The sequence below is a fragment of the Strix uralensis genome, chromosome 1 (genome assembly GCF_047716275.1).
Source record: "Strix uralensis isolate ZFMK-TIS-50842 chromosome 1, bStrUra1, whole genome shotgun sequence".
In the NCBI taxonomy this organism is placed as follows: domain Eukaryota; kingdom Metazoa; phylum Chordata; class Aves; order Strigiformes; family Strigidae; genus Strix; species Strix uralensis.
Window position 1 is genome coordinate 160,305,225 of NC_133972.1, and position 141,948 is coordinate 160,447,172.

At 40.9% G+C, this 141,948-nt stretch overlaps 2 protein-coding genes across 7 annotated transcripts in view; one reads left to right on the forward strand and one right to left on the reverse strand.

Annotated features, from left to right (window-relative positions):
• The window catches only part of CCN3 (cellular communication network factor 3), a 6,155-nt gene extending 603 nt beyond the window's left edge, over positions 1-5,552 (forward strand). Inside the window, exons 3-5 of the mRNA XM_074894446.1 lie at positions 146-397; positions 2,250-2,458; positions 4,366-5,552. Of these exons, the coding sequence (XP_074750547.1) occupies positions 146-397; positions 2,250-2,458; positions 4,366-4,662 (758 nt within the window). The 3' untranslated portion in view covers positions 4,663-5,552. The remainder of the gene's footprint in view (positions 1-145; positions 398-2,249; positions 2,459-4,365) is intronic.
• Positions 5,553-46,334: 40,782 nt separating this feature from the next.
• Positions 46,335-119,069, reverse strand: ENPP2 (ectonucleotide pyrophosphatase/phosphodiesterase 2). Of its 6 annotated transcripts, XM_074887053.1 has the most exons (27): positions 103,517-103,564; positions 103,117-103,219; positions 97,088-97,243; positions 94,840-94,965; positions 92,776-92,836; positions 91,491-91,588; positions 90,266-90,345; positions 88,992-89,111; positions 79,898-79,953; positions 77,629-77,694; positions 76,849-76,921; positions 73,925-73,934; positions 72,004-72,164; positions 68,284-68,395; positions 66,707-66,832; positions 64,361-64,392; positions 63,444-63,571; positions 61,292-61,379; positions 61,057-61,144; positions 59,985-60,157; positions 59,649-59,700; positions 57,068-57,204; positions 56,432-56,567; positions 55,118-55,195; positions 52,451-52,583; positions 51,671-51,827; positions 46,335-46,946 (listed from the first exon to the last, which is right to left on the reverse strand). In XM_074887053.1, the coding sequence occupies exons 1-27, from the start codon at positions 103,547-103,549 to the stop codon at positions 46,776-46,778; spliced, it is 2,754 nt and encodes a 917-aa protein (XP_074743154.1). In that variant the 5' UTR covers positions 103,550-103,564; the 3' UTR covers positions 46,335-46,775. The 6 variants fall into 6 exon arrangements, with proteins under 6 accessions (XP_074743154.1, XP_074743149.1, XP_074743111.1 ...); XM_074887048.1 differs by lacking the exons at positions 73,925-73,934; positions 103,517-103,564 and adding an exon at positions 118,845-119,069 and having other exon boundaries at positions 72,004-72,159; XM_074887010.1 differs by lacking the exons at positions 72,004-72,164; positions 73,925-73,934; positions 103,517-103,564 and adding an exon at positions 118,845-119,069.
• Between the last annotated feature and the right edge of the window lie 22,879 nt (positions 119,070-141,948).

The window sequence follows — 141,948 nt, forward strand, 5'->3', positions numbered from 1 at the left end:
AGCGAGAGCTCTCCGGCGCGGCGGGAGCGGCGTCCAGCGGGGCCGCGCGGGCACTGGGCGGGGCGCCCGCCGCGGCGCTTCGGGAGGCGCGGGGAGGTGCCGAGTGCCCTCGGGTTCAGTGAAATGCATTCGCCTTTCTCACTAGTGCTGGAGGGAGACAACTGCGTGTTCGACGGGATGATTTATCGCAACGGGGAGACGTTCCAGCCCAGCTGCAAGTACCAGTGCACCTGCCGAGACGGACAGATCGGCTGCCTGCCCCGCTGTAACCTCGACCTGCTGCTCCCCGGCCCCGACTGTCCTTTCCCCAGAAAAATCGAAGTCCCTGGAGAGTGCTGTGAGAAGTGGATCTGTGACCCTAAAGATGAAGTGATTTTGGGAGGTTTTGCGATGGCTGGTGAGGAAACTAAAACTATTTATCGCAGTCGTTGTGAGGAAGAGGTGATATCATACTGGAAATAGCCATGGGGTTGCCACATCTTAAGACACATTGTTTTGTGTGGTCGGTTTTTTCTGTTCTTTTTTATCATCTAGAGTCACTAGTGAGTATACAGTGGTTATGACTGTAGGCAGAGCTCGACAGGTAAAGGGAAAGATATTCAGAGGATGAATGTGCATAGCAGTTTTAAAAAGTAGTTAACTTGAGTTAGTTCCCAGTTCTGAAACTGCTGTTTATCTGGTACAGGGTAGTTCAGTGAGTTGAGTAAAACAGTGGCAAGCTCATAATTCTCCAAACATTATTTTCACTCCCAGATCAAAGCTGCAGTCTTGCTAGTTGCTCTGAAAGAGTATGTTGCATGATAAATATTATTCTAACAGCTTAGTCTACAAGAGACTTTTTTTTTCCCCTTAAATTTCCCAGCTATTACAAGTGGCCAGCATGGTAGCTAAAACGCCAACAAATTCCTGCCAGTCTGTGCTAGAACTCTCATCATTATTGTTGTCCTCAAAAGCATTATGAAGTGCTTGGAGAAGCATTGGTTACACAGTGAGTGGATCTGAAAAAAAAAAAAATCCCATTCCAAAACGCAGAACTCATAAATGGCTTTTGTAATTCAGAAAATAAAGCTACATAATATTTTCCCCCTGTTTTCTTACTGAATTATGTCGACACCCCCTTTAAATTAGACTATTAGTTCAACATGAATTTTCATAAGCTACTTTTACTGAGAGTTGAGGGCACTGCGTTCTCTTCCAGTCACTGCTTTTTGTGGTCTTAAGCAGTTAGTTATGTTGAAACTCAGCTAATCCATTTGAAAAACAAGTAAGGAAGGATCCAGGAAGAAATGCTCTAGTAACTTGTCAGAGTGCTATGAAGTGTCAGTTGTAAGGCACATAAGGCTTAAACAAAAAGCTTGCCACCTTTCTACTATTTTTCCTTTTCTTTGATTTGTTTGACAGTGACAGGCTAATCTGTAAAATGCCTACAGATGGATTATCTGCATTCTTTCTAGCAATGGCCATCCCTCTTGGGAGGCCACCTTTTTTTGAGCTTTACCATGCAAAAGGCAAAAATGCTGTTGTAGAGGAGCGTAATGGTAAGAGGTGTGACTGACAGCTCAGTCATGTTGCCTCTTTCTGTTTACTCCTGTGACAACTGCTGAACCAAACTATACAGTTAACAATATTTGCATAATACGGCTCAACACTGCCATAAGGGCAGGACAATGATCAGAGTTGACTATGGCTAGTAGCTGTGATAACTCCTGGAAATTACTTCTTTCCTCCCTCCCCACCATCACCCTGGCTGTAATATGTCAATAATTGATAAGATCGGGTGACTTTATGACTCTTGGAGTAAAGGACTTTACTTCCATGCTGTTTATTAGTTTAGATAAATCATTCAGCCTCTCTCAAATCATATCTAATGTAAATATTTTCATGGCATAACTTTAGAACAGGTTTGTGATGTATTTCCATTGGAAAGAGTGAGCAATAAAGAGATTAGGGTTCTAAACTGGTAAAAAAATTGGCAATAATTCTTCCAGCTGTGGACTTGAGTGAACTGAAGCTGAATGCTTTGCTGATTACACTGATGCGCACTTTTCTGTTATTTTTAGATGTAGGAAGTTGCCATCCAGGCTCCTAAAAAGGCAGCTTTTAAAATTCCTAAATCCTGGCAAAAGCATGGATTTTGGACCTTTTTTTTGTCTCACGTGTTTCTTCCCAAATGTAGTAGAGCTCAGTTAGATACTGGGTTTTCACAGGAGTTTTTCTTGTAATAAGGTTCTGTGGGGTTTTCTCTCCAGCATACAGACAAGAGGCCACACTTGGGATCGATGTGTCAGATTCAAGTGCCAATTGTATTGAGCAGACAACAGAATGGAGTGCTTGTTCCAAAAGCTGTGGAATGGGCTTTTCCACCCGTGTTACCAACAGAAATCAACAGTGTGAGATGGTGAAGCAGACACGGCTTTGCATGATAAGACCTTGTGAAAATGAAGAGCCATCTGATAAGGTATGCTGCAGAGTGGCAGGGGAGCAGGGTCTCTTCAGCTGTAATTCCAAGGTTGCAGTATTATGGTCTAGAATGCTCCAGATGCAAGTGTACGTAAATACAACTTTTAGCATGTGTGCCACAAGCCCAGTGTTTTTGGAAAGCATCAGACTTGCTGTGTTTGCTCAGCAGCTTTGTGCTGCACCTCCAGCAGGTCAAGGGAGGTGATTCAGCCCCTCTACTCCATTCTGGTGAGACCCTGCCTGCAGTGCGGTGTTCAGCTCTGGGGCCCCCAACATAAGAAGGACATGGACCTGTTGGAGCAGGTCCAGAGGAGGGCCACAAAAATGATCAGAGGGATGGAGCACCTCTCCCATGAAGACAGGCTGAGAGAGTTGGGGTTATTCAGCCTGGAGAAGGGAAGGCTCTGGGAAGACCTTATCGCAGCCTTTCAATACTTAAAGAGGGCTTATAAGAAAGATGGGACAAACTTTTTAGCAGGGCCTGTTGCAATAGGACGAGAAGTAATGGTTTTAAACTAAAAGAGGGTAGATTTAGACTAGAAATAAGGAAGAAACTTTTTAGGATGAAGGTGGTGAAACAGTGGAACAGGTTGTCCGAAGAGGTGGTAGGTGCCCAGTCCTTGGAAACCTTCAAGGCCAGGGGCTCTCAGCAACCTGATCTAGTTGAAGATGTCCCTGCTTACTGCAGCAGGATTGGGCTAGATGATCTTTAAAGGTCCCTTCCAACCCCAAATATTCTGTGATAATTTGAGCCATCCCAAATGGATCAGATGTATTGCATGTGCAGACTATTTTGACAGCTCAAGCATTCTGATTTCTCCCACAAATGCAATTGTACTGCCTGTATGTATACTTCAGAGCTGTGTGAAATCGTGCAAAATCTGCTTGGGTAAATGAAACCTTACCTTAATCCTTATGATGCTTTTTCCGAAAGCAAATCCAACATGGACACTTCATGTGCAATAAATGTGTATCTAAGGGAGCTGTCTTTTTTGCTGCTTCTACCCATTATAAAAGTGTTACTGTAAAGGAGAATAGCATGTAGCCAGGTAAGAGGACCATCACTTTGTATAATGTTCTGAGTGTTGGAAGGATTGCTAAGGCTTTTGCTCAATACTCTGCAGTTTCAATTACTGTGTTTTGAAAAGAATATGAAACATTTGTGAAGAGTTGGGGGCCTAACAAGGATGATCAGAGGTCTAGAAAACATGTTCTTCTAGGGAAAAATTGATTGAACTGAACTTTTTCTGAGTGCAGGATAATGGAGATGCATTCTCATGACTGCGTTTAGATGTTGCAGACTGTTCTGAGTCCATGGGGAGTTTAGACTGCATAAAAATTAAAACATGAGTGAAAACCTTGCAAGCAGTAAGAATAGTGAGTGTTAGGGTTGTCTGGGGCAGATGTGGAGTCTCCGTCACTGAAGATTTCCAAGGACAAGCTGGACAGCCATTTGTTAAGAATAACAAGGTGGTTCTGCCTTGAGTCACAAGAATGGGCTGTGACTTTTGATGTTCATTATAGCCCTCTTTTTTTCCCCTCCATCTAGTCCTGTAACTTGCCCATTTGGCTTCCTGATTCTCTGATGAAACTACACTAACCTGAGAAGTTTTCCAGTATAGTTTCATAACGAACATTGGTTTGGCTTGTCTCAGATGAGGAGAGGTGGCTTTAATTATTTGTCATTTATTACTGACCTAATTACACACTGGTGTCAAAGGGCAGATCTTGCAGGAGTTATCTGTAAGTAACTACTGAAGGAGCTGCAGAATCTTACTGCTGTTGAACGAGCAAAGACAACAAATTTTAAGTTTTCAGAGTAGACCTATATCCTTATATGTCAATTTTTAACTGCTTTCTGTCTTATGCTATGATGTATCTAATGGCTCTTCATATTTCTCTTAGAAAGGGAAGAAATGTATCCGAACAAAGAAGTCCCTGAAAGCTGTTCGCTTTGAATACAAGAACTGCACTAGCATACAGACATACAAACCTCGTTACTGTGGCCTCTGCAATGATGGGCGATGCTGTACCCCACACAACACCAAAACGATTCAAGTCGAGTTCCGCTGTCCTCAGGGCAAAGTCCTAAAAAAGCCAATGATGTTGATCAACACCTGTGTCTGTCATAACAACTGTCCTCAGAGTAACAATGCTTTCTTCCAGGCATTAGATCTGACATCTAGTGAAGCAAAAATATGAAAAGCATAAATTAGGTAGCACAAAAGGTATAAATAGTTTATACAAAACTTGACCCACGATCAGGTGAATGTAACAATTGCATATGTAAAATATCTAAGATGTTTTTCAAAACAGTCTAGGTGCTTTCTTTTTTCCTGTAGTTTATTAAATACCTCGTTTTACATTTTTCCCCTCCAAATGTCTTTTATTCACTTGAATGAAATTTTGTACCTTGGACAGAGCCTCCTTTTTTTCTTGTCGGTGGCATAAAGATTACAAAGCGAACAGGTAGACTTTCTCCTTGAGTTAAGGGGATCATGCCACGAGTTTCAGTAGCTGTAAGACTGGGCTTTTCAAAAGTAAATGGATTCCTTGGGGAATGCATGATACCATATCACATAAGCTTCCAGGTTCTTAACTTCACTTTGCATAATGTATATAAACACTTAAGCAGTGTTCTTTTTTTATTCTAATGAAACTGTTTCTGATGACAGTAAAAATCTTACTGATGAAAGTGTTGCATTCTTGTATCTTATCAAATACCTTCCATCTATACCTCCGACTTTCTCTGAGGATTAAGTTTGCACATAGCCCCTGAAATGACATAGCTAAGATCTCTTATCCTGAAGCATAGGAGATTGATAGCTGACAGCAATTAAATTTCTCTTTGGTAACTTCACTAGCAGTCTAATCCAAAACCCGCTGAAGTCAGTGTCTTAGGAGAACTTCATTCTAACCAATGTGAGTCTGTAGATACAACTATTTGGATGCAAAACCAATTTTTTGTAAATTCCTCTGAAATACTAACTGTATCATAGGGTGCTTCATTTCTTACATGTATATGTAAATAGAAACTGTATATATTGTAATATAACTTTACTAAGTAAATAAACTTTATGTGATTCAAAATATTTTTTATAAAGTTGTTTTTCTTAAACTACCAACTTTTCACAGCTAAAAGCAATGGGAAGAAAAAGGATCTGCATACTCCTAAAATCAAAAGACCCTATCTTGTGATGTTCTTAGTGTACCTCTTCCTAATCACTGCCCTAACAGGCATGCAATGTCTTGGTGCAGGAAAGGATGAATAATCTGTGAGGCACACATTAGAAGGGAGGTTTCTTTCAGAGTAAGTTAGCCTGGGAGATAGGAAGATGTAAATAAAGTTAGCTTTGATGTGATGTGCCCTGAAACATAGTGGTGCTGGGGAAGAATATGTGATTTGGAGTTTGGGTTTGGGTCTGAAGAATTAACAAAGTGTTTAATTGGGTCTTGCAGCATTTCAGCGTCACAAAAGCAGCCTGTGATGCTGCCTGTGCTAGATATTGTATGGCAATTTCCTCAAAAAATAGAGCCTGAGGGTGGCAGTTTCGTGTATGTTAAACCATGTATGTAACAGGATTGTGCAAATAGGTCATAAATACAGTTGTGCAGGCATTCAGCTGCCTAGACTGTGGGATCAAGCTTAGTTTGGTGTGTGTCTCTGTTAAGAGATCCCAGAGTAGTACTTATCCCACAACCATTCTATAATCACGTGGTAGGAAACAAGTCTCAAGAATAAAAGACAGAAGGCAAGGCCACATCCCGGCATATTTGACCTAGTGTCCTCCTTCCCTGGAGGAGCTAGCAACCTCCAGTCTGACGATACCTAAGATACACACAGGGTAGAATTCAGCTCCATGTTAAGACTCTGGAATTTGGTATCTACATGTAGACATCTAAATGCCCATTTTAGCCAATGAAGCCTAAAGGAAAGTTAACTGAGCAAGTATCAACAGCCAAAGATTTTTTAGTATTTTAAGTCATCCTTGAAAGTACGAGGTCCTGGTGCTAAAACCCATAGTGTTTCAGTTAAGGCTGGATAGATCTTGGGTCCCCACTCTGGGCTCTTACATGGCTTTCCCCACTAACTGTGCCAATGATAAATTTCCTTGCAGTCATTGCTGTTGTTATCAACACATCCCTGCCCACCTTATGCTGTTCAAACAGCTGGAACAAGACTAGTCTTGCCCCTCATCAGAAGCGTGCTCATGCATACATGCAGACTCCCTGCCCTTGCACTTATTAATGCCTAATCATAGAACCATAGAATATTTGGGGTTGGAAGGGACATTTAAAGATCATCTAGCCCAACCCTGCTGCAATAAGCAGGGACATCTTCAACTAGATCAGGTTGCTGAGAGCCCCTGGCCTTGAAGGTTTCCAAGGACTGGGCACCTACCACCTCTTCGGACAACCTGTTCCACTGTTTCACCACCTTCATCCTAAAAAGTTTCTTCCTTATTTCTAGTCTAAATCTACCCTCTTTTAGTTTAAAACCATTACTTCTCGTCCTATTGCAACAGGCCCTGCTAAAACGTTTGTCCCATCTTTCTTATAAGCCCTCTTTAAGTATTGAAAGGCTGCGATAAGGTCTTCCCAGAGCCTTCCCTTCTCCAGGCTGAATAACCCCAACTCTCTCAGCCTGTCTTCATGGGAGAGGTGCTCCATCCCTCTGATCATTTTTGTGGCCCTCCTCTGGACCTGCTCCAACAGGTCCATGTCTCTTTAATGTAGAGAGTTTCTAAAGTTCTGGTTTTACACTCCAGCAACCTGAAGTGGTAGGAAATGCCGAGTGCTGGAGAGCATGATGCCAGGACTCCTCTAGGTGTCTGGGGAGTGATTAAGGAACAGGTTAGAATTTAGGAGAGAGGGAAGAATGATTATTTAAAACTACTTTTGCCTCACATCTCTATTTGCTCTCCCTGAGAATCAGGTGGTTTTGTGCAATGCTTTTCTAATATAATGCAAGCTATTGAGTATTTCTCAGGATCATCTTGCAAATTATATGCATCTTGATTTGCAAGAGACACATCAGCTACCGAGCAATGCAGCATTTGACTGTCTGAACAAATTTAAACAGTCTTTGGATTAATAAAACCCAGCTAATCCTGAGCCAGAAGTAATTAGAGCATAATGCAGTCAACCACTGATTTACTAAGAAGTAAAATGGTTCACTCAATCACTTTAATTTGACAGCTCCTCTAGTCCTTTCACACCCAAAGTTATTTATACTTATGCATCAGCTTATCACTGTTTCATTGCTTCTCCTTTATACCTGTGTTTCCCTTCATGTTATCTAGATTTTCACATAATTCCTTATGTTTACCTTTTATTGGCTCATACAAAGCACAGATACCAGGGAGAAGCAGTTCAATAAGAGCTTCCACTTTGCAGGCAGGTTGAAGAGCTTATCTGGGATATGAACCCACAACTCCATGTACATTAAGAGCATCCACTACTCTTAAGTTTGTGGTTTTTTCCCCTCCAGAGGCAGGAGTTTAACTCCCGGTATTTTTGAAGAGACATAAACCCAGCTTCCTGCTGAGACAGTTCTTGTGGATCATCCACCACTTCATTTGAAAAGGGGATTATGTACACTATGGCATACAAGTTCAGTTCTAACTCAAGTAACTCCTTCTGTCTACAGGCAATTCCCCAACACTTTAAACTACGGTCTCCACTGCAGTACACCCAGTGCCAAAATGCCCTCTATAACCTTCCTTAGTGCTTCTCTACATGATCTCCACTTCTTCAACCCATTTTGTGAGAAGGGAGTTGCATTGTTACGAGCACTACAACCTTCACGAAAGAAAAGTGCTACAATGTTCAAATCCTTATTAGCTATCTTTATTAACGCCAGGACTATGTCAATCTCAATGTCTTCTTACAATGCTGTAGCATTGCAGCAGGAAAAATATCTTTTGGAAAGGAACACAAACGTTTCCTCTGGACAAAAAGAGCTAAAGATCTGACCCAGTTCTCCACTATCTTTTAGACTATATACATAATACCGATTCAGTGCCTATTTTTACCTCACTTGGTTGATACGGCTTTTTCATATGGTATCAGTTTTGTTACATTCATTTAGATTTGTTTTACTTTATATGTACAGTTACTAGCCTAGTCTTTGGGCCAATTTCAACCTGTTCCTGCAAAAGGTCATGACACCGATTTAATTAAAACACAACAGTGGTGTGTCAAATCTGTGACGTTTGTATAAGTAAACTCCAGTGATAAAATCCTGAACATTTCTGGTTTAGGTCTGTGATTTTCCCAAACAAGAAAAGTTAAATTATTCAGATCAAGCAAAATTAAATTATTCAAATGTCAGCAATTCATTTTCATATCTCCAAGGATTCCCATCTGAGGGTTTCAGGGAACATCACTCGACATTCAATGTATAGGTCCATGCATGATACATTGAATGGAACAAGCACAAAACATGCCAGTTGGCTTGTTCATTCCATACTCTCTGAACAAATTTACCTTTCTTTTGCTAGTACCAGCCAAGGACTGACCCAAAAATAAGCTGGTTAGAAAACTTTTAAAAAATTATTTATTCATTTAATTTAACATCTTTTACTGTTAGCAACCGGTGGGCTAAGCGCACCTTCAGTAAGTGATATTGATGATAGCCAGTGTTACCCCCTACAGCACATACACCCAGTAGAAATGTTTGTAGCTACTTCCAGGACTGTTTAATCTTTGTGACTTCATTAAAGCAACATGGTTCTTGCATTTAATCTGCTTTGAATTTGTCTGATGCAGCAGTCAAAGACATATTGCAGATATGTCTTTTTTTTTGTCTTCACTGACTATGTAAGGAGCCCAGCTGTCAGCCTTCTTAACTGATGCCCAACACTAGAGTGAAAACCTCACAGTGAGTAAAATTCTACAATTGGTTTTGGTAAGATCGTGGCGTCACCCTTTCTGTTTTCCGGTATAATTCTAGGAGTAATATAATAAAAACTTCAAGAAAAATAGAATATCACTTTTTTTTTTTTATTTCTAGTCCAAGTTATAATTTGTCTTGACTCTATTTTTATTAATTTATAGGTGTGTGGGGAGATGGACGAGAAGAAATTTAGTTATTGTTTCTAGTCCTAGCATTTATATCTTACAACAAATCTGAACTTCATGGAATAGAACTGTATTTCTCTCCTCTGACAACTTACTACATTGGAATTTATTTTTCTTCTTAACTTTTTGAAGTAATAATAAAATAATTCTTTTGTACCAAAGGTTTCTGTACTAACTCTTTCAAAAAAGCCATTCTAGTTATGTCTACCATGCTAAATTTTGTAATATGAGCATGCAGGCACAAAATTTATTGTGACCTGAGGGAAAATTCTGCTCTGATTTTCTCATTACCAATTCCATTTTATGCATTACACAGGTATGAACACCTGTTCTATGACCAGAGATACTATGCTGATATCAGTATACGCTGAGACCTACCATGTAGTTCTGAGAGGAACAGTTTACTTGCAAATTTCTATTAAATGTTTTATATGTTTTTAAATCCCTGCAGCTAACACTGTTATCCCTACAACAGATAAAGTTAGAGCTAACAGCTTGTTTCTTTATGATTAAGCACATCTTTAAAATGTTCTCTCCATGGACTGTAGAGGGACCCCAGAAGATTGCCTGCCAGTGATCTTGCTGGAATAACATGAAATTAGTCTCACACTAAGCCTCTCCACTCCAAAGAAACAGTAGGAAATAGCCATTGTTGACCAACTGATTTAATTGAACAATTTGTAGATCAGCAAGCAGGAAAAATTACTTATTTATATCCCAAGAAGTAGCTTTATCTGCCCTGGACGTGCAAATGGTCACATTAAAATAATGAAGAATGGTGCCCCACTGACCTAAAACACTTCAGTGATCATGGATGTTGACCTGGCTGTCATTATTCTCAATGTTAGAATAAAATATTGCCCCCAAAATATTGCATTTCTGTTCATATAGGGAGACCTGTATCTCTGATGTCCTAGGTTGTCTCCCCTCTTCTTTAGCCTTTCATTCTACCAGCATGTGCTGAGTCTGTTTTCCACGCTCTTCTATATTTTTTCCATGCTGTCCTCCATAAATGGCTCTTTTTTATCCCAGTTCTCAAAACCCACTCCTTATCATTCACTTCTACAGCGCCCTCAACTGGTAAATTAAACATGCATATCCCAGAGGCCTTCCGTATTCACCCTATGGATCTTGCCTTCTACCTTTCTCCATGAGTCTTGCAGCCCTTAGGGTACATGTTATGTCCATTGTGGTTGCAAAAACATTTGCTTGGAGCCAATCAGAGCTTTTTGAAGCATAATAAATTTAATTTTGCTGAAGGTAAAGGATAAAGGATATTTTAAACGATATAATAAAGGATATTCTAAAGACGTGTTAAGTGTGGGGGGACATTTGCTCTCCTGTACCACTGGGTCTGGCTCATTAGAAACCCAGGCTCAGCACCTCCCGTTGCCTAATTCAGAGCAATTCAGAAAGAAAGGATCTATCCATTAGTCCAAACAGAGACTTGAGCCTGCACATAACCCAGGACAGTGCTCTGACAATCAGGACAGAAAAATAAGCACAATAACTCCTGTGGGAGGATTGTTAGTTGGGGTTTTTTTTTGCCTTTTTCCCCTCTGTTTTTAATTAAAGAATTGCACTTCAATAGAAATCTGGGGTTTTGTGCAAAAATAAGAAAATCCCAGAAATCCTTGCATAGATTGAGGCGAATTAAATCCTCTGAACTGCCTTTGTAAACAACTACTATCACTGAAATGCTTGAAAAGTTATACCCTCAGCACTTTGCAAAAACTGTATCTTCGGACTGTAAGATGTTAGGCTGCCTGCTTCAGAAACAAAATACACCTCTTCGGGGAAAAGAGTCAGATTTTCAACATTTTGAAAGTATACACCTTAGCAGTCTGCAGCTAATGTTCTCACTCTATGGGGTATGAGTTTGTGATTGTATATTAAACTGTTGTTTTCATACCAGGACCATGCTAAGGGCCATGCTAAGGGCTGCCTTCATGGCTTAGAGGGAAGATGAAAGTGCCCATCACTTGGGACCAGAATTACAAGCAGCATTTCACTTCAAATTTATAATGAAATATGGGTTTCAGTGGGATGGCCCAGTTCCCCTCCAAACCATGGAGAAGGGGGACACCTGGTGGCCACAGACCATTTTGTCTGGTCGATAATAAACTTTTTGGGCCTGCTCCTGAAAGTAGGGATGCATTCAGAAGGATGAGGCCAACTGGTGTTATGTAGGACAACTGTCACTGGTTATGGGGACATTAACAGCAAGGGAGGACGGACGTCTGCAGAGCTGTCCAACTTTTAAATTTATCCAAATTATTATTAGCACTATGGTAGGCCCCAGACCCACTGGGAACCTTGTTTGCTTGGTGTAGATAAATGCAGAAGAAGGTTTCTCATCCCAGAGACTTTCCAGTTAAGTGGTAAAGACACAAAGGATGAAGGAAAGGAGAGACCCTTTTCTCTGGTTAGCACACAAGGCACTAAAAGCTCAGAATACATGAGCAGCTTCCTCCACACCACAGACAATTTGTGGTAAAAGCAGGAAATGAGCCCATTTCTCTTAAGTCACCATCTACAGTCTTAACCACAAAGGCTGTCCTCCTCCTCTTAGCTTTACCCTTTCAAGTCCATCCTGCACTTCAGAGGATCATGTTGCAGAAGAAATAGAGCAATATGCTTTTTTTTTAGAGAACCGGAGGGGTCTCAGGCACCACATCAGACCTTTACAGACTAGAAGGACAATGAGCTCTGGGAAAATTATGGTCTCAGGAATGGTGACAGTCCACTCCATCGTGAAGAGGCTGCTGTCTGTGTATGATATAGATGTACTTAAGACTGTCATACTTCATTTGATTGCAAACCACCGTGTTTTGGGTTACACATTGCCTGGCAGATTATGGATTTGCATCTCTCTTCCTTGGGATGCTTGTGGAGGAAATGTTCATCTCTCACTTGCACTGACCATTAGTCAACGTGGTTGCTGAATATTTCCTCTTCCAAGCTGTAGTGAAAATTTTAGCTTACATATCAGTGTGAAAAAAACACAAAGCCTATGTACAGCAGCAAAACCATGACTTTGGAGAGAGACAGGAAAAACCAGGAGCTCCAAGGCTGGGGAGTGAGTCCCTGCCCTGCTTCCCAGACACTTGGCACACAAAAAAAGAGGAGAGGAGAAATTTCTGCTGCAACCTTCAGGCTTGCCTGAAGTAGAAGGGGAGAGGGAAGGGCAAGAGCATAGTTTTGAGAGATAGAAAAAGCCTCAAGCCAGTTTCATCTATTACACCAAGTTCTTGAGGTATCTGATTTGGGCTTCTGGTTCCTGGAAAGAGCTGATATGTTCTTGACTTAATTCACATTTGATGTGTTCAGCAGTTTGAAGCCCCTTCCCCCCCCCGCCCCCCCCCCCCAAAAAAAACCCAAAACCTGTTGAAATGCAAGTGCTAAGCTTTACCCACCTTTTCAATATTCCCATTAAAAGAAGTTTTTCAGATTTACCACGAGGGGGAGGCAGCTGAAAAATTATCAGACACCCATTCTTAGAACTCGTTTTTCTGCGAAAAACACAGGGACATCCGCAAAAAGAGTGCAAGCACTTCTGTCTTCAAGTTTAGAGAAACTATTGACATTTTCATGGCTGTTATCAATTCATATCCTTTTAAGTAATGTTTATTTTTTTAAATTTTATTAATTACAGTTAGAAAAAAATTCAGCATTTCACAGAGGAAGGAAATCTGCTAATGGAAATTATGCTTTTGCTTCTATATATGGAGTGAAATAATAGAAACAGTTCCTCCAGAACTTAAATCAACCAGGAATGTTGCCTGTTTAATATGAAGTAGATCAAAGAAAAAATCTTTCTAGATTTCATGTCTGTTTTACTACACATTGAATCAAAAAATACATACTTGTACTAAAAAACCAGCTGTTTTCTCTTTTTAATAATAAATTCTACAAATCTGTTCCCCAACCCAATTAATTTACTGTGTGTCTGAAACAGAATTTTTAAGGACATAACTACCAAAAACTAAGAACATGAAAGGTCTTAGAGCGATAATTAAGATCACCAAAAACCTTCTACTGCCCACAGCACCAGCAGACAAGGCAGAGAAAAAAGCCAGATGAAGCAGAGAGATGTCAACTCCCTTCTCCATGTTCTCCAGCAGATCAGTGGCAGATCCAAAAATATGCAAGAAACACTGGAAAGGTATTTCTTGGATGACTTTTCTTTTTTACGTGATGAAAATAAAAGGAGGTTTCTCTCTCAGTCTCTCTCTCTGATGGCTGTACTTCAACAAGCCATGGAGCATTCAAAGTCCAGGGGCAACGTGAGTGTAGAGCTATGAAAAGCAGCTGGGGAACTCTTTGGGAACACTAATTATGAACGTAAGAGAAATGGTCTTCTCCCCAGTGTGAGACGCCAGTCTATCAAAGATTGGCATTCAATAGCAAGCCTGCAGAATAGGCCACCTTTGAAAGCTATAACGAATAACCTCGAAAGAAACCCTTATAAAATCTTAAACATGCGCAAGATACTAGCCAAGGGCTTAATAAAATACACAAGCCCCACACCAAAAAAACAGACAAAACAAACAGAAACCTATGGCAACTCCAAACATAACAAGATGGACCTCATAAGGAGGAATTAACAGTAAATCTCTCAATAACTTGCCTTTCGTGGCCAGAGGTCTGCTATCTCCCCAGGGTATGGAGCACAGAGAAACCAAATTAAACTGTGGTTATCTGATGTCTCTGGTGAGATTCACTTCGTCCCACGTCAGAGCTCAGTGGGTAGCTAAAGCCCAGGACTGGGAGTCAGAAAGTCTGCGTTCGCTTCCCAGCTCTGCCACAGGGTTGCTGTGTAGCACTGGTCTACTTACTCAGACTTTGTTTGCCTCAGTTTCCATGGCGTAAAAAGTCAGGGATTGCAACAGTGCTGCAGCGCAGGACGATGCTGCAAAGCCCAGAGCAGGGCTGCTCACACACCCGCCAGGTCAAGGGGGGTAACCACTGTCAAAAATGTTAGTTTCTAGATGTTCACCATCACATATTTTTGAGTTCCTAGGATTCCTGGCAGGGAAGGATGGTTTTCAGAGCAGCCTCGCTCTATGGATGGTGTATTAAGTGATTGCTGGAAGATGTGGCACTTCTTAATTGCAGGAGGTTGGCGTGCCTGCATGCTGAGTGCCGTGGTGAGGGGAGACTGCACAGCAGCACCCCAAGGCCACGTTACACAGCACGGCACTAACAGGGTTGGACGAGAGGCTGTGGTCTCTCAGTACCCCGCTGAGCTGCCTGACTGTGTTTTCCACCTATTAGTAGTGACCATGAGTTGTTCAAGCTGCAGCTGTAGGAGCGGTATGCTGAGCTGCAGAGACAGGATCGTTTCATATGGCAGCTACAAGGAGGAACAACTGTATAATCTTTGTAATATGTCACCACTGAAAAGGTATCTTCACCCCAGCAGTTACGTGACATGGTCCACAGCAAAGCCAACCCCAGACAAAGCACATTTTATGCCCCCTGTGATCCGTGCAGTTTACAGATGGTGTCTCACAGCCTGGGGTAAACTCAATTTCATAGAAAAGAAATCTTGGAAGAAATTCTCAGATCTATAATGTCACTTGGCAAGGTCACCTCCCATTAGGCACACTTGTTTTCCGTATTACCACGAAATCAAAAACCCGCATCCAGCCCGATTTCTGACGTAGGTATACATAACCACACAGTGAGGAATTTGCAGGAAGCCTGTGGGGAAGTGCAGGCCGCAGCCAAGGGAAGAGGGCATGCAGATGGCATGTAGGAACATGTGATCCTGGCACAACACAGGGACTTATCTCAATTAAATTTTACTTCAAATCACATGGAGGAAAGTCAACAGAGCCTCTCCAATGCACAGATTGGGCAATCAGCCTGCAAAAATTCCTGCCACAGAAGGAAATATCTGTATTAAAAATTAAATTATTTTTAAAAAATAACAATTAACGTTATTGCAAAGTCAAGCCCTCCCAATCTAGGAATGCCACCAATAAATCTGCCTGTGTGAGGTGTGATTCAGCTAGGTTCCCTCACCAGTCTCACCCATTTGGTTTAAGAGTTGAATCTTGATGTTACAATCCCCACTGCAGAAAGTAACAAGGAACTCACATCTTACCTGGGATCTGTGATAAAAGCTATTACTGTGATCCCCAAGAACACCCCTCTGAAGATACTGGGTGTATTGGCTATAACAGATGTGATCCAAAAAAGCAGCTGGAGGAGGCTCCATGATGACAAACCAAGATGACAGGGGCCAAAGCAGTAGGAGCTGGTTTTCCCTTGTAGACAGACAGGGAAGTAAAATGTGTGATCCAAACAATCTATGCCACCTCTGAAATAAGGTGAAAACAACCAGACAGGAGATGACATGGCTGTAGTGGAAATGTCCTTCTTGACTACAGACCAAATACGGGAAAAGCCAGTGACAGCTGCTTTCAGTGATCTTAGGAACATCATCCTGATTTCTCTGGGCATTTTCTTTCTGACAGATCCACATTTTATATCTCCAAGGTCTTCACCTCCTATTAACCCCAGCAAAGAGAAGTTAAAGGAAACGAGTGAGCAACTCATTTACAATGTTCTCATCATCATCCTCAACATGGGACTCATACATGGACCTTAGCTGGTTCAAAGCACTTCTAGTTTCTACAGCTTTGGGGCATATGTTCTCTGATGGAAGTATGAATTAAGGCTTGAATTTGTCCCTTTGGAAAAATGAATTAAATAACTTCAGTTTTATTGCATTTAAATAGCCAAAATTACTTGCAATAATTGACAGTCATGAAAATAGGCAGTGGTTATATGGATTGTAATCCAACATCTTGTGTCACAGAAAGTGCTTTCCATTATTTGTAGCATCAGTCACATGTTAGCTCCTCAGAGCCTCTTTCCACCCTCTTGCTTTTTTTTGAAATGAGCTCTTCATAGGGCCTGCCTGTGGCCTTTGCTTTTACAAGGTCACTTCTAGATGTTTCTATGTTTCAGATGAAGATGTCCCTTACATTTCACTTCTAGGAATACAGTAGGACAGCATAAGACAAGAATAGGAGTCTGGGAAGCTAGAAGTGATAGAAATATATTAATAAGGTGTCTGTGTCATCATCTAGTAGAAAGGATCCCAAGGACCACAGGAATCTTCACAAATTGTCCTGTATCAATAGAGGAGCTCTACTGAGGGGACGCTTCCCTTAAATTACTTTGGCAGCCAAGATTCAAGTAGTGAGGACCAGTCCTTCAGCCTTCGGGGCTCTCTCTGTTGTATGCCATTTGTGGGTCTGTTTTCCACTCTTTGATTTCACGTTTTTGAAGTTGTTTGATATTTGCATGCAGAAAATTGTTACAAGAGAATTGTATCAAGATGTGTTTTAATACACTTTATTTTTCCAGGCAGTCCTTCTATCCACCTCCCAAGTTCCAGAATCGTACTGCATACATACATAAATAAGAAACAGGGTTGTGAAATCACATCCAACATGATGTAACCCAGGCCCAACCTCTAAAGACTGTGTTGTTCAATCTGACTGACATCAAAAAGCAATGTAAAACTTGATTGTGATGCCCCCACAGTGCTGTGGGTAGCAAGCCAGCCTGAGCACAACCCTGTCACTGCATCTTATGATCTCTCTGCAGAGCAGTACTGTCTTGATCTGTTTCCCGTAGGTCTCAAGAGCTCTGAATAAAAGCCAAATGTACAAAAAAAAATTTGTTCCTTCATAGAACAAGTCAGTATTTTAATTATGGTACAGGTAAAGATAACAGCATGGGGGGGGGGGGGGAAGCAAGCCAAAAAAACCCCAACTCAATGAAATTCTGTGTTCTGTTAAAATATACCTATAAGATTAACCAAAATAAAGATCCATAGCATCTAGATCTTCATTTATGACTGCAATGAAGTTGTCACCAGAAGAAAATTTCTCCTAACATGTCTGTGCTGTAGACATTTCTAAACTTTGAACCATTTTGGCTCTGAGTTTTACTGTTTCATCCCCCTCTGTCAAGAAACAGTATCAGGCAGCACTCACAAAGCAGGCACTTACCTGAAACAAAAATTGTAAGATTCATGGAAAACACTTTCTGAATGAGAGAGATGAAAATCTTACCATAAACTTTCTCCAGGTATTTTTCAAATATTTGTATCAGCACTTCGAAACAAACTTAACTACCTGTGCCTAGCATGATGGTGCTTGTACTTACAGCTCTGATGCAATATAGGTCATGATAAACTATAGTAACAATGGATCAAATGTGGAATTAACTTCCACACAAAGATCTGGAGCTCTTGTAATGGGGATAGCACTTGTGCCTAACCAAAAACTGAAACTGACCTCAGGGAGTTTGGAAGTTGCAAAGCCATTCAGATCCAGCAAGAAAACCACTGTGTTTTGAACAACCCTTCATCTTCTTGGCTAACCAAAGAGCATTCTGGTTTGGACCAAATCAAAATAGGATATTGGTCTGCACGGGGAGTCCCTATAAAGTGATTTCATACTGCCTTGCTTTACCATCCCCAAATTCTAGTATTGTTAGGACATAACACTCTTTTTATCACAGTAAGGTGCAGATGCTCAGTGCATTTGACCCTGGCTTAGACCAGCATGGGGAGTGTGCTGGTGAGCCTGGCTGATCACTCCGCAGTAGCAGCCCTGATCAGCCTCCAGAAAGACAAAAGCAGTACCAAGGGACATTCGAATGAACCTGGGGGCTGGAGGAGCAGAAACAGGATGAAACTTTAAGGTATAAACACACAAAAAATATACAAATCAGAAAAAGTTCTGTAGAACCATGAAATTAATCAAGTTCCACTAAAAAAAGCAATCCCAGAAGAAGACATCTGAATTGTCACAGACCAGTAGTTCATACATTCTCATATTAACATGTTTTGACAAATACACATTTTCTGACAAAAAAGGGTTTAAAAAAATTTCCAGGCAGCTTTATGAGACAGTAGCGTGTGCCCCTCTGCAAACACACCTTTGTTCCTACACCTGTGATCTCAGAAGGGCTAACACCTCCACTATGGGCCTGAGGGGCCAAGATAGCCTTCTCTGGTCTAACAGAGACCAACAATCCTATAGAGCAAGGATTTAGTCATGAAAAGAGGTTAGTTACAAAGAAACATCTGTGCAACTTTTCAAAAATATTCTGGATTATGTTCTTAGTCATATGATTTAGTTTTAGGCAGTCCTGAAAGGAGCAGGGAGTTGGACTTCATGATCCTTATGGGTCCCTTCCAATTTGAGATATTCTATGATTCAATGATTTGGGGAATTAAGAAGAGTATTTGACAGAAAACATGGGATTGTGATTTGAGAACATCAGAGGAGGAGACTGACTGACATGTATCCTAGCTGCCACAGTGAGGCAGCCAGGGATGTGTCATGGCAGATACAAGTAGAGATATTTCTGTGAGTACAGAATACAACTGATATTCCAGGATTTAGCCACAATGGGTAAAAGATTTTTGGGAGGAACTGTAACTGATATGCATTTTTTCTTAAATACCCATTTTCATTAAAGGTGAATTTAAGCTAGAGAAGCTGGGAAGGAAACAGAGGAGGAGAATGCCTGCCTTACAGGACACTAGTAGAAGAGTCTGGGTTAGTCTGAAGAAAACACTCATGGAGAAAAACTGTGATTACTCTCTATAAACACAGAAGAGTAGACCAAAAACAGAGAAGGGAAAGAGCTAATAAACTAAACTAGGAAAGCTCATCCAAGAACACACAGGCACAGAGTGGCAATTAAGAAGTTTAGACTGGAAATTTAAAATGGGCTCCTAACAGAGAAAGTCAGCAGCATGTTCCAGTAGGAAGGGAAAAAGCAGAAAAGCCAATTTATTTCTAGGACAGTGCTTGTTAAATTCATTTGAACCATCTGTTTTACTGAAGTAGCAAAGGGCTTGAGCTTGATGTTGGATTACTTTACAGGCCTAGACATTGGACAGTCCTGGTTAAGCACAGTCTTACCAGAGGAAGCAGCTGGGCACTTCATTGACACCTGAATTTAACTGGGATGGCAGAATTGGTCTTTTGCACCTCCTAAACCAGATCAGATGGTCAGGCTGAGGTACCAGCTTTGCTCTGGGACCACCAGACAGCAGTATCAGCCACCTGTACACACACAATTGCAATTCTGCTTTCCTTCAGGTGACAATGGCAGGGATGCTGCTCTCCTGTGTGTTATCTCTTAGCAGTGAAAACATTTGTCTGGGAAGCAGGATACACAGACTGGTGGGAACTCACCCTGACCCATGTTCAAGCAGGGCATAAGTACTACATGCTCAGCAAGACAGAGAAGGCAAGAAGAGGTCTGAAGTCTGTGGGCAGAAGGAATCATAGGTCATGTCCCTGCTCCCAGGAGTCTCTTGTAATGGTACTAGACATCGGATAAGATATGAAAACAGCTCTGGGAGCAGAGAGGGGAAGCCAGGCCATTTCCTTCCCAGCTAAATGCCCTCTGCCCTGGACTGAAAGGTCATGTTTGTGCTCTTCCTCTCCTCCAATGCATCCTGAATTCTTCCCTGCAATTTCTCCAAGAGCAATGCAGCTTGCTCAGTCCAGAATAGTCTAGAGCTGGTGACTAAGAGGCTGCTGTTTGAGGGGAGCCATGGTTTTGAATGATTGACAACTGTTGTAACCACCAAGGTACGGGAGGGGAACTAGCAGTTGCTGAAGGTATAGCCTTAGGCTACTCCTATTAGCTAGCTGACAAATCTGTAAACAGCTTTCTTTAAGAGCTGTAAGCCTCTAACCAGAGCTTATAAAGATGAAACAACCGTTGTGAACAGATCCTTTCCTTTGCCTAATCTTAAAAATCCTGCCTGAACCGAGGTACTTTCCCTTTTAGAGAATTTCCCAGTTTTTAACCTAGGGAAGCAATAAAAGCACCAACAGAACTTCCCAAAGAAAATAAGGATCATCTCCTTATTTACTCATCTTAACTTAACCTCCGGGAACAGACTGCAATGACTATCTCTCCAAAGTCTCTCTGCTACACAGCTCTACCCCCTACATCTGCCCAATTCCCACTTCAGGGAATGAAATGCGGAAAACACCCCTCTTGTTTTCCTCCCAATATTCTGCAGGTTTTGAGGCAAATATTTCTGATACTTCTGATACAGTGACTACATATGAAATGATGTGCTAAATAAATCATAAACTGGAAAGACCAGACCACTAAGAATACTTCGTGATATTTCTATTTTTAAAACTGATAAGAAGAGCAGACAATGCAGCTCCTAACACATGAAAGGAGAGGACATGGTGTAACATTTAACTTCAGAAAACATAACACAAATAGGCTGTTGGTCTGCATGATTGTTTAAGCCAGCGTTTCCAAACTTTTAGGGTAATGGGACCACCATTAATGCTAAGACCCTCTTGTGGACCACCATGTACCCTGTATCATCAAACTTTTAATTGAAAACACAACAAAGCTGTTCAGTTTGGTTCTGCAGCCCAGCTGTGGACCACTTACCATAAGCTTGTGGACCACCAGTGGTCTGCAAACCACAGTTTGGTAACTATTGGTCCGAGTGACTCAAGGCTAGAAACGTGCCAGAAAAAGCAATAGTAGGGTACTAATGTAATTACAAAGATATTACACATAACTAACCATATGGATACAGAGCTCTTTATACCACCCGCAGCTTTCCATGTGGGAACGCAATTCCAGCTCCTGATTGTCTTCTTGCTAATGCCTCCCATACAGTGTAGTTTTTGCAGCACGTCCTGGGACTTGTTTATATGCATGAGCTTTGTGCCACAGCCAGTAGCTACAATTAAGGCATAATTATAAGTGGTAGGGCAGGGAGAAAAACTTGGCTACCAGTAAATTTCACAATCGACGGTTCTCCTACATCTAATAAAATAGTTTAATTGGGCTTCTTCTTGTTTGCCTCATTCTTTAACTAGTTATGAGCCTGAGCTGTTTTTCCAAAGTCCCTGAGTCTTGTGGGTCTGTATTTTAAGGCCTGGTTCTCCTCCTCACAGAGAGGAGGTGGAGCAGTGCAAACCAGAGATCTCTAGCCACAAATGACTACTTCGAGTCTTGCCCAAATACAGTTTTCTTATATGTTTTGGGCATTCTTGAATTCTCGGTTTATGTTTTTAGGTCCATCCAAACTCTAAATACACATTGATCTTTGAATAGCAGATACTTGTTTAATATGCTCTAATATACATGCACACACACGTACACACATACACAGAGGGTTTATCTACAGGACACAGTGAGGTGCTGTGCAGAAATGCCTTAACTATCTCTAAATGACCTTGCTGAGGACTGCACAGCACTGCACAGAGCCATACTCAGAAACCCGGTGGACCTTAAAGGCCAGTCTTTTCATTTCTGGTGTCAGTGAATACCACAAGGTAGAGAAGTCCAAGTTGTCTCTAAACAAGCTTACTCAGACACTACAAATAGTGTAGCCACAATCCCATGGAGCAGTGAAGATATATTGTGACATATTCTTTACTACTAACACACTTTCAGGCTTCCATGGTGCCTTTGGAAAGGAAAATTCACATTCGGTCCTTAATCTCTCGTGGAGAAGTAAATTAGCACCATGAAGCTGCAGAGTCCCCAGGTAGCAACAGGCTTAGATTATGCAAAGTCCAAGGAGGCAAGAAAGGAGGATTTCAAGCTGCCAGGAGGGGTGAGTGGGCCTCTTTGGAGCTCCTTGACCATCCCTAAGGTGAACCCTTGCAAATGCATTTAAAAGCTCAGAAGACATTTTATGTAGAATTAGTCTTTGGCACTTTCTGATTTGAACTTGGTAAGGCTCTTTGGACAGTATTTATGGCTGCTTGGGAAGCAAATGGCACATTATCATTTGGATACAGAAAGGGTGGGTCAGTTGCTCTAAATTACACAGCAAATGAGTGGCAGGGCCAAAAACCGAGGCAAGGAGTGCTGATTACATGTTCTGTTCTCTTGGCCCTGTGCCTGCATCCCAGTGCTGCAAAAGGAGTCTTTCACTTAGGCAAACACAGAAGAGGGAGGGTGCAAGAGAAGAGTAAGATTAAAAACTCTGGAAAAGAGATTGCAGAGAGAAAGACATTGCATACCACCCGTAAAAAGCTGTTTGTCACATGGAAACAGCAGCAGTTCTCCCAGGCCAAGCCTGTGGAGACAGATTTATCTCTTGTGCAACATTAGTGAAGGAAAGAGACAAAGTTACTTCAAGAATGGATTTGAGCCAGTAAACCAGCTCATTTTTGTTTGGTTGTAACAGAAACTTGCCTTATTCTTCTTTATCCCTGACCTTTTATTGGGGAAAAAATGAAAGTAGAGCTGGGCAAAGCTGTACTCTGGGAAAAAATATATATCAGCAGTACATGGCTTCATGAGATGGAAGAGCTATGGAGATTTGTTTTTTTATATACGGAAGATCATGTAGATATACTTGGTTTACACAAACGCTATGTTGATGCTAATGCTTGCCACTGCCCATGGCATGCACCACAATGTGCTGTTCCAACGCTGCTCAGCCACCGTGACTGAGAAATTAATGTGACACCTAATGAAACAATCCTAAATCCCTCTGGGAAAAAAGAGAATTTCTCTTCTTTTGCTTCCAGTGCGAGCATATGTGAACTTAACCATGCTCAGAGTCATGTACAAGCCCTGCTTCCCGTGCTCGGAGCCAGCCTGCAGCAAGCTGCTCGTGCGGATGTGGAGCTGCATGAGGACACGTGGCCCAGCATGGGAGCGGGTGCCTCTCCACTCATCAGCTCCCACATGAAGGGCTGGCACACCTCCACGGCGAGCTGAAGGCAAGGCAGCTCAGCTTCCAGGGATGCAATGGTTTCTGCAGCTTTGCAGCTCTCCAGGAGGAGATAGCCAGCTCTTACCTTCCTGACAGGCATATACACATGAACTAGCATTTATACTTCTTTTTTTTTTCATGTTTTTCACAGACCATTTTTGGAATCTGGGAGCTTATGGGTCTGAAATAACCCAAAGTCTGGTTTTCTCATGATACCTTAGGTCCTGCTTGGAGGAAGCACAGCAAGAAGACGAGACCTAATCTCATTTTATTTCATCCTGGAAGCTCCTTGAGGAATTCAAAAAGTCTGTGAAAAACCAAAACCAAACAGAGAATGAAAAGAGAAGAAACCCACAAACAAAGAAATCCAGCTTTATTTGGGTTTCCCCTAAACACATGTTTCTCAACTGCACAGCACTGGTCACTGAGATGATATTTCCTCAGATGTCTTATGACTCACAGAGCTACATAAACTATGTTTGCCATTCGTTGGGGCACTAAGTGGTGCATATTTAGTTAATCTCTATCCCTCTGCATTCTTCTTATTTATTTTTCCCAGCTTCCCGACCAGTAACTCCTTCCATCTCTGACTATGCCCATCGGGAGCTTTCAGGATAGAGAGACATACAAACTAGTTTTTTTCTCTATGACTTTATCTCCTCATTTCAGGGCAGGTTTTGGATGCAAGCGTTAGCTCTATTTTCCGAAAGAAAGTACAAGCTTCCACTCCCTTATTTTTCAAATGACCGAAGTCAAGTAAAAGGTATTGATACTGTTCTTGACAATGTAAAGCAAATGATTCCCCTGTTGCTTTCATCCTTCCACTAAGCCTGTTATTGCTACCCACTTTCTAATGCAAACTTCTCATGTTCCAGTGCATTTAATGGGCATATGTGAAGCTGTGTTATTAGTTCATTAGAAAGTCATATGCCCATAAAATAGCAGTGGCATCATCCAGTCACAGCCTACCTGGAGGTTCAGCTGCTGAAACGGGGACTATTTAAAGGAGTCAGATTAAGAAGTGGACTGCAAATGCAGATACTTTCACAAGAAAAAATTAGGTTTTTTCCTCCAACCTGTCCCAGTAACAGATTTAGTGTACAGTAGGGTCTCCCCACACTTTCTCCCCCATGAACAGTGCCTCTGATGCCTGCCACAAATTTTCACAGTAGCTTTCTCTTGAATTAGTTTTAATCCAGAAAAAAAAAAAAAAAAATCCATCTCAGAAGAAGAAAAGGATTGAGCTCCCAAGGTGAGGTTAGTTTTCACTCCACCAGAGAGATAACAAAGAACTCTCATTTTTAAAGTCCCTCTGTGGGACTTAGTGTTCCCATCAGTGTAGACAGGGGTCTTCAGATACACCTGCCCCTAACACTAGAACAATACCAAGAAGATGCTCATATAGGGGACAGCGTATCATCCTGAATCCCCATCTCTCTCTGCTCCCTGTAGCACAACATGCCTGTGAGGTAGGGAAGTACAGATCCCCACTCCACAGGACAACTGTGGATGGCAAAGGCCATCTTTGAGACTCCTCATAGAAGTCTCCTGTCTAGGTGGAGAGAATTCTGTCCTTAAGTCCAAAATCCCAATTTGAGTAACTCCTTGAATCAGCAGCTTTCCGTTTTGGTGAGGGAGCTGCCCAGGCTCTGCCACTTGGCACCTCAGTGCTCTGCTTGCTCAACACCAAGTCACCAAGATCCCACATAAACCCTGCTGGGAGCCGAAAATCACAATCACCTAGATTGGACAGCCTTTTCTGAGCCCCCTTCAACAGGGACATCTGGGTTCTGATGCACACAAACAGAATTAGGCCTTTCATAAAATGCAGTTACAGCCACTTTTTCTGAAGAAGCAGCTACAGCATGGGGTACAACAACAACCAACCTTCTCTGTCTAGAGGACAAGGCATGTGTCCAGGAAGTGGGACCTGAGGCTGGAGACCTTCCTCAACCTGAAGTGATGAAAACCCACAGCTCCTGCTAAAAAGCAGTCATCCTGATATCAACCTAAAAACTAAGACAACTTCCTGAGGTCACCTCTGTTCACCATCAGCATGACAGAAAGACCAACCCTTGCAAATCTCAGTTCAAAGACAGGCCTCATCCAGTGTCAGACCCAGAATGGTGTTCTGCTCTTCAAGGGCTGGCTCAGGGATGCTCTCCACTCAATGCATTGTCTGGACTGAGCTTCTGAGGTGATTTGCTCTCTCCCTCCACTGATGGGGGAGCTTGAACACCCATCTGGATTTTCCTTGTCAGTCTTGGGCAAGTCACTTGGCCTTGCCATAGCTTGCTGCAACCTCAGCGGATGTGCTGAGGGTCACACATGAGATCTGTAGAAGAGCAGGAGGCTGAAGATGGGGTGCAAAGTGGTCTTCTTCATCAAGCTACAGCCCTCACACCCACAATCCTGTTAAGTGTGATGTCACGCAGTGACATCTGTGACTAGAGACTAGACCAGAACATACTATCATATGTTATGATGTATGGCAGGCTATGACATATTATATGGGCCAGTCACCTGACTCAGATAAGTGAGGCATCATCGGTCTTCATTTAATTGACTCAGAGCTGAGGGCAGTCCGTTTTTTGCAGGATCTGAACCAGTGACCTAAAAGTGAAAGTCTCTTTTTCCCATGCTAAAACTACTACTTTTTCCCATCCATGAGTTTTCATATTGGCTTCAAATCAACTGCTGCTTCAAAAAAACATTTTGTTTGAATATTTTGAGGTTTAGAGAGGAGGATTTTGGCTAACTGTACTAAAAAATAAAAGCCTAAACCAATTAATTGCTGAGAAATAGCAATAATCTTCAGTTGAATTTTTTCTAATAAAAAAGGAAAGAATCCCAAGGAGGATGGAACCAAAACAATGCACTACTGTCTTGCCATTTCTCTTACAAAAACAAGTTATGGTAAATTTGAAAAAACAGTCTGATATTTCAATAATTAAAGAGAATTGGTGTAAACTGTAATGTACAGCCATGTAAAGTCAAGAAGTGATGAGTCCAGGGGATGTTTTGACATCTGGAAATCAGTTTTCTTTTCATATTATTTTAAAAAGTGTCAATATTTACATTAAAAAAAAATTATAAGAAGTCATTCTGGAACCATAAGATTTCTTTTCAACAAAATCAACTTACTTGATTTGATTAATAATGGCATACCAAATTTTAAGAACATGGTATCAGTGCTTTCTAAAATAAAAGTGAAACATTCCCTTCCAAGAAGGTCAAGCAATACTTTTCAAGCTTTATCTGAATGGCTTGATTTATATTTCCCCAAAACAAAACCTTTTCAAAATGGTCACTTTCTCGGGGAACATTTTTGATTTTGAAATTTTGAAAAATGGAAAAAAGTCTTTCGTTGGAAAGGTTTCAACCCATTCTCCTGATTTACGTAAGGCAGACTGAGGCACACCACCCATGCAAAATAGCCAAGCAACCCTACCAAGGTTAAAAGACCATGCAGCATGTACTGCTCAGGCTTTGCTTACACTTACCTCTTCCTGTGTATTAAATTGCGTAAATACCCTTCAACCCATGTGTCCAGGAGAGATGCTGCAGCTGAACAACCACCTCAGGGAGTTGACATCCCTTGGGCTGGGCCCACCTAGCAAAGCCATGGGCAGCAGCTCCAGGGCAGGTTGCCCCTGGCTGCCCACGTTGTCCTCACCTTGCATCTAACCTTGGGCCTGTGGCAGCAGGGGAGGACTTTGGGCATGACCAAGGATACATCCCTCCATGCCTTCTCCAGAAATAGTAGTGGTGGCATGCCTCTCCGGGCCGGGCACAAGAGTTCAGCAGCTCCTGCTGCTGCCAGGGTGGCTTGGTGGCCAGTCAGGGACTCAAAAGTCAAGATTCATCCCCTGCAGCTGCTGTGGTTAAACCATCTTCTTAATTACACAGGAAAATGTGCTTAAAACCACAATTTACACTAGTTCAGCTCACCCCTGCCTGAAACCAGAGTAAACTGGGCAAGAAAAAATCACAGCTTATAGCAGATTTTGCCTATCTATACCACCCTTATCAGGACACAAGAACATTTGGTGACTGGGAACAAAAGGCTTTTTCTGAAACAGAGACAATCATAACTGAGATGTTTCTTAAACCACACAGATTTTTTTTCATAGATCCCTTTATCATGGTTCGTATTAGCTGTTGCTTATTTAACCCACTCTCTAAGAAGCTACTGCTGCTGATATTTGTGTTTAACAAGCACTGAAGGTTTCCCCAGCATGTGCTTGGATGATTATTTATATATTTTTATTTGTCGTAGGCAGCTATGTTCAGAAACTAGAAACCAAGAACAAACTCTGAGACAGATCAACTTGCAACTATTATGACAATTGTCCTTGCTATGCAATGATATTTAAACCATACAAATTCACCTTTGTAAATGTAGGATAGATTGCTTCAGCTGCTTTTAAAGACATGGTGGACTTCTTACTCCAAACAGACTGAAAATTACTTTCATCATACGGTTTGGAAAAAATAGTCAAACCTCAGGGATTACTAATGATGGGTAAATAAACCAAAGTTAGCATTCTGGGGAAGGAGTAAACAGTAGCAGTGCTTGAGATCCAACGTGGTGACCCAGGCAATGATATTGATCAATGCCTTCCTGGAGGAGGAAAATTAGAGAGTGTGGAATTAGAGACACCATTCAGTTTAAAATGAATAGAGCCTTAAGCAAAACAGAAGGGAACAACCTTATAAGGTTGTAAAAGTGCTTTTTGTTCGCCTTGTACCATACCTCCTTTCATTGTGCAAAGCTGTTATCATCTTTCACTAGTGGCTATTTTGGCATAAAATTATTCTGCCATGAAACATGCAGATTTTTATATATCAAATTAAAATCCTGGATGTTTGGCAATGAAATATAGCTGAGGAGAGAAGTTTAAAAGCACACAAGAAACAATCAAATCACTTGGCAAAAAGAATAAGCAAATAAATACTGGATAAATGTTACGTTGTGTTAGCCTTAAGGAACATCCAGGGATATAAGCCCAAGATGAGCATAGGAGAACCAATTTAAATTCCCTTCTAACTCAGAGGCAACCACAAGGAGCTCTAGAATGGGGTCTCATCTTTTCTTTAAAAATATGTCAATTTATTTTACTGAAATATTCACTATGACTGGAACCCAAGTAGCCACAGCTACTAAGCTGGGGAATGATTATTGCTTCCTCTCACAGGATTCCTGCAGTGGGAACCAGCATCAGCAGGGGACATCCCAAAGAGATCTTCCCATACCACAAGAGCTGGTGCACGTGCCAGGAGAGAGGCACCTATACAGAGGAGGTGCAGACCTCAAGTGGAAGAGTGAACTAAACATGGGTCCTCACAACCTCTACAGTTGCCTCCACCACCAACCCATGAGGACAGGCACCCATACTGACCCCTTTCCTGCCTCATGTGGTGTTTGTCATTCCAGACCACACTTTCTGTGGTTCCTCTTTGTGATAGATGCTCAAAATGTAGGTGGGGAGAAGGCTCAACCCCTAAATCAAATCAGGTTAGGGGATTAAAGTATAATGATAATAATCACTTTGGTGACTCTCATTGCAGGCCCTGCTCCCCTGCAACAAAGGGTTGTGTAAAAGTGGAACTCTCTTATGAAAAGCAGTGAGTCACAAATTCACAATTCTTCTTCTACTTTGTCCACAGTAAGGCAAGGAGAAACATTAATTTGGCTTTTATCAAAGATCTTCCACTCTTCTCTCAGTCCTCTTTACAGGCAATGGCAAAAAGTCAGACAAAAGGGTATTTCTTACTCTCTTGATCGTGATAGAGAGCATCAAGAAACAACTTCAGTTTGAGAAGGAAGAAGGGGAATCCCCAAGGACAAGTAGGAAAATATGATGTGAAGGACTAGAGAGCACACAGTTCTTACAGGAGTGGACATGTAACAACACATACAGAAACTCTTACATAAGAAATATGGCACCCAACTCAAGGTAGCACTAGTATTAGACTTTTCTTGACAGTTACAAAGAAAGGAATCTGGGAGGCTGGTTTACATTTTTTGCATGCAACCAGAATGAAATCCAAACAAGCAATTCTATATACTTAGCGCTTTCAAGAAGTCAAATTACACAAAGCTGAAAACAATTATGAGCCAAATTATTTCAGAGGAAGAATTTAAACAGGAAAAATGTGAGTGATAATTGGGAACTATTTAAACCCAATTTACTAAGTGCCCCAAAAGGCACATTCTCATATTGCACAAAAGAGGTCAAGTGGAGTTAAAAACAAAAGCAAAACAAAACAAAAGCACAAGCTGGTTTACAGAGGAAATTAAATCAGCTTTTGTAAAAACCTCCACAAACAATCTCCCACCACCATTCTCCCAGCAACAGAATATTAAACAAACCAAAAACACATATCTCATAATGAATAAGGAAGGAACTGCTGATAACTGTGTACCAGACACCAGCAAAGGTAGATGACAGGAACGGGAAGCAACGGGATACAAAGCAGGGTGTATGGTCATTGGAATGACAGCAGGAAGGGTATTTTTTTCCTATTTATATCAGAGGAAAAAGGCCCCCTAAGAGCAGAAATTATTCACAGTTAGGTGGTAAAAGTGGAAGAACTATGAATCATAGTTCTAGGATTTTTTTTCTTTTTCTTTTTTTTTCCATTCGGAGGAAGAAAAAATTCTTAGTGCTGTGCTGACTGGGGTGCTGGTGAAATGCAATAATGAAAAAGGGTATGAAAAATAGACCTAAATAAAGTGGCAAGACCACATCACTTTCAATCAACTGTCTCACTCAGGAGTTAAGTTTTTAAATAGTGATTTTCATTTTGTTAAGAGTATCAAGAAACATACAAGTAAGAAGGTTTAAGTTTGGCCAGTTTTCAGAGGAGGTGACCAAGGGCAACTGAGGGAGTTATAGATTTATCTGCCTAGCACTGAGTACAGGCAAAATAACAGAATAGCTGTGATGGGGCTGAGTTAGTAAAGAACTGGGAGTGAAGGGGAGGCAAGAAACGCAGCTAGTGGCAATAGATACGTGAGAAATAGACCTTGTCAAACAAACACACATCTTCTTCTGTTGAGGTTACAGATGTTGTTGATAAAGGTCATAATGTTGTCACCGTGTACTTAAATCCCCATAAGGACATTTTGATTTAGAACTGAAGAGCAAGCAAAAAGTAACGCAATAGTAGAAATTCAATTTGGTGCATGTTAAATATGTTCAGAAATGCCTACGCAAAGGAGAACTCTTCAGTGCCTCTGAGAGAGGCAGCAGAATCCAGGGGACAGTGCATGGCAGGGAAGGTGTGATGATGGACCTTTTCTGGCTGCATGCACAGACCTGTCCTGCCACAGATCCCAAGTCAGGCATACAGTGCCCATGGGGTCTCGGAGGATGCATGTTAGGAGGAAAAGGCCACATCACTCAGCTGTGCAGGCTGATGGAGATGTTCTGCAGGAGATCCCTTTCCCATGCTGAAGATTTTTCCACCAGGCCACATCACTCAGCTGTGCAGGCTGATGGAGATGTTCTGCAGGAGATCCCTTTCCCATGCTGAAGATTTTTCCACCTTTATGCATCATACCCACAGCAGCACAGACTGTGTGCTTATGTTACAAAGCTGGTCTCTGAGCACCTTGGGAGCCCAAAAGGCAATCTAAGTATGACCAACCCAAGGCCATATGTGTTAAACACTGAACCCAGGCCTCTGAATTTCATGCCAATGCCTGGTGCCCACATCCAGTAGCAGCAGATGGCGCAGAGGTGGACAGCATGAGTGGGGCCAGCACAAAGCATCCTTCACCCTCCATGTCCAGCTCCCACAGTCTCTGACTTGCTGGGGCCTGGAACCTTACACAGGCACATGATCTCTTGGGTTTTGTAGGCTTTCTGCCAGTTCATTTAGTCTCCAGTGCAGTCTGACACCCCACCCTTGAAAGATTATTGACGTCAGTGCTAGTGCTTGCTGGAAATATGCTCATCTGCCCTACAAGAGGCATTCTTAAAGTGACTGCAAAGTCCAGACTCCTATGCTAACTTGATCCATGGCATTTACGATGACTTCCAAGAAGTCAGGCCATGAGAACAGTGGTTTTAAATTGCTGTGACAGATGGTATGTGTTTTGCTCACGGCTGGTTGTATGTGAATATATTACGTTCTTCTGAAAGGATTTGGCTGAGCAACAGAGAGAAATGCTACCAGTTTGCCTTGTCCTGGCTGTTGTGCTGTGGGTCAGGAAGAGTCATCCATGGGGAAGGGAGATGGTATCTTCTCTGAAAATCCTGGGAAGGGAGAAAAACTGTCAGGCAGGAGGATGTGGTGAGCAAAGGGAACATTCCTCCTTTGGCAAAGGAGGAGCCCTTTGATGGAGCAGAATGTGGGACATGCAGCAGGGTGCTTCTCCCAGATGCCCAGAGGACACTGGGAGGACTGGATGCAATTGGAGAAGCTGGTAAAAGGTGGAAAGACTAAGCTTAGGCTTGAAGGAAAGGACCTGTTTGTAAAGATGTGATGAGCAGAAAGGAGATTTGTTTACAAACCTTCTTAATTCAATCCCAAATTTCCTTGAATCTTTCTTGTCATAATTTCTCTTCCAGTAAAGCCTGGCTGTGGAGTTCACAGGCTCCTCCGGTGTCTGGGTGTGCTCGCTCTCAGGAAAAGGCACAGATCCTCCCAAGAGTGCTGGGTATCGCCTGCTCTTCTCACAGCCAAAATTACCCAGAGCCAAGGCTCAAACCCAGACTGAGGGCTTTTAACCTATTGTTGCAGTTCCACCATCTCCAGGCAAGTTTTTTGCATTGAATATTACTCGACATAGAAAAATAAAAAATATTGCCTAGCTCTATGAGAAGCCTTAAAATAATATTTTCATGGCCCATCCTCCTCAGGAACAAAAAAAGAGATGAACAACCGAAGGAGTGTTAAGATAGTTGCTGGCTAGAAAAGGAAGAAATGCAACCACAGACACATTTCTGCAAAACAGGGCTTTGCTGCCTGTTTCTGCCACATTTAAGGGACAGCCCAGAGAGGAAAGAGCTAGTGGGAAATTACTAGTATGTGGGACTGGATGATCTTGAAGGTCTCTTCCAACCTAAATAATTCTATGATTCTGTGATTCTATGACCCTGCGATGCCAGGCTGAGGCTGCGGCTGAGGCTGCAGCTAAGGCTGCAGCTGGCTCAAGCCCTTGCCCTGGCTCTCCACCGTGGAAATGCCCTCAGGCAATCCTGGCCAGGACCTGTGGGTTTCATAGAGGTCGGATGCGAGGTCCCTCTTTTCTTCTGTATACAAGATGGGATTCCCAAACTGTGGTACAAATACCTGCAGAAATAAATTGCAAACACATACATGAGCACGGCTTGATCCGCCTCCTCCCTGCCTTGGTGCCAGCTGGTCAGGGAGTCAGGGCTGCTCCTGCCACTGCCACCCCAGTGGGGGCACATGAGCCAGCTCCCATGAGGACCCTTGGAAGGATGTGGGGCAAACTGCTCAGAAGGGCACACAAGCCCTAGAAACAAGGGAGAGTGGAAATACAGCCTTATTTCTACATATTTCTACACAGAAATAGAGAAAAAGCTCACCAAGCTTTTATTTACATCTGTGTTGCTTCAAGGAGTGACACTGCTGGTGGGTTCCGCTGCAGGGGTTTACCTCACCAATTGGGATTTCCTTCCCTTCTTAGATTATTTGATGACTGATCTTTTCTGTGAGCTCTCTCATCTCACCCTCTTATCTTGCCCAGCTGGCTGCAACAACATTTCCCAGAGAAAGACAATGAGATGGGGAAGCAAAGTAGTTGGGCATCTCTTTGGAAACCTCTCAGACATGCTCCCACATTTAAGTTCTATTTAGGCATACAATTATCTCTCACTCTAGCAGTCGTTTTAAGGAACATTGCCCAATGAAAATTTACTACCTTAAATTATGCCCTGCATTGCTTAAGAAAATTTTGTCTGGGAGATTTGGTCTACTAAAAAGTTTAGAAAAAACTCAGAATTTTTCTGTTGTGAATTCATCTTTTAACCTGAGAAAAAAATTGGACTTGATTTTGAGCCTCTCTACTAAGAAAAAAAAAAACCATGAACTGCTGCTTGATTTTTCATGTTTTGAAGTCACCTCGTTTTCTTAACACATTAGCTTTACTGATATATTTGAACAGATTTAACACAACGGGTCAAAAATAGACTAAGCTATATATGTAAAACAGGTTAATTGGCATATGAAGAGATACTAAGTTGGTATTTTCATCTTTGGTCTAAATGCTACTTAACATTTTGCAACTTTAATACCTGTTACACATGTATTTTATCTTTTGTCTCATTGTAGAGATTTTAATTCAACATTCAAAGATTATTTAAGAACTATTTTGAGTGTTAAGTGCTTACAAATCTGTGGTTCAACATGTAAAGTTTCATTTAGACTGAGAAGACATCCGTTGAGATGAATGTACCACTTAAAAATACAGGGGAAAAACAGATTTTGAAAGGCATTTGCAAGTTAAGTGTGTGTGTTTTTAGAGGAGTTTCTTAGAGATTCTTTTTTAAGCTGTGAAACTTGTGAGCTAAACCAGCACCAGCACGAACACTATAGGGTAGTCAACAGCCCATATCAAGATAGTATACAAAATGCCAAAATCTTATTTTGTCTTTTCCTCCCTCCCTCCAAACTTTGAAGAAACACTTTTCTCAACTTCCCAGACAACCTCAGGCCAAGGCACTTTATCTAACCAAAATAAATATATACCAATAATAATAATAAAACATACCAAACATCTCCACAAAAGACAAAGATTGTTTTCTTTGGTTTTAATGTAAGCTCACTGGCTGGTAGGCCATGAAATACTAAACTCACTTTACACTAATCAGCTTTTTAGTCACTGCTGTTCTGCAGGCACTGTTAGAGATACATAATTATATTCTCATTTCCTTTTATATGCTATTTTGCATGATCAGTGAATATAAGAATTTACTGCAGTTCAGCATACTTAAAGAACAACAAAATAAACAAAAAAAACCCCACCCTAAATCCATGCATTTAGGAATAAACTCAAGCTAATGGAGCAAACATTTACTATTCCAGCATGCAGAAGTTATACAGTAATGCAATGAGCAAGTAAATTTATACATATAAGTTGTAGATGACAGATACAATACTTACTTATAAAGATCAAGGTTGTTTTCAACCATACATTACCATTTCTGGAAAATCAATCTACATTATTTTTAGTACAGGTTAGGAACTGAAGTAATGATCGTGTGATTTGCCAAGGACATGGTTAGACAGACTTGGAAAACTGGAAACTGTGATTTCTTTCCAAAGGGAATATGTATCATAGTCACAGCTGGTATCATTATGTAGAAGAGTTCAGTCCTATAATTCATGGTGTAAGTGACCAAACATATTTTAATACAAAGCCTCCTATTACCATGGTAACAGGAATTATCCTTGAGCAGACTTTAGTCAGGTTTGGGACCTACACTGGGACTGCAGTAGGACATAGCATTCTACACTTAGAAAGTTCAGTGTAGCAGTGTCTAATCCTCACTGCACTCTAGAAAAAGTACATGAGATTATTACTCTGCTTTGCAGAAGGGAAGGCAGACACAGCAGGCAACTCAAAAGATATGAAAGAATTTACAGTTTATAAATACTTTTTTCTGACACCCCAATGTACTTCTCTCCCAAAGTAAAACCCAATGTAGAAGAATGCTTTACAGCTTTAAACACATGCTCAAGTGCCCTCAAAAATGAAAGGGATTTAACTGTACATATGTGAGGTGAGCACACACTTAAGTATCCTGCTGGATTACACACTGACACAGATTTGGTATGACTGATTAAATCAACATTCCAATTACAGGCATATGTTTAAAGGCAAGGCAGTCCCATGGTACAATATATCCATTGTACAATACCCCAGTATTTCACCCAGGAGTTATTCTGTGATGGGGTAGGTATCTATACAAAAGAGGAAAGAGCAGAGACACTGAGAAGAGTTTTCTCCTTTGTTAACATCCTGCTTTATTTAGAAAAAGACAACTTTTTAATTTCAGTTTACTTAGAGCTACCTTAAGGCCATGTTTCCTGCAGCACCTCTTCTTTTTCTGGCTGGGACGTTTTTCCAGGCAGTTTCCATATTGAAGACTTCATCACTGCTGCCTCTCAGGTGTGACTTTCAGAAGCTTTGGATGCAGCTCTGGTCCCAGCAGATGGTAGATGTGTCATGCTCATCCTGTGCATCTGAGTCGGGGCCCTGGGATGTACCGCAGTGCTGCGCTGATGGCTTCAGCATGTTCAGAGCATCCAGGAGTCCTGGGAAGGCTCTGGGTGTACCATAGACAGTTTGCCCCTCACTGCACCCATCTTCTCAAATCCCAGGCTAAAGTATAGGACACTTCCCTGGAAACAAACAGTATCAGAGGAACGACATTACTGGTTCTTCCTCATAGCTTAACCAGCCTTCAAGGCTCCGGAGTTCTGAATAACTGGCCAGGCAAGAAAAAAGTAACTGTTATTTAACGTGATTCAATCTATTTCACTGTAAGAGTCAATGTTAATCTAGCCTCACAAAAAATTATGTTGTGCAGGATGAAATATTCATCTTTCCTAGAGAGGTCTGGAGCACTGAAATTCCTTTTGGTGGGAAAGGAACTTCCTGTAACTGTTTTACACTTAAACATTTACGAATTTGTACAGCCTGGATGATCAGGACAATCTCAAGTTTTAAACGCATGTAGAACAAAATGTAAAACTAATCTTCTTGTTTCCTCAGTATATGTGATTAGTAAATGGCTTGGCAGTGCTCTACCTGGGTAGGGAGGACAAAAAGTAATTCACAGTGGAGAGTCGTGATCTAAAGATAATTCAGCATAAAACCAGGATTAAAGGCAGAAAGAGATGAAGCACCGTTCAGAGGGAAATACTGCTCTTTACATTGCAAATAGAGGATATCAAAGAAAACAGATGAATCAGATAATAGGAGCTTTTTCATTCAAATGTTAAGCACCTTTTGAAGACAAGATCCTGCATACACTGACACTTGCAGTGAAGATCTGCAACAATGGCCTCTGTTCTTCTAGCCTTGCAAATATGCCCACTGAGAAGGTTAAAAATTGAACAGAAAATATGTCATTGCCTAAAAGGGGCTTGGGAGGGTTCAGTGAGAGGATCTTCAGCTGGAAGCAAGGTGTGAAACAGCAAAGAAAACGTTGGGTGCAGGAAAAAAGTCCCAGGAAGGAGGCCAATGGGGAAGGGGAACTGACTGCCAGTGAAGTGGTTAAACCCCAGCCCTTGGGTCATTTGAAGTGAAGTGAGTCCACACTGCAGGAAACATTTGCACAGGCAAGAATAAGATCATCTGACAGGGATTTTCCATGCATAGTGTCTAGTACAGTGGAAGAGGCTGAAATTGCATCCTGTCAGACCCACCTCTCCTCATGACTGATTGCTTTCTTCCAGAAAAGTGGCATATACAGGACATACAAAGGTATATAGATGCTAAAACATACCTCCAGTGTTTTCATCTTCTGCTTCCTCCTGACCAGCAGGTCTGTGATCCACCAGTTTATGCATGTTAATTTACAATGGTCCTCTCCCAGCGAGAGCACTGGGTGGACCATCACTCACATTTATGACACCTTTTGGACCCAGATTTTTCAGACCTTTACCCAATAGTTATATGGATTGAAACAGGTCCACAGATGTGAAGGTTGTTGAAGGGAGAAGATCACACAAATGGCGTGATCACATCACCAGGCCAGAAATACTTGGCACTCCAGAGAGGAGTGTATTTTTCACACACAGAGCATTCCCAGCAGTTGCATCAAACACTAACACATACTTGGATTTAGGCAGCTCCTGAAATGCTCTGCTGAACAGAGACCTCAGCAAAGTCAGGGTGTTATTTTCAGGGCTTATGAAAAAGTACGGAATCCTACTGGAGTCGATGGAAACAGCCAGCACCATTAAAAATCAAGTCATGTGGCTAATTGAGCAAAGAGGCAACTGCCTTAAAACACTGGAAAATAATGACCTCAGCACATGCAAAGACTTCATGCTTTGGACTGAGGTTCTCTTAAGCAAGAGATAGAATCATAGAATAGTTTGGGGTGGAAGGGACCTTTAAAGGTCATCTAGTCCATCCCGCCTGCAATGAGCAGGGACGTAGCTAGTTAGAAGAAAGCATAGCAAAAAAAAAAAGTTGCTTAACTCCACCCCACTGCAGTTAAGAACTCTTTGATACATGGATATACTCTATAGACATACTCATTTTTACATTTCATGAGCAGCAGTAGAGGTTTACTTTGTTAACACCTGACAGCCCCTCAGCTGAGCCCCCAGTTATTGCTTTTGAGAGCAGCCCAAGGATGAAGTGCCAGGAGATGGACTGAGCCGTAAGTAGGCCGTACCTTTGGGTAGCAATGCATTGTTTAACAAACTCAGCTGCCTTGTAGCACCACGGGGCAAGCCTGCACTGGCATGGGTAACTGGTTTAGTGTAAAGGTGATTTAAAATAATCAGGCTGCTTTGTTCTGAAGCAGACAGGGGCTGTGAAGGATGATCTCTTCTAATTCCAGTTGTCTCAGATGAAAATATCTATATAGCGCCCACCAGATCAACACAGTTTCTCCATCCTTAATTACCACTCTTCTTTGGTTTTCTAACTAGGCATATTCTGTGTTGCTTCCCAACCCATTTCCAAGTAAAATAAGCACATGAGTAGATCTCTAGTTTTTTAACTGTTCAGTGAAATAATCTGTTACTCCAACTGGAGTGGGTTAGTGGGGATCAATTCTGCAGGCACTGAGGAAACAATAACCCTTGCAGGGAGAGGAGGCAATAATTTCTTCAGTCAGCTCAGTGCAGCTGGAAGAGTCCATGTCCAAAGCCCAGGAACATCACATGATCTGCTTCTGCAATGCCAAGAAATTTAACCTTCTGCTGGAGGTGGTAACTTGTTAAACCATTCCAGAATGTCCCACAAGAATATATCGTTAGGCAAAAAAACCCACTAAATTATGTAGGGATGGACTAAGTGGCTCCTGGAGAATTATTATCTTTGTGCAAACTTGATTTGCTGGTGTACATTTAACAATGAGAATGCAAAATGCCATCCTCTCTATGATATCCATATTGTAAAACTAGAAGTAAGCAAAGTTACCCAGGGCATAAAATGTAGATATGTACTCCCATAAATCTAAATCCATAAAATAAACACAAAAATTAAACAAGTCTCTTTTCCAGGAATTAGTTGCAACAGTTTCTTTTCTTATTCAGAAGAGATGTGTTGGCAGCTTAAAAAAAAGCCCAACATTATTTTGGAAAGGAGTGGGTGGATTATTTAAATACCAGTGAGGAAGGCGAGCTTGTTAAGATAAGAATGATGTTGACACAAAAAGGATAAGGAGATATAATCTGACCATGAACACATTTAGACTTGTCATTTTTTATCATTACAATTCTGGATCTAGATTCAGTGGAGCATCCTGGGATCTGTGATGTAGATCACAAACAGCCATGAGATAAACAGTGTTAGACAGCACAACTGTGTGGCTGTTCCCTTCTAGTTGTACAGCAGGAAAGAACATACAACATCAGACCCAGTAAAGGCAAAAGCAAAGGGACTATTACTCGACTTCCCTTCCTTATTTTCACTTCACCCTTTCCTACTCCCTCATAAACCTGCTGTAGATAACTGGCAGTTTTGCTTCTTGTGTACAAGAAATATTGTTAAAAAGCAAGCAATTGCTCATGTGGAAACAGAATTTTCCTTCGGCCCTGGACAAAGACCACAAAATTAACTCCCCGAGGAAACATAAAACCTTTTCTCCAACTTCAGCACAACATTAAAAGTAAGCACACCAAAGCCCTCTGAATCACATAATCTCCAACTTGGAGGACAGCAAGACAATAAACACGGCATTTATGTAAATTACATTATTTAATGCACAACTGGAAGGTCCTTAGACTGGTGGCAAGAACCTGGCTAGATCAAAGCAGAACAGGAGAGGCCTACAAAGGACAGCAAACAGGGAGGAGGAGTATGGAGGGAAGAAATACGAAGTAATAGGCAGACAGTCAGACAATACCCTGACCTTGGAAAAAAGATGTGGACAGCATCAGATAATGGCCAAGGGGAATGAAGTGTAATGAGTTCACCCTCCCAAAGACCCAGGAGACTAAACTTTTTTTTTTTTTTTTTTAATTGTTTGAAACTTTTCTCAATGTATACTTCAAGGATAAAGTTTAAAACTGGATTGACTACATCAGATTTGGGGTAACAACCAGAAGAATAGCTCATGATTTTGACCACAGGAGGGCTCCCAGGTTTCATGGATGCATATGGAAACCTTTGAGAAAGGCTAGAAATAGATCTTGAGGCATGGAAGATGAAAGCCATGGAGTTGTACCCTTAGTTCAGACTGGATGCCTGCTAGGCCAGCTGAGCACACTATATATAATGGCTTTCATCTTCAACAAGCTAGAGAAACAAAAGGAAGTATTTTTCTGCAAACTTTTTCTCTACTGGCATAAAAGAATCATCATTAAAATGTCAGGTGTTAGATCTCTGAAGCAGCAGTGTTGCTTCTGGTGTTGTCAGTAAGGAGAACCTTTGAAATTAAAGAAGTTTTTACTAGTGAATAATGTTTGGGGATTCAATTTTTCTCACAAGGGAAAAGACTGTCAACATCTGATCAGGCTGCAGACCACACAGATTAGATACAACCTGCCAGAAGATACCACATCATCTGTGACCTGCTTCCTACTTTCTTTTTCACTAGGCTCTGCAGATGCGTGCAGTAATTGGACTACAGACCCTGAGTTCAGCCAGGGGCCCTTGGGCATGGGGATGCAATGGTGGTCAAGGCAGATGAGCATCTGATTAAGTGAGGTGGGTGGGGACAACTGTTCGTGTGGTTGTACAATGGAGGAGGAAGAGAAGGGTGCAGTTGCTGTTGACCCAGAACACCATGGCCATGCACCCCAAAACATACCCAACATCCAGCTAGAAACACGGAAAAGACTAAAAGTACAAATGACAATGTACATCAGGAAGAGAGCAGGTGAAACTACAGCCGTCATCAATGTCCTAGGGACTTTGTTAGGTGAAAAAGGGCAGATAAGCAGAGGAGATATTCTGCCACAATTAACATTGAAGTTAATGCTAAGACAGATCCTGACCTCTGATGTCTCTGGATTGGGTCTGAACTTTTGAGTCCCAGATGGGAAAATGCCGACATTATTAACAGCTAGTTTTGTCAGTTGTTAGTAACGGTCTAGTCAGTCATGGACTATGTGGAGAATTTCTAGTTGATTCATCAGATCTTTGACATCCTAACCTCAGCGACATTAAATACCTCCACACAAAGCCACACACATAGGTAAAGGTCACAACCTTAAATACTCTGAAGCAGGGTTTTACTAGCAAAAGTTGGCCCTGGGGTTTTAACTGCATTAGAGAAGAAACTGGGGATACATCAGGATCTTCCATGTCTTCTCTTCTGCAGGAGGAGTGTGTAAGACCTGACAGAGCCAAGAGCTGGGAGACCTGATGGCAGTACATGCCACAGAGATATGTATGTGCACAGAAATTATACTGTCTAGGCTAACATAAAAGCTATTTGTAGATGATGAACAGATCAAAGCAGAAATAAAACAGGGAGGCCAGCAACATAAAAATAGCTGTGATAAGTAGATAAGAGAGGAAGTTTCCCACTTCAGGAGACAGAAGAGGCTGAACAGGTTGAAGGTCCAGGAGATGCTGCCAGAAGGGAATTGGGGCTGGAGAAGATTCATTTGACAGGTTTATGAAATCCTTGTTTCCCCTGCACCCAGCCTCTTCCAGCAGATCAGGTCTTCACATACAACAGATGAAATAACTCCTTACATTCTGCACACAGACAGGAAACAGAAAACTTCCCAGGAAAATATCCCCTGAAAACGATTTAATCCTTTTCCGTTGAGGGTTTATCATCATAAATAATCCCACCTCTTTTCTAGTAAATTCCAGTTTTAGGTTCAATCAGTTACAGCTGTGCTAATCCACAATTACTAACTTCTTTGCCTGCTGATCTCTCCATGGTGAAACCTGCAGATGAAACCAGGGTGACCTCCATCTGCCTTTCCGTACCATATTTAGAAAACAGCAGGTAAGAACAACTGTGCACATACTGTGGATGCTATAGCAGGGCAGGGATCTTTCTCTGTGAGGGCAGGTCTGAATAGGTTACATCCCAAACTTTTGACCTGTAAAGACGAAGAAATCTGTGGTTTTGTTTATTGCAGTTGACTCCGGCAATGCTGCTTTTTATGTCAACATACATTTTAGTAAATGTTAGCTTGTACTCTGTAGTGATGGGCTGTTTGCAGTAACCTTGGGAATACTGCTCTTATCTTATATTTACACAACAAGTGCAAAGAAACGAGATTAGGTATTTTTCCACAATGTTTAAAATGTCTTTTTTTCTCCTGTCTTGAACAAGGATTGAACTTTAAACATTTCAAACACATATGGCCCCACTTGGAAGATGTACAGTTAACACGGTCCTAATAATTTGTTGTCACGTCTGTCCTGATCAGAGTATACTTGTATTACCATGACTGTACCATGTATCTCAGGTCAAGTGCAACCTTTGTCTGGGACTGCAGCAAGGCAAATGGAAACTAGAGGCACGAAATCAAGCTGGAGTAGCACTACAGACAGGACTGACAGACATGTATGGTGGCATCTCTCTGGAGCCAGGGGAGGACTCTGGTAAGGAACCAGGCCTATCACAAGCATTTTGATGGATGGGATTGATAGAAAACTAGTTCAGCATGATTTACTGCCCCCAAAGGGAGTTTTGCTTCTATAGCCCTGTATTCCAATTTTATTTCACCACATGATTCTGAGGTTTCTGCTTTACAAAACTTAACCTTCCATCAATAGTAGCACTACCAGAAATTATTTTTAAATGTCACATATTAAACCCAATGCAGGACCACTGTGACCAGCTTTACTGGGCTCACTGTATGCATGTCCTTAAATGTATTATTCAGCCTCTCCATGCCACAGTTTCATCCATGCCAGTGATACCAGTCACCTCTCAGGAAGGCTGTGAAGTATCATTTGTCTCTCTGTGCCAAAACAGCAGAATAAACCCCACTGCCATAAGTGCAAAACTTGTTTGAAGAGCACCATACTGCAGCAGAGGGGAGGTGGCAGGTCTGCAGCACCCACACACTCCCCTGCTCTGGGAAAGCCTGTTTTTCTCCCATCTCTCTTACAGGGCAGAACAAGTGCACTTGCCCCTCTGTGGGTAGGGGGCTTGCAGTTGTTTGGGCTTTTTTTTTTAAAAAAAAAGGGAATTTTCTCAATTGCACCATAAGCAATCTCTCCTCTGTCTCCTGCAGAGAGCAGCTGAAGTAAGCTGCTCAGCTCTGTAATGTAAATTTAAAGTTAATTAAAAAGATGTTTGGGGTGGACATGAGCCTGAAGGGAAGGACTGCTGGAACATCAGTTCCAGCTGCTACAAGTTTGTTTCTTTCAGGTCAGATCCTGCACTCTGACCTCACTGCACAGGCCCTGATACTTCTGGAGTTTTGTTCTACTCTTGCAACTAGCAACACCTTCACAGGGGAACTCCTTCAACTTTCCTGAGAAGTTTTCTGCTTCCTGGCTCTGTGCAGAAATTTGGGAGCTATTTCATCTGCTGTACATGAAGGATCTACTGGAAGAAGCCGGATGCAGGGGGAGCAGGGACTTTATAAACCTGCCAAATAAATCTTCTCCAGCCCCGGTTCCCTTCTGGCAGCATCTCCTGGACCTTCAACCTGTTCAGCCTTTTCTGTCTCCTGAAGTGGGAAACTTCCTCTCTTATCTCTTTATCACTGCTTTTGTTTTCTGACCTTTCCTACAAAAAGTGCAGTGTTTTCATTTGTTAAAATCTTCACACAATCAGTTGACTGTTTGCATATAAAGCACTGACTGAGAAGCTGGGGACTGTGGCAGGATTTTTTGGAGCAGCCTCCAGGGGCACAGCAAGATTGGCCTAATTAAACATGGGTATTTAAATTTACTCACATGATCCCTGTGAATACTGGAAAACCTCACAAAGGACACAGACCTGACAATTTCATTTTTTAATTTTTTAGTTCATCTGGAGCTGAAAGTGCTTTACACCACTATAAAAACTGATCTGCTATTATCAAAACAGTGATAGTGTCCAAGTGAGTGCAGATGTTGAACATTGCACCTAACACCTTAAAGGGACTAAAAGGTGGAAAGAAAGAACAGGGAATTAGCAGAAAGTATGAATCTAATCAGGACAGAATATAATCAGCGGTAATTAAGTATGTCACTGCTGCCAGTATAAGATGGTGACTCTTGTTGTAATTTTGCCATCATAACCATGCTGTTGGTCAGGTTACTTGACCTGCTTTCAGTGCTTATCTATTAAGAATTTTGTTCTGGTATGTGACTGTGAAAAAGGGGATAAAAAAGTAACAGTTTCCTGTAGCAGGGATCTTCCAGTTGCATAACTACCTCTGGAGGATTTTTCCCAGAGCAAAAGGACTTTGTTAGGTGTGCAGGACACCTATGGCTTTTGTTGCTGTGACAACTGATCAACTGAACTACCTCTAACTCATTAAATAGGCTTCAAATTTACATCACCAATTGCAAACAGTAATTACCTAAAGACTCAAAACTGGTGTTTGCTTGACAGAAAAATTCAGCACTTGTTCTCTTCAATGGACCTCTTGTAGAAAACAGAATAATATCAAGAAAAGGAAACATGTAACAGAAGCAAGTGGTATTTCATATTTTCAAAATGGTCTAACAGGAATGGAAAGCAGAGGGGTTCCTTCCTACACGCTGCCCTAAGCTAACATTCACCCTGATGAACACCAAAGGGAAATTACAAGTTTCCTTAAAAATGTTTGCTGTTCCTGCAGAGCTCATGTTGCTTAGAGGGATTTACAAGGCTTTAGCTTTGCACTGGAGCTTTTGTGTTGATACGGCATCTTTCAACAGGAAAAAACCCCATGTAATTCACAGAAGTCACCACAAACATTCCCCTGCACAACTACTTCTGCCAGCACAGTAAAATAAAACAGCAATACCATACAAGAGCACAGGGCCAAGGACTGAAGAGAAATGAGTAGAACAGAAGTAAGTTACTAATATTTATTCTCACAATAAATCACATTTCCCTACACACTAATTGTCATTCTTTAGTGAAATTGAGCTAGAGTTAAACCATCTCTCGCAACAATCATCACTTACGATATGTCAAAAGCAAACTTCTCTAAACACAAGAAGAGTATCTTTCAGAACTTAAAAGTTCCTTTGGTATAAATATCATCTTATCTTGGGAGAAAATAAAATAATTAAACCATTTGTTAAACTGCAATAAAGAAAAAGCAAAGCAACAGATGAACATCAAAGCAACACAGTAGTGGTGGTCTTTGGTTTAGTTTATGAACAATCACAGTATGTCATTGCTAAAGTCGGAGTTGGAGAAATTCAGTCTTAACTGAAAACTGTTTTAAATCCAGAGGAAATACCCTTTGTAGTACATGTAAGAACGTAAAGTTTATCATGGCAAGAAGCCCTGCCAAAGGCTTACAGAAAAATATTTCTGTGCTACCAGACAACCACAAGAGACAATTTTTAAGTTGCAAGAATAGGATGTTTCCCAGAGCCTTGTGCATTTATTAGAATTTCCAACCTAACATTTTGGGGGCATTTTAAAGCATTCAAGTTTTGTGCTCTTCTAATTGAAACAAAATTTGGCACCTAGAATAATAAAATTTTGGCTACCAGTCACAAGAACTTTATCAACAAGTGTTAACAAGAATAATTCCAGTTTACTTCTTTCTCTTCGATGGATGCTACAGGGATGCAAGTTGCTAAAATTGTGCCAGATTAATTTTACTTCGGAGACCTGGCTATTTGTCTGTGTACATGGCTGAGATGCTTTCCAGCCCTTCCAGATTCCCTCCAGCATTTGCAAACCTCAAAGAGAAAATAGACACAAACCACTTTGGTAGAGAGAGGAAAATCTGCAACCCCAAATGATGGCTTTGTAATAGTGCCACTAGTGGGTTCAGCCTCAAGAGGCATTCTAAGTGTTAATTTATCTTTTGCATCATCTAACTACACTAACGCTAATGCTCCATACCATATGCCTTCTATAAAAGCTGTCCAAGCCACATCAGGCTGTTATCTAGATACGAGTATACAACAGTCTCCCCTCCACTGGCTTCAGACTGTGCCATCAATGTCACTCATAGGGGCTTGCCAGGATTATGAGGCCATGACTGCACAGAAGTAGCCAACAGACACTTGACCCACTTGACCAGGTAGGTGATGGTTGTAAATCAGGTGCACTATATGGGGTTCACAGTACCAGAAGTTATATATGTGCAGTCATGCCAAGGGGCTTCCTTTGAGAATGAGGGCTGGCATCAAGCCTCAGACTCAGATTAGAGGAAATCTCTGAAAATTCTGGCCATTAGAACAAGATGATGAAAATCAGACTTTCTCCTCCCAGGTAAAAGCCTACTGCTGGGTGTTTTGCAATGTCACCTCTGTCAACATCTGCCTTACCTCAGTTTCCCTCAAAGTCAAAGCAAAAGACGATGGAACAGGTATTCCCAGGAACCAGCCCAGAGCAGTGGCAGTAGAGAAGGGATTCAACACAGCCCAACCGATGGCAGCAGATGTTACCTTGCATCCTCCCCACGGCTCCAGAGCAGTGCCAAGGCTAAGTGGCCTCAAGCATGGGGTACCCCCAGTAGCTTAGGAGACCAGCCCACCTCCTCTCCCAGCTCTGCCCCTATGGCAAAACCTAACCAGTAATGACTACTGTGAGTGTTTGTTTTATGGTCTCACTGCTGAGCACCAGGGCAGGGCACCTGAGCTCCTGTCAGTCCTCTTACCAGCAAACCTAAGCTCTTGAGAAGGGCTCTGCCCAGTGAGTAAGAGGGATCTGACAGCACTCAGCTACCTGCAAGTCCCTTTGAATGTCCCTGTGAAAGGAAATCAAAACACATTAAAAAAACTGAATGTGTGGTTTATTATATTTAAGATGCTATTTGTCTATAGGGTTTAAATATGTCTGTCACATAGTTAACAGTAAATGAATGTAATTTTACATGTTCAGTATTTTGATACACAGTACAGGACTACAAGTGTGGTAAAGGAGCATGGGAAATTAATATTTCCTTGATGCACGTATCAAATCCTGCAGCACCACTTAAAAGCTCGGAGTAAGGACTCCAGCTGCAGTATTACAAGCGCTACTAAATAAACCAAGAGACATACCTATATTAAACATTACAGAAACAAAACAAATGACACAAGGGTTTAATATTTAAGATTTGATACAGGATTAAAATACTAATATTTTTAATGTCCTGGCTTCAAATTAATAAATATAAAAACAATATAAAAATATACACCAGTTGATAAAAGGATGCACTGAGTAAGGTTAGAAAGCTAAATTTCACTTTCAAACGTATGCAGGTAAGTCTTTAGGGAGAGGATTTCTGTGTAGCTGCGACTGGTCTTTCGGAAGAAGTCCAAGCTTGTGAGCTGTTCAATGTCACGCACACGCGCAGTGTGCATTTTAAGAAGATCTTCAACCCACTTTGATTCATCCTCCAAGCTCTGAAATGTAAAGAAAATGCTTTATAACGTGCCATGTCAAAAATCAGCTCCGAAAGCAAACGCAACCTTTTTAAACATTGGGTCCATTTGAAGAATCTCTATGCCCTATTCAAGAATGACTAAGGTAAACAAGTTCCAAGAAAACAGATGTGAAATTTAACATGCAAGATGATTCCTAGAGTTTTATTTCAGGACCCATTTTAGGATGGGGTTGAGACAATGACCATAGTCAACTAGGAAAAGTAGTCCCCATGTTTCAGGTTTCAGAACAGCCATATGCTTTTAGAAGATCCATTGGTCACTACATATTTTTTTATCTCACAGAAAGAGCTCCATATTAATCACCTGTGTATTACCAAAGCCCAAACTCTAGGCTGTTTAGCTTTGAACCCTACCCCTACACATTATTCTCATCTGACCAACACCTCATCTAACACAATATTATTTTAATCTTTCCACTTTACTGTTAGGAGACCATTATGATTCATTCCACTGTTGGGACTATGGTTTATGTTGGTACCTATAAAATCATGTTATTGGAACATATGTATTATTCATTGATAGAAAAAAGACTTTCACCAAGCATTTCTCAATACAAAAAAAAAAAAATAATCAGGAAGGTGATGTTGCCAGAGTGATCGGGGTCAGGTTGCGTGGGTGTAATCTCTCTTAGGGGACTGCTCCTACTGCATTCCTTGTGCCAGCTCTGGCACATGTTAGAGCCATCCACACACTAATGTAACTCACTAACACATCGGAAAATCAGCCTGAAAAACACTGCAGTTACTGGCTGTTTGAGTGCATTAACCAGCCCAGCAACATGTCCCATTAGCAATGCAGCCAGCCCCGGGGACTGCACGGCAGGGAGCAGACGTGGGAAAAGGACAGAGCAAACAGGACTTGTTCCCCTTTGACCTCTCTGGCTGGTACATCTACACCACTGCTGGGGAAGCAAGTTAGGAATGGAGGGTTGTGCCTCCAGGCATTTGGACACCATGTGTGTGACTTGGAAATCTTGCTGATAAAAATCTATTGCTGAGCTCACTCCTGAAAATGAGCCCTTTTTTGACTGTGTCAGCACAGTCCTCCTACAAAGTGATCCTCTCACCTATGAAGACTAAGCTTCAGCAATGCCAAAGCCTACAGAACACCATAGATGTGCCACAGAGCAGGCAATGGGTCACCCTGCAAAGGCCAGGAGGGTGAGCGTGATCGTTTGCACAGAGAGGACACGAAGTACCAGCTATGTCATAGCTGGCTGCTCTAAAGCAAATATCCATGACCCAGTCAGCACTTGTCTGTTTTGAAGCTTTTCAACTCCAAACCAACTTTCCTTTCCATGTCACTAGCAACCTGGGGCCCAAAACCAGGTCTGGAACATGAAAAGAAAGATGCAAATTAAGAGGTAAGAGAAGGGAGCATGCCCTGGAGCATCACCTGGCAGCACGCAATCGCAGGAAGTCTCCTGCTCAGCCTCCAGCCTGGTCTGCAAACCAGGCCTCAACAGCGTTATTACTGCAAATGGAATCACTGTGATATTTTTGCTGTCTTCAAGCCTTCCTTCTGAGCAGGAAATCTGCATTTTACAGAGCTCAGAGGGAAGTCCAATTGCTACAAAGCTCACTTGGAGGACTCCTAAGGGTTTGCAAAAGATCTGCAGTATGAATAAATCACAGGACTGTGAGGTTGGCAAGTCCAGCAAGATAGAATTTGCATGATGCCAGAAAATCAATCACCTGATCTAGGTTTTAGTTTTTCCGTTCCACAACTAGCCCATGAAACCTCAGGTCCAGCAGCAATGATTTGAAACACAGTGATCAGCTAATGGTATTATGTTACTGCAGAACAACAAATAAAGTGTATACATTTAAAATGCTAGTTTTCTCCATCTGTGCTGGTTAGTCTCAACCTCAATAGGACAATGAGACTTAGAAGGAAAAAACAACAGTTGAAAATATGGAGGTAAATAGAAATAGGCAATCAATTTAGGAGTCCAAACTAAAATCCAGTGGAAGAGATACCAGATATTCTGGACAAAAGGATATCTGGATATTAAATTATTAGCTGGAATTATTAGCTGAAAGTGTAGACAGGTGGGTGAAGAACTCACTTATTAAGAGAAGTTTAAAGGTTTTGCTGAAAGGGAAAATAGTGAACTGGAGGAAGTTTCTAGTAGGGTGTCTTCAGCTTTAGTCTTGGAAAAGATTTTGTGTAATATTTTCATACATGCTTTTTGTGCCAAGGTCATTAGTGTGCTAGTAAAAAAAAAAACCAACAAACAAACAAAAAACAAACTAACAACAATTGGGAGCTCCTGTCAATGCAGAGGAAGACTGGAATAACATACTGGAGGATGCAGATGTGGGAGCCCCTGGTATAGTATGAAATGGGGTTATCCACATTGACAGCAAAAATTTCTGCTAAGCTGGGAGCTTCTCAGGTGAAACAGCAGATAGATGTACCTGGGTGTACTGGTTGTGTGTGACTGCGAGCTACCATTATAACACAGCTGTGAAAAAGTAAATCAGATAGTATCAGAGGAGTTGTGTCCGGTGAAAAGAAAATAATTTTAATTTTGAGATCTCAGCTGGAGTACTTTATCTCATTCATGTTCCAGAAAAAAAGATCTAAAAAAATTAGACTGGAACAGATGCATAGCAAGGTTATTAAAATGCTCATCCTCTCTTACAAGAAGAGGAACAAAGATCCCAGGTCTCCCATGAATAGAGAGAAATATATGCCTTGAGAATCATTATAAATCATCACTAGGGTAAATCCCAAAGAAGCCCAGTGAAGGGCTATTTAAGCCATACAAAAATGTTGACACAAGAATAAATGGGTATAACCTCACCATGAATAAACACAGTTTGGAAATGTAACAAACTCAAATGAGAAGAGTAGTGGTGTTCTCCAACAGCTGTGTGAAGAGAGAGTAAGCATGTGCAACAAGAGCAGAGTTGGTGCGGAAAGCTAATATTTCTTCAAATCTTAAGAAAGCTGTGTAGAGGTTAAGGAAAAATTCTTATATTATCCCATGCATTTCATCCATAAAGTATGTGAGGTTTTACACAATCACTTCTTTGATCAAATAAGATAGAACACCATGTGCAAAAGTAAGACTGACACTGTATTTGAATCACAAAATTTTGCTTAACTGTATTTTCATTCAAGAGCTACATTTAAATATTTTTGAAGTGGTTCTTTGCTATGTAAAAAGCATAGACCAATATCTGCTAATAACCTTGTAGTAGCGCTGAAGTTCCCCCCAGAACTGTAAATACACACACCAGAAGTAGCATGACCTACAGAGAAAAGAATCTTCTGTTGGAATATAAGAAATCAAAGAGTAAAAGAGGCCGTTATTCTAAATAGTTCATAAAAAAGATTTCAACAGTTTAAGAGTACCATGACATGCAATATAGGGAGGAAAAAGACTGACTTTGTCATCAGATTGCATATGGGCAGAGATACAAGGACAGAGGCACTAATAACTGCCAGGTTACTAACTTCCAGATCACCAGCTGTATCTTGATTCGGAGGAAAGCAGTCCAGAGAAAAACCACGGTGAAATATATGTAGGACTTTCTGAGACTCCTGGTAGAAGACATCTCTGCCCAAAGCAGTTAAGAGTCTAAACAGGGGGAAGCCAGACCTGCTCAAGAGAGAGGGATACTGCTCCAGAAGCATGGTTTTAAAAAGAGGGATCTGAAAGCAGGCGATGTTTGATGAATGAGAAAGAGACAGTGTTCCAGGTGAATTGTGTACAGAGTTGGAATTACTATTTCTGCCTGTAGTTGGAATAGGAGTCTTAACTTTTTGTGCCAATACAAAATTCATAACATTAATGCGTTCATTCAGGAAACGGTCTCCTGGCAGCCTATAGTGAAGTGTCTGTGTGCAGGAATCTGCACAGCTGTGTAATGGGAGAACAAGTTCAGGCGGAAGGACAAGTCTAAATACAGCTGCCTGGGAGGACTGCTGTCCTTGCAGAGCGCTGGAGCCCGTCGGACTCGACTGCTCTCCTGCCACGATCAGCTGCCGAGTGTGCATGTTACTTTCTGCAGTGCTGACCAGTACCTTTGTACTTCACCAAGATTCTTACACTATAGGATCTTGCATCCTAAAGGAAGATAGGAAAGGAACCAGAAAGGTGTCTGGTTATCTCTGTTAATAAGAATCCAAACGTTCCCCTTGAATCAAGACATGTTCTGGAAACAGCAAGAGCTGCCATCTACCCTAGGCAGGTTTTAGCATATAGTTTTAATACTGTGTGGGTTGGATGTAATCATGCTGTCTGATGCACCCCGACTGCCATAGCAGACAAGACTATATTGTACCTGCATATGGAAACAGACCTCAATAAAAACATCAGGCTGGCTGCCAGCACAATACATCTATGCACATAACCTCCCCGCAATCTGCTCTGAAGTTACACTGACAGTGTCTGCCAAAACATAGAAGCCTACAGGTTATTTACTGCCAACCTACTCTATATGTCAGTTCTTCCAGATTTTAGGTGTGGTAATAGTTCCATATTTTCTCTGATATCACAGAGGAGTGCTTTTGTCTAATGAGCTGAACATTAATAGAGTTGACACTTAATAGAGTCACTACCCTGTGCTTTCATTCAAGACATCAGTAGCATTAGCATCTAATAGTAATGGGGTTTCACATGTCCGAGGGATACGTTTATGGTGGGGCTACAGTAGTGCAGCAGAACTTACATTGCAGCTCTCATCATTGTCAGGCCGGTGGGGAAGGATGTATGAGAGAACAGAGAGTGGTCCATCACATTTGTCGGCTGGTTGAGTGAAATCTAAGCAGCTGGTTATGATGGTATAGTAATGAGTAGGAACGGGGATGGCGCTGCCTTCCACAAACCTGGAGGAATAAAGCAAATATTTATCCACAAAGGATAAACTTGTTTGGAAGAAGGTTACACAAACAGCATGGTCTTTCCTCCCCTACGTGTGAGGACACATGTATGTTGTTGAGATGCCTTTGATTCCTAAACACTGTCTCAAAATAAGCATTCAATTAGCTCATGTTTTGATACTGTGCTATAGAAATACCACACACCAGTGCTGAAAAGCTTCTTCAGTTCAGGGACATAGAGAGAAAGCATTACTGAATTAATGAAAGACTCGACTATTTAACTCAATAGCACTGCTATGGTTTCCTCTGGTATCCAGTTGTCAACTCTTAAATTCTGGGGAATGTTAGAGAAAATCAATTATTTGGAACATAATTCAGCTTTGTCTCAAGAACGAATGAACATTTAATTTCAAAGTCAAGGTGAACAGTTACCTGCTGAATTACCATTTCCTTATTTTTACCACTGTCCTACCTACAGGAGCATTCAGTTTTGATGAACAGTAATTTTAGAAAGAGCTAGAAAATTTATCTCCTCCCAAAATTTGAGTAATGTGCAGATAATGAATTATTTAAGATAAAGCCATCATTAAGAAAAGCAACAGCAAAACAATTTAAAGACAAACTCTTACTGTTTTATTTTGTCAGTTGTGTCATGTAAACCATCATAGTCATAGTCAAAGATTGGTCCACTTATAACATTGACTCCATTTCGTTCAGTGGCATATCTTTTCACCAAAACCCTTTGGAAATAATTCCATACCTCTGTGGGGGAAAAAAAAAAAAGAAAAAAAAATATAAAACGCATCAAAATTTGGGTAAGTCAAAACATGTCAAGATTATAAACATTTTTTTTCCCGAAAATAAAAATCCAGTGGACATAATTCACACAATGGTAGGGGAAATCAAAGACTAAATATTACAGATTTACTGCAGCTTCATTCAGTTTGGTCAATAAAGCTTATTCAGACTTCTTTGTTCTCTGCTGATTTTTTTTTTTTCTCCAACCAGTGATAAAGGAAATGCCCAGTACCACTCCCAGGCTGGCATTGCCATAGACATTGCACAGAGAGTCTGCTGTTCCTTCACCAAGCAGTAGAAACAGCTATTCACACGCTTTTTGATGTCCCTGTAAACACTTCCTTTGTCTTTCTTAGCTAGTTACAGGGAATGATGATGTGTATTTTTAATTCTAGAAAGGAAACAGCACCGTGATTAAAAGCAAAACCCAAACATTTTAAAAGGGAAATACAAAGGTCATATTCTTCCAGTTAAATTCTCCTTGGATACAAAATGTCTCACTTTCAAATTAGGTGCCATCAGGGATGACCAAATTATGGCATAGCATCTCATTACAGCAACTTCTGGGAAGAGCATGACACTTTGTCCCACCACACCCTCCTCAACCTTAAACAAGTTAAGATGCTTACGGAGACAGGAAACATACTGGAATCTCCATTTACATCATTCTTTTCCTTCTTTTTTTTCCTTTCTATTTTAATATTAACAGAAGTGTGTGTAAATAAAATATCTCAGATTTGTAAAAGTTTAACTTTTGTCTTGTCAGCTCAGACTTAAGTCCGTGGTTCCCCAGTGCCGAAGGCAATGCCAGCCTCAGCAAGCTCTCCAGTATGCCTGTCCTAAGACCGCTCAGTGCCACGCAAATTCCCTGCTTGGGCTGATGCAGGGGCCCCACAAGCAGTGGTCTAAGAAGAACCTCAGCTGCAGTAACCACTTGGCAGTACCACTCCTCCAGCTGCTTGCTCCTTCAAGGCATCAGCCTTAACAATAAAAACAGCCCAAAAAGGAAAGCTTTTCCCCCCCCCCCCGAGTTTTCCAGCTGAATCAGTTCCCCACTTAGGTTCCCACTGCAGCCACATAGACAGCAACACCAGTGTAACAGGAAGCCAGGCCAGGGGCATCATCTTGCAGCTCCAACAAGGCAGGAGCTGCTTAATCCACACTCACTACTGAAAAGATGGATACAGAATTATTGCCCGGGGGATGTGATGTGCGAGCAAATAAAAAAAAACACCAACAAAGCACAGGAGGGGGCCTCTGCAGCCAGCACTGCCACCAAGGCCAGCATAGCATAAAACCGCCACCTCGTATTTCCCTTGTAGTGAAAAAAGCTCCGTATAATGAGTTTATAATCAGCTCTCAGCATTGCAATCTGCACACATGCAGTGGTTTGTAATTCCCCAGGAACGACATTAGCTCCAGCATTTGTTCTCAGGGAATCCTTTACCCACTTGTGATGAAGAGGAAGGCCACTAGACAAAATGAGCTGCTAGTGGTGGGTTTTTCTGCTGTGATTAGCATCTCAGCTAATTTGCTTAGACTAACATTAGCATAAAGAGCACTTTTATGAAGTGATTTGAGAGTAGGAAATCCCCAATAATTTTGCACTCTGTAATCAGTTAAGTGCCTTTGCTCAGATTTCCAGCAAACATCACCACTTGTTCCTACTCAGAGGTTTTTCAGTTAAAAGCACTCTTTTCTGGTTAAAAAGAAAAAGCCTCCCATAGGCTTTGATGTTTATCCAAACCTCTCTGGCCTAAAGTCTGAATTGGAAATCTCACAAGAACAGGCTCTTGAGATTCTTCCAAAGCTTCTCAATTCCTCCCAAGCCAAAAATGCCACCAGAATAGTCTGATGGTTTTCCTACCTCTTGGCAAAACTAGAGAGAAAAGGGATGTGTAGACAAAAGAAATGTTAATACTATATCCCTGCAGTGCTGGAAGTTTCAGACAGGTTTAAGTCATTCCTCATTTTCCATAAATTGGTTTCCTCTTCCTTATTCTTTATACGTAATAATTATGTTTGGTCTCCCTTTAAGGGCATGGATAGAAAAAACAAAAATAATCACTTAGCATGTTGTTGTAGTTCAGGGACAAGTGCACACTCCCAGGCAGCTGCAGTTGAGAAGTAAAAACACATTGCCTAAATACGTTCCGCGCTAGCTTGGGCTACAGACAAGAAAATCTGAATGGTCTTGCACAAACTGAATTACTGTGGCATGAAGCATAATTGCTGAACTACAGCACCTCTGTGCTCTTATCTTAGCCCAGCACCAAGGGAAATAAACCTTTCTTAAAACCTAAGCCTTTCTTGTGGTATTTTGCCTGCGCATACCTAGAACTATACAGGTGCCCACATGTATTATCTGCTGACGATGGGTAACTGAACTTTATGTTCTAAACTTCTCCCATCAGTTCATTCTATAGTCCAACACACATATTAAAAAAAAAAAAAAGCATGTTGGGAAAGAGAAGTAAAGCCATGGAAAGAGCACTTACTTTTGAAGGCAGGATACATTGGAATGATATTTGTTATTAGAAAAGCATCATATTTTGCTTCTGCAGAGGAACTTAATTCTGAAAACAATAAAATAGGAAAATACTAGTGTGATTAAATATCAGAAATTCAAAGAATATAAAAGTTATTTGAAAAATGGCTTCAGAGATCAAAGGAAATACTGTCATCTAAACAGCAATCTGAAGGCTATATTCAGAAGTGCACATTATGTGCATAAAATTTGTCCTTAATGGGACAGCTGAACATAGAACGTAAGGATTTTATCTTTGCTTCAACTGTCAGAGTTCAAAATATTTAATAGCTCATCTTTGCTTCAACAGTCAAGACAGTTCAAAATATCTCATCTAGTTTTGCAGTCTTAAAAGTCAGAGAGCTGCTCTGCAGGCTTTTACAAAAGAGGCAAACAATTTCCAGGGAGAGGAGTGCAGGATTATCTTCTACTTCTGAGCAAGCCTCTGCACCAGGAATTCCATACCAGAAATCCACCATAAAAATATTTCAGCCACTGAGTGAGGAAGACAGAGCAATGAAGTTCACAAGCGTGAGACAGTTGTGTCCCTTGGCTATTCACTAATCCCAGAAGATCACTGTGCCAAAACTGAACCAATGTAACTGCACTAGGAGAATCTAGGACACTCATTTACACAGGTTTTCTACTAACACCATTTCTATAGGATGGTAGAAATTTTTAGAGTATGCAAGAGCCTAATTTGGATTTATAAATTAAATATATATTTTTCTTACCACTCTTTGAATTCAAAATTAACAACTCTGCCTAGATTCCCAGTTCATATAAGCTGGTATCTATCCACTGACTTTAAAGGGCCAGCTTTTGAAAACTGTACTCTAGCTTGTATTCCTACTCAGTGCAATTATTCATTCACCTTTATTTTTATTAATTAAACTGGGACACTTCACTGTTTTGGTGCATGAAGCTGGGCACCAGTTTGGAGCATCTCTCATGGAGTTGAGGGACCACAGCCATGACAGCAACTTGTGGCACTGGGCTGTTGGTCCTCAGCAAGTGCAGCAAGAGTAATGTATCCAACCCATAGGGCCCCATACATGACACCAGTGCAGGAGCAGCTCCTCTGAGGAGAAGACATCACAGAGGAAGAAAACACCCCAGAGCTAGGGGAAATGGAACCATTCCTACCTATATTCTTTCCCAATGACCTCAAAAAACCCCTTGGTCTGTTTATAATGGGGGGGAGGGGAGCAGGAGGGCAGTTCATACCTAACAAAAAAAAAGATAATTACAAAACCTCTAGGTATTAAAGGCTATATGAACTTACGAGGAGGGAAAAGGAAGCCATAGGAGAGCTGTTTGTCGCCTCTGTAGGCTGCACAGCTCTGGCTGTTTCCTGGAGAAATGCGGAGGTCGGGCCTCACACAGCTGGCCAGGTGCTCTGGGACACCTGATACCTCTGCCTGCATTGAGGAACATAGAACGAAATGACAAGAAAAGTAATTCCAGCATTTATAGCTAAAAGAGAACGATTTCATACAGTCAATAGATTACATGAAAGGCCTTGTGCAGAGTAAAATAAACCACCTAGCTGTACAACCAAATCCTTCCCTTCTCCTGTATCTGCTGCGGAGCCCCTCTTTCACACGTAGCAAAAGTCACCGTGGGAAATAATTCAAATTAAGTCGCTGATTATTCCATCATAATGAAACTAATCCCCATCAAGCAAAACTTATAAAGAAAATAACAATAGTAAATACAGCCCTTCTGCCTTAGAACTCTTTCCTTCTGAAGGAAAAAAAAAAAAAAGCATTTTGGCATTGTTTACAATGATATTTGACATTATTTCTGGCGGGAAAATCTACTTGGATAAGGGAAATTCTAGGACTTCAAAAATACGGGTACTGAACGGATTTCCCCAGGGTTTTTTAAGCACTTTTTCAAGAGCAAAGACAGCACTAACCTGTTTAGAAATAGTGTAGGATGTCCAGAGAGGCATCAGGAATGTTTCACTGTAGCCACTTTCAAAGTCATGGTGATGCAAGATATTATATTTTGTGCGGTACAGTACTGCGGGGCGCCCATATAGAAGATGCTTTTCTACAAATCAGAAGAAATTACATTTACATTTATTACTGAAAGCCTTAAAGATGAAAAAAAAAGGGTTGGCTTTCCAACACAGGCTGATTTTACAGTGCTCCTTAATGGGATACTGACCCTGAATAACCACTAAAGAAATCTCATAACAGAGAGAGAAGCAGTTCTTCAGTAGTTTTGGTTGGAATCCCCAGTCTAGGCTTACAACCCACTTAAAAGTCCTTTCTGCATTTGAAAGCTTGTCGGGGTCATAGCATGGAGAGAGACTGTTTCTCCAAACACAGGAGACTCCACAAGGATCCTATCACTCTTCTCCAGACTTTCTCTCCTTCCTATGTTTTTTTGTAAAGCCCCTCTCAAAAGCAAGGCAAAAGTGGTCACTCACTAAAAGAACACTTTTTTCCATTTGGCTGATACAGATGATGTTCTGAAGACTGATGTGCTTTTCCTGTCAGTAATATCAAAGAAAAACAAACAAAGCAACCAACCCTTTTCCTAACTTTGGCTACAAAAAGACACCTCCAACTCTGCAAAACTAGCTTTTTTTTTTGTCTTGGTGATATGTTATGGTTAAATGTCACTAATACCTCTGACAATCTTGCTTATAAAAAGACAAAAACATCATTGAAAGAGATAGAAGAAAAATAAATTTACTGGCTCATCTTGCCTTGTGCTGCAATGATTGCAATTGATTTTGATAACCATTTGGCAAACACGCTTGCCTCACTTTTAGACATCAAAACATAGAAACAAGGAAAGCAGCCTAACACTGTTCATAGATAGGCATTTAACCTGAAAGAAAAAGGCATGTTTTATTAGTGTTTGAGTCCAAATAGAGAATAATTTTATAGGACACAGGGAAAAAAAAAAAAGTAGGAAAAGCCTTGTCTAAGGACAAAGATGATAAACTTGCTTTATTCAAGAGAAGCTGAAGTCATCTTTTTCTTCTGCATGTGAATAACATCAGCTAAATATGCATGGTGCACCATGCAGGAGAAGGGAATTGCCAACTAAACACAGAAAGATCCATGAACAGGTGCTACAGCCTGTCATAAAATACAACAAAATATCTTGCACATAGCAGAACTGCTTGTTGTTTAAATAAGGGGGGCACTTCATTCCACTTAACAGACAACTTACAAATGAGCAAGTGAGATTGGTTTAAATTCTTATATCTTAAAATACATCAGAAATACTGTTTTTATATTACTGAAGTAAAGAAGCATCAAAACCTTAAACCAAATAAAGATGTTGAGATATCTAGGAGTACAATGGTGAGGGTGTTTTTTCCAGATGCCAGAAATTGCCACAACAGGAAGCAGCTTGTCACTAATTGGGAAAATCAGTTTAACAAGATGAAAGCTGCAAAAAGACAATTTAACTTACAAAGAAAAGGAATCATTTCACCTCTAGAAACTAAAGGATAGGCTGCATTGCCTGTTCAAAACAGAAAAACTGAAGAAGTAGCTTCATAAGGGACTTTAAAAAAAATCTCTTTAGTCATCTGAGCAATATGATTTGAAGTATCTCAAAAGTCCACGTCTAAACTCAAAGCTCCAGAATTTGCTAATTTGAACAATCGTTATCATGAGGGGAAGGCTGTGAATTGTTATGCTGAACAGATCACAATTGTGAGAAGGAAAGCTCTGCTTTGGTGTGCCTTCCAGTCAGTATTATTGCTCAGAAAAAACGTTCCCATCCCCTCCCCTCTGGTCCTGTTGCTATATTTTAACCTGGACCATAGCCCTGGTGCATCTGGGAGCAGAGCCACACAAAAGTCAGTGCTGGCATACAGCAGGGACTAGTGTGCAGGAGGGCAGGGGATGCTTTCTCCTGGGAGTAACATTAACTTGAATGCTGACGAGGGACAGAAGTGCACTGAGCATCCCTGAACCAGCAGAGCATTTCTGCACTTGTTTCAGTGGATAACCTGCACCCTAAAAAACAAGCATTAAAGACCCAGTCAGGAATTGTCAAAGCAGCTGTACCATCCTTTCTACCACTGACCTGGTGAAACCTAAGCCTGAACAATACTGGTAAAACACAAGTGTGCAGACGTGGTCCATGTTTTTTACCCCATTTATAGCTTGTGGTTGAATGCAGTACTGCCTCATGCACCCTCTCCTTTCCTCATCTCTGCGCTTCCACAGCAGAGATCAAACCTTCTAAAGGTGATGGAAAGGAAGAGCACTAAAACTTGTATCACTTTGAGTGATACTTTAGTCCTGGTTACAACAAAAGATAGTGTGCACTCCCTCATGTGAGTAGCACTTATCTTGCCCACTTATCTCATGTATGTCTATGTGTTATTTTGATAGTTATTTGATAAGACTGTTTACTACACATTAAGTAAACCAAAGCAGGAGTTTCTCTCATATCAATGACACAAAGTAACTTGCAAAAGAAAACAAAAATAACTTTTATTAACCGAGGCACCAGGATCTTACCTTCTGTTCCCTTGACATGAAAGCGCTTGTTGAGTTCATCCAACTTGTTCTTCTCAAGAATAGAAAAAAGGAACAAGATTAGGATCACTGGAGCATTCTGACATCTCGTTTTACTAGGCATCTAGCAAAACAAAACTAGCGCCATAAAACACTGACAACTTTTTTGTTTCCTGTTTTACAAAAAGCCATATTAGTTCCAAAAGAGCACAAACACTTCACAGGAAGGATCTGGGAAATTCTTACAGATCAAACCCTCTCAAAATAGATAAAATGGTTACAACTTTACTAGGCAACTACTGCTAATAGTGAAAGCATCAGCAGATCCTAAACACCTACCTTATCATCACATGTACATCCTATATCAAAATCTGATGCAGAAGGTAGAGCGACAGGATAGAGTGGTTTAGCAACTTCATCTGGTACAGTTGGTTTATAAACATTGGCTCTCAGCAGGTGATTTAAACTTCCGTGGGTGCCATTATTTGGAGCAGGCTTTAATCCAAGCAGATCTATGAAACCACCAAAGATGAATGATGGTTAGATTGCAAACATGTATTCAGCAGCATCTCTACCAAGCCAAGACATGTATTTGCAATACTGTTTACACCCACAACATGTTAATGCTTTTAATGTAATAGAAGTACTAACCTCTTGTCCAAATCATAAAATTGCAGATTCTGCCTGAATAGTATGGTAGCATTTATGACAAGAAGGTCGATTTGCATCAAGACACTGGAAAAGAGTTTTATTATAACTACTTCTGCACCTTCCAGTGCAAACCTATGGTCAGTGTGCTGGCCTTACATCAGCCATCTGGAACACAGTGTTATTAGTCACTTGCTTTATAGATAAGGAATAATTACCTTTTTGGTATTTCATGTTTTGAAAAAAAAATTAAATAAGTGAATTACACCTTTGGCTTGAAACTTTTATCACCCTGGAAAATCAGTATTGAAGAAAAGATCCTAATGAGTATGTGCATACATAGTCAAATTCATCAAAGTATGAGTTCAGAAAACATAATCATAGCAGGAGATGCCATAGAAAATTAAGTGATGCCCCTGAGCTGCTCCATGAGCCATGCAGGTGCAGAAGCAGTCTCTGAGCAGAAACCTCCTTCCTAGACTGCTAAGGTGTGGACAACACACACTGTAGTGGTTTGTGTTTGATATCTGCTAAGCCGCATGCAGCAAAATTATGGTAATCCCTTTTATTGGCCAGCTGCTAGAGTAGAGCAAGCTGAGGCCCTGGAGAAGTGCCTGCTGGCCAAAAGGCAAGTGCTTGAGAAGTGGGGACTGGGGAGTGGACACTGGGAGGGAGTCAGGGCATGAGTTCACGGGTGCCTAAATGAAGCCCTGATAGCTATAACAGTGTGTTTCTCTTGCAATTTCTCAAACAGGTAGCTTACCACACATGACGTTGTAAAGTTCAATATTTTCAAAAGGAGGTACTTTGGTCTTGTATTTGAAGGTAGGGCCATAACCTATAAAGACAGTCTTAAAAAAAAAAAAAAAAAGAGAGAAGAATATAAAAGAAGAGCATTAAAAGGTAGGGTTTTTTTCAATGAATATTTACATTTTAGAGACCTCCAATTTCTTCTGCCTTCAGTGGCCCTCCCACAAAAGTTTCTGCATTGCTCATACCTGCATGCTGTTTATCTTGTTGTCATAGCCATGGTCTCCATGGAAGAAACATTTTCCTGTTGGTTTCTTGTAAACGTCCATAGCTTTCCTAAATTGAAAAAGTATTACAAAATTTCCTCAAAGGTGTAGGTATGGTGGCTGACCTGGCAATTTAGCTTGAGTGTAGGAGGGATAAGGTTACAAGGTAATGTATTGCTTATCTTTCTTGAATAGCAGTAGTGGGGACTGCAAGCTCATTCAACAACACCAGGGTTTCTCCCTCTGCTCCCGCTATAAGAGTCAGCTCTTACTCACTGATGACAACCTTAACACCTATTTACTTATTTTCTCAGACTTTCTCATATCACATCATCTCCTACAGACTGGAGATATTTTGGACCGTATTCTTCCAATTCTTGAAAGGCCAGCGGAGGCTTCTAAGAAAACACTTTCATGATGTTACAATGCTGCAAATGTCATACAGTGCTGTAAAGTGCTTTCACCTGTTTGCTTTCCACCCAATGAATAAAAATGGGGAGCAGAAACAAAGCTGGAGGGAAAAGAGAAAGATTGTAATGAAGATAAATGGCTGAGAAAATAAGTGCTGTATCATAGGAACACTAACTATCAGCTTGTTACTGAGTACTTTTTTTACAAAATATGTGGAAAAATAAAGTATTGTGAAATAAGAATTATAATTACCGACTTGTTCCAGAGTACTTTCTTACAGTTTTATGAGGGCCATGTACATGCAGTGGACCAGATTATCCTACAAGTTAATTTCTTCATCTGCAATGAAATGATGCTCAGCCAAAGTTTGATTTTGGCCTTGTAAATTACTAGAGTTACAGCAATCAGATCTGTAACTACCATTTTCCTGGCTGTGAATATACAATGAATTACAGTTACATTAACAAATGAATTATTGTTGAATAAGATTTCAGAAAATCTAACAAATAAATAAGCCAGAGAAAGTCTGATGTAATTAATAAGAAATTACTAAATGTAAATCAACTCGGGCCATCCCATCAGTTCCAGTAAAATTCTTAAAACTAAAACTTTTATAGGCCTAAAACTCAGAGTGTGATTCTTCGAAATGTACATGAACCCTAGCCACAGAAACTGCATGGGGAGGCAGGCCAACCAGCTAGTGGAATTGTGCAAGAAAGTAATTGGGGTTTCTCATTCACTGCTTTAGCAGAGTGATCCTTGCATAATTCACGGAAAGATAAGCACAGATGTCAGAGGCACTTGCAACACACCGTGTGTTTGCCTGGCAGCTATATGGGCAAAAGACCCTACCATAATTTAAAGCTTGTAACAGACTACCAGGAGCCAAAAGCTGTGTCATCTTCTAAGAACCCCTGAGTCAGCTTTATGCATAAAGACCTAGCCATTCTCATACTGTAATACACAACATGTGTCAAAACGATCAAAACAAGAATGTATATTAAACCAGAAAGGGGTGCACAATTCATAAACAAAGGCTACTCCTCTCCTGTTCACTCTATACATATATGTGTCAACTTGTTTTTCCTTGCTCTACTTTTAGCTAAGAATATTAAAAGTTGCCCATATTTTATAACTGAAAATTCAGAGGCATATGAAGAACCACCACGCAAACCAGGGTGTTCTCTGAGCTAAAGCATCCTGATTTTTTGTGGATTTGTTCTGCAACACAACACACTGCCAGCACTTTGATGGCCACCCTTCCACATGTTCTCAGGTATTCAGCCACTCTGCCAATATCTCCATCCTCTTTCCATCCACCCATTGCATTCACTTAGCCTCTTGTTTCCCTAGTCACATATGCCTTTCTCTTCCTCCCATATTCCCTGATTCCTGGTTGGAATAAGCTTGCATCTCATTAAAAAAGCTTATAAGCTCCTATATTTGAGCTAATCAGTTAAAAACCACACAGCTGCTTAAGGAAACCAATCTAGGTTTCTACCATCTATCCAATTACTAATTTTCCCAAACTTTAAAAACAATTTTGTGTTCTGAGCCACATCCCCCTGCAGCAAATGTGATTGGTGATTGAGCCTCACCAGGAGTTCTTGCTCACAGGGTACAGGAGTGGGATGCTGACAGACAGGGCAACCCCAGATGTCTTATTTTCTAAAAAAAAAAAAAAAGGCTGAAAATCAGGAGGGAAGCAAAAGCAAGAGTTTACCTTGCCACATGCCATTTGCGGTCCACCAGTAAATGGACATCCTCAATTCTTCGGTTGTAAGCGTAGTGCAAACGTTTAGGCAGGTGCTGTTTCAAGTAAGGCTTGAAATGTTGGTCTGGCTTTCTACACTGAAAAACAAATGGTTACAAACAGCACTGCTGTCAGTTAGGTTAGACACACATAAAACCTTGAACTACAGAAATCAAGCTGTTATGGTCATTATTGATGATGTCTTGAAAACAAAGTATACATCTAGAGTATGTAGTCCAGCCCTTTCTGTGCAGTATTTACATAAGACCGGGACTCAGGGAGTCATTTAAAGATGTATTTGGAAAGCTTCATTCTCATGATGGTCTTCTTGAAAGCATCATGCAAAACATCACTTACTTAGCTCACAGATGAAGAATTTTATTCTAACTGGACCAAAGCTCAAGTTTTGGAGGAAAGCTGAATGCTCAAAATACATTTCATCTGCAGATATATTTAAAGCCATCTGGTTACAAAATTTGATTTTTTTTTTTAATCAGCTTTTTAAAAACAAGGTTATAGTTGAAGGCTATCAAATGAACTTTTTCGGTGTCTTCAAAGTGCTAGTAAAATATTTACCCTAAAAGATTACTTTCCATTTCTGAAGGAATGAATAAACAGACCAATTCAGGGAGTCAAGATGATCAGGGAGATTCTGGCTCTGCATTGCCCAAAAAGGTTCTAAAAACTACTACAGCAGCAAACAGTGGAACTTATGACAAACATTAATCTGTACTCATGAAAGGCACCATTTAACACTCTTTATTCATGTTAATGGTTGGTTTTCCTGCCTAAAGAGTGAGGAGAGAATGCTGGATAATGCTCCAAATTAAGATGTGAAGTGAGCAGTGCAGTATAGTCAGAGATACCTCCCAGTCCTAGATACTTACTGTCAGGTTGGCAACAATCACTTTAGGGTCATCTGTTAAAGCAAAGGGGAAAAAAATAAAAGACAAAAATATAAAAGATGAACAATTTGCAGAAGAAAACACAAGGTAATAATGTAGTTTTACAGAAGCATTCTTCCTAAAAGTTGGCTGATCTTTACTAAAAGTACACTGTATATATCAGATAAGATATCCTGAATGTGAACTAAAGTTTAACTGTATACTCTTTACTTAGTGATATTACAGTTGCTTAGGTAGCGTTTCTCACTGTTTTATGATTTGGTCCTTAGTATAATATTTATTCTATTTTCTGAAAACGTATACTTTCAAGTCTTTTGACTGCTCTCCTTTAAAATAAAAAATCATCCCCAAACACAAAGACCTTCCTTGAAAATTTTTGAAAGCACATTTGAATGCAACAACGCAGAAGCGGTAAGATAAATACATAGCATTTTTTCTCTCTGTTAACATTTCACGTATTTCATATTCTACTACAGAGTAGATGTAAAAACACAGTAAAATATTCTAGTTACATCTTTGGACTATTAAAGGGACATGCAAGGATGTAGAAAGCCCAAAACCGCCAACAGTCCACACTAACTCCATTTTCTTCCAGAGTGGGGTGAGGGGACTGGGGGGAAGCATTTTTCAGCCCTGAGAGAAAAAACAGGCTAAGAGAAAATCCTAGGAAGTTAAAAATCTCTTGCTTAACTATTACTGTTTTTGTTGCTTAAGGCATGAGCTTGCTGAGCTTGAAATGAGTTCTGCTGAAAGTCAAAACACAAGCTACAGGCTTATTCATTGCAAAGGTGTGTCTGCAGTACTGAGGCAGTATTATGGAATAGGAAAATGGAGGATGAATAAAGTTGGTAATTTGCCATTTGAGGAGGCAAATCCCAGTTCTAAAACTAAGCAATATGCTACTTTGTTCTATGTTCAAACTGCTGATTTATAAGCAATTGTAAACAGTCAAACAAGGAAGCTGCAGACAGAGGCCAAAAGAGGAAAATGGTATTGTGGGAAAACCAGTAGTATGACTCAGAGGTCAGTCAGACAAGCTGATCTTTTTGGAAGCTATTGCCATTCATCTTCCAAAGAAAACTAATTTTTCTCAGCAATTTTGGAATTCAAGAGTTGAAATATCTTTTTTAAAAAGCACCCTCTTCTCAGAACTGAAATGTAAGTTTTCAGTACACTGTGAAGTGTAGGAATTCAGTACGCTAGACTAGTAAGTTGTGTCATCAAATGCACTATTTTCAGCAAATCTTTACATACTCATTCCATATTCCTAGAGCCTAAATACCCAGGTAAATTAGTTTACAGTAAAATAAATGCATACATGAATCTTTATCTAAAAAAGTTTTATCACATTCTTATGATTTCTGCTACTATTCTGAAAATATTTAATCTTCAAAGATCAATTTTTTTGTGAAATCTGTCCTCAACCAAAGTATATCTGAAGTGTTATGAGGGGTCAGTTGGCTGTCCCAGCTACCTGATCTTCCCCTCTACCAAAAGTTGTCACCTTGCAAAAAACACAGGTGGTTATAGTTAGTTTATGAGTTTCACAGTTTGCATGGTAGCTTAAACTGCTGGCAAAGCCAGGTTTGCCCTGGTACAGTGAACCAACAGAGCAGTAGTGGGGCAGCTGGGTCTGTAATGCTTTAAACCACAGGACTGACTTCACCAGAGGACTCCTGGCTGAGCCCTGAGTGCTCTCATCAAAGATCAGCTAATCTCAAACACCAAGTCAGGGTGAATTTCTAACAGCATGGTACCAAAACCCAGCAAGTTCTACTGTCAACACTGACCCTGAATGCATGCTCTAGATCTCCTTATATCCTTCAACATCCCCAACCTGTTGCTGTTTAGCAACCCACGCTGCTTCTCACCTGTGCCAAAAGTATGAAGAAGATACTGAATTCAAAATTAACAATTCAATTTTTTTCTGTGTAGCACAGAAAATGTACCAGACACTTTTTTAATATCCAGTCTGTACAGTGCTGAGATCCCCCAAGTCCCATTTTTGTTGACAGAGGGGAGAAGTGCATATATAAAACTTGCCACGATGTGTAAGCTGGCATGTGAAGCTTGCTTTGGGTTCCCACTCCTCCCTTCTATAAAAGGGTGGGTTTTAACCCAAAACATTTCAGCCATCCACTTGACACAGCTCTACTGCTGTGGGGCCTATGAACTACAGACTGGGAAGAAAGAAAGCAGCTGGTCTTCAGTGGACTTCCCTCTGCATGTCCTGCTGACACACTGCAAACTCATACCCTCTGGACAACATCAGCCTAAGGAAGGGATGGAGTCTAGTTCTCAGGACATAAGGGGTACAACTTAACTTACATTTTAGGTTATTGCTAGACCTAGGGCGAATTCGCCCTAAAGATCCAGGCAGCAAAATGATATCTTCCACATTAGTCAGATAGTTGCTTAAAAATTCAGTTCTTTCACAAGTAGTGTCTTCCATCCCTGCAGAAGGAAAATGCAAAATTAATCCAGCTTGATAATAAACATGTTTTCCAAAACAGCACAAAAAGAGACCCCAAACAGCCTATGTATTCTCTTCTTTTGGATGACTCTTATTCTTGTTCTTTCCAGTCATGTAATTCCAACATCAGACACTGGTAGGATGTCAAACTAGGGGTGATTTTAGCACTTGCCTACAAAGAGAAATACCAGTTTCAATGTCGTAGAAACAGTCACCACATATATGATGTGTGCACTGACACATCTCCAAATAAAGCTCACGGAAAAATCAAAGTCTGTTTCTAGTTTAGTGTACTACTTTGGGGATTATTTTTTCTTAAACAAAGGATTTTAAGAGAAATCACACACAAAAGGTATTGTCTGTTGGTGGTCTGTTCTAAGGCAGTGCAGATAAACAATTCTCTCCTACAGCCATTTGTGGCTGGAAGGAATGTATTGCCAGTCACAGGCGGTTCTCAGCACAAAACATGCCTCTCCTGGAAATCCTTTCTGTCCTTACCCTTCTCTCCCCACAGCCAGAAAGGAGGCATATTCCATTTTGTTGCTAATGTAGCAGTTCTTGTGAGACTTTCATAAACAAAGATCTAAACAAAACAGGACCTTTGGTAGCATTGCTGAAAAGTTATGCAAAACCAGATTTATCTCAAACATGGTCACATTTGTCTTTAATAAGACTTTCTTTTTCTTTTTTTCTTTGTTAGTATTTACTATTTCTTCTATTGTAAGTTTCTTCTGATGTCTGAAAGAATGAGATTTATCAAATAATATCTCTGCTTTTGCATGACTCTCCATCTGACCCTGAAATATCTATTTATCATTTTCCTCCTTCCTCCACTATTTTGATGACATTTTCCATCCAAGCTGGACACAGTCCCTTACAGATATTCCAGTCTTTCTCCTGGTAGGATAATTTGACCCAGTAATTGTCATGGAAATGTCTCCCTCTAAAGTCCTACTCCTCTCCTCATGAAAAATAGAACAGTGTTACTAAAGTATTTCACAGAATCACAGAATCATCCAGGTTGGAAAAGACCTTGAAGATCATCTAGTCCAACCATTAACTTAACACTGACCATTCTCAACTACACCATATCCCTAAGCGCTATGTCAACCCAAATAAATCCTTCCATAAAACCTGTCAAAAAGATTACACTAGGCACACAATAGCCTTCCAATACATGCAAGGAGAGCTGCACTTAGATGTGGTTGAAAAACTCTAAGTGGAGATGTAAACACCCAGATCACTGTTATGAAGAAGTGTTCTCCAATGACAATTAATAGATAAGCTTAGTGGTCAGCCCACACTGACTGGTTTTGAGATTTGAACTACTAGGAAAAAATCAGCACAAAAATATCTGAAATGGAACTTTCATTTAAGCCAGCTACATTGCTCAAGCATTTATATGCTGATAAAAAAATACTGTTTATTTTACCATGATCACCAACAAATATGACATTGACACATCGATGTAGTTTCAACTGTTTCAGTCCATCCATTAGTTGTCCTACTGTCTTGTCAATCTCTCTCAGGGGATTCACCATCATCTGTATAAATATGCAGAAAGGAAAAAAATTAATTCTCTCATTGCAATGTTCCCTGTTCTTCTACAAATGGAGGTCCTTTGGCAACACTCTGATAGGATAACCATCCAGGTCAAGAGGCAAAGCCTTGGCTGAGCTGTTACACCTACAATTATCATACCATTTCCTTTCCTATATCCACACTGTGATTTCGTCATGAGAAAGCCCTGCTGAGATGCTGACACAAGACAGCAAAAGATCTTTATGGCTGATCCTAGGCCTCCCATGGACACATGTACATTTGATAAAACAAAGTATAGATATTAGAAAAATGCATGACTTTGGGGTTCAGTTATTTCTTATAGATAAATAGCAGTACTTCTAAAAGGCTATTTTATGTGAACAGTTTAGGCCAAACATGAACATGAAATGAAACTTTGGACTTGGGATTCATATGCCAAGTTGCTTAATGAAATTCACTTCAAAGGACATCTGATACTAGGAAGACAATATGCAAGTCACTTGAGCAGCACATGAGGCTCGGAGGAAGCGTTCTTCAGCTTCAAAGCCAAAAGTTTCCAACATCTCAAGCGACAGTTTTGGCAAAATTGTCAGCAGGCCCCAGAAGACATGGATACAGTACTGTGATTTCTTCATTTAAGTATCCTTTTCATTAAGAAACAAAACAGAAAACACCAAGACATGTTCACAGGATTGTGTTTTCAACTACAAGAAAATGAAACATTTTTTACTAGATGGCACAGAGAAGGGATATGTTTTAAAGTAAGATTTTAGGTAGAGGACTCAGATTTTGTTTTGGTTTTGAGAAGAAAACATTTCTTGTCACTACATGCCAACTTTCTCCTCGCCTGTCTGTTTGATTTGGCTGGTCCAAGTATCCACAACAAAACATCCTCCCAGTGACAAACAGAATGCTAACAAATTCTGGATGAGAAAAAACTAGATTTTGGCAGAATTTTCTGAGAAAAAAAAATAAACACCACATTAGCGTGACCCAGAAAGATACGGTTCAGAAATTCTCCCTCTGCCTGAGTCATTAAGGGATGGATGTTAAACAAGTCTGATAGGTAATGAGACAGGAAATGTCATCTCTCATGTGGCACTGTAAATACAAGGAGAAGTGGCTCATGAGAGATGGAATCACAGAGGGGAACAGGAGGAACAGTTTCTTCAACATATGGAAGCAGTTCAGGCAAAGGGTGAAATTTTGAAATATTTTAATTCAGGAAAAGCTAAGTAGTCAGTTTAGTTAGAACTCAGAAATATTTCTAAGTTTAGAAAAAAGAAAATTGTCTCTTTCAGTATTCTTCCATTCTCAAATACAAAGAATTTCTTCAATGAATGGGAATTCCATTTTTATGTAACTCTATTTGTATAACATCAATCATATAAGGAAATACAACTTTTACTCAGAATCCAAAGCTTATTCAAGGAAGCTGGAAATCTAGATGGATCTCCCTTTAATGTTTACTTTTGTCAGCAGGCTTGAGGCTTCTTTTAAAAGTACTAATAAAAAAAAAAAAATTAGAGCAACAGTACTTCCAGAGATTTCAAGGATTTCAAGTGATGGTAATTTTGTTTAGCTACCTTCATCACCAATGTACTCTGTAGACCTGCAGAGACATTTCTGAAACTGAAGAAAGTCAATGTAAATGAAAAATCATCTTTTTAAAAGACACAAAAAACTCACACAGTAAACCACAGAAAAAACACCTTCAACTTTGCAGTTTTCACTACTTGACTGTGTTCAAAGTAGCTCTTAAAAAGGCCCTCACCAATATTTCTTCATCTCATTGCATTCTGTCTCTAATTTTTAAATTCAGCTATCTTTTATTATTCTATATAACGCTCAAGTTCTTCCGCAAATGCTCTTTGCAGACTAATGCTGGCTGTAGGCGACATATTCAGGCAAGGATTTTGTGTGGACATGCTGCTCTTACAGCTCATGTTCTTTCCCAGATGCAACTTTCAAAGTGTTATTGGTAAACAAATAAAACTCTTGCATATACCTTTCTTCACCTAATATGTTGATATCAAGACTGAAAGGCTGTACAGAAACATTTTATTTTCAAGATACATGAATCTCTAAGATGGTGCTACAATGAAAAGTTGGTACTACTGTGAAAGCATTGGGTATGGGATCGGAGATATACAGGTCACAGTTGGATTCTCTCCTGAGTTTTCTCTTAGAATAAGCTTGATTAGAAGGAAGAATTTCATTTTATCCTTTTTTATAATTTAACTTTTAAATTGGTAGGATCCAGCCTGTACTATATTCCATTGCTCTCAAACAGCACCAAAAGATTAACTTGCAGACATGATGTGAACTATTGTGTAATATTATAATGGTTATTTTCTGAATAATAGTGATAAATTTTTGTGGTTGACTTATCAGGAAGAGTTCTTTAGGGATAAATTTGGCTGACCTTTTCATCCAGAAAAAGAAAGGAAAAAGTCCCATATGCACACATCAGTAGGAATGTTAGAAGCTATCTACTATACTTTATGCCAGAAGGGTATAACTTGGAATGGCAAATTAATGAGTAATAGCAACATCCTCCATAGCAGTAGTCAGTTCTCCTCTCAGGTAAATCTATGTTAAAAGTTCTCTGGAAAATTCCTGTTTTCTTATACCTGATAATTTTTTGCATGTCCCTGTCTGCCATGCCTTTACACTTAAAGAAACAGTCTCAAATTAAGTTGAATCATGCAACAAGTCAGAAAACACCCCCACAAAAAAGCTACTGAGAAGTGTTTATAGCCTCATGGAGTATACAGTGGAGTGTCAATGCTTTTGTTTAAAGCCTAAAGGAGAAATATTTAAGGTGTTTATTTGAAGAGTTTTTGAATTATCCAGCTAAATTTCTGAAACTCAAATAATACTGAAGTGGTCTATAACCCCTCCCAGTGTGTGTGTTAGTGCCAGGTGGAAAAAGACAGTACACTAAGGAATACTCTTTTCCTCAACTTGCACCTTTTCCTAATAAAGCAATTTCTATTTGACCTTTTTCTTGTGAAAACAGACTTATGCACCACTTCTACTGCAAATACAGGATTCAGAAATCATGTAATCAAGAATCCCCTAACCTCCAAAGTCTCAAACTGGCTTTAAAATATATATTTTAAAAACAACTTTTTAACATTCTTTCCCTTTTAGATTTTATGAGTCACATTTTCAGGACTTTTCCACAACCACAATGACTAGACACAGTCAAATAATCACCAGGCTCCCATGAGCTAGGGAGTTAAGGAGGCTACAACATATTGCAGATTTTGTAATAGCTCAGAAGGGTTAGCAACACTGGTAGCGTCTTCCCAGGGATTTATCTGACATTGCCTCCAGCTGATGCCTGGATTTAAAAATATAGAGATTATAAAGATGGCTTTCCCTAATGCAAACAGAGTTTGAAACAAGAAAAACATAGGTCCCAGAAGATTTGGTCTGGTTTGGCTGCTTTCCTTTGGGTCCTTCGGTACATTTAGAGAAGTTTTGTCTGCAAAATCCCAACCTGAAGCATGGAGTGAACTCCCAAATTGAAAAAAATAAAGCTAGAGTAGTGCCTAAAAAGTGGCACTTCCGTCATAAAATTTTGGAACATATGTAAACTTACTTTCTTCCGACGAGCTTCCGCAGCATATTGATCCACTCTACGTACTTTTCTTCTTCTTTTCTTTGGAGCTGCAACTGGTCTTTCCTGTCTCCTCTTAGGAGGAAGCTTTCTCTTAGGTCTCTTAGGCGGAGTAAGAGGGGAGCCATAACTACTCTCCTGTACTGGCAGGGAGAGATGTCTGGACTCAGAAAAAAAGCCTGTCTCAACTCACATCAGATAGTAAAGCTACCTGTACCAGATAACCCTGAAGCATAAATGCTATGGTCATTTCAAAAATTTAGGCTTTTGGACAATTTAGGATCTGTCTCTTTTTAAGGAGGAATCCACCAAATTGTACTGAAAGCAAAACAGCAGTTACGAGAGCAGACAGCATAAAAGCAAATTAAATTGGTGTTTCAGAAGATAGGTGGGGCTTCTGGTTTCGAAAATATATAGTTATATGGAGGGCTTTATTGATCAGATATTAAGCCATTAATATCAAAATTTAAGTAAACAATTTCAGTTTAAATAAAATTCATTGCATACAATTTAATGAGTGTCTGGGGTAGAGTGCTGGTGGAAACGTAATATTTCACTTGGATGATGGTTCAGGTATGAGTACTAGAGCCTGTCCAGTCCAAATGGCTTTCTGCAAGGTTTCCCACACCGACTTTTTGGCTGAATCGGTGATACCAGGTACTCTCATCAGAAGCATTAGCAGGTGCCACCATTGTGTGCCAGGACATACACCCCACTGAAATCACCAGAACTCCACTAGCCACTATCTGGGGGCTGCAGGTCTGCAGGACAAAACTACAACGGTGATACTCAGTTAGCACAGAGACTGTATCCTTCACATCAGCTAGGCATGGCATATTGGTGGCAGAGCATCAGAAAGCTGCACTGCTACCTGCCTTATTACCAGCTTTATGGGCAATTTGAGAATTTAATTTCCTAGCACTTTCAGTGTGGCATCTTATTGGGTAATGTTATTAGTCATAAATGCACAAATACCTGAGATAGACTTATAAAAGGGAAAAAAATGTTAAGACATAAGTGGAAAAAACTACTATCCCATTAATCAGCTTGTTCATAATTTTAAACTGTACAGCTCTCATTGACTTTAACACAAGTTGCAGGCTCTTGGCACTGCTTGGGATTGCGTGTGAACTGCTGATAGATGATGCCTACCGGGAGATAGTAACTACAATATGCTGCATATAACAGAGAACGCTGAGTGGGCTTGAGAAGAGTTGGAGATTTATGATGATACTTAACTTCTGTGTACTTAGGCAGCTTCTCACAGTTGTTCAGTTACAGAGCTATGTAAACAGGGAAGGGAAGGAAGGGGATGTTACCATCTGCCATGCTGTTTCATTGCTTCCAAGGCAAGCAGCTGGAAAGGAGATTCTAGTCCAGTCTCATTCGTCTCTCTCCAGAAAGGCATTTTAATAAAGCAGCACCAGAGTTTTCTGTTTTTAAAACGCTTCAAGCTTTGTGCAGTCCTGATGAGAGGAGCGGCAGGGAAAGGAAGGATTCTCGTTTTACCGTCTCTGAATCGGCTCAGACAGAGCTCCACAATGCCAGAAACACGCGCGCACAGGAGACCCAGGTCTGAACACTGAAAATGGCCGTCTCAAGACAGCATGTTAGAGGAGCAACAGGAATGGCTTAGCAGTGCCAGATTTCAATGTGTTTTAGAGCTCTTATGTAGTATATTTCTAGAATATTTTATTTTTTAAAAAAGTTAGCTAGGGAGGAAAAAAAAAAAAAAGCCAAGTTCTTATTAACCAGCCAAATCTTAGTCTTGCTTGAGAAGAGTCAGAACAGAGTTATGGAGGAGGGAAACGAATCCCTCCCCACTTACAGAAGGGAACTGTAACATCATAAGGGTAACTAGCCAGCCAAAGCTCTGCTTCTTGACCCGGACGGACCAACCTACCAGAGTTCAACTGCAAAAGCACAGAGGGAAAGAAAAAAAAAAAGCAGAAGTAAATCAAGAGCAAGCACATATTTGATAACTCCCATAACTATTCCTGGAGATGTAATAGAACCCACTGAAATACTTAAGAAGTTTATTCACGTCCCACAAAAAAAACCCAAATCCAAAGCCAAAAAAAGCCCCCAAAACCTAGACAACCAACATATTTAAACTGAAATTCATAATGTTAGAGGACATGCAAAGTTACACTAGTGGACACTGGCCATAATCTGTATTCCATTTATATCAACAACACTAGAAAATCATCAATAAATTTTAAGTGCTACAATGTCCCTTTATTTCTAGTGTCACTCTGCACATAGGCTATTGTGCATGTCCTGTGAAGCCCTAAGTGCCATCTGCTGAAGTTTGGAAGCTGAATACTATCAGTAATGGATGCCATTAGACCTTTAAGATTATACATTTAAAATACATTGAGAACATTATTTGACAGAATAGCCTGTAGTAAACATTCACTTTACTCCAATGGACATTTGTAAGATTTGGAGGTTTTCAAGGTATAAAACTATTCCTCAAGCTACTAATGCAGCATAAAATCTTCACTCGTCAAAAGAAGAAATAAGAAGCCCATCTTAAATATAACACAGAATTGTTAAGAGTTTGTTTTCAAACATTATTGTTTGGCTGATCTGCCTTTGCATGAAGAAAAATGAAGCGATCAGTACTACTCCAAATGTCTAACTGGTGCCAGCTGTATAGAAGTAAAGAATGATTTCACAGGGAGGTTGTGCTCGCTGTATCAAGGAAGCAGCTGGAAGGGATCCCTTTGAGGACTTTCTTCCCAGCTGATTTATGTCAATTTCATAGCTCCTAAAAATTGTATTGAAAACAGTATCGAGAGAAACAATATATTCCCTAGTTCTTCTATCCTGAAACCAGGCCCCTAGCACATCTCAGCATCTGTATTCATTCCCATTCATTTCCATTCACAAAGTTATGTCCACTGTTTGAACTACAAACCCATACATGCTCATTTGCTATCTCGTCTGTTCTCAATTTGCTAAAAATCAACTTCATGCTGTTCTTGTGTTTAACACAAATGGCATAAATCAATTTATTTGTAAAACTTTCATAAGCTATTAATTCACACTTATTAAGAGCCTGAGATTTGCCTTGCAATTAGAGGTCAACCTTCAGATAACCATCCAGAAGAACCCCCAAACAATAAGAGCCTTTGGGGGCTTTTTGCTTTTGTAATGACTTTTCCTATGATGACACAATTACACTTCACTTTTTTGACACTTAAAATTAACCTGAAACTAGATTACCACATTGGATGCTAAACTGGTTTGTTCAAGACTACAATTTAAAGAACAAGTTCAATGTCATCATCTTCATATTCTCCTTTAAGTCCATGGAAAGAGTCCCACAACTCTGTTGAGAAGTGGTTGTCTACAGATAAATAAAATTAGATTTGTCAGTCATAAGTTACACATAATATTTGTAACACTTCAGTAAGAGGAACTATAAAGCATCATTCAGTACATCCTCCAATCAGACAGCTCTCATTACACTCTTGACCAAGTCAGACACCTCTCCTGTTCTGAGCCAAATGACGAAATGGAGACATATCAATGCCTGTTAATTTAGCAAGCATGTTGGCAGATTTAAACCACCACTTATCCAGAAAAAGGACTACTTCTTCCTATTCAGTATCATGTGTCAGTGCTGGTTTGAAATAATTCCTCACACCTGCCACTTTGGGACCATGGCTCAAACTGCTCCAACAGAGATGCTACCCACAGCAAGTTCATAAGCACTGCAAACATATTTAAACAGCCCAAAAAACTCAAGCGTATTAAAAAAGATTAATGCTGGTTCTCTTTGCTCTCTTCTTCAGTAGAGGACACCTATCAGATGTATACCAGACAAGTAAGAAACTACTGCTTGGTACCTGGCTGCTTGGGGAGATTTGTATTACCTTCCAAAGGGTATGTGATACACTCTTAGTTTTTGAAGATTTGCAAACATTTGTTTACCCTTTAAGAAGCATGTTTAAAAACTTTTAAAGTCTTGTGATGGCAATCTGCAGGCATACATTTGCACTGAAACTAGGGGACTTTTTCCAGATGTCAGAGATCATTGGAGATACCAGATCCCAGTGACTCAAAGTAGTAGGATATTCAGGTGCAGAATTTACTTACCCTCCCCACAAATTGCAGAAAAGTGCATAGTCTTTGAGTTCTTGTCACCTGGACAGTGTTGGCAGGGAAGCAGTACTCATCAGTCCCAGCCAGCTACCCAAAGCTCAAACAAGGGGTTAAACTACTGTAGTGTTTTGCACATAATTTTTCATTAAAATACCTTACGGTACTTCAAAACTTTTTCCAAACTCAGCAGTACAGCCCTGAGGGAACAGTGCTGGCAAAGCTTTCTGGACCCCTGTAAGACCTATATGAAACTGGAAATAGCAGCTTTTTACAGTTCACGACAGACTGAAATTATTACTTTGGCTACTGCAGGCTGTCAGCTTTAAAGAAAGCTTTTTCTTCTCCACAATTTTCCTCAATATTTTCTGCATTATATTTTTATTACTTTTAAGAAGGATAAATTGTTAGAGGGAAGTTAAATTATACTGTTGCACCCAAATATACTCCCGTCTTTGCCAAATAAATCTTTCCATTTGTGTTATCATATCACACAGAGAAATAGCCTTCTGAAAGGCACGGGCAGCTCCTTCTCTCAGAAGTGTATCTCGCAAGATAAATCCTTTAGACAATAACTTTGCTTTCTCTGGCAGAGGGGAAGCACACCAAAAACAGGTGAAAAAAAAGTTGCTAAAATGTTACTCCTGCACAGTGGCAATTATTCCAAAAATGTACTTGAGACACATGCTTTTTCTGCAGAAGAAAATCTGTACTAACCTCTGAGTTGAAAGGACCATATCTGTGGCCAGCAGCATCTGGTTGCTCAGAGTAGAAAGCATAAACATAAGGCCTGAAAGAAAGAAAGGTCTTGTTCTGGATAGCTTTCCTTCGACAACAACAAAAAAACCCAGATCTGTTAGGTCAGGTCAAATCAAGTCAACCTTCCAATGAGAGTTGGCTTTATGGAAAAAGAACTGTTTCTCAGTCATATGTTTCCATGGTATGATTAAGCAATTAGTTGTTCTACAGTTTTATTAAATCCAAGAACACATGCGGGGAGGCACATGGGGTACCATCTGAGGACACGCGCTCTTTCTAAGTCTTGTAGGAGACATCACAACAGCAGCTCGCCTGAGCTTTGCAGCCAGCAGCATGTGGGGACTTGTGTACTAAAAAAAATATCAATAATTAAAAACTTAACATTTTCCCAGTCCTCAGGGTTCAGTTCTGCAACTGCCATTGCCTGAAAGGTTGTTAAACCATATTAAACTCAGTAGGATAAGAACAATCCAAGTTAATCCATGTAACTAAACGCTTCTTGATAAGAAATAAATTCATACCATACATTTATTGAGAAGAATCAAAATGCTGATGGTTAAAAGCAGAGATTAAAAAAACCTACCTAAACACAAACCCCAAATAAATCCTTAAGTCAGTGATAGTGAGTAACAGACAAAAACTATTTTTAGAATTAAATTTCCCCTTGCTCTTCCAGCTACTTTTAAGGAGAAGACAAGCTAGCAGTTATCCAACAGCAGATGACAATAAGTGAATTACCTTTCATTGTCTGGAAGGGTTAGCCACTGCAGTATTGTTAATATTCTGCGCTCATGGGGGATGACACTGGACCACAAAATACAAAAATATACCTTATTATCATAGAATACAAAAAGTATCAACAAAGCCTTGCAATGAACTGATCCTAACGCAACTAAAATTAATCATAATAACTTAAATTGATTTTAGTATGCTGTATCTTCTTTCTTGCTTGATACTGATACTTATTTTGCAAAGAGAATCACTTCACATCTGTACGTTCACATACCCCAAAAGAAAGATGATTAAAAGTTCGTAACTGAAGTCAGAACTCAAGGCAGTAAATCTAACTGTTCTAAACAGGAGTGAATAAAGATCCATTCTGGTAGCTTAACCCAGATGAACCTTTATTATGCACAGTGGTGCTGCCATTGGATAGCTGGCACGAGTAAAAACCATTAAAATGCTCCCATCAGGACAGGTTTAAACAACATCCTGCTCTGGTAGTCTTGAAGACACTGGAAAAATTCCCATTGACTTAACAGCAACCAAACTGAGAGCTAGGCTGGTGTAAATCAAAACAGAGCCATATGAAACACCAGGCCATCAGCACAGTGATTTGCACAACTTTGACAGCTTCTCACTCTGCAGAACAGACTCATCCTATTTCACTGTTTGTATCCTGAGACTTCTCACTTGGCTGCTGAGGCCAAGTTCATGCTATGAGAATGACTAACCTTATAAACAGCTGTTAAAAGTTCCAAATATCTCATCTTAGAAAAGCTCTGCAGGTCAGTGACCACAAAGTTATTTTAATACAATAGCACAGTCAGTCCAAATTCCATTAGATCAATAGCAGAATCCCAAGGCAGGAATCAAATACAACTGTCTTGGATTCACCATGCTGAATTAAATTCAGCACTCTTTGGAAATGTCTGATAGAGAGATGCCAACAGCCATTTTGAAATAAGTTAGTCTTTAATGCCTTCAAGAACAACAGCGGTCCTCAGTCTCCAACTACACAGAGAACTTCTGGTTGTAAAACTATGAAAATGAGAATTTATGCTCACATTTGCAAACAAGGCAATATCATAAAGCACAATAATAATCTCGAGTATCACCCAGTTTTGAAATTTTTATTCTGTAATTGAAATAATGGATTTTTTTCACATTAAGTAATTTGTGACTAAGATGTTTTTAACACTTCTGTTTTCCTAAAAGAGTTTGCCTGAAAATTCTCCCCAAAATCATTGTGTCTCAAATTAAATAATACAGTTTTAAGGCATATATATTTCATTCATACATGAAGTGGCAGTCTCACTCCCTTACTATTGCCATTCATACAACATATCCTTGGTTACCCTCCATAACATTTTATATCCTCGAGCATGCATTGGCCACAGTGTTCATGGAGACTGTGTAGCTGTAGAGCTTAAGAATCACATTAATTTCTTTGTTTTGTAGAGCACCAGACTGGAGCTCTGTCAGATAACCATCTTGCGAGCCTAAACCTATCATCAGCTTTGTACGTGGTACATTTTATTATTCCCTCCATATGCTATATGATATTTAGAGTAGCAAAGAATATTATTCCTAATGGAATTACGAAAAAATAAGCAAACCCCTTTAGTACTTCAGTCTTGTCAGTTTGCCCATTTTCTTTACTCCTGCAATCCTGCCACTAAAAAGGAGAGACTGATCCACACGAATTCCTCAGAACTCAGACATGATCAAAACTCATTCATTTTCAGTTAGGATAATACGTCTTAGCTGGGACAAGGGAAAATAATCTGGAACCATTAAAAAAAAAAAAGGAATAAACAGCGAAGATCCTCAAGGCTGTCTTTTAGGAAAGGGAAATTGGATATTTTACTCAAAGGTCAGACTGGATTTTGAAATGAATGAGTCAGGCTTTTGAGTCAATTAGGCTGTTGATGTCAGATGACATAAAAGGACAATAAAAGAGTCTTCCACAAACACTCAGAGGACTAGGAAACATTGCTAGCAATACTAAGGAGGCAAACCAACACACCGTGAAATGAAAGAAAGTAAATTTTTACATAGTTGCGGATCTTCAGACAACTGCTAAAAATCAGTGTATGAACTTAAAGCAGCAGACTGTAGCATCAGCTTTAGTTATCAGAAACATTGCACAAATGAAACAAAGGAGGGTTACAGGTACGGTCTCCAAGTTACTGAATGCTTAGAGTAAGGAAAACAACTTAATAAACACTTGCATCCAATTAATTCTGAATTAGTTACAAATCTCCAGAAAACAGAAGGCACTTACACAGACCAGAAGAACGTGCCAGCTTTCACCCCTTGCTTGGCTGCAGTAATCCAAATCTAATGAGGAAAATGTAAGAGGATTAGAATGTGTTCAGATCTTTAATGACCCTCTGAAATCAAAAGAAAATGTTTTCAAGACACATTCTTCTACCCTGAGCCTAGAAGTGAAAATTGCAGTTTTCAGTCTGCATCCCTAATTCGAACACATGGAGTGACAAACCTATGCAAATTCTGTAGCAGTGCATCAGCCACTGTGCTGTAGACTTTTACCCCTCAATTTGTGTTGCTTTTAATGCAAAGCATTAAGATTTGAGGCCACGAATTTCTCCAGTATTCCATTTAATTTTCAAAAACCAGCCATTACTCACCTGAACCTTTTAGTGTTCAAGTTTTGGAAGATACTCAGGAAAGAACATGGCTTAACACTAATCAGTGTCTGCACGAATGTCCCTCTTTCCCCTTATTCTACCATCAGTAGTCATCGACAGAAAATGTGTTAAGAAAAGAGTACACAAAAAAGGGCACAGGTAAGTGAGCAGGGGTATAAAGCAAGCAGGGAGGGATACCTTCCTCCATAGATGTTTAAGAACTTTGAGCTCACCTGAAGTAGTGATTGATGGAAATGATGGAAACAATCTTCATGAATTTTTCAATCCTTCAAATCCCATATATTTTTCTGACTATAAATCAGTTTGTAGCGGAAAGTTCCACAATGCAGTCACACACTGCATGAGTATATTTTTATTTTTGTTTGCTTTAAGCCTACCAGTGTCACTGGTGTTAGGATACTGTTCTCGTACTTTGAAAACAGGTTATTAATCTTTTCTCTTCCCACTTCTATACAACATTCATGATATTCCCCTCTATTTATTCCTTTTGAAGCAAGAGTAACTTTGGTCTGTTTGGTCTTTTTCCAGTGAAAGCCATACCATACCCCTAGTTATCCTCATTACCCTTCCCCCCACCCCCTTCACCCTTTTTCTCTTTTCTATTCTATGAATATCTATACAAGGCAGGGGAATGAGAATGACCAAATGTCAGAAAGGTCCACATTCAAGGAAAGCAAACAATCTGAGTTTTTAGCCCTACAGAACAAAATTTCTATTGCAAGGAACTATCCAAATTATCTCAAAACTCATTTCAAAAGTGGTAAAGGCTTAAAGACCAGCATTATGTATACAACTAGAGTATTTCTTCCTATTGTTTATGCATACTGCTATTTGCCCATTTCACAAGCAGTTAAGTCAAAACATAGCTCCTTTACTTAATAATTGCAAAATCTTTGGTTTACTTTAAATCAACTTTTTGAAAATATATTCAAGGCTCCTCTACCTTGCTCGCACAGGCACTTATAAACTGTCATTGTTATTCAGGCATACATTTTTCAAATGTCATGCCTGAATTATTAATGTATCGGTCTAATTGAAATAAATTTGGTACAGACTGATGAAAGATCATATGCACACTGAGGCTATAAGTTAACAGGAATTAAATTTGGATATGGTTATGTTATTTATGGGAAAACTGGACATCTTTGCCTTTCCAGTGCCTGGACACACCCCTTAACTTATCTCTCATCTACTGTTGCAAATCTTACTGGACTCGATCCAGTTAAATTAAAATCACTGTTATAAAAGATAATTTGTTTTCATAGTATTCTAAACTTCTTGTAATGTATCCTCTTTTCCATGGTAACTCTATAGAAATGGTGGTTTGCTAAATAAATTCAGCAAAAGCAGGAGCAGAATGGCCATGGATTTGCAGCCTACCCTTCTGTTTCCAGGTGCTTCTCCTCAAGAGTCTGATTTCAGAGTTGCTTCATATTAATCTAGCTGCCACCAAATGGGAGTCCCCAGGCATCTCCCCTAGCCTCTGTAGTCCCAACCTTCTACCAGCACTGGCGTTTGCATAGTGACAGTGATCACAAGATGTGGCTGCAAAGTAGCTCCCCCCCAAAAATAAAAAAATGGCTTTGACTTTATATTGGAATTTGGTTTTGAATTGTTGAATAACAGGGATATTTTTTTCAAATGCTCACAGAATACTAGCCCTGACAGGATGGGACAGAAGGATGCAGGTGAACAGGAGAGATGAGGAAGTGTGCCTACAAGCCACTGATGATGTCACTGAGCCCATATGCTGCAGTCAGAGGTGTGACTGCAATACGAGGATGCATCCACAAGCTTGTGTCATTGTCAGCACAGAGTATGTTCAGACTGGACCCTCTGTCTAACTAAGGCTGGAGCTACTCCATATTCATTAGTGGTGCATGGGCTTCCCAGGCGAAAAAGGGCCCACACTTAAACTAATTGCATTTTTCTTTGCATTGCAGATTTATTCCTAGAGTAGAACCCCGTAATAGCAGAGAAAAGAGGTCAAATACAAATTCAGCACGAGGAGTGTCAGCTGCACTGCTGTTATGCTCTTTGGTCTTGCTATACTTGGAAAACCATTGTCCCTACAGAGTTGCAGCAGATTTATTTTTCTTTGAAAGTGTTTGTGTTCCTGCAAAGTTTAAATCATTTTGCAGATATCTTTGGGAAGGTACCAACAAACTTAAGTCCAGGGAATTCAATATTTGGATTTTACCATCTGTTAACTCTAGTTTGACTTTCTAGTGCTTTGGCCTGCGCAGGTCCAAGTGGTCCAGCCTGCCTGGTTCGCCAAATCAGACCAGCCAAGTTCCACCCTCGGCAGCTGAAGCTGTCCTGTGCTGCTCCTGTTAGCACTGCTGAAATCACTCGTGACCCTGTCTATTTTAAGCAACAATTTTAAACATGTGCCAGAAGACACCCTCCTTCTGGCCAAGCAAGTAAAATGGTAGTTATCTTGACAGATTAATAATTAAGCCCTACATACATTGCCAAGGTACGCAGCATGCCTGCAAGAAGGCGGTAGCTATTTTTTATTCCTGTTGAGCATAGAACGTGCTTCATGAATGTCACATGAAAACAGCATGAACACCTGTCAGGAGTAATGGAGGTGGAGATCACTACTAGTTGCATACTCCTAAGTGAGCTGAAAGGGCCCTCCAAAGGCACCTGGACTGGCTTCAGACAGGGAAAACCTGCACCACCCCTGCTCCCAAGTATTTCACCTTGGGAATGCAGCCATTTACATTGGCATTAACTGTTTGGATGAGGATGTGCATCTGCTACACTTAAAATAAGCTCAACAGCTAAGACAATGTTCTGCTGAAGTCAAAGACTAGCAAATCAAAAGGCCCATATCTGACCGCAACATCCGAGAAGTGAGTCTGAATGACTCCATCCTGACCTTGCCCCTCTTTTTTTTTGAAGGGGGGAAAAAAAAAAAAGAGCCTTTGAATTTTCTTATTTTAGTTTTAAGTAAACCAACACTATTCAACATTGTATCTAAAGCTGCTACTCATAACCCATTTGCAGAGACATCTTTCAGCATGCAGAGAAGCAGCAGTCGGGTAAAAGAATTTCTAGCTGCATTGAACAAGCTTTAAATAAATTTTTCATAGTGTTTTAGAGTTGTCACAGTTATTGCTGATGAATCTAGTGGTAGCAATCTCTACCAGAAGTGCCCTTGGTCAGCCAGACCCTTCACTGGCTAGGTAAAATTAGACAACAGACTAGAGCAGCTGATAGGAGCACATGTTTCCATACTACCCTGAGCTATAGGAAAGTAACTCCAGCAGAAAAGCATGTCAAACTGTTACTGCAACCTAATCATCAGTGAAATCTCTCACTGCCTTTGCATTAAATTCATTGTCTTTCAAGGCAGACTGTAAGTCATGCCTCTCTCAGGCTAACATGAGTCTACACTGTCAGTCAATGTAGGATAGAAAAAAAAGTTAGCTGATGCCCTCTCACAACCTTGTCCATCCAGTACAATTGAAATTAAGAAGGGAATAAGGGTTACTGTTCCATTTCCTTTCTGTTGGTTAGTCACAGTCTTAATTAATCCTAGATGTTCCAGTACTCAGCATGTAAATGCAATATGTTATATGCACTCTATGGCTGGTCACATCTGTTCAGGTCACTTACCATAAAGTTTACTGTGTTAGGCGTTGCAAGGTCAGTACCATTTGTGAGCTTATGTAATTTATTTGCCATATGTAAATACGTTGGCTTTAACTGTTAGTACATTAGAATTTTATAGTCAGCTGTTTAACTATGCCAAATGTGCACCCCTGGTTTGCATACGGGACAAGCCTTATTGTATTGTAAGTTCTGTAAAGACCATATTTCTGAATTAATTTGCTTAAGCAGAAAGGAGGGGAATAAATATTTTTTTAAAAATATCAAATATTAACCACTCTGTCTTCATACCATGCCACAGGAATTAGAGAATATCTAACTTTTTCAATGCAGAAAGACCTGTTAAATTATGGACGCATGGCTTCAAACCTAGTACCCTTGCAAATGTCCCAAGAGATGATACATGCTTTTCTAGATGTATATGAAACATATCCTGTAAGTTGAATTACTATCAATTTTATAGACTCTGTGTTGAATGACTGCAATTCTTTTCCTTGATTTATGGATAAAAATAGACAAGCTAAGCCACAGTTTAGGTGGCAATGCCATATGGAACGTGGAAGTCTGAAGTTCTCCCTTTTTTTGACTGCTAGACAGGTTTACACACAGATACTACATACAGAGTTATTCAAGATAGCTGTTGAATTGTCTTTGAAAACCTGCACAGAAAGTGGGGCAGTTCCCTACTTTTAATCTTCCATAAATAAATAAGAGCCCATAACTTTGCAAAGGCTGCACCGTATTTCTTGTATTATGAAAACACTGGCAGCAACACATCTCAGGTCAGGGCTGATGAGAGGGATGGCTCTGAAGTCCAGCCCTTGGGCCAAGTTGCGCAAACATGTTCCCAAGGAAGGAAGGAGATTCATGTCAGGAGCAGAAGAAACACATACACATGCAGCAGAGACTTGGTAATGCATGAATGGGAAATCCCTTCCACATCCAGGCAAAGGTGGGAAAGGGGAAATCACAACATTTCCCAGGTAAACATGTACAAGACTAATGCAAGCATGCAGAATTAGTACCAGGGTGACACCAAATGTTACACTCCTGCACCATTTGCAATTTGTCCTGCCAACAAGGCAAAACGTGGAGTAGCCCCTTCCACACTCCTTACTCTTTTACAGGACACAAATGATCTCACAGCCTTGACAACTAAGCATTGTCTTCTTGTCAAGACAGAAGATTTTGGTTCAAGAAGCCTATTAAATAGACAGACTCAGAGAGCCCCGTTGCTTTTTCAAGGCTCAAGCTAAACCAAAATAAATTGCCTTATAAAAAGGCAGTTATAAACATGCCTCCTTCTGCTTCCCCCACCAACCAAAGTGATTGCAAAATGTGTTCAGGGCGAAAAGGTAGATGATAGCTTTCCTCAGAGCCTGGGCTCCTCTGATGTAACTATCCTGTCAATGCTCAGGCTGACGAGGCAAGAAAATGAAAATAAGAAGTTCTTTCTGTAATTGTTAGTCAAAATCAACAAAATTCCAATAAACAGAAAAGCGAAATGGTTTTATCCCAAAGATTAATATAAAATGTGAAATTTAGATAAAATCAGCAATATTCTGTTAAGATGTGTAGCAATGATGTCTAGTATCTACAGGCATACCTTGCAGACTGTAAAGACAACTTCATGACATGTTGTCACTTACCTAGGAATGTCATGGCCCTTTTTAAGGATTATCTCAGCATCTAAAGCTAGGCCCTTTTTGAGGGTTGTATTCTCTTTAAAAGGTTAATAGTGAAAAATAAAACTTCATAAAAGGTTCCCTACACAACCTTCAATACTTTCATACTTAAGATATTTCTGAAGAGAGAGGCATTTTTGGAGCCAAACTCAGATCCAAGCTGGGTAACCTGCTGAAGAAGCCTCTCTGTCCCCATTAACCACAGGCTGGCAGTTTTATACCTGTCATCTTCTGATCTTGGGGAGACCGACAGATTATTTCTAAGGAACATGGAATCTCATTTAAAAAAGCAATATATTGTCTGTAGCATAGACTTAAGCTCACTACATCAAATCAAAGGCATGGAAAACTACTGCTTATCAGAAGCCAAAGGCAGCTGAGGCCTAATTTAGTGTTTAAAGGTACTTAGGACAGAAACAGAGTCTCAGTGTCATGAAAAATGAACAGTAAACTTAGCTTCCCCCTTGGGAGCATGGGCCCTGATGCTCACCATTTCTGTGAGATGCTGCAGCAAAATGAGGAGTGGTTCTGTGGCTGTTTCCTGTCAAACACTTTTGTTTTGAAAACAAGGTGGTTTTAAAGCTTATATAATAAATCAAGTTTGTATACTAAATCAGAAGACCGGATTTCAGGAAGTTCCACAACCAGCTACAGCACCTCAAAGCAATTCCAAACTACCTTCTCCCCCCTTCTCCTTTTCCTAATGCTCTTAAAATTAGTTTCTCATAATTCCTGGTATAGAAACATTCAGCTACTCATGTGCCAGTTCCCACTAATGTCCATGGTAATCTGGATGTTTCCCAGCAAGATGCTGAGTATTAGAACAAGTAATTACAAAAAAAAAAAAAACCCCAAACACACCAAAAGCCACACATTTTAACAAAGCCATATACAATAGGCCAGTTTCCAGGAGCAAGAAAGTATTTCAGAAATTATCAACATTAAATGACATTCTGTTCTAGGCAGTTTTAGCTATAATATGAGGCTGGGGCTCCCAGACACTTTTCCTGCCTTTCTAGGCAGGAAAATAAAAATTCCCAATTCCATACAAACCAAGTACCACTCTGCCATTATTTGAGTACTCCAGTTTGAGACCCAAGAGTTAAAAAGAACCAGATGAATATGTGATATGACAGACAATATTTCTGTGATATGCAGACCAGATTTCCCTTCCTCCCCCCTTAATTTTATTGTCTTGTATTTCAATACTGAGCTATTTTTGGCAGTCTATGTCAATGTGATATTTAGAGAAAATTATAAAAAGGAGTTAGAAACGGATTGTATTTAATCCACCTTTTTCTTATAACCTTTTTCTTATAAAAATCTGCAATTCTTTTATCAAATGTGCAATTCTTCCACATGCAGAGAGAGTATCATTTATATCGTAGTTCTGCAAGAGATCTACCACCTCCGTACCCAAAGCATTATGGACACTCTATCAGGTTTGTCAAACTTACAGGTTTCCCTCATACTAAGTGTGTAGGGACTGAATTATAGCCCTTCCTCTACACACGTTTCCAATTTTCCAAAGAAACTTCCAGTTTATTACATTATTTGTATGTTTTTCTTTTTTAGCACTTCTTCAGGTCAGCTGGTTTATTTTATCATCCTTACTTGTGTATGCAACACTCCCCCCTGTCCTCTGAGGATTTCATCCAGCGTATGGTCAATCCACTGTTGTGTAACTTTCTTGAACTCTTCTCAGCTGACATTTTTCATGACCCTTGTTTACAATCCAGAAAACTTTTATTCTCTGGAGCAGCACAGGTGTTTCTAGTAGATGGGTGCAGGAATTACCAATATTCCCCACTCAACACAGCAGGTGATGAAGTATTTATAGGCTTATATCGTACTTTTAAAATATCACAGTTTAAAAATAGAGACATTTGTACAGTCCCCAACAGCTAGTTCCCCACTAACTCCTACCTAATTGAGATTAAGATGAGATGCACTATTAAATTTGGAATGCATAATTAAATTACAGCCGCTTAACAAGTTGTCACAGAGCAGCTGAGCCACAATAGCGTCTATGAGCTTGATGCCTGACTGCAGCAGGCACAGTTTGTTAGCTGTGTGGCTCTGGCTGTAGCTTAGATGGAGGAAGAGGTTACCCGCTGCTGCCCTTTCACTGCTCCTAGTTTTGATCCTGCTTCCTTGCTCACATCTAGGAGGATAATAGCTAGGCAGTTTCCTCACTCTCTCCTCTCTACACAGCCCATGCTGAAAGCTAACCCAGGTCTTAACTGGGCAAGGGAGTGATCACACTCACTGTTATGCTGACAAATTTTACAAGAGCACAAATACCTCATTCTGGCTCAGTTACAGCCAGACACATCTGCCTGTCACACATCTGCCTGCAGCTCTAAATTGTCTTGTCTCACATTTGTTGCAGACTAAAACCACATGCAGACAAACAGCACACACAGTTACTAAGCCTAAAACCATCTGAGTAACTTTCTTTAGTCTCTTGGGATACTTCTGTATTAAGAGATTTGGGGGGATGACACTGATCACTTTAGCAAACAGCAATGACAGATTATGATGTTCCCAAACCCATTCCAATTTCCCCACCTCTATCGCCTCACTCTTGTGGGTCAGGGAGCTTTTAAACTATACTTCCCTAACCGATTAGTGCAATGAAATGTGCATGCACCTTGGCTGCTTGCACGCAAAACTTATTAGTTTAGTTTAAACCCACTTCTGTTGGCAAAGCAAGCCACCACAGCATGCACTAATAGGGGAAAGTGCAGCAGAAGCAAGGGGACCTTCTTAGCAGTAGTAATGCAGAAAACTTTGAAGGAGGACATTTCCTTGCCCCAGAATGAGGATACAGAGCTAGAGAAACCACCAAGTCCAACACTAATCTAAGAGAGAGGACCTAGTTCAGCCACAGCTGCTGTGCTCAAGGCAGAAATTAATTCACAAACTTCTACAGTCTCTGCAACAAGTCAGGTAACAGCAATCACTTGTGGACTTAACAAATAATAATTATGAAGTTTTGCCAGGCTATGCTGACAGAACATTAATACTAAAACTGCCACAAGAACATTACTAGGACGAAAACCTGAGAAATCCATAATGAAAAGGAAACATTATGCCACGGTGACGAAAATGTAGTGTTAAACTGCTGCCTAAAGTGAGGTTATTTCCTAGCCACGTCTAATTTATACTTATCAACACAAGCACCTTTCCATAATCAATGGCTTTATTATTCTGAAAAGCAAAAGCCAACTCAAAATGTTACACTAAACTGATAGACACAGGGCCAGCCGGGGGGGAGCTTAGGTACAAATTGTTCACAGATGTATTTTTTTAATTATTATTATTGGCAATGTTCCACAGCACAGGGGGAGGGGAGGAAAGGGAGGAGGGAAAGAGGAGGACGGAATCTGAAACTTACTGGTTGACCTCCCCACCATCTGTGATTGAATTTCTCTCGCCCTCGAAGACTGAAGCTGGCATCAAACACTGGGTCATACATCGAATTGCCAACGATTCCATGTGATTCAGGATAAAGTCCCTTTGTGCAGAAGTAGATTAATTAGTAAAATCCTAATGCACACAAATTCAGTTCTTCATAGCTATCTGCAAATAGCACTAAATTATTTTAAAATGGGTATCTTTGTAACTGCACACCAGAAAAGCCTCTAAGATAAGCACATTTAAAACTGGCTGTGGTGATGAAAGCAGTAGGAGATGATTGAATTGTGCTAAAAAGCATAAAAACTCCTGTTACTTGATACTTTAAAGTATTTTCACACTGGTTAAAAGTTAGTTTGAGGCCATCTAAAGTAAGCAAAAATTTACAAAAAGAAGATTGATTGGAACTGTTAGTTCCTCATCATTAATTCCCTTTCTGGAAACAGTAATTCATTCTCTGGTTGCAAGAGTAACACTTAGCATTTCCATTTTATAAAGTCTTATCTTCACCAGAGCCTCTGTGAGATAAGAGTTATTTCCAAGTAAAAAATGAGGCAAGTCACCCAAAGCCATGGCTTTATATCACAATTTGGCCAGCAGGAAAGGCACTTTAAGAAGTTTCTGTTATTCATTTCTCCATTCCCTCTTTTCTTATTTAACATTTGTGCAGGGGCTGCAGGAAATGGAAGGGGAAAAAAATGCAGCTGCAGGTAGGGAGTCCCCTAGCCCAGCTTTGGGAGCACTGTTACTGTCACATGGGAGCATCTGCATGCCAAGGTAGGGACAGCCTGGCCACCAGCCATGCCACTGGAGTGCAGAAATGATGGTTCATTTTACTGCAGGGCCAATGCAGCATCCAGACACACTCAGCAGCTGTAAATTTAAGTCGGCTGCTAAGTCAGCCCCACTGACTTCAGCTACTCCAATGAAGGAACAACTGCTGGTTGTATTCTGGGTAGGATTTCAGGGGTGGGGTTTTTTCCCCCCCCTAGAAAACTGTGTCCTGTAATTACACAGCAGCACAAATAACTGCAAAAACAGGCATAAGAAAAATACTGGAAAGCTGTAACACAGTGTGTAATGGTGAGATACACTATCTCAGAACTTCAAAATACTGAAGAAAGAACATAACTGAAGACTGAAAAGGATGGACAGTGAAGCAGTTTTAGTAAAAAAACCCCCTTGCTTCCTACAACTCACATTTCTACTGCAGTGCAACATTTTATCATCAAAAACTCCTTCAAAGGGACTTACAGTAGCAAGGGTGTACAAGTTGGGGAAGGTTTTTGTAGGGTAGACAGGTCTCATGTAAGGAGAATGTGTTCCACAAGATCCTGAAAAATCAATAGTGAATGCAAACATTAGGAAGTGAAACTCTCAGACATGGAAAACAAAAACAGAGGAAGTCATTTGCTGCGTCTCAAAATGCCACAGAAACTGGTTAAATTTTAACCAATTTAAACGAACATCCTGCTGCTTAACATTAGCAGGTCTTCCCACGGGACAGTAGTAAATTCACTCACGCACTCTTTGTACTTCACACTAAACAACTGAAATAATGCAGCCAGAGGAGTACAGAACCAGATACATTTTCATAGGCTGTTTTCCTTTCTGAGCTAGCCTGCTTCCAGAGTCCAGAGTCACTGGAAGTATCTTGCTAAGTAAAACAACATGAGAAAATGCAGGCTGATTTGACGTGGCAAATGTACTAAAGCTGCAGTTTAACAATGGGCTTTGGCCACAGCCCCCCAGATCATAGAATCATTTAGGTTGGAAAAGACATTTAAGATCATTAAGTCCAAGCATAGATGGCTAAACAAATACAAGGGTCAGCATGCACACAAGGAAAAAAACCCACCACCTTTCAAGGGTATGGGCACACACCAACTACCACTCTAGACTGAGCAGCTCATATTGTGTCCAGTATTCCACAAAGGATGCTCACTCCCCCAGCAGTGAGTGCAGGACTGCTCATCGCTGGGGCATGTCCCCAGCCAGTTGTCACACACTCACTGCAGCTTCTACACTCACCTGTATCTTCAACATTCCTGAATCAAGTGGAAAACTTTGAGGGCCCCTCTCAACTAGCTTATACATGACACATAGTGCAGGATACATATCATGTACTGAAGATGCATTTCTTTGCTGACAAAACCATATGAAGGTCACTGATTCTGACCAGCATTCCTCAAAGCAGCACCTCTCTCCCCGCTCTCTGACTGCTGTCTGCTGCTTCAGCCAGGATGCTTTCAAGCCACCAGTTGATGCCATCTAAACCAAAGGGGACTTCTGCCATTTTGCTTTCATGGAAAAAAGACTTAATCTTTGCTAGACCTTTCAGTCAGAGGAGCCCTGTGTTTGGCACAGCCCTTCTACCCACCAGCTCCACACTGACAATGAAATTGCTCAATGAACAATGAAAACAACTGGGTTGCAAGAGATTGTCTTTTGTTTATTGTAAGAAAACAGATGTACTCACTCAGTTTTTCAATATTGGGCATGACCTTGTTCCCTTTCTTCATATATGATGCACGGAAGCCATCAACAGAGAAGATGATCAAAGGGGGACGAACAAAGCTAAAAGCAAAAGCAGCGGGAGTGTAGGGCAGCATCTCAAAAGAATTTTATTTCCACTTGCTCACTGAGACTCCAGAAAATACAAAGTACAGTTACTGCATATGCTACATGTCTATAATTTTTTTTGCTTACTTAACAGATCAGGACAAACTGATAATCTTCACACTCAGTAACATCCAGTGTTCACTCAGTCAGTGGAAGGGCTGAGCTCCAACATAAAAGACATCTTCCCTGAGCAGCTAAAAGCATATAGCCCAAAAAGGCAAGTACTTATAGAAGGAGATGGAGAAGGAAAAAAATTAGTATGCCTGAGTACCCACCCTAGCACACAATCTGTAGTTAAAAACCACATCTCTCATGACAGCTGGTCTTCTCTCTTTACAAACAAAAGTCTATGCGGCATTTTGAGTGAGTTTTGTGAGGCAGAGCTCATTCTCACATACTAAAGATGACAGTATTTCATGTTATTTTATCACATTTTTATTTTCTAATCCAAATTTGGCAGAGATGTGTCCTGGACAGACACACCTGGACTTTTAGTCACCTGCTGGGGGGGTAAGCAGCCATCACTGTCACCAGGAGAAGCAGGGGCTCCTACCTCCTCCAAACTATGCTCCTAATAGCACAGACCGAGCTGCAACCCAGCACAGCACCTGAGCAGACACTTTTAAGGATAATAGTGAACCAACTGGTTTCAATAGTGCTTACTTTCTCAGTGTTATTCAGGTGCTCAAATACTTCACTAAGTCAAGCCTGTATCCCACTGCAATTTAGGAATCCTTTCATTTAGGAACATAACACTAAAAGCACAAAATTCAATTAAAAAAAAAAAAAAAAGGCCTGTGTTCACGTATGTCTTCCCCTAAATTTCATTGAAATCAGAGAAACCTAAACCTTTCCACTAACTTCAAGGAAGTTTGGTTACCTTCCCCGTAAGTGAAGCAGGCAAACCCATCAGCAGGTGATCAAAGACGCTATTACTCACCCAGCAGCTCAAAGGCAAATGCATTACAATTATTATCAGTCTAATTGTACAAATGCTGAAGCACAGGAAAGCATCCAACCCACAGCCATTCAGCCTGTGTGACAGGGCCAGTGCAGAAATGCGGTGTTCAGAGGTCCAGGGCGGATCAGGGGACCATTGGCCTTGCTGCATTTGGCTTTGCAATTGTGTGCAAAACACTTACCCTGCTGGACATTCAGGAGCCTTTATCTCTTCACAGTCATCATCCACCCAGTGGGTTTCTCCTACCAGAAAAGTCACATTGCAGTTTCAAAAAAAAAAAAAAAATCTGTGGACACAGCTACAGGTTTCACAGAAAATGTCAAAAAAAAGAAAGTCTAGCTCCAGTTAATGGACTGTCTTGTCATACTTCCCATGAATAATGAGCAGGTCTTTTCACAAAGCTGAACAAATGATCTGGTTATATTCTATTCAACAGGAATATCCAAACTAGCACTCCTAGAAGTAGCTATTAAAACTGGAGTTAAAAGTGTCCTTTTGGCCGCAGGAGACAGTGGTAACGCTTTAGGCACAGTGGTCATCTATTTTAATTTTTTTATTTTTGATCTGTCAAAAACAGGTAGTGCTGCTTCTGGCTGTAAATTCCCACCCTCCTCCCCACCAGCTCTGATGTCTCCATGAGCTGATTCAGCTGGCTAAAGACATAAAATAAAATTCATTCTGGGGAAGAAAAACAACTCTAAATAGTTTCCAGCTGGTTTAGAGAGCTGATCAGCTCATGGATCAGGTGAGACTCAGACACAGCTAAAAAAAGCATTAATACTCTTTCAGAGCTAGATTAGTTAAAATTACTTTATGTAATCAACTATTTTCTTAAGGTTTTCACTGCTGAATGCTGACTATAGAGTGGCTCATGACTTGCACTTTCACAGGTCAATTGAAAAACAAATTATTAGCTAATCAGGGAACCTGGCACTATTAAAGGAACTGAAGTTCAACTAAAAGAACAAAACAAAAAGCACCATAGAAAAGATCTGCAGGAAATGTGTCCTGCAGCAATTCCAACTGACCATGACAGGAGGTGGAGGGACAATTTCCAAGAAAAAAAAAAAAAAAACAAACAGAATCAACACACTATCCTCAGATAGGCAAAGGCAGGAATAAAGAGGAAACACTGTTCTCACATAAGGCTTACTCCTGTCAGAAAGCCAGGGTCATTGAGATCATTTGTTATTAGCCAATTGAACAAAGATTATGTACATTAAACCTGGAGACATGTAAATTCCTCTGTCTTGACCCTTGTAAGAGCGAGCTCACAAAAAAGGCAGGAACTGAAAACTATACCAGCATTTAAGTGTTCTCAGCCTTGTGTTTCTTTGGGAAAGGGAAGAATGTAGTCTATGGGGACTTGCTGGAAGACACATTGAATTTGGATTCCCAACAGCAAAACTCAAGAAAAGCCCATTTTCAGTGTATGGATCTGGACTCTTATGATTTCATGAACTTATGCAGTTGGCCAAAATGGTGCAAAAGAAGAAATTTCAAACTGTAACCCTTCCACCAGTAAAGTTAATGAATGAAAAAACTAAGAACTAGCTGAGATATAAAAGTGACAACCTGTAGAGCTGATAACCAGGAATAAGACGACTTGTTCAAAATGGGAGATACATTACACAAGGCAGTACATGCTCCAAAAGATCGGGGTAGAGGATGAAAATTAAGCCTTCACAGCCCATCCACCCACCAACCCATGCAGGCTGTACTGCAGCCATGGCCTGTCTAGAATTTGCAAATTACAGCAAATTATAGCCCTCATCTTCTCACAAGTCCTCTCCCACAAGAGACAAAGCCTGCAGGTGTTAGGCCAAGTAGTTTGAGCAGGAGCTTTTGTGGTGAGTGGGAAGAGGTCTTCGAGACAGAGATAACATATCTAGGAATGCTCCATTCCTTCAGAGACTGTCAGGTATCCCTGCTTTCCCTGTGATGCAGACAAATGCATTTGAACACTTCTATGTTTTGCTTTAAATTCTTCTTCATCCACCTACACCTTTTCTTTTTCTATCAGTATCTCTACAAAGACATCGTCCTTCTACAATCAACAAATTAGAAGTATTCACCTCTGGTAGTGCCCAAAAAATTACAAATGTAACTCCCCATTCTCCACCCTCCTAAAAAAAATCAGAACAAAACAAGGAAAAGGTTCCCCCTTTAGAAGAAAATTCTTTACCCACAGGGCTGCCTTCTATCTGATTTGGAAAGATAAGAGGTAGAAAGACCAAAGACGTACCTTTGCAAACGACTTGGTAATTAGTACAACAATCTCCTCTACTTAAGCAGTCTTCAGAGCAGTGACAAGCATTGTCATCATTCCTGGTTTCTCCACAGCGATCTTTGGTACATTCCCAGCCCCGAGCTAAAATATTCACAAGGTAAGCAAGAATGAGAGATTATAATCGAATCAAGAAGTACTCACTCAAGCCATAGTGACAACACTCTAGTCATTAAAGTTGGATGTAAAGTTTATGGCCCCATTTTAGTGATTTCAAGACCTCTGAAGTAGGCATGTCAACCAGAAACAAAAAGGACCCTTGTGTTCTGCAAGTGCAGGAGGGCTCCTCCACCCACACACATGTGCTTCTGCTACCCTCAGGTGTTGTACTCCAGGTTTTGTACAATCTGAATGCCAGAAAAAGTGTGGAAAGGCAATGACAAGAAAGGATCTTGACAGATAAATGGTGGGGTCTGAAGCCAAACTAAGAATTCTGGTGCTTCTTGAGTAATCCATTATTTTTTTCCCAACTAGTCAAGTCCCCAGTTCAATCCATAGGAAATAAGAGAAAATTGAAAAGAGACTATGTGGATGCAAACTGATGCTTTACTTCCATCAGTTCCTCACACAGAGGGTGAGATTCAGCACCAACTGCCAAGTTATGAGAAGAGCTGTTCTTCAGAGAAAAGCATGGCAGGACTGCTGTACAGCACTCCAGCTCTTCTCATCTTGTGAAAGTAGTTAGGAACTAAGGGCCTGTCTAAATTGCAGTGCTCTCTCAAGGGCAGTACATTGCTACACTTTGGAATAGGACCTAAGGATGTAAGCATATGGTTTTCCACATCCTGGCCCAACCAACAAGAAACTTTAAAAATCACTTTAGACAACATGCACCCAGTAAAAAACACACCACTTTGAAGCAATGTCTTTTACTTCCTTTTCTCCTACATTTGGAGCTTTCTTCTATAAATATGCAATATTTACAGATTGTACATGTGATAATTGCCTTCATAAATGCCTATGGGAGTATGTGACAATTCACACAACAACCCCAAGGGCTATGCAGGTATCCATACACATACTGGACATGGTGCATAGCAGACAGGAGGCTAAGGAACTGAAAATCTGCCCTTTCGTAGCAAACATCTCGTATTGTGCTGAAAGCCTTTAAAAAGAGCCTCTCATTCTGCAGTCATTTACACCAGGGGCAAAACAGCATCAGCCTAAAATTCAGAAGTTTCTGGCCTGGAACAAAAGTAGTTCTTCGTAATGGGTTAGCTCACCATTTTTTGGTACCAAGCTATTGAAAGGATATCATTATAACCAGAACTGAGGAAGTCAGGACTCTCAAGCATGGCACATCCGTGGGCAATGATATTTTTAACTTCTCTTCTGGCTGCTTAGGAAGTGTATTCTTTGATAAAGCAAGAAAATATTTAATGGCAAAAGTAGAAGGCACCTGTGTCAACTCTGACCACTGTGCAAACACTCAAGGAGATGGGCACAACTACTAATTTAAATGCACTATGCTAAGAAATAAAACATAACTCATGGCCCTCTTTGAAGTTTTCCTTGCCTATGACTCATGAAAAACACAAAAAGAAATTGAAGCTTGTGCTGTATTTCCACCCCCCAGGGTCCAATGAATTGAAGTCAAACGTTTTTACCAATGTATTATATGACATCTGGGAACCAGAGTCTGAGGCAAGGGTAACAAGCCCAGGCTGTCACCTGCAGCTCGCTCCGAGGGGACCCGTGCCGCTTCAACACTCCCAGCTCTCAAGGTGCCTTCATGAGTAACCGCAATGCACAGCCCACAAGCAAGCATGAATTACTCCAATATTAAGTTAGCATTTGGGACAAAAAAGGATGGTTGACACATAATGACCAACCTTCAGCCTTTACCATGACTCTCTTCATTGTAACCTGAAGTCAAACTGGTGCCTGAACACTGATTATTGCTTTTAATTGAGTATCAGAAGATCTATTTTTCATGTAGTATGGATAGTACCCTGCTTTTTCTGCCCTGGAAACCATGGCCGAAACCCAGCAGTGAGGAGCAATAGGTGCACATCCCTACTGCTCCTTGCAAGGAAACATGGGGCTGTATTTTGGGCTGAGCCGACCCTGCCTGGCAAGGCAAGGCAAGGTGAGGAGGAGGTGCAGGTTATGGCAGGGAGTGCTGGTTTATCATGCAGGTCCCGACTGCTGGCAGAAACCAGGTGTCAGCAGCACCTGACAGTGTGGGACAGGAGACCCATCGTACCTGTCTTTAAGCACAGCTCATCAAAGTCGAAGCAGCAGCTGTTGTAGCTCTTGCACAGGTTGTCACAGCGGCAGCCAGGAGGCTCTGCCTCTTGAAGTTCAAAGCATCTGTTCTTGCAGGAACCAGAGGTACTGATCCAGGGGGAATCTGACAGAACTGTGTGGAACAAGAAACAGGGCAACATCTGTCAGGCTGGCAGCAGTGGGACAGGCAGCTCAGCTCTGAGCCACTCAGATGAGCAAAACCTCGGCTGCCTGCTCTGGGGAAGGAAGCAGAGAGAGGAGAAGGGTTGCTGGAATAAAAAAATTAAAAAAAAAAAAAAGGAAAAAAAAAGGAAAAAAGGCAAATTCCAAAAAGGTTGCTCTTTTTGGGAAGGAAAAGAAAGAAGGAAAAAAAGAAGGAAGCAGCATGCTGTGATAACATCCCGCAAAGAAACAGCCCTGGCTTTACTTCTGTAACAATCAAGAGATCATTAGCAGAAATGTATTGAAGTCTCCAAGGCCCCATTCCAGGAGCTGCAGCTATTCCTCAGAAACAGGTCTTTGTTTTCAGAAACCAAGTGACATTTTCATGGCTGGCTGGGCAGTTTGCATAGGAAAGGACTGCAATTAAAGGACTGCAATTAATCTACCTGCAGTCAGCAGGACTTGGTTTGCTATACTGGAAGGGGCCAAATCAATGTCAAGCGTGAAAGAAAACTGTTAAGATGTTCTATAAATTAATGGAGAAGTAAAGCTAGGCTTTTCGGTAGGCCTCTGCAGAGCATTATATTATAAAAACTTAACAAAATACAGAAGTATGTAAAAGATCAATATATTTGATGTGTATAATTAAATGGAGGACTGCCAGTTTGAAAAACATGAATAATGTATTCATTTCAATAATCTATTTATTAGTAAGGGCCCTTACTGTCAAAGCTGACATGTATTTCTCTGCTCTTTTCTCAAAACTCACTATTTTATAGATTTTTCTTATAAGAGAATCCTACATAGCAGCTTATATGAAGCAGGATAATTGTATGCTACTCTCTAGGGTTAATCGTATTTTATGAAATAAAATAACAAATGTATGATATTCTTTAAAAAGAGAGGTGTCCCAAGGAAAATTTCACAATGCCTTTTGTTCCTTGAGAGACCTATTAAAATGAAGTGTTTGAAATTGTCTTGGGGTTTGTTTTCTTTTAGACCACGGTTTGGTTTTGGCAAACCTCACCATGACTAGCAGTATGATTCTAAGAGGGCTGATGCAATGGCACTTTTGGGAAACAGCTGCTCTGATCTCTTCTTATATATTTTTCCCCTAGTCTTTTACACAGCTGAAAGTTTAGCCTCCACGTAAACTGAGGGAAGATCTCTTCCCAAACAAGATGGCATCATCCCAACACTGTGAGAATGGATGGAAAAGAAGATGATAAGGGGGAGTTTGGAGGTGACACTGTCATAGTTGATGATCCACCAGCTCCCATCCCCAGCACTACTACTCCACCACTTCCCCTGGAGTGCCACTGGCACTGGTTGGACACCAGCATAAACCACTTCAGGGAGTAAACGTGGCAGCAAATCAATACTACAGCAAGATAATGGGTAAGAAAATCAAACCTACCATGGTTGCAGTCATGGATCATGGCAGTGACAAGTCACATTCATATGACTGCTGGAAAAGGTAGTAGTAGACAACTGTGTGTCTCTCTGCTTTTGTGTTTTTTTCAGTCAGGTCAGTAATGCTCAGATCAAATAACATCATACATACAGTGAAGTTACACTCTAGAGGCATACACATATATATATTCCCTATATATGCCCTGCAAGCACGCTCTTAATGAACCTTCAATATTTTGGCCATCTGGAATTCCAAGGAGCTAAAGGTTATGTAGCTATGCTGGCAACACACAGATCAGTATTTTCTTTGCTCACATAAATAGGCCACAAAGCCATGTCAGAAATTAATCGCATGAGAATTGTTTCAAAGCGTGCTAACTCAGATTTTCAGAGATATGAAGTCTTGTTCCTTATTCTTAATGACAGCTGCTTCCTGCCAAATGCTTCTGAAAATCTGTTACTAAATAATATTTTCATGTTATTTAACCTCTTATTCTACTTTTCTTTTTGGAAGCTAGGTCACAGATCCAGTAAACTGCAAATCAAAGGTATTATGGATTCAGAGGTATTACATACCAGCATACACTATATATCCCTTACACTTGCATTGCCCTCTTCATTTCAAAGGGATGAGAGTGAGATCATTTCAGAAGGTCAAAAAACACATGTCAACATGCGTTTAGGAAAGAGAAGGTGTAAATCTGACTGCAGATTACATAAGGGAGCTGTATCTGTACAACTGTAGCTCAAGGAATGTCTAGCTGTTGTAAAGAGCAGCTCATTTATCAGGAAACCACTGGAACAAATTGCTCGCAGAGGCTGTGCAATCTCTGATCTTGGAGATTTTGAAGAACAGGTTAGACCATGATCTGTCAGGAGCACTTCAGTAATAACTGACCATGTCTTGGGATACAGAGAAGGTCTACACAGCTGTTCAAGGTCCCCTCTAGCTCCATCTTCTATAACTGCATGTAGGGTTTCCATTTCACATAAGAAAGGTTTAGCCCAGCTACCTTGCCTGTTATTTTTTCACATCTCTTGACAACCACTTTATTACTGATGTGGCAAATTATTCCGTATTACTTACCAAATTCAAGACACACCTCCTGAGTCAATGTAGGACACTTTCCATATAGCAATACAAAAGAGGACTTGGTTTAATTCCTCTGATCTCTGAATACATCAAGATTGTTCCTTTGTTTATCATGCTTGACCTTGCCTTTGAAGCCAGACCATGATTTTCAGGTCGTGCACAATGCCATGGCACAGGTACTGGTGCATGCAGAATAGTTTGAAAATATATCATCAGGACCTCCATTCCTGGTGAGCATTTTCAGATTAACAGAAACCTTGTACAGAACAAACTTACACAATTTCAAAATCCTTTTCAAAATTCCTGCATCCCTCCACAGCTCCTGCAGCAGGCAGAAGGACCTCAACCTGAAGATCCTCCCCTCCTTATTTAATACATAAAGCTTATCACATCCTTTTCCATGCATTCTTTTTTGGCCAACTAAGCTCAAAACAACCATCTAAGGATAGTCTCTTACATCATAGGTTAGAGAGAGAAGTTACATAGGGCCTTCCTGATTCAGTCCATGGAGGTTATTACATTTCCATTGTAAATGTGTTACATCTGCCTTGGAAAGTGTCATATCAAACTACTTGCTCTGATTCTATCTAATTACAATATTTTTTCAAAAAAATCAAACCCATTTACTTCCAGTAGTATTTCAGTCATAGGACTACACAATATAGACATGCTTACACAGTTGTTACAGGAAGGAGACTACCTGGTAAGAATTTGCCATTTTGGATTCTATACGGAACCTATATGGATCAACCAAATACCTGTACAAAATATCTGGAACACCAGTTTTACTAGATAATATTGATATCATGAACTTGCATTTCATTTTTGCAGAATGCCATTACAATGAGTAAAATTTCAATGAAAAGTCACATAAAGTAAAAAATGCATGCTATCTGTTCCAATACAAGAAAGATATGCCTCCATGTTTAAGGACACACTTAAAAATTCAGTGAGAAAGGATAGAAAAACTTCAGTGTTTCTCCTTCCAAAATTTAAGCTATCATCCTATCATGACCAAGGAACATGCTTCAAGAGACTACCAAGGCCATTTTCCATGAAAGTGTTTATGAAGACGTCTAGAAAGCTCATAAAGCAAAAAACTTACAAAGGCAAAGTTATGAAAAAATGGGAGCCTTGGTTCTCTAATCGCTTTTAGAAATTTTAAATCGAAACATTATTTCAGTTGAATAATTTTTTGGGTACAAATATTTAATATCTTAAATGTATAAAGGCTTATATATCTGTACACTGTAAAAAGAGAACAAGAGGGGATTTTTAGACATTATGGTACTTCTTTGACCTGCATTTATAAGGGACTAGGAAAAAAACCCCATGTTGTTTTTGACTCATAGAGGAGTTCTATGTTAGATGAAAACCAAAGTTTGCTTACAATCATGGCATACCTCTGGAGAATAAGAAATTGGTCTATACAGTAATGGTTGATAAAGAGAGTGTTTTGTCAATCCAAAATAATTAACTCTAAACATCAAGAAACTTGGAAATAAATAAGACAAGGCAGAGTGAAGTTGAAGAAGAACTTATGCTAATTTTTTATTCTGGATATTTCATTGCACTGGACTTCTGATTAAGTATAACTGGAAGTCATGCAATTAGGAGAGCCTAAATAGGTTCTCTGATCACAGTGCTTTTCGTTTATTAAGATAAGCACTTCTCCAATGTAACTTTTTACTTTCTCCTTTAGACAGATAGGACTATAATACTTTTTACTGCAATAAAAGTAACCAAGCTGCAGAAACACTGAAGTGACAAAACCATCCAATACTTTCCCATCTCTCATTGTTGCACCCTGGACTGGACTACTTCAATACCAGGGGCTGGTCCAATCCCAGCTGTAAGCAAATTCTCAATAGACTTGCCAAAAGTCCCCCCGCTCCTGCCCTCTTGCAAGAGATCCTGTATTTCTTCCTATTTTTCTGGGACATTGAGCTAAACCCCCTGCTAGTGGAAGGAGCACGCAGCTGCTGACCCCAGCCCTAGTGGTGTTGAACAGTGCTGGTTGGCTCAGCAGAGCTGGAACTGATGAGCTGAAGTGGGTCCCCAATATCAGACCTTCGGGACTTCAGTAAAACTCAGCCGAGCAGCCCTGCCCTAAAGCCTAGACTGTCACCAGCGAAAGCAAAGCAACTGGCAGTCAGGTGCTGAAGACATGAAATGCAAATCCTTCACGTCACTATTACACACACTACGCAACGGCTCTCCAGTTCGTGCACTAGGGGATAAAAATAGAAATAAATTTGGTTTTCAAACAAAATGTTTACTGTTCTATAAAGATCAAAAGCAACACTTGTTATCTTTTTGATTACCTAAAATGCCCCTGCTGAGTGATCAGCAGCCCTGATTAGACACCAATGCCTGTGAAAGACAGGGCGGGGGAAGAGAAGGACACATATATTACCAGGAACACAACAAACTCTGGCCACAGTAAACAATTTTATAATTAAAATTCACAAGCTATCATTACAGATGGGTATTGCAAATGAAACCCTTTCACTTCAGTTATATTAACCAGCTCTAAGTCAGTGACCACAGGTTTTCTTTCTCCTGCCAAAGGAAGGAACAGAGACACAAGTCAAGCCTACCTTTTTATTTTTAAAGAAAAAAAGACTAGTTTTCCATTTTATATATTTTTCCACTTGGACTATGCCTGAGCTCACAAAACCCTATACTGCCCCAGAATACAAACAACAGTCCCTTCTGTGGCATGTTCTTGCTTTCCTCCAAAGAAAAAAGTAGGAGGTCAGAGAAAAACAGCGGACTCGGTGACAGCACATCTGCATGAACACCTGCTCTCCTCTCCCCGGCCCTCTCCACCGTCAGATGTCTGCCGTCTACTGTTCACAAACCAGCATGACCTCAGGAGCCACAGAAATCCCAAAAGCTTTTCTCACCAGCGCCTCTTGAAAACATTAATCAAGTTTCTAGAAACCGCTTCAACAGCTACCAAAATAAAACCAGTACCCTTAAACCCACCGGGGAGTTTCTCTTAGCTCTAGAAGGAAACTGTGCAGAGCACAAAACATGGCAAATACTATGTAGGAGCTGATGAGACCGATCTCTGTGAGACTGACAGTGCTCAGTCCTAAAATAAGCTAGATTTTCCATAGTCACATGCACACAGAGCAAAAGTTTAAGTAAATAGGAGACCTATAGGTGAGTCCCAAAGGTCAACTGACTCGGGCTCGGCAAGTTATTTATTCTTCTCTATATCCTAGAGGGAAAAGGAACAAGCAAACTACTGTTTCGGAGTAGGAGTGGTTTCTAGCCACAGTATATAACATAAGGGTATTGCGAGGTACAATTTATGTCCGTTACTGTACCTGAGACTGGGCCTTCATCCCATTCTTCAGATCTCCTAAATCGATGTGTTGTAAATCCCATGCAGACATTTACTCCAAAGGCAAAAGCAAATAAAGATATAACCTGCAAAAGTAAAACAGCAAAGTAAGCAAACTGTGCAAAAAGCAGGACTTTCAAGCTAAGAGCATTAAAGGGGCAGAGATGGTCCTCTGTACATTCGAGCTCCCCAGCACTGCAGTTCCCATCACTGGAGCAGCAGCTGACAGCGTCACCGTTGGAGAGTAACACAAACCAGAAGGGGGTTATGAATAAAACATTTCTTTCTGAAGCTGAAATGCTCCTTTTTGTAGGAACTTATTCAGGAGAGACGGGCTACTCCTCCTCTAAAAGCAAACACGCTCCGCTCCTCTCCTCCCCTACCTGGTGAGAGTGGACACAGCCCTTCTTAGCCATACTAGAGGATTCTTGAAAAGCCTGCGCGGCACCCTCGCCTTTTCTTTATAGTGAGCGCGGAGCTCTGTTTGCTCTGGGAGTTCGGGCTATTAGCTACAAGTAATCCCACCTGGTGAGGTTGACAGGCTCGTGTGATTTGTCCAGGGGGTGATTTCATCATGTTTCACTCACAAATCGCAGCTCCGAGTGCAAGAAGCTCCAGGCATCATCCCTCGCTGCGCCCTCCCCCCAAACACACACACGCACGCTTTTATGTGGTTTCCTCTGGCAAAGCAGGGCTTTCTTATGTTGCGGCGGCCAATAGCTGTTCCTGCTCATTTTATTCTCCTTGCAAAAGTAACATGGTTAAAAGAGAAACCAAATGCGTCTCCATCTGGCTCAGAGAAGAAGGGGGGGAAGCTCATTCGGGGCTGTAAAATGAAAATATCCTGATGCCACCCTCCAGTGTCGCCCAACGTTGCGGGCGTTGCAGCGCGGTGGGCTTGGCCCGCGGGGCCAGCACGCAGCCACAGCTCCTGACCTCGCGATGGCCGGGTGGCTTTTGGGGAGCTCGGGCGCCACTCTCATTCTCCAAGGGTGCTCCTGAAGTTTCTAACTGGGTTGCAGAGCAGAATACCCCCAAAACTGGGGACACCTTCAGAGCAGGGGGTAATTTTTCAATGCTGTTATTCCATGTCGCTGTGGCGGTGCAAGGCTCGGATCGATGGAAATGCAAGCAGTTTTATCTGAATAGCTGGAAACCGCGGACTTCCAGAAAGGAAGGGAAGTGACACGTTCCCTCTGCCCCACATTTTCTCATTTTCATCAACAACAGAAAGCTCGGCTGTTTAGATAAGCACTTCTATTTACAAAGCAAATGATAATACTGAGCAGAATTACGGTTCAAATCGGTGGCTTAAATATTATTTGCCAAGACAAATTATTTACCAGTGTAGTTTGCCACTTTTTTCTCTGATGAAAGCTTCTTTCATTAAAGTGTTTACTAACAATTACATTTAAAGGGACAGAGTCAAGATTCATAAGCCCTTGGATGGACTGAGCTTCCCTTGGGACCTGTCCCATATTCTGTACTGGTGTTAAGAAACACAGTACAGTTTTCTTTAAACTATCTTGCAATATTAAGCATGTACAATTTTGAGCTTTGTTTAGAGGTACCTTTTACCTGCTGTAATATCTGTCCTTCCCCACCATGTAGCTTTACAGGGCAGTGGCTAAAAAGCCCTCTTCTTTGCTACCCACATCTTATCAGCCTGCCAGCCTTTGCAAGGAGCTGATCCTTTTTTATGCAGTTTCTTAAAAAAAAGTGGCTCCATTGTGCAGCTGCGTCTTTGCACTGCAAGCCTCAGGGAAATGTAATTAGCCTGAGACCTACATCTTAACTACACTAGAACATCAGATTCCTCTCCCTTGCAACAGACCAGGACTGTGAAGTCAAGACCCATCTTCTAATGTTCACTTCACCACTAGCTGGGTTGAAAATTAAATAGGTTGCAATAGGCAATATTTTTCTAGTAAAAAAAAACCTGCACAGAGGTCTAGAGAAAAGTGATCGCCAAAATTTTTACTAGCTGTTCCTATAAAATCCCTCACCCTTAGCCTCTGGTATATCATGTGGTTAAACAACTTCACCTCCAAGCACTAGGTAAGTACAGCAGTGTGTGACAGCAGAGAAGGGAAACCAAAGATGTCACAAATAAAATCACTCAACGGTGTTGCCTACATATCTCAGATAATGAAGTTCATGATTTCATGGGCAAAACATGGGAATCAGCAGCCCCAAGCTCTCCTCCAGCCTGGGACCCTCAGCTCACTCTGTGATCCAGGCAAAACACAACTGAATTTTCAAATCTGGTGGCCAATTTTGAGTGGCCAAGCCAATACAAAGAGCCTCATTTTCAGAGATGCTGAGCCTTTGCTGTTCCTGCATATCTTCCTAACACACAGGTGTTCAGTTCTTTTGAAAAAAAATTCCTACATAAGTTAAAAATGGCCACCCAGAAAAATAAAGCAAGAAACAAAACCAAAAATACAGCATCATGGATGACTTCTACTGATTTGAAAATACATATTTCATTTTTCCATTCATGTAACCTCTCTGGAGCTTGTAAACTGCACAATTTCACATAAATGGAGGAGGTTTTTTTATGTTTCCTGGTCCTTGCTACATTACATTAATTAATCTCCTTTGTAATATCCTTTAGAATTATAGATGATGACGACTCTGAAACTGCTAATCTTTTTCATATGTGTTATGTAAGACACATTTTCCAGTAGCTCTGAACTGACCACATACTCAGATGCACAATCATCTTTTTGTCACAAGGATTCTGCCTGAAGCCACCCCACAGATGCACAAGGAACTTATTAGCATAAGCAAGGTCTAATGATTTTGTTCAGGCAAAATTTCACTGCAGGGATCACTGGCAATTAACTTTTTTAGCAACTAATCGCCATTTTACTAATCAAAATAGGAAAGACTAAAGCTGAAATAATGTATTCCTGCCCCAAGAATGCAGTGGTTCAGTGTAAGTTTTAGGGCTTAAATGAAACACATTCCTTAAAAAAGGAATTTTAACAAGACCAATAGAATATGAAATGCCTCTTCATCACTTATTGTGCATAAGAATTGTACTTTGGCTTTTATGCCTTATATAATCATAGTGATTATTATTTAACTCGGGATGCAAAACTTCCAACCAGCCACTAGGTGCCACTTCACATGAGAAGTTCATACTGTAACACAGTTACAAGCATTCCTGTTCTGCTATTCCACAGAGTTAATATAAGAAAAGCAATATTTACAGCCTTATCTAAAACTGATTTTTCTTGAGTGTCTTTTTTTTCATGAGAAAAGAAAATGCAGAGAAATCAAGTATGTTGGCTGAGTCAGAGGTTGGGGATGGAATGGACTGCAGAGAAATCAGCATTTTAGCTACTCATCTCTGCTTTGCTCTGGATGCTGGATGCAGCCACAACGGGTGACCGACCAGGGGGGCAGGGTGAAAGCCTCCAGTATGCTTGACAGCAGCATGAAAGGGAGAAAGGTGAAGGACTTCTCCAAAGGGTCCCAGAGCTCTCACCCCTGCAAACACAGCTTCCACATATAGTTGCAGTCAAGAAAAACAGTTGGGTACATGAAATAGCAATTTCAAAGAACAAAACCTTTTGATAAACTATAGAAATTCAAGCAGTGTCCACATCAAGCCTCCTCAGATACAAGCACTGTGAAACCAAATAATCTTCCAGCAGCAGAAGTGAACATGGGAAGATGCAAATACCTTGTTGAAAACACCCTGAGGCTTTTTAGCAAAAGCAGAGGCACAACATAACAAGAGCAGCTGATTCCTGTGTATAAAGGACTTTAAACCATATTTTTATATGACTTTGTAGATCAAAACCAAGTATCTTTGGCATTCAGCCAGTGCACTGACTGATAAACAAGACAAAGAAGGAAAGGAAAGCAAATGTGTGAGGGCAAGGACAGCAAAAGGACAGCAAAGCCAGTCAGGGTCAGCAGTCTGATGACAAAGAGAGGTGAGAAGAGTAAGAGTCAGTGCAGAAGGGAGATGACCTGCAATGAGCAGTCCCTCAGTAGGGATCAGCCAAGGATCAGGACACAGCCACATACAGGAGCCCAGAAAAATGATTGCACAGCCTGGATATGCAGGAAAAAATACACGAGAGTTGCTGAAGGACAAGGGAGCTGTATCTGCTCAGCTTGTAATAGCACCACTGAAGATCCCAGAAAGGGTCACTGAGAAGTCCTCTTTACCTGATGGAGGCAAAACACTCCAGCAAGTCATAGATTTCAAATGGCTGGCAATCTGATCATAAAGTGTAGGAGAGGACACAGGTGTTCACATGGATGCTTTGAGGGGGTAGGCAGGGTATCAAGGAAAATAAGCTATTAGCATAGACAAGGGTCAGACTGTCCCTTCCTTGGGCTGTAGGACATGTTGTAGGAGTTGCAGCAGCTCCTGCAAGTATCTTTTGTTCTTACAGATGTAAAAGCTGCATTTTGTCAAGGAGGCGATCTCCCTGGCAGAGGGCACAGGACTGACTGCCGAGGAGTTGCACCACCATGCCCACTGCTGCCCCATGAGACTGGGAAGACCCACAAACCAGGCTGTGCTCATGAAAGTACACCCTCCTCACAGCAGTGCCTCAAAACTCCACCCAACAGCACCCTGAGGCTTGAGGAACAGTCACCAATTATCTGTCTACTCATCACCACCCTGAGGGGAAAGGTATGCAAACTATGGTGCCTGGTGCACCGGAGGAGTGTGCTGATGATGACATTCTTGTCCAGAAAGATCCATAAAGGGGTGCCAGACCCTCAGGGACAATCACAGACAAATTAAAGTCTTCAAAATTACAGTTTGCTGCAGCCCAACCCCTGAGGCACCTATAGGCCCATCAACGTTTCTGAGCACCCTACATAATGCCTGCAGGGTTCACAGGGCTGGGTGGTGAGCACCCAGATCCAGCCCAAACCTCACTGAGAACGAGCAGCAAAGCACATCGCATCCCTTGTCACCTCATCCTCCCTCCCGTAAGTGCCCTCCCAGGATGGCTACCAAACCATGTCCTGCAGAAAACACAGGTGTATGGGGTGTATGTCTGTCTGAAACTGAGCCTACCTGCTCTGCCTACCCAGAGAGAGAAGAGGAACCACCGGCCAAGGGAGGACCTGAGTCCCAGTCTCTGCTTTACTCATGTAAAACACTTGTATACTTACTGAGACGAGGACTGAAACACAGGCAAGTAGCTTGGTGAAAAAAAGGAGGGCATAATGCAGTAGAGAGATAAATTCTCCCACACCCCACATCAGATACCACAGCTTCAGTGACTAAATGAGGGCTGTGGATTTGGTGGTAACACTGCAGCTCTTGAAGCTACCTCTGATGCCGGTGGAGCTGCCTTAGCTCAAGTGCACCCTACACATGCAATCACCATTTGTGATTGCACACAAGCAGGGTGAGGTTTATAAGCGAGGCCATGTCTTTTGTCAGAAAAGCAAGATTAGCTGGAAAAAGGAGAGAAGTTTTCAGTGACCAGAGGAAGGCTTTGCGTGCCTGAATGACTGTCTCTCTTCCCAGCAGTACTACAGATAATAGAGCAACCATTCCAACACAGGGTATTACACCTCTTCTAAGGACCACACTCAGACAGCAACAGCATTAACACTAGTCCAACATGTATACCTTCATCATCTTCAAAGAAACTTAACATTTTCCCAATTCAGTTTCTGGACAATATTAATATTACAAAGCAGCACAAGTGCTTCACTAAAATGCACTGTGTTCAGAACTATGTTTCTTAAGATAATATTATATAAAAATTATAGCATGTTGGAGAATAAAAACTGTTCCGTGATGAAAAATCACATCATGGAGGATATGAATGAGTGAAACATGAAGCCAAAGAGTCCATATGTGTTTTTAAAGCAGCCCATGCAAAGCTGAGTATGTCTTCAGGTCCTCATCTTTGTTTTCCACTGCTTCAGATGGTGATGGGTGTCACAGGTGCCCATCAACAGCTTTACATTCATCTTTTTAAAAGAGCTATAGGCTTCAGCGGTGTGAAAATCACCCATCTACCTCCTGAGAGTTGTCTGGAGGTCTCAAGGGCCTTGCATGGTACCTTGCATGTGACACACACACACAGTCACTGCTAATTTATTTGAATTTTACAAGCCATACAATCTATTCTGCCCCACAAAAACCATAGCCCTCTAGAAACAATGAGTTAAAGCTAAAAGAGAAAAAACCCACAAAACTGAAGATGGTAAAGCTACTTAAAGATGCAATGAAGCAGGTTTTCTAGACTTCAAATCATATTCCTAGTTTCTTTGTGTAACTTGTATGTATGTCCTTTGCCATGTTCAAACGTTTCTCAATAGAATATTAGCTTTGAAGGCCCTGGGTATATAAATCTTCTTGTGGGGACTCCTACAATAATCCTATAACATATCTCTCCTATTTAATCACATTTACCCTCAGCCCGAACTCTATTTTGGCACACTTTTCAAACTCAAGGCTTGGATATGATTAAAAAATTTCCAAGTGCTAATCTCTTCCCTACAAGTAAAATGTGGATATAATTAATAGTTTTGTTTACTTTGAGTTTGTTTTCTTTGCCAAACAAGGGTTTCTGTTTGTTTGTTTGAAATATCTTTTTAAAAAACGTTTTTGGCACTTGGGCCAAGAAAGAAGTATTTTAATTAATATTTTTCTTCTTGTTAATCTAAAAAACCCCAATGATATTTTCTAAATAGCTAAATCCTATTTAATTTCAGTTTAAAGACATATGTCACTAGGAATACTGTTCTCAACTTGCCTGCAGTTGAGGTTTTGGACATCCATGCTTTACAGCACCAACACTTCTGGAGAAAAAGCAAAGTGGGGTCAGGCTGGAACACCACAACAAATGGGGGCATGCCTTCACGTGGGCACATATTCTTCCTGCTTCTATGCATAAGCAGGCATCTCAAGCCTGAAGAACTGGCTGCTGTTACGGTGACCTGTAAGTGGCTGCACCTATGAAAACTTTTTTTGGCATGGTAAATGAATGCATGAACATAGAACAGGCTGTGGCAGTGTTGCAGTTTAGAGGAAAAAAAAAAGCTGAGGGCCTTCTGGGGCTTGAACCTACTTCACATGAACACATGTCCAATTCTAGTGCGGAGCTGTTTTATTTTCGTAAGGACTGCAAGGCTGCACCACTAAATGCAATCAGTCCAGCATAAGGAGAAGGAAATCCTCTATTAAAAAAAATTCCTGAAAAAATTCAGACAGATGATGATGAAGAGATGTCCTCTGAAAAAGAAAAATAACAATTATTAAAAGCTGCCTAAACTGCCTGATCGGATTCACTGAGTGCCCCACTGAACCCTGTGTGGAGGAGGATACAGTAAGAACTGTACAGGCTTTTGCTCAAAGAAAAATGCGTAAAATGAGAACGCAGCCAACACTCACATCTGCAACCCCTTTTTGGGGATATTTATTTATCTCTTAGTTGAAAGACACATCTTTATAACTTACACAAGCTTAAGCTGTCCTCAGCTGTCAAGAGGAGTGAGGTATTTGATTAACTTTGAAATAACTGGATTTTCTGCCCTTTTCCTTCAGAACAGAAATAAAACCAGCAAGAAGAGTCCAGATACCAAGCATCTACCAGGAACCCTGGCAGACTGGCTAGTCCTTGCCATCATTTCCATCCCTCTCACCCCAAACAACAATTCCTAGGGCTGCTTAAAACTCAAAAAAGGTTAAAAAATACCCTTTCTTTGGCAGGTTTTGCAGTTGGATGAGTTCCCCGCTCTGGTCCTCAGCCCTGGAAGCAGCATGTCTGTGAGATACAGTGAGCTGCAAACTGCCACTGCTTCTGAACCCCAGGCCGTAAACAAGCAGCATCCCATGGCCCAGGGGAGCGGAGGGCAGAGCACAGACAAGCTCTTCTCTTCGCCCCACTCGCTGCTGCTCCCAGGAGAGCAGTGTCACCGCAGCATATGCTCAGTTCTCCACATTTCTTAGCATGTATCTGCTGCCGCCTGTTTTAATGGCAAAGCACAAAAGTGTAAAACAATTGTGTATTACTTTTGGGGTAATTTCAGACAGATGGGCCGCTTTCCAAGCATCACAAATTTTCCTAAGTTGAACCATGACACCACCACTTTAGTTGAATGCCAGCTTTTTTTTCTGATTACAGCTGAGTGCAAAGATGACAAATATAAGTACAAAGGGAAAAACATCCTGTTGGAACAGCACTCCCTGTTTTCTATGGGTGAGAAAAGTATAAGCAACATTTCAACAACAAAACAATGTGATCCATTGCTCGATTTTTTTTAAAACTCATATCATAATGTGTAACTGAATAAATGTCAAGCTCTGCAGGAATATTAAAAAAAATGAAGGAACTCTGTGCTAGCATAGGTTTGCATAAGTATAATTGGGGGTTTTTTTGCTGTAAATACTTTTTTTACCTTTACAGCACAAAACTGTAGCTAGGATTAAAGAATATTTTTTTAATGGATTAAACAAGTAGACTGTAGGGAAACTCTAGACCTTAAATATGAATAGTTTTCTTCAATATTTTAAGACAAATAATCTTACTGAGTTAAGTTTTAATTCATCTTTTTTTTCATCTAGCAATACAAGATTTTCAGAAAGAATCAGTTCCTTGGTTTAGTGATTGCTGACCGCTGTAAAACAAAAGCAGCTCTGCTTCACTCAGCCTTCACAGAAAGCTCCCCACCCCAGTAAATCTCTTTTCACAGCAGACAAGACTAAAGTCATCTTGAAATTATATTTGTTGAAGTTTCTCAGGGCAGAGACAGATGTTCCTGGGTATCCACAGAGAGCCTGCAAAACAGCTGGGACTATTTAATTTAGCATCCTTTCACTGTACATTGCTACCCCTTCTCCAAGAAGTTGCAACCAAATACTTTTGAAGGCAACATCTGGGCCAACTCATGTAAAAAGGACTTGAGTAAACTACCACTCTGGTAAAGAGAGTGGAGACACCTCCTTTTCCAGCAATAGCTTTGCTGGCTGAAGGAAAGGCCTCCAGTGCCTGCTGCACCTGCTCAGGTGTGCGAACTCAATATTTCATCCTTTTGGGTGAGGAGTTGCCCAGCCCAGCTGCTTCTGTCCCTCCTCTGCACAACACTGACCATGGGAGTTTCACTGCTTGGGTGGTCTTCCTCCAGACTGGTGCTGAGGAAGACTCTAGTTAAATCACATTTTAAAAAACCCCAACAAACAAAACAAACCACTTTGGGTAAAGAAGCCAGGATGGATGATGGAAACAGGCAAGGATCAGCAATATCTTGAGGTGACAGCTGAAGTCAGCAGAGGACGAGCACCCCTACCCCTGGGGTGAACCGGGTTTGCTTTGTGCTGAGACAGAGCAGAAGCACATACAAGCTTCCTCTGTGGTAGCTTAAGCCATGACAGCTGTTTTGAAAACTGGGTATTGGACTATAACCTCATGTTCATACTCACGCTCGTAGCCAGCCTAAGCTGCTGAAGCATCTGCTTGATTCTACAGATAATTCAGCATGGTTTTGGAAGGTATCGAATTACAATAATGACACTAGGAAAGCTTCTGCTTTCGTTGCTTCCTACTCTGTCACATTATAAGTAAAACAAATAAGCCAGGCCCAAAGCCTCACTCTATAAGGACAGGTGGAAGTGCAGTCAGACTGCAGGACAGAGGGCACAGGGCAGAGGTGTGGAAGGCTTTTGGAGAAGTGGCAGCTTCAGCAAATAAACCAGGCCTGACCGCTGCCAGCAGCAGCTGCCAGGACAGCACAGTAGATGAAGGGTACCCGATATCCCATGACTGTCACAGCCATTTCTTAGGATCTGTGGGGAATGCTAGGCTGGCTGAGCAGAGGAGTGGAAGGTCAGAAAAACACATCTTAGTGTTGGGGATGAAAAGAGACAAAATATATTAGGAAAACAGAGCTTTGGAGATTCCAAAAGGGAATCTTTCCTTGTTCCCTCTGTTGTAGTGCTTGGGGGGAGGAAACCATCCTTGTGATCTCTGCTCTATTGTTAAAGCTCTGTTCCAGTTGTACTCTACTGCACAAGTCCAATAGATGTTAAGGGACATCAAAAAATTAGAGCTTATTTAGGTGCATTGAATTTATGTGGTCAAGCACAAATGAACCGAATAATGAATCCTTTTGGATTTGGCAGCCAGCTGAGAATGGGACCCTTTGGGTTGTTCCCTTCAAGGAGGATTTAAATTGTGGCATTAAGTGAGTCTGTGGTACAATTCTGTCATTTACAAAGAATGTACAAAAAAATAGTTTCCCTGAGCAGGGAAAGGAATCCTACTGTTTTGGATATCCAAGAGGTACTTAAGGGCTTCTTACATTTATCCTGAATGAAGGGCCATCAACTCCAAGGGAATTTCACCTGATTTTATAGCAGTGATCTCTTCCCTCTGTCTCATCCCAAGGGGTGACCTTGTCTGGGGTTTACCTGTTGTCTTCACTTCCACCTTAGCTGTGCAGCCCCAGCATGGAAAGAAAGGAAAGCAAGCATTTACAGGTGATGGCAACTTAATTATTTACAAAGTGTTGTTTCATCAAGACATTTTCTCCTCACATCCTCATAGTGGCCATATTTTAATCCACAGGATGTTTTTGATTGTCTCAGCCAAAATTTCTTTTGGGGGAGCAGAGAGCCTTTGAAGAATGCCCAAAATGAACGAGGAAGCTGTAACTCTCCTGGGCTGAGCCACGCACTTCCAATGTCACCTGCTGCAGGTACCAGACCACAGACACAAACTCATACTCTTCTTTCTCCAAAGATGGCTGAACCAAGCCATATTTTCTCTTTATACAGCCTATGAAGTTTTTAAGTATTGCACCCAACATCCTTCACTGATCCTTATACAGACGAGGGCCAATCTGAGGCTGATGCTGACATACTAAACCACAGACTGGTGCAGCTGTAGGGGTGGCAATTTGTTACCCTGCAGTTGAAATCAGAGTTTCTCTTTCCCAGCTTTGGTAGCCCCGACACTAAATTTGGTGCAGGGCTGATCCCCCAGTCCCTCTGCTGCTGCCACAACACGAGTTCCTCATCACCATCCTGTTCCAGCTCCAGTAAACCCCACCAGCCCTTGGTCCATTCTCCTACGCCCAGAAAAGGTTTTCAAGCTGTCACATTCACCAATAGCACCAGGGACATACAGTTAATATAACCAAAAAGTTTTTTCTGCAAGAAGAAATGTACAGCAATAGATGAACAAATACTCTCTAGAGAGTAACTTCTATCTTGAAATTTACTTTATTGTCTTTGCCCTTTTTACTGCTATTTGTCAAGAGTGCTGGTACATCCAGCTGCACCAAAATCTCCTCCTGACTCAAGGACTCACACTTAAATAGGGCAGTTTGGAGCAATTCTGCAGAGCTGAGCTGCTGGAGGCATCACTGAAAACACAGGGCATGGGATGGGGTGTCCCCAGGCTGCATTCCTCCCCTCTTCTTTGTTATGTTGTTTGCAAAGTGCTGAGGGAAGTGTTCAAATCCAGTCCCAGGTTTGCACAGGGCTCTCCTAAAACCTGGAGTGATTCCCTGTGGAGCCCATTCAGAGAAGTCCTGCCCGCACTGACTGACAACTTTTGCTACAGCATGGACAGAGCACTAAAATCATCCTTTCTTCAGGTCCACATGTTTCTCCCTTGCAAATTATCTATGTCTGGAAAAAGACTGACCTGGTGGTTTGGTTTGTGTGTAAACACAAGCATATGGATCTGTCTGGGAATGTCTTGTTTTGGGTGAGTCCTGGCTAACTGCACGTGTGGCCCGGCAGCCTAGGAAGCACACCCTGCCTTGTCCCTACACTTACCTGCATTTCAACACATGCCAATACAAAGCCAGAAGCTTGAAACTTGGCATTAGATCAAAAAGCCTGTATGAACAAAGTAGTATTATCCAGCACAGTCCATATATCCCAAGTTCTTTCAGCACCACAGTGGTGAGAGGAAGGACCTCAGCTAAGCATGCTATTTAACAACAAGCAGAAAGAAATAAAGAGGTGTGAAGAGAGTAAAATGGGAAATTGAAGTATTGGGGATGGGAGGTAACTGCCATGGGAGGGAGGGTTTCAGGAGAAGAATGGCAGGAACAACTCTGGCCATGTTCCACAAATGATGTGCAGGTTTCTACACCAGATGACATGGGAATTAAAAGTAAGGTTATGTTCAAGGATGAGTTCCCAAGAACTCCGCAAAAAAGAAACCAAAAATCATTGAAGAGGCAAGATAACAAAGCCAGAGACGACTTCCAAAACAAGAAGGCTTTCAGGTTAACATCTTTAAATAACAAAAAAATACATGGAAACAGAAGATCAGAGGGTGAGAGGTCCAGAAACATGTAAAATTGTGTATTATTTTTATAAATATGAGGTCAAGATTTAAGACGCCTGTATTGGGTGTCGCTGCCCAGGTGCTGGCAGCAGGGACAGCCTCTTCTCTGAGGAGAGGCCAGGGCTGGCCCGTGCTGAACACAGCCGGCTCCAATGGACACACCACAAGGGCACAGCTGAGCCCCTCACCCACGATGGTGACACCTCTGGTAAAGCATACTGAAGAAAGGGCAAAAAACGCTCTGCAGATAGTGAGGAGTGAAGGAAAAATTGTGAGAAACAGCACTGCAAACACCATGGTCATGAAGAAGGAGGGAAGGAGGTGATCCAGGTGCCAGAGGAGAGATTCCCCAGGAGCCCATGGAAGAGACCTCAGTGGAGTGGGTTTATCCTGAAGGACTGTAGCCCATGGGAAAGGCCGATGCTGGGGCAGGGAGAGGTGTGAGGAAGAAGGTGCAGCAGACAAGGGCTGTTATGGACTGATCACATCCCCCATGCCACCCAGGGTGGTGGGGAGGAGGTGGAGGAATCAGGAATGAACAAGTGAAGTTGAGCCTGGGAAAAGGTGGGGAGCGGGGAAAGGTGCTGTTTTAATTTTTGTCTTTGCTTCTCACTATATAAATCTATTTTAATTGGCAATAAATTAGTTTTCCCCAAGTCGAGTCTGTTTTGCCCATGATGGTAATTGCTAAGCGATCCCCCTGTCTTTATCTCAGCCCATGAGCTTTTCCATCTTATTTTCTTCCCCTTTCCTGTTGAGGAAGGGGAGTGAGAGAGTAGCTGGATGGGCATCTGGCAGCCAGCCAAGGTCAACCCACCATAGCTTCCTGTTAAAAATCTCTACAAGATATTATGAAATCAGATAAACAAAGGAGAAAGCTTATAGATGAAACTTTTGAGGTATTTCACAATAAAAAGAGGGAAGGAGGGCATGAAGTCTCCTACAGAAATGAAAAGAGAGTGGCTGGACAGGAATTGTATTAGAAAGGGAGACATCTGAGGAAACAATTTATCTCCCAGTCACAGATGTAAGGAAGGTCTATCTGCAGCAGGAGAAAAACTGTCTGGCTCAGGGCAAGAAGAAAGAAGTTGAGCATAAACTGCTATTATTTTGTATTTTTAATCTCTTTTAATCCAATTTTTCAGGTACAACACTAGCAACTGGAACTTCTAAGCAATGGAATTTAAACAGTACACAACAACAAAATAGTTCCCCAATGCCTATAGAGCCCATATGTATTTATTTATTTATATATAAATATTTCTTTGTGTATTGAAGTGACAGTGAGCCTCTTCTCCTTTAGTCTAAATGTGTGGAGCACACACAGTTTCATGTGTTTTGGGACAAAGACAGTCTGTGAGATCATTTGGTGTATCACCCCTCAAACATAGTCGTCATTTCACCTGGTGATGAGCTTAAGGGAGGATGCATCCCAGCTGGGCTGACTCAGGCAACATGGGGAGAGCAGCACTGGGAGGTTCAAAAGCCCCCATCCAGCAAGATGCAGCAGAAGTCAAGGATGCTGCCAGCTTTGCAAACACACCACACCAAAACCAGTTTATGTTACTGGTGTGTCAGCAATAACAGGTTTTGCTACGTTTCTGTAAGTGACCCATTAATTCGGTGACGCACCATGAATGAACACTTACAATAGCGCATGGGAATTCGGCTGAGGTGGTGCTAAGCCCTAGTGCTGCCACAAGCAGCCTCACGCCACCACCTTTCATTCATCTCTCAGAAATATTCATTACCTCCACTTCCAGTTCAACTAATGTCAAAGGATTACATTTGGCATTTACCCTTGGGTAAAGGCTGTGTGAGTGCTATTAACAGCTACAGCTTTCAAGAACGATGCTAACATATCTTTAGCTATCTGGCATTCAAACTCAGCTGGCGTCCTTGATGAATAATTGAAAACCTCCCATTGCAGTGACTTTAAACTCATAGTTTAACCATCATATTACATCCTCTGAAATAAGGCAAGATTTTGTAGCATAAATATTGCTACACAAATGTACCACTGTTTTGTTTTCTTAACATCCTATACAGGCCAGCCGGTTAGGAGGAAGCAATTCTACAGTCTTGGACTTCATGAGAAGCTCTCTCTTAATCTAAAAATGTCTGTAGCCATCCTTGAACAGTTCAGCAGATTGCCTGTGGGCAGCCAGTGTTAAGGGCAGAGTCGGCCTCTTCTTTCTTTTAGGTACAGGCAGCCCCCCACTACGTCTCCCTACTCACCAGGTCCTACTCTGCTGGCCCCCAGCTCACCCTCCCACAGCACGTCCAGAAGAGGGCTGGGGCACTCGTGTAAGCAGCAGACAGAGCCTTGACACCACTCTGGTAATGCAGTCTTTCGAACAAAGGGAGCAATACCTGCTTCACAACAGAAACTCTCTGTTTTTGAATCCAACAAGTCAGCGCCTCACTTCAACTTGCAGAGCTCAGCGTTTCCATCAGATATGGTGGCAATAAGGAGCAGCCTGCACAGCACTGACAGGTGCTGACAGGAAGCTTGCATAGATCAGTAGTAATTAGAAGCAAATCACAATTAAAATCTAAGCAAATCAGAAGTAAAAGAGACTCAAAAGAGGGACCCAATGATTAATACTCCAAAATCAGAGTAGTCAAAACCATTATGAGGCCAACCGTATGGAGGGGAACTACAAGGCATGCACTGTTTTATTAACTCCTTATCAACTTGCCTCTCTAACCAGCACTTTACATTTGTGACATAGGGAGTTATGAAAAAAATTACAGATCCTTGAGGTGTTACTGCCCTGATCAAAGAAATCCATATATTTTCTCTAGAGAAAAAGGCTTAGGTAGAGGTGCCTGTAATAGGAACCTTATTTAGACAGATTGCCTTTAAGCCTAGGACTTTACCAGTGAATCTCCAGACACTGGAAATTTTAACATAAATCAAAAGCCAAGTGATGTGGGACTTTAAACTCATGATTATGGACTTGCATAATATTAATATTGTAGGAGGTAAATACAAAACACAAGATACTTTGCTTGTGTCTGTGCTGGATGCCAATTTTAATATTGCTATAAGGTAACAATATATATGAAAGGCAGTTTATATTAAAAAGGTTAAGAGAGTAGACATCTTCAGAAGCCAAACAAGTTTTAAGAGATCTACTATGGTTTTTAAAGTACATTTTCACCTCTGTGCATTAAATAATACTTTCTATTTCACTTATGAGTCAGAACACTTCTAACATCACCCCTGAATGCACATTGAAAGGACTTCCAACTTGCGAAATCCCAATCCAAGTTGCACTTGGCAAAAACACATTAATGCTATTTCATAGCCTGACTTTGCTTGTAATTATATTTATTTAAGACTATGTTAACGAGCCAGAAAAACACACAGGGCGGAAGGGGAGGGAAGATGCGCCTACCGTACCAGCAGGTCTTTTTTCTCCATGACTGAAGTTTGTCGTGGAAACTTCGCTTTGCCCTGGCCACGGCAGCGGCTCCCAGCAGATGTGCTTGCCCAGGGAGGTTGGCCCTGGGCTGGATCCCGGGGGGCTGTCTGGCTGCCCTGGGCCTGGGATCCCACTGCAGTGTGGCTGAAGTCAGGGTGCCAGCTGCCCCAGAGGGACAATGGCTCCATTGGGAGATAGCTGGGGGACAAAGAGGCTGCTTTCAGGAATGATTTTATATGCACACATGTGACCTTTGCCTGAAATGACTCTATGGAAAGCGTCCCTGTCCTGAAGCTCTGCTTTCAAATGCATCAATCTGAGTCGCTTGCTTAATCTGTCCTTTTTTTTCTTTTCTTTTTCATTTTTTTACCACAGATGCCTCAGGAGAGGTCATGTGCAGATAACAAGGTGGTGCTGAGTTCTTTCTGATCATTTAATAGAGCTACTCAGTAATGGATAGGACTATTTTCTTCACTTTGAAAAGTCCTTCACCAGAATCTGCTAACTGGAGTACTTTTATCTTTTAGGAATTTAACTACAAAACCAGAGTACCCTAACTTCCAATCCCATGTCCTGAGCCAGCCTACAAGCTGCTTCCAAGCTCAGACCATATAATTTTAAATTTATGCATCTAGATAAGAACAGAAGAGCCTCTGGATTTTTAATGGCTAAGAGCGACTTATTTATAATAAATTCATTTATTTTAACTGTGATTTTTAAGTATTTTGAAGGCTTCTTACTTGACTGGATATAAAATAGAAGCTGTCAACACATAACACACGTGAAATCCCAATATCGCTGTTGCTACGCTGGAGGTGGGGGATGAAGATGGAGTTTATCACCCTTACACTGAGATACAGCAGTGAATGCTGCAGCTGTGGCAGATAAAAGGAAGGTCCCTCAGACTGATTCTTTGTTAGACTATAGGGAAGGTTAATAGCAGTGTGTCTCTAAGGTTAGCCAAAAATTTTCCTTGTGAGATCTTGATTTTTGCTGTTTATTGCTCTGACAAATTAACATTTGCACTGACTTTTTTGTGCTGAAAAGAGTCGGATTCTTTAGTCTATTTTTAATTTAAAGCAAAATATGCCAAACATTTTGGAGATTAAATCAAAAGATGTATACTTTGCTATACTAATGTTAAACAAAATTATCTGTCCTTTCCATAAACAGATCTCAGGCTTGCATACCCTAGAGCAACAGATTGGATTTTGGGGACCAGGGAAGAAAGGCCTTTGTTAAGTGAATATGTTCATCCATCCCTACCAAATTCCAGCCAGATTTGGTCAAGTTATACATCTTTAAGAGATCTTTGTGTATGCTCAGCACTGTGTGCAACTTGCTCACACTTAATTGCTGAGCTCTCTAAAGATCATCTTCTCTATGTGTCTTTGAGCTCTTTACAGACCATGGGTCACACTGTAGGTTTATTTCAAGGCAAAGGAGTCACAACAGAACTCAGGAGTGGGTTCATGTCTGTCTGTCTGTCATGCACACCCCCCACCCTCACCAGCACAGCTGCACACAGAGCCCACATCTCTCCCATGAAAAGTGTATGCTTCTGCATGCTGGGGAGGGGGATTCCTTGTCCTGAAATAAATCCTGACCCATCCCCCCGCCAAATCAAACCCCACTGTGAAATCTCCCCATGGATTCCCCGTCCACCCTCCCTGCTCTCTACAGCTCCTTCCCTCACCATAAGCCCTTCAAGAGAAGGAACACTGAAAAGGAGGATAAAATCAAAGCTTTGAGGAGCTGCTGAATAGGTAGTGGGTCCTGTATTGTAAATGAAACAGGTCTGCTGTTGGAAAGACAGCATAGAGTATGTGATAATGCGCAGAGACCACAGAAGCAGACAGATTTCAAGTGTTTGGTTTAAAAATCTTAAAATACGATGTCAGTGTTTTTGCATGTCAGGTCAAATAATTTTAGATACAAATCCAGTTAGAGTTATATAAGTATTAAATGCAAGCAATTTTTTTTAAAAAAAATATTCTGCAATATCTAGAAGCAAAATATCTGAGCATCTTAACACAAGGGAGCAAAAAAAGCACTGAAGCAGAAGAAACAAATTAGCAAACTCACAGATCTCCCCACCTCATAACAGGCTGTTCCCAGCCTTGTGCTCCCTAATACTTGTTTGAATTCCATTTAAAAGAAGATGCCTCTCACTTCCCTTAAAAGCTAATGTGCAGCCTGCCATTCCGTTGACAATTTTTTATCCTTTGATCCCCATCTAACTTTAATTTTTCTTTTTTTTTTTTTAATTTCAGTTTATCACTTCTAATTATTTATTGCCCCAGGAAAGTACACCCATTCTACAGCAGAAGGGCTTAAACTCATTGTTACAAGTGCTCTGCTGAATAAAGTCATCTTTACATAACAAACTAAATGATTTCCCCACATTTACAGAGTTTACACATTCCCTGTATTTGAAGGCAAGCACAAGCTTCCCCACTTAGTCTCGTTTCATCATGGTTCACAGGAACTAGCATGATTTAGTATTTCCCAATATTTTCATTGCAATCTAAAAATATTTTGGTAGATCTTTACCCCTGTTTAACACCGCAGCATTCTTGGTCATATGGCTATTGACTTCTTTGAGTCATACTCAGTTAAAATAAATCTTAGTCAACTCTCTCATTCTGTATAAACAAACTCAAGCTATTTAGCAAAACAGATGCTGCTGTCTCTCGATGTCATGGGGAGTGGTGGGTATTGCTTTAGATAATGCTTCGTCAGAATTAACGCACACTAACTAGCACAGTTCAAGCTGGGGCAGCCAGCCGGCGCAGGGCACAGTCAGAGGAGCACGCAGTGCTGCAAGCGGAAGCCAGTGCCAGTCCTTAAGGGCCCAAAAGGCACAGGAAGGGCTTTAGGAATTAATTTCTACCCATAAACCCATCCTTTTTATACATATAAATCTAAAGAGGTAGTTAAGACCCCTAAGAGGGGGCCTGTGCAGTGCCACCACCACTCTTCTACAGACTGGCCATCACTGCATTTTATCAAACATCTTCTCCCTGCGGCATATCCTTGGTGAGCTATGACCAGAGCTGTCAGAACTGCTTTCTGGACTTGGCTTTAGGTAGCAGCAAGGCACAAGCTGCTCAGAGCAGAGCAGGGCCGGACATGCACAGGAATATAGCTGCTGCACTGAGGAAATTTCCAGGTGTTTGAGGCAGCTACTTCCCATTTGAAGGAGCAACTCAGCTGGGCAGACAGTGAATTGCAAGTCTTGGATGAGGAATTAAAAATCCACCAAAGTCCTATTTTGATCATGCAAAACATCCAGTCTAATGAAAACCAAAACGACAAGTTTCCAGGTACACTAGGTTCAGAAATTAGTATTCAGGAATTTGATTTTACAACAAATGCACTGAGGAGAAGACTTACTGAGGGGCATACTCTTGTGTTTTCATATGCGGCCCAGGCCAGGCTGTACTGGAAGGTTAATGAAAACAATAAAAAAATATTCTTTTTCCATATTCAGAATGTAAGGAGATGATAGTGGGTGAGACTGAACCTCTGCAGCCACATAGAAAAAAAGATTATACGGGCTCAGCTTTAAAGCAGCTGTTCTCCTCATCAGAATCAGAAATCTGAACATCTCTTGATCTTGTGGAATCAGAGGGAGTAGCTATATACTTAAATCAGGCCACACATTGAGCACCTATATATGGATTTCCGGAGCTAACATTAAGATCCTATTTTTAAAAGCTGTGTTTACAGATGCCTCCGCCTGCTAGAAATAAAGACCTTTTGAACATTACTCCTTTTAATCCCTGCATTTTCTGCATTCATTTTTAAACAGTATTGTTGCAAATAAATTAATCATAAAATTATATCTGCAGTTAAATGTCATGCGTTGTACAGCACTAAAACCAACCATAAAAAAGAGTGCTTCAAAAAAAATCGCACTGTAGTCATGAATAAAAGAAGATTGTGACTTACAAGAAATATACAACCCCTCCTCCTGTTAATCTGTTCCATATTTGATGATTGAGCGTGAATTACAGTTGAAAAATATCCCGGGGGATTACTTAATATACTGCCTAATCCAACCATCCACCCCCTGCAAAGTACAACCTCATGTGGTTTTGCTTCATTAGGAGTTTCTCTGCATCTCCAATGTCCCGGCTCAGTTTCACCTCCTGCAAACAGGTCTGAGCATGAAGAAATGGCTTCTGTGGCCAGAACTGTGCAGAAATATGTAATTCTGTACAAGCATAATTGCACGATCTGAGCTAATGGAAAAAACATACTTTGTCCGACTACCTTCTAGGCATGGCTGGAGTTACCCCTTCTGCAATCTGAATGGATGATGTGGTCTTGTATCTCTGGCTTTGCTTTGGTGTATTTTCCTTTTCTTAACCCTTCATTTACAGTATTACATCTGCATAACAGCTTTGCTCAAACTCCAAAGGTTTACGGCTTCTTCCGTTCAATAACATTTTTCCTCACGTGAAATGTTTTATTTTCACTAGACTTCACCCACCACCAGGGATGTTATCCTTTATCCTCAGATTATGCAAAACCATATCTTCACTTAAAAAAGTTGTCAGACCCAGAGCTTCTAAAGATCCTTTGTCAAAAGATTAATCCTCCCCTCCTGAGCTCTTTTAATCACAGTATACCAGGATACGAGCGGCTATAAAATAGCACAACTTTACAAACCTGCACCAGCAGGATCCACCTCCTCGAGGGTATCTGCCATGGGAAGCCTGGGATGGAAGAGAAATGGCCATAAACTGTAGTTGTTGGTAAACGTGTGCAGGGAGATGAAGCGTGGATATGTGAAGAATCATAAAGATCATAAACTGAAGCTCAGTTGTCCCTGACCAACATGAAAAGGCTCTGCATAGGCTGAAAGTTTCCTCTGGGAGAGCATGAACTTGCTGAGATAGCTTAAAGCTTTATCACTTGGGCCATCATGCAGGGCACTCCAGATCCTGGATAAGGCCAGAAAAGGGCTATATAGGAGAGCAGATCATTACCACCATCAGACAAGATACTGCTCCTTGGCTTGAGGGCTGACATCATGGCTCCTTTATCTACTTTCCATATCGCTAAAACATTGCTTTCTACACCTCCTATCCTTCTCTTCTCCTACCGGTTTTCTTGCCCAAAAATAATCCCTATGCCCTATCCCAGACAACATCTCTGCAATCTAACACAGATACAGCTCCACCTCATTTTAAAGTTCCTAGTCTTGTACAATATGTACAAGTTATGTCAAATTCCACATTCGGAACAAGATGTACAAATTTCTTAAATGAAACACTAACTCACAAATTATAACTAAGTACCAAGTTAATAAAATCCTTCAAGAAACTTGAGATATATATGCCCAAAAAGGGAACAGCACAAATTTCAAGGTTCCTCTTATCTGCTACAGAACATCCAATGCTGAAACCTGGCTGTAAAGGCTTGAAAAGAGATATTCCATTGGGAATAAGTGATATCTAGATTAAAAAAAAAAAAAAAAAAAAAAAGAACCAATATCATAGCTACATAGTCCCCACGAGCTGTACCTTTTTCACCAAAGATCAATGCATGAGATTATAACACCCATCCATAGGTGAGAGTAGCCAACAAACAAATACAGCCAACATACCCTAGAGAACTGAGAAGTCAAGAAACTCCAGAAAAGGCTTTCAGAGGAAGGAATGATGACTTCCAAGAGGTCACACCGCAGGACAGGCATGGGACACACAGATGAATTTGCAGGTCATACAATAAGATCAGCCTTTGAAGCACGGTGAGGAATTTTGAGCACCCACCAGCTGCTGTGCCAGCAAGAAGCTGTTGGTCCAATATCCATGGCATGACTTGGGTTGTTCATGCAGCATTTGTAATTCAAGACCAGAAGGTTGGCCACCATTACTATAGTGCCTGGATCTTCATCTTCCTGAAAAGAAAGTTATAAACTGGAGAGAACATAAACATTTCAATCTTTTGGGAGTTGGGGAAATTGGTTGATTTTTTTGGAAGAAAAAAAAAATTTCTTGTTTCTTATCACCTAAAATTGGGGTGTAAAAGCTACTTCAGGTAAATGAACAACTCATCCTTGCATTTCACGTGAAGCCCATAGAAAATCCATTGTGAAAGGAAGCTACAAGCCCAACTGCAACGTGGATCAGGGACTTCAGAGTGTTAGACTGAGCAGGTATTGGTCATGATGACAGCTGATCCTGCATCAAAATGCACTCAGTTCTGAGGAAAAAACTGAGACCAAACTGGCCTGTTTAGTTTTGGACACTGCAGGGAGGAGCCGCTGTGCAGTGAAGGTTTTTGTGCTAAACAAATGATCTCTGACTTGAATTTTACATATAACTATTTGAGACTTCTAAAACAACTCCGGTTTGTTTTCAAAGCTCGGTTTATATTCCTGCTTACAATTTATCTTCTGCTTTTGATTCCTCACAACATCTGTGTCCTTTTTCCAGACCCCCCCTGCATGGTTTTATTCACTAAAGCTTTCAAAGTTTTGTTTTTGTTCTAACGTTTTTGCCTTCTAAGTTGTTTTTATTATGATGTATACCACACTGAGCGCTCTGGCAGCCTGCAAGGGATGTTTTCTAAGAAGAATAAATTATGGGCATTAATAAAACAAAGCACAGAACTTTTGAACATTTGGTTTCAACGTGGAAGGATTCTCTTTCATATGAGAATCTTGTTGAGGATTTATTTCTAGGGGGACTTTTTCTGTTATTAAGATCTAACAAAGCAGTATTTTACTGAAGGCTTTTTGTTTTTTCCTTGCCCACTCTGTCATGGTTATTGCAAAGCTCTTCTGCTGTTTCTCATTTCACTGCAAGGTACCTATGTGCATATGAAAGGTACACTGTGCAGGGTTTGCTTTCAAGTTTTTCAGTTAAGTGGGGGGAGGGAGGTTTTAGGGGTTTTGTTTGAGCTTCTTTTGTGGAGAGGGATTAAGGTAAGGATACGGAAACCAGGGGCAAAGTAGTTCTTTAAAATAAATCCAGATCTCCCCTCTGTAAACACATGCCAACCAAACATACAAATTATGGCAAATGGGTTGGCTGTGTTCGCAACTGGGTTAGTGCTAAAAAACAAGAGCGCTGTAAGCATGAGTTACAACATTTATTCGGACCTCCTTGAAAAAATCTTCCTTTCAGTAGGCTCAATCCTGCACCATAAGCAATTTAGCTCTCATGAGTAGTCCCATTGACTAAAAGCAGGGTCTGGATTTACAGGGTCACCTAAACCAACAGAAGAGTTTTGAATGCAACATTTTCCCATAAGTCACTTCCCATTATACCCTTTTGCCACCTGGACTCCATCTCCTTAAATCTGCTTTATTGGTCCCATATGCCTTTATTCAGCAAAGTGCTCAAGCTTTGATGGAATGGAAGGGACGTAAGCGAGCACCAAACAGCTTTCCTGAACTGGTGCTGCAGCCGCACTCCCAATTAATGCCTCCTTTCATATAGCTGCATCCCCACATTACACACAGTGAACAGCCTCCCACTTGTAGTTCCCAAAGACACTGGCTTTCTCTTCCAAAGCCCCTCACAAAATCCACTGCATCCCGGCTGCCTCCAGCTTACAGCTTTGCACTGTTGTCCTTTACATGCTGGAGATGCCTTTTGCTAAGTACCATTGAGTGCTCGACCACCCCAAGTCCTTCAATTCCCACAGGGTTCGGTTCCTGCTAGTTCCCAAGAGCAGGGTGTCACCCACAGCCCAGCAGATCTGGGGGGTGGCAGGTCCCAGCTGGCACCGCTGTCGCCTCCTTGTACCACCTCTGACCCTCACTTGGCTCTCAGGGGATTTAACTTAGGGTACCCCAAAAGGCACAAAATAGTCTTTCCCCCCTGATTTTGGTTGGATTTTGTTTCTGGCCATTTAGCAAGCTGACTCACCCCATCAAGATGAACCTCTGGTCTGATGCACAGGAATCTCCAGAAGTGGAGTGGGAGGATGACAGGACCACCATGTTCACCAGTACTAGATCACCTACCTGTAGAATTATACACTAATTAGGAAAGAGACAGTGGCAGCTCCATATATCCTTCCTGCAGTGTATCTCCATGCATCTTCTGCTTTTTGTCTACATTTTACAATACAAAACTAGGAGAAAATATTTTACTGTAGATTTCCCAAAAACAATGGCAATTTTTGCACCTGGACAGATTTTTAGCAGCATCTAAGCATATTTCAAAGCTGGTGTATGTTAGCTATACACCTACTTTTAAGTTAAAGATTCAAACAGTTTGATTACATCATACTCCAGATGAAAAAGTGGGCGGTGGGAACCATGAACTTTGCAGTGTTTGACCTGAACTCCTGTGAAAACATCTGAAGGCTTTTATGGGTGTTTGTATTTCTCAGTGACAGGAATCAGGTAAAAGCATCTTGATTGTTTCTTTTTATCACTTTCCAGCCATGGTACAAAACCAGGAATCTGTTAATTACTTCAGACACCAATGGGGTTGGATTGGCAACAACGAGGAGCTCTGAGCCTTTTCCTTGTAACTGCTGTCATGAAAAACTCCCGTGTGTTTCCTTCCTCACCACATGTATCATGGAGAGATTTACGGCTGTGTTTTAACCACGTGTCAATGAGCCATTCAAGATTTAGAACAACAAATTTGGAGACTTATCTGCAACAGAATTTTCCCACTGATAGGCCATAATTTATAATAAGTGCTTGCATATTTAATTAGCTGTGTGATGAGATTGAATACTACAGAACCATGGCCTAAACGAAGGAGGCAAGTCAATGTCACCATATCCCTTCCTAGGAGGGCAAAGAGTAAGCAGGACCTGAGCAATGAGATCAGATTTCTTAGTTGCACCATGCTGCTCACAAGCAGCAGCAAGTAAGCATACAGGAATACTAAGAAATGGATGTTTATTTACATGTCCTGAGGTTTTGCTTTCGTTCTTGCAGGATCTCTTACCATCAATGCTACTTCTGTGAATTTGTTTTCAAATGGGCTCCCAAACTTCCCAGCAGAGACTAGGACCTATACAGTGCATTTAAGCTGGTGACCACATTGACTTGTTTAGTCACCTTTTACTAAACAAAAGATTTGAAAGCCTTTCTCCAGGCTTTTTTTTTTTTTTTTTTTTTTTCCAGTCCATGTGCACAGGACAGGGGTCTGTGAGGCTGGAGCAGAGAGAGGCAATGTGCTTGTGAGAGGACACCAAGGAAGAGGCCTGGGGCTGGGGCAGGTGAAAGCTTTATATGCCATCTCTTGTCTCCTGGCACTGTGTTTCTTGACAGCGCTCAACTGGTTTCACAACAGGCATGCCAGGGAATGGGACAGCACAGCAAGGAGTCCCTGTAGAAGGTCTAAGCAATACAATTTCCTGTTACCAGAAATGCACTTTTTTCTTAGGTCTTCTCCCAGCTTATTACTTCTTAGCCAGCAAAAGCTCAAATCCAGCTAAGGCAGTGTCAAGTCCTCTCTCATTTTTTGGCATGTGCCCAGAGCACAATCTTCCTCCACATTTCAAATATCAAACCTTTCATTAGGGCTTTGAGCATTTCCAGTTTAAGTAGTTGTAAACTCTTCTGCAACATATCCACATAGCCAAAAGAGCATATACAACTGAGACACCACAGCAACTTGCCAAGTTGTGTTCAGTTAAGTTTCTCGCTTCCACCTAGAGTTTGCTGTTATGGATCACAATATTAAAATAAGCATGTGTCAGACTTCATTAATTAAGAGCTGTTGAGCTGACTCAGAAAACTCCAAAAAGCTCTCACAGTCTAATTAGGTTAGATTTCTTTGGTTCATCTCTAAGGTTCAGTAACTCTATTCCTCCACGTCCATTATTCTTAGTCCCAGTGTTGATATTCTTATCAGTCCTTTTGACTCAAAAGGTGAAAACACCTCCAGGCTTGGCCTGCTATGCCTCTTATTATCATCCCACCCGTAAATTCATTACTTCAGAGAGAGAAGCACCTAATAGAACAGCCTAGGGAAGCCTGACACAAATTAACAGGTGACAGCACCTGTCCTTCCTCTTTCTCGTCTTGCCCCACTGACAGTCATTTCCATGTAATGTTCAGTATATAAACACCTTGGCGCAAAACCCACATTTTACCTTTTACAAAGTGCTCATAGCACCTTCAGAAAACATATAATTACTATCGAGGTAGAATTTTGCTGTTTGAACTGTCAGTCCTCACACATCTTCCAAGGGACCAACGTGAATTTCAGAAGTAAAATTAAGCACAGGATATACTTGAAAAGACAACTTTTCAAGGTGCCTTCTTACATTTTAAAGGATTTACAGAACACAATCCCACCTTGTTTCCTTCTCAAGTTACCTGCAAGATGCTCAGGAATTTTTGAAGCACAGCAACAAGCCAATTTAGGTGTAAACGCAACATATGCATAGCAGAAATAAAACAAATAATACATTTTTAAAACTAATTATTGGAGCATGTACTCTCCAGCATAGTTTCACCCCTCTATTAATTCAGCTCATTCGTTACCAATAGTTAAAAACAGCAGGATCAATGTGGAACTGTGCAAATAAGTAAGAGCAATAATATAACTTGCAAAGGGTTCCAAGAAGGTGTTGCCTCTCTCTTGCAAAGCAACAGTCTTCTCTCTCTGATCCCTTATGCTTTCGCCATTCATTTAAGGTTGGAAGTAAGACGAAATTGTTAAATCAGAGGCTGGGGAGTTCGCCAGGCTTCCAAGCCCAGGCTGTGAAAGGCCCCCTCTGTCCATTGCAGAGTTTTACAGGGACTGCAGACAGCAGATCTGAGACAGCCTTTCAGGCCTGTCTTTATCTCTCAAGGCTCCTCCTGGGCTCTGGAGGAGCCCCCTGGAGAGGCTTCAGCCCCCCGGTCATGCTGGCGCGAGGGGGCTCGGCCGTGCACGCCCCCAGCCAGTCAGACCTCCAGGCTGCCAGACTTTCCCTTCACGCAGCCAGTTGGCTCTCAAGCAGCACTGGCCTCCCTCCGCTTGCAGGACTTCTCTTTCTTACACCACTTTTGGTGTATGGAAAAATAAGATACCTGTCAGGAGAAGAAATTAAGCCCCTTTCAGTTTTATTACATTCCTTCCATTTTATAGGTAGGCTGTTTCTTTCTTGTTTGCTTTGCAAAAGACATTATAATAATAATTAACCAGTGGAAAGAGTTTGCTTTTGATTCCTTTGGTTGAATTGCCTTTGAGAGACTGTGTCTGAAGTAGAAGAGATTAGTACTATATTTACTAACACGCCACAGGCTCAATGAGAGAAGGGGGGAGTAATATCTCAAAAAGGGCTGTTTGTTATAAAACCTACCACAAGTAATCAATATACCCTAAAAGAGAAAAGGCAGCAATGGAGTAAACCCTTAATGTGAACCAGACCGAATAACATGAAACAATCAGCTTGATGGGTGAAGTAGTGATTTGGCAAATGTTCTGACGCTCCTTGCCATGGGATTTCCGGACAGTCATGGTGAAAGTAAGTAAACACGCCTCATCAGAAATAACATTAGCAACAGGCACAGCAGTAACACACAGCTGGGTCGTTCATTCAGAAAAGGGATTCCTTCCTTTACCTGATACTAAATCTTACCCTCCACATGGTGCCACAAAGCAACTTGGATATGAACTTTATATCAAAAGTTCACTTCCATCAAAATACTTTTGAGCTGGAGGTGCAACAATGTGATGGCTAAGTTCACACTTCATGACAAAAACAAGTGGTGCCCTGAATGAATCCATATCCGTTATGAATGTTTGAGGGAACAATCCCGGAGCTGGCACTTTCTGGCTCCCAATCTCGTGCTCTATCCATTACACAAAGAAATTCTGTGTTTATTACCCAGGCTTTTCTGGAGAGTTTTAAGCCAAATCAATTTCCTCACCTAGAAAATATGAATAAAAGGGTTAAAACATGTAAAGAGTTTTAAACATTCACAGTGAAAACACTAATTGTTATTCTCCACATAGCAACTGAATCTTGATTTTTTTGTTTATATTTAATTGAAGGAACTCCTCCCATCCCTGAGGAGCATGAACTGTGCAGAGAAGTAGAGAAGGGGTGTCTCATTTTGTCAAGAAAGGGATTCAGTCCCTCCAGGAAAAGGAATATAATACATAAAATCACTTTATAAATCTTCAGTTCCAAAGCTACTAATCCAGGGTTCCTTCAATATCTTCAAACTCAGATGATCTCCTAATGCCCAGCCCTTCTCTCTGATTAGCTGCAAAGAGATGTGAGGGTTTTTTTGGTGACACCAAACTTGGGGGGAATTTGAGACACTCTCCTAGACTGGAAATCAACAGCAACGATTGTATACAAAGATTTGGATTTTTGGATGAAACATAAGGTCCCATGGGGAACATTCCTGCATTAAAGTCAGCATTTGATTCCAAAATTTGACATCTCCAAGATGCTAGAGAGCTTTCCAGAAAACAAGACCATCACTCAAAGTGTGTCAAGGGCTTCTAACTGTTACAACATCATCTCCAACAGACATCAACACTAAGCTTTAAACACTGAACACTGGTGCTTGATGCAGCTCCAGGAAAGTGCTTTGCTAAGCTTCGGAGAGGATGTGCTAAATTTGGAACACTGTCCAGAGAGAAAACCAATTATTTTCACCAGAAGTCCCTCTAATGTTTTGCAATGACCTTAAAGCAGGCAGATATAACAAGGGATGGCAAGTAGCCACTGACATGAATTATATTTCATCCCAGCTCCAAGGTTGCTTGTCAAATACAAATAGTAATCAAATACTGAGAAGACACATGGTGTACAACATGCAGCACAAGGCTGAAGGGAGCTTGCAGTATGGCTGAGGGAGAGGAACAGCCTCCTGCCTTCTACAGAAGGAGTTCCCAGCTGGTTGTACATTTCACTGCTGCTGAGGACCTGATCGAGACAGTGACCAATTCTGTGTTGCAGAAGACACCAACGTAGGCCAACATTTCTCCTGCGCTTTTTAGTATATTCATATCTCTGCAACAAGCACCTTTAGCATGCTCTTATAGGTATCAGCAGAGTCACCTAAATGCAAAATACTCAAACTAGGGTAGATTCCCACTCCCACTGGAGTATGTCCTCTGGCAAGACATTGATTCATGGCTCTGCTGCTCTGACTCCAGTGTATCCTGTTTATTCAGGTGCTTTCTGCACAGGCCCTGGTGCTGTAGACCCTTGTTTTAATCACAGCAACAAGCAGATGGTCTTACAGCATCCTTGCTCCCATCTCCTTCCCCACATCAACACCACACTGCAAACCAAGTCAGGGAGCTGTTCCAGATCAGAAATTCTGAGCCAGCTTGCTCTCAGTGACATCCATTTTGCAATGCTAAATGCTGCCGAGAAGAAAGGGGCCCAGTATCACACCCTTTGCTGTTCATGTGCTGCACAGCTGCACATTGGGGCTGCAGGACCAGCTGAATCTTCCAGGTGCTGCCACTGTTACCAACAGCAACACAAAGCAGCCCAGCACGATCACTGCATACAAATTCCTGACTTCTTTATTTATGGAGCACCATTCAAAACCATTTTCTGGACAAGATGAGCAAGAAAGACGTCCTTGCAGTAGTGTCCAAGCAGTTTCAAAAAAATTGTGACAACACTCCTTTGAGGTAAAGGCAACATTATCACTATTTTCAGATGAGACATTAACAAACTATTTCCACTAATGTTAAGAGCCTGACTTAAGACTTCAAGAATCTGAATTTCTAGAATTCATATCATTATATACCACTACTACTACAGTCTGTAACAGGCACTACCAGGGACTTGCTCTACTGGATGTGTGCAGCACAGACCCATATCTCCAGCTGAAGCCATCAAGACTCAGCAGTTCTAATCGGAGCTGTGTGTCTCAAGCTGAGTGCTGAACAGAGAAATTAAAAATAACCTCTTCTGAAAATTGTAGCCAAAATGACCTGGCAGCATCCCATAATAATTCTGTCTATGGAGACACAGAAACAGGATTCAGCCCTCCAGAACAAGATTGAGCTGATCTGAGCATGACCTGATTCCTCCTGCAGCCTCATTCCCCACTCAAGACACTGCTTTAAGATAATATCATACTTTGATGCCAAGGAGCTGAGTAAAGTTGCCCAGCTGATCTTATGTTCACTTGAATTGCAACCTTAATAATATTCTCTAAAGAGAATACTTTGTGGTTTTTTTTCAAAAAAAAGATTGAATTCAGAGAAAAGCAATTGCTAGTGTCGATGAAGTGATGTGTGTTGACTCTTTTGTGATTCAGCAGCAACACTGGAAAACATCAGGCTCACACAAGGTAAAAGAATGGCAACTAAGAGCTGTTGTAGATTGCAATCCTTTTGGTAACTGATATCTACAGAGGAATAAAGCATGTATTTTAGCAAATGACTATGAAACCTGTTGCGTAGGAGCACTGAGATTCCCAAACCTCTGTTTACAACCCAACTTCTGGAGGGGATTGTGGTTCAAAGGGATTTTTTCTCGTGATGTTTGCCCATCATCCCTTGATGCCCAGCTTCTCCTTGTTGCTGTTCCCTCTCAGATCTTCCTTTGACTTTATTCTCTGTCACTGGTTCCTTGTTCCACTTCTTGATCCCTTCACATAGTTCCCTCACTCCCTGGGCTAGCTTAAACTTTCTACTTCACATTTGACTGCCTTTCATCAGGGGTCAGTCTAAGCCACTCTGGAACACTGAGCCCAAAGCACCTGTTCCCTGCTGCTGCCTCTGCCCTGGGGGCAGTGATTGTATGAACTGCTTCAGCCGTGTATCAAAAAGTGGGAAGTCTCACAGAAATTCACAGGGCTTTGATTTCACCATGCTGGAGTCTATTCTGGAAATTGGGCAGACTTCTAAATCACGTGGATGGTTTGGCCAATTCTACCTCTCATGTCCACTGAAAACTGTGAGTCTTTTCATTATTTCAGGCAGATGTTAGTGGATGATTTGGGGAGCAGATACACATAGTTGCCAGTCACTGAGCTGAAGAAGTCCAAGAGATGATAAAGTTGAGCAGAACTGAGAGTTATCCAAAGCCTGTAGCTTGCACTCAGCTCCCCTGGGAACACACAACACACACTGAGCAATGGATTCCAAAATATTAAGAAATAAGCTAGCGTGTAAGAAAAATAAGGATCTCCTGTTGAATTAAGGAGTTAGGTCATTAATGCTTGTTCATATTACATTACTCACACTTGAGAGACAAATAACTATCTGTTGCCTCACTAACCCACATATTTATTTGAACAAATATTTCCCAAGAAGTAGGGAGAGAGAACCATTTCAACAGAAAAGTTCTATATTATGGTCTTATCATAACAAGCCACTTCACAGTACGCTGATGTGTATCGTATACAAGCATCCATTGTAAAAAGCTATTAAGTGTATCTCATTTTACGGTGCTGACATGTTCGTTCATTCACAGAGGTCATTAGCTCACAACGGGGCCTCTCATTTCCATATGCCTTACTGAGGTTTTGCTATATTTCAGAATCAAACGTTAGTATGAGCATTATTAACTCAGAAGGACATGGTCAGTGCCATATAAAGTCAATTTATATAGCAATCCTGCAATCATTCAGAACAAATTTTATATAAAAAAAATCTACAGTCTCTGAGTGGAAAGAACATAGTACATGATTAGCTCAATTTCATATGCTTAATATGTTTAACAGGAGGCTACCCTTTTAAAAAGAAAAAAAAATGCCCAATCCTAAACAAAACTCTGTTTTCTTCTAGGCTGAAAATGCTGCTCAGCTGCCTGTTTACAGGCCGGCCTGTAAACAAGGAGCTGGATGCGAGCTGTGTGTAGAGGTGAATCGCTGCTTACGTTTTGATCAAACAAGTTGGTCATTGCTGCTGGAGTGCCAGCGCGACCCTCAGCCCAGCAGGCAGAGCCTCCCCGATCAGCTCCACTGTGCTGGGGCTGTGCTGGGCAGCCAAGGGCAGATCTTTGTCCATCCCGGCAGTAGAGAATACACTGAAGAAAGTCAAAAACTCTGAACAAGTAAAACAACAAGCTATGGGAGTAGACAGCGGCTAATTAACAGACTGCTGTCACCCACACACATGCACAGTTTTAACCATCTCTGTAATTGTCTCAAGGGCATAAAAGACTATTTAGTGGCATGTACTGATGCCTTCTGCATAAAAATACTTCCATCTCCTGGTTCTGCTCCTCATTCCAGTGGGGTTTGAAACCTTGACACCCTGAGGCTATAGAAAACAGATGAACATATCAGTCATGATGCAGAAGGAGGGTTGGAGAAAAAGTCCTGGCAGTTATGACTGCAGCTCAGTTGGGTGAACTCAAGTGTTTCTTATCTATTCTATCCTGCCCCCCTGGAAGGGCAGAGAAGTTATTTGCATGCAAATAGAGGACTTGAGCAGTAATATGAAGGAAGAGAGAGATGTTGCCTTCACAGAGAGGAACTCTGAAAATGCAAAAAAACCTCTAAAAAGCCTGAATGATACAAGGATCCAAAAAGCTGGGATAGTCATGTCCCTCCAATGTATGTCAAAGCCCCAGAAATATGAGGTATTATACATGCAACAACTCACCATTTGGAGCTTCTTTTAACAGTAATAGCATTATGAATGCGTTATGCTAATTCATCTTTAAATAGAAGTTTCATAAAAATGCTGTAACATTTACAGCTTCCCTGTTTTTCTGTAGCAGACAGGTAACTGTCAAGAGCCCAGCACATGGAGCAGGATCATCCCAGCCTGAAAGTCTACCCAGACTGAATCTTCCTGTCATCCTTGGGTGAAGCCTCCATCATACTTAAGTACAAGAAAGGTAGATGAATGAGGAAAAACTGGCACTCAAACTGAGGAAGCTGGAAGGGGCTCTCAATGGCCTCATAATATCTGCTCCAAATGGTGACACTGATTGCCTAAAATTGGCTCAGAATCTAAGGGCAGGTACAAGTCATTGGCTCAACTTAAAACTACAACCAGAAATACATATTGATAAAAATATAGCTCCTCTGTGCCTAAAGGCCAGTTCCGGACTGTAGTTCTGTGTGGCCCAAGTACACATTAGATACATAATTACAGAACAGGTAAATTACATTCAAAGTATATTTGATTTTTGCAAAACAACTGTAAACCACATATTTAGAAGCTTTCTTTATTCCTGATAGCATAAATCATTAAAGGAAAATTAAAAGAGAATATCCAAGCTGTTGGTTTCAGTTAGATGACAGGTATTCAGTCACAAGACATTGCTTGACTCTGGAAAAGAAATGGAGCTCTTGCTAGGTTCTCAATTAACACCAAGGGATACAGCACTCGAAGACAACCGTCAAAAATGAAGCAGCTGTTGTGTTATACATTCATGTGTTATACACTATCAGTGTCTTGCTTTCATTTTATAAATGCATTTGTCTCCAACTACAAGAGTACTGTTTTCAACAGCCCTCTCCACACTATTTAGAGGTTTTCATATCTTCTCCATCATAGCAGTAGTCAATAACCAATTCCTTGAAATTCTTTATCAATTCTCCTACAATGTAATTGCATTTCTCTCTTCCGTGAAGAGATGTACAAAAAAGCTTTGTTCTCTCTCCTCCTCTGTGTCTTGTCCTAGCTTGTAAGTGCTGAGTGTTTTATTAAGCACCTGGAACATTTTCAGTGCTGTAAAAACAAATGTCTATTTTTAAAAATCTCAGTCTTAAAATGAAAGCAACTTAAAGTGTTCAGTATTTTGAAATTAGTCAAGTCCTCAATAACAAACATATGAATTCCAACATTTTAAAATGATGGCATCCTTTGATAAAAGCATTTGAGATAGAGAAACGTTTTTTACACATACTGCTCCAAACACAAGAAAGATGCTTGCACAGATTCTGTAAGATGTCCATAAGGGACAAGGAACATCTGTGCCTGGTCCTCAGAGAGGAGAAATAAGCTGTAGCAGTCTGCTGGCCACAGAGCTGGGAACAGACCATGAAAAACCACAAGAAACTCAAACCCCCAAGTGCAGGATATCATCCTGCTCCAAAGAAGCTTAAAGCTTCTGCTCTGGTAAATATCTTTGAGGGATCTGTCTTTCCTGAAGCTTGGACATCTCTCAGATGACTATTAAATCAATAAACTGGAAGAAGACTTGAAGGTAAAGAAATAGTAGAGGAAAACAAGTGAAGATGGCAGCAGCTCCATGGGTGAGTCTACACTACCTAAAAGCGGTAGAGACTGCCTTAGAAAGGTGAGTGCTAGAACTAATGTGGGACCTTTAATCTCTCCAAGTTTCTCTTCACTGCAGTGACAGACTATCTCAGTCCCTCCTTGTTCTTGTCCTTCCTCCCTACCTCCAGTTTTTCACTGTACAGAAAAACTAGGAATTAAATGACCAAAACTAGCAAAACAATAACGCACTGTGAATAACTTTCATGACTGTCATATCAACTTGAAAAGCTGTACTCAAATATTTCCAAAACTGCTAAAAAACCTTTTTCCCTCATATGCTTCAATTGGACTCCTGGGTGGGAGATGAGCTACGAAAAGACCGAATTCTTTTCAATAATGCCGAAATTTAAGGCATTAAAAAACCTGAAAAATTTAGTGAAGTGAGTGACTAGAAGCTCAGCAGAGCCAGTAGTGTAAGGTAAGATAAGGTAAACCAGGTCCAGGACTGCTTCTACATATGCTGTAGCTGGGTGCGGAAGGAAAACCGTGGCCACTTTTCCGTTGCCCTCATGGTGTCCCCTTGGGTCCCGCGCTGAAACCCACACCCAGGCAGACACAGCAAGGCTTGGCACAAGCCATTCCGGCACCCACGAGAAACAGAGGGTTACTCACATGAATTCAAACAGCTTTTAAATTGTGAGCAAGTTTGAGTCATCCCTCCTTTTCCTGGAACGGTGAGGAACAGATAACTTCCAGAAGAGGCTTTTTTTCCTGAAATAAGTTTTTGAAAAGGGGAAGAGTCAATCAGGTCTTGAAATGTGCTTTCACTCCTAATGTGCTTTCAAACTTTTTCCTTCTTTTTAGGGCTTATTTTCATTTAGAAGTTTTATTAGTTACTCGTATTTTACAGTATAATTTATTTATATAAATAGTGGCTGGAGACTTGCCAGTCAGAGAGGGACCTGGGGGTGTTGATTGACAGCCGGCTGAACATGAGCCAGCAGTGTGCCCAGGTGGCCAAGAAGGCCAATGGCATCCTGGCTTGTATCAGAAATAGCGTGGCCAGCAGGGACAGGGAAGGGATCTTACCCCTGTACTCGGCACTGGTGAGGCCGCACCTCGATGACTGTGTTCAGTTTTGGGCCCCTCACTACAAAAAGGACATTGAATTACTCGAGCGTGTCCAGAGAAGGGCAACAAAGCTGGTGAAGGGTCTGGAGCACATGTCGTACGAGGAGCGGCTGAGGGAACTGGGGGTGTTTAGTCTGGAGAAGAGGAGGCTGAGGGGAGACCTCATCGCCCTCTACAGCTACCTGAAAGGAGGTTGCAGAGAGCTGGGGATGAGTCTCTTTAATGAAGTAACAAGTGATAGGACAAGAGGTAATGGCCTCAAGTTGCACCAGGGAAAGTTTAGACTAGATATTAGGAAGCATTTCTTTGCAGAACGGGTTGTTAGGTGTTGGAATGGGCTGCCCAGGGAGGTGGTGGAGTCCCTATCCCTGGAGGTGTTTAAGAGTAGGGTCGACATAGCGCTGAGGGATATGGTGTAGTTGGGAACTGTCAGTGCTAGGTTAACGGTTGGACTAGATGATCTTCAAGGTCTTTTCCAACCTAGATGATTTATAAAATACAGTAACATTTAGAAAATGAAAAGTGCATTTTCAGAATGAAATGCTTCATGTTAACACTCCTCTGAAATTCAGTTCTGTGGATAAAAGTAAAATAGACTAGAATAAAGCAGAATAAGAAGTTAAAAAAGAATAAAAATTATTTAAACATGCCTATTTGACCTGAAATGACCTTTGGAGTAATTTTTTGAAGAGAGTTTCTTTTGCCCTTTATTGTTGAGACCATTCCTTTTTTATTTTTAAACACAGCAAAGAAAAAAATAACTGCCAGTCACGTATGCTCATCTCACTCCAGCCTTCCAAAATTTCCAAAATGAATCTGATTCAAAACATTCAACCAATCCACAATCAAATTACAACTCCCAAAGAGACACAGATGTAAAAACTTGAATTCACCCTATCGTATTGTTTTCTCAGAGTGAAGTCACAAAGAGCCATGGAGCCAAATGAACCAGTGGCTGCTGCCAAAGAGGGGTTTGCTCCTCCTCACACCTCCCTCCCTCCCTGTCCCCACAAGCTGTGCATCAGCCTCGCTGTCTACTTAGCCTCTGCCCAAAAGTTTCAGCTCACTAAGGCAGCAAGAATTACCCTGATTTTATTGGCAGGTTAGAGAAGAGCCCAGTTAGGTCCCAGAAAATCCAACATGGGACTGCAGGGTCAGGAGCTGGGGGAGAAATAGCCCCTTGCCACAGTCGTGGCAAGCTGTTAGATCAGCCCAAAGCACACCCATGCAGTTTCACTTTCACTCAGAAATGAAAAAAATCTAGCCAAATACGCTTTCAACTTTTGCTGTCACTTTATGATGTTTACCACATCCTAAGCACTATACTAGGTGAAGTATTTTTCAATAAAATACAGAGTCTTTCAAATGAAATCTTGACTCATCTACATCAACAAAGGTTACTAATGTTGCAAATTTATCTGGACAAAAATAATAATGAAAGAAAACCTTGGAAATGTGTTTAGAAAAACTGCATTTACTCTATCAGATGACTATGGAATAATGCAGACTTTAAATATTAGCTGCCGTGGCTTAATGTGTATGTAAACACTCATATATTATTATTGCCATTTAAAATTGTAAAACCATCAAATAAAGAAATACATTTTATGAATAAATTATATTTTATGCATATATAAAAATATAAACATATAAAAGTAATTAAATCTCATCCAAAACATTTCTATTTACCTTGTGTCTTTTAAGGGCCCCTGTGCAATACTGATGCTTCATTAAAAATCAGGTTCTTAAGACAGTTTATTCACAGAAACTTAAGGAACTGACATGACAAAAAATTCCTTATATTAAAATTTACAAAAGCTATCACATTTCTATGAATATGAAATCAACTAAAACTAAACAGCTTTTATATCCCCAAAAGATGAACAATGTAAGATACCTTGTTGTCATTGATATGAACTCTAATGCCAGCTGGAGTACTTTATGGGATGGCACGATTTATGATAGAAGGAAGGGACCAGCTCACCCAAGAAAACAATGAAATTGTGTCCTGCTGTCCTTCCTCAACACCAGGACAGGCTGACAGGGCCTGGTAGTGAACCCATCAAAGCTGAAATGAATGCTTACTCGGACACCTAAGAAAAGAAGCTGTATCCTAGTTAGGTACTTGAGCATGTTTACGAATCTAAGAGATGCAGCAGTTACTTCATGGACATTTTATTCTATAATTACGCTGAGAAATAAAGAAAAAAACCCAAGATAAATGAAAAGTCTGCATTAAAAATGCATATAGGTCTTAACATTACATATTTTCCCTACATTTATGTGTATTATCATGTTTATAATAAACAAAATAAAGGAATTAAAGTTAAAAGTGGATATGTGAAAATAAATTCTCCAGACTTTGAACTCTGAGCATTTTCAGCAACATATGAATTTCTACTTTATCTGTGTAACACGTATGTTTCCAGTATTTGGATACGATCCCACTTAAATATTTCTCTTTTTTTTTCAATAAGAGTGCACTACAAACCAGAAGTTTTAACTGAAAATCAGAACCCAGATCAACATCAACTGCATAGGTTACAGCCAACCTATGAGGTTTGAAGGTGGCGAGGGTAAAGAGTTTAATCCACCATTCAAAATACAAAGTTTTAACTTGAATTGATGTCAGGTCATAACTTTGAAATAGTCATCGATTTTTCAGTAGAAGAAAAACCCAAGCTAAATCACAGTCGGTAAGATCTTTAGCAAAGACCTCTGTTTCCTAAGCCTTCCACAATTGCCCATCGCATTTGGGGAGGCACCGCAGTAATTTCACTTACAAAAATGGAAGATCAAAGAAACCAGGAAAATTAAGTATAGCAGTAAGGTCCCTGCACTGTGGCAGGATGAAGAATCCCACAGACATCCCCTGCAGACATCTGCCAATCTGCTGCTTAAAACCCTACAAGAAGAGCTTTCACATCATCATTAGGTGTCTGTTAGGATATTTTCCATCTTAACATTCAACAAATTTTTTTTTTTCTTGCAAATAAAGCTAATCCCTCCCTTCCCACAGGAAATATCAAGAACAGCTGATAAATATTTTTTGTTGTAACAATCTTTTAGGTATTAGAAGGGAGAGTTCTTTCCTCAGACTTCTTTTATTCTAAACAGGGAATACTCACTTCCCTTTATTTTTTTTTCTTGAACGCAATATTACCAGTTGTTTCATTCGGGGGAATTTGCCCGCCTCTTTCTTAAAATGTGTTGCCTAAAATCACTGGCACTTGATAGAATAACTACTTTCACATCTTACATAAAAAAAAATCCTGTTAATCCTTAAGTGAGTTTTACTTTCGCAATAGTATCAAGTTCCTCACCTCTGTGCAACCAGATGCTTTTCTACCTCACTGCACCTTGCAAGATGGGGGGAACAGCTGGCTTTCATGCACTTCATTTTCCCTCAAGTTCAGTATTTCATGTTCATTCCTACTGAATTTTAGCTTGCTGCTTTTGGATCACCTGTGCAATCTACCCAATTATTCTGACTCCTGAGCACATCTACCAGTTTGTGAGCACTGCTTGTCCAAGTTGTACCACCTGCAGACCTCAAACTTTGTATCTCATTGAATATATTAACGGATATTCTGAACCAGGACCATGACATAACCTCAGAAACTGCACTGGAAAAGTCTTTTTAGGTATTTTTTTTGCCTCTAATTAACAGTGTCTTTGCCATATTTCCTCAGCATATATTCAATAGTTCACTTAAAGTCATACAGCCAATAACATGATGGTAGAATTACCGTGTTACAGCTCTGCCTTAGTTCTGTATCACTGAACAATACATTTCCCCTCAGCATACGAGTGTAAATCCATGGCTCCAAAAGTAGAAACTACGCCAGACTAAGTTACCCATGACCTC

Bases quoted from the DNA above. Each gene is read 5' to 3' on its own strand.
- ENPP2 (XM_074887048.1), bottom strand. From the start codon at position 119,054: ATGGAGCCATTGTCCCTCTGGGGCAGCTGGCACCCTGACTTCAGCCAC. The intron at 64,393-66,706 runs GTAAGTTAAGTT...TTGCTTTAACAG, and splicing joins GTCTAGCAATAACCTAAAAT to ATGACCCTAAAGTGATTGTT. The intron at 56,568-57,067 runs GTTAGTGCTGTC...TCCTCAATGCAG, and splicing joins CCTACACTATTTCTAAACAG to GCAGAGGTATCAGGTGTCCC.